The sequence below is a fragment of the Falco punctatus genome (genome assembly GCF_963210335.1).
Source record: "Falco punctatus genome assembly, chromosome: 7".
Classification (NCBI taxonomy): domain Eukaryota; kingdom Metazoa; phylum Chordata; class Aves; order Falconiformes; family Falconidae; genus Falco; species Falco punctatus.
In genome coordinates this window covers 42045925-42190103 of record NC_137587.1, presented here as the reverse complement: position 1 = coordinate 42190103, position 144179 = coordinate 42045925, and the positions used below count along the sequence as shown (strand labels likewise).

The 144179-nt window shown below is 45.1% G+C and overlaps 1 protein-coding gene across 5 annotated transcripts; it reads right to left on the bottom strand.

Moving 5' to 3' along the window:
* Positions 1-39644: 39644 nt before the first annotated feature.
* SYT16 (synaptotagmin 16) lies at positions 39645-93441 on the bottom strand. Of its 5 annotated transcripts, XM_080394898.1 has the most exons (7): positions 93327-93441; positions 82212-82254; positions 81336-81962; positions 60248-60483; positions 55857-56300; positions 54601-54790; positions 39645-42718 (listed from the first exon to the last, which is right to left on the bottom strand). In XM_080394898.1, exons 3-7 carry the CDS (start codon positions 81889-81891, stop codon positions 42405-42407), a joined length of 1740 nt encoding a protein of 579 aa, XP_080251024.1. In that variant the 5' UTR covers positions 81892-81962; positions 82212-82254; positions 93327-93441; the 3' UTR covers positions 39645-42404. The 5 variants fall into 5 exon arrangements, with proteins under 5 accessions (XP_080251024.1, XP_080251022.1, XP_080251025.1 ...); XM_080394896.1 differs by having other exon boundaries at positions 81336-82254; XM_080394899.1 differs by lacking the exon at positions 82212-82254 and having other exon boundaries at positions 93327-93434.
* Between the last annotated feature and the right edge of the window lie 50738 nt (positions 93442-144179).

Below are 144179 nucleotides of genomic sequence, written 5' to 3'. Positions count from 1 at the left end.
CATCCAGGAGACAGACCAGTATTTTATTCCCAAACAAGTCATCATCTAGCTGCAGTGCAAGGCAGAGATAATGGTCTTCCTACAGAAGACTACTTGGGCTGTGAACAGGATTCCTTCAGCTTGGTACAACATTCAGGCCGGTTGTACTGAGTTTACATTCTGTCACCAGCCTCAGAAGCCACAAGCCAAAGTACTGATATTAACAAATAGATGTTAGAGCTGTGGTTATCCCTGCAGCCCACGTTGGATAAAGCAGGCAAGTATCAGGGCCCTACATCCCTCTGATTGTCAGCCTACATTGGTCACAAACTCCTTCGGTGAGGAAAGACTGTTTTCCAGAAATCCACTGCAGCATCGCTCATGTGTTTTACATTTTCTGCCCTTCTCTTTTGCCCCTTGCCCAGGGTAGGTCGCAGGACTGGGCAGACTGTCCCCACCCCGCACCGGGGTCCCACTCAGGCATCAAGGCAGCAAATTAGAAATCAGACGGGGTGGGAAATGGGCTTTACTGGATTGTCTTGCTGATAATCTCCCTGACTTCAAAGCTCATGTCTGTCTCGTGAGGTGGGGGACAGTTTCTAACTTTAGTTGACCCAAATTACTTCCAGCCTTCCTCTGCAGCACACGGCAACACTGACTCTTTGTATCCTGCCTTTGATCATTGCATCTCTGAAATAAACTGGCCTGTGTGCCTCTGCAAAGAGAGCTTTACAGGCAAAGGCATTTTAGACGAAGCCCGTTAGTGATTCAGCTGCCCTCAACACGATTATTCTCCGATTTGGAGTGGCAGCAGGGGGGGGCTGAGCACAAACAGGCTTTATCTGCAAGGTGCTAATTTTTTGTGTACGCTGTCACATCTATGAGCAGTTCCTTACCTAAGAGGAAGAGTCGCGCTCTGGTTCTCCATAGGGTGGTCCTGTAGGTAGCAGAAACAAGCTTTCCCAAAGTCTTTGTTAAGACAAAAATGATGCAAAGACCTGTAGGCTGCCTCAGCCCCTGACTAACCTTTAAATTCATCAGGGATGGGAGACTGGGCCATTCTTCCTCTTTATCCTAAAACCTTTCCCATCCCTCCTTGTCTGATCCCCTCAATAAAGATACACACCCTGTAAGTGCCAAATTAACATAAAATTACATATTAAAAAGATATTTAGAATTACAGGATTTATGTCAGGGTTTTAATGACTCATATTTTTTTCTCAAATTAATTCCTAGTGTATACTGCAGTTGTATTCCTGCTGAGCGGCGTGACTATAGCTCTTGTCCGTTAGTACTGGGGTGATTTTTGGTCATCATCTATACTTACAACTCTGCTGACTTAGCTGCAATGGCAGGAAAATAACTGGAAAATTCTCAGTGAGATTTGGGTCTCTCACTTCTGTTATTTCAAAGAAAAATGAAACTCAAGCAAAAAAATACAGCATCCCAGGAAAAGGTAAGGCCATTTTTAAACACTACAAATTAGCAGAATATAGCAAAACTCAGGCTTTTGCCTATTCATAGATATGACCCTTCTAAAAATCCAGAAAGGGGAGGGGCTTTTTTGTTTAAAAAAGATTAAAAACCACTTAAACAGCAGGATATTATGTACCTGCTATTAAACTCCATCTGGCACTAACCCTGCAGGCAAGTAACAAGCCAAGATAACGGTTTGAGGGGTTTTTTGGGGCGTGGGGGGAGAAGGCTGAGACTGATTTTAGCAGGAGCTGTAGAAGTAGAATGTTTGAACTGTTTCTGCACATCATTTCATTATGCACTTGCAGTTTTTAAAACTATTTTAAAACAGAGTGGTAAATGTGCTAAATAGGTCACTCACTCCCTGTGTCCAGCACAGAGATAAGAAGCTGTTTATAACTCCGACTGCAGAACTTTGGCTTTTGAGCTCAACTGGTAACTGCTTACACGGCAGGTCCCCAGTGCTTGCCCAGAAGGCAAGTGTTACAGTCAGAGAAAATAAATAAATCTGACTGCTCTCATGTTTAGCCTTGCTCCAGCACACCAATACTTCTATATATGGCAGCCCTGGAGCTCTGGCACACAGACACCACAGAGCACACGATGAGCTGGAGCAGCAGCCCAAAAAAGTGAAAGCATTAGACAAGGAGGCAAACTGGATGGTTTTGCAAGAATAAGCTGCGAGGAAGTAGATGACATTTCTGCTGAAGAGGGCTTGGGTCCTGCAGCTGCTTGCAGAAGTGACACATGGTGACACTGTTTGTTTGAATCAAAAAGCAAAAGCAACAGGAGAGGTCTGCAGGAGGAAGACACCCAAGAGATGCCAGAAGCTATTGATCCCGTGCTGCCTAGGCCAGGACAAAACTGAAGACAAGAGCTATGTAACACATAGTTTGGGTGTGCATTTCCACCAAGGAAAGTATCCCGGCCTATGCATGTGACGGAGGAACTGGCAGAGTGTGTAAATGTGTTAAATAGGTCACTCTCTGCGTCCAGCATAGAGATAAGGGGCTGTTTATAGCTCCAGCTGCAGAACCTTGGAGCCCAGAGCCACATTTCAGCAGTGTTTACTATCCTGTGTAAGTGCTTTTACATCCTATTGGGACCGTTCCTACCTCTAAGTTGTACTAAAGCCCCAAGAACACTGTAAGACCTGTAAAGAGAGGATTATAAAACAACATCTCTGCTTTCTTTTCCCTTGTGCCTCCGCAGGCACTATTTAAAAGCGGAGCTCTAAGCCCAGGTCTGGCCATGACACATCTATGTCTCCTGAGGCTTTGCAAACCTCTAAGACTTCAGCATAGTTGGTACCATCTTATAGTAGACCAGTAGTGCGTTAGCCCACCTACGGACTACACTGCACCTTGTTTGCCATTCAGGAAGTAATTCTTCATGAAGATGCATTGCAGGAGGGGTTTAAACACCTCTCTGACAGCACAGAAATCGGCTAAACCATGGCCGACCTCCTTTGTGGGCCAGTTGCACCCGGAGGAAGGAAGGAGCCTGGGAACCTGTGTTGCACCAAAGCTCTGAAAGTGATGTGGTGCCTGGTCCAGAAACATCTTGTTTTATGGATAAATGCTGCTAGAGATGTGGGAGTCATCAGGGAGCATGGGCAGAAACACTTCAGAGACAGAAACTGAAAAGTTCCAGCTGATGGTTGAAAGAAGCTTGTGAGGCATATTCTGGAGAAGCAGGAGACAAAAGGATACGGTGACTAAGGAACAAGGAATTAGATCAATAAATCCTCTCATCACAAGCAGCCCTGCCCTGCATAAAAATATTACCCAAAACCCAGAAGTAAGGCCTGTGGGTGGTGAATGCTGTTCTGGGTCTTCACATTTCTGCTCTTCCCCTGCCCTTTTGTTCTTGCTTTTGGGCACAGCAAGAGAAGTGTGGAAACAAATCAAGAATCAGTCGTACGCAGGAGGAGCAAAATCTCAGACAGCAGTGAAGGGGAAGCAGAACATATGTTTACTGTCATCTTCCTCCCCACACTGAAAAAGCCATCTTACTTCCAGGGGGGAGAAATATCCTTCTGCAAGTCTCTCAGAAGAGAGGAGAGCACCTCATCAGCCGGGTGCTGGCTCAGCTCTCAGCAGTGGCTCATTTTCCTTCATCTGCCACCCTCCCCAGCACGCTGCCGGAGCCTGTGATTAATTCAGCTCTTTACTGGAGTTTAATGCTGTTCCACAGTCACTTTGCAGAACCCGTCTCTCTCCCGTGGCAGAAAGCATCGCGTGTTGCATGCACATCAGTGGGTTGTTGTTTCAGATGGATGGCCCGTACTCCTGCCACTCACAGAAATGTCCCTTCCACGGTCCCCACTCTGCCACTGGGCAGGGGATGGCTCAGTCCCCGTCACGCAGGAGGGCCAACAGCCCACCAGAGAGATGGGGCTGGCCCGGGCTGGTGCAGGGCCGAGGGGCAGCAGTGCCCTGAACCGCCTCAGCCAGGCGAACCGGGCATGGCTGGAGAATACAAACCAGCCTGCACACTACTGCCTGCAGGGGGAGAGGGGAACAAAAGGATGAATAAAGCGGAGAAGCAACAAATTTTGCTTCTGACTCTCTCATTTAAGCACAAAGATGGCTATATAGCCTCTCTATGCCACAATGAAGCCTTATCAATAACCCTCAATTTAGCGCACAGAGGTGACTTCTACTCAAATGCAGTTTGTGCATCTAGGCTGTTTGCACACCCAGCTTACTGGGAGACCATAGGGTTGTTCGTGTCTGGAACTGGAGCCAACTGGAATTCATTACAGGCTGTAGGACAAGAAGGATTAAAACTGGGCCATGCACAAACTACGAGCAAGTGACAAATTGCAGTTCTAGGGCTCCTGTGTATAACACAGCACTAGACACACATCCCAAAGCAGGGAGCACTTTTATGCACTTAATTCCTTCACCAAAAATATAATAAACAGACCCTGTAGGTTTCTACCACTTGATTCTCTGTTTTGTTTCATTTTTTCCCCAAAAAGTTCACTTGGCTCCGAGCCTAAGTTATCTGTGGAATTTATTACCTCAGTGGTTCCTCTGGTCTGACAGCAGCACTGAGAAACAGAAGTGTAGAGCCATAACATGTTTGAAAAATAGGCAAGTATTAAATCAATTCAAAAATAAATCAAATGTGTAATATTGCATATTAAGAGGAGGTTCACTCTGCTCACTGTCACACACCAGTCACTTTGAAGAAGAATTTTCTCCCATGAATGAAAGGAGCCAGTCTTTCCCAGACGTAGTCCATCTATGTTTTCTCCTGTCTGCTCCAAAGAGGATGAAGGTTTAGATTTTCAGATGAGTAGTTTTTACTTTGTGTCCTGGATATTGTTGGCTCCTGGACAGTTCCATTCAGCAGCTCCACAGCACTGCCAGTCATGTCTGTGTGAGATCAAAGCAGAAAGTGCCTGGAGCATTTGGCATCATTAGGACGAAACAAACTTTCACACCTGGAAATTTACCCAGTGACGGTTTCAGCTGGGATATGAGTAACCAGGTTATCTGGTCATCCTTTCACTGCTACAGGAAGATTTCATGGCCCAACTTTCTGACAAAGTTGGGTTTTTTCTACAGACTGAGATTGGACAGGTAGTTATAAGATTCTCAGAGACAGCAATAATATAAAATTAAAAGAAAATGAAAACATAGAGCTGGCAAATCAATGAGAATGCATGAGACAGAAAGAAAAATAATATTTAAGGAGTTGTAAGAGACTTTCTGTTTTGCAAAAAAACCCATTCATGACCACGTGCTAAGTGTGACATGTCACAGCCAACACATTTGCTTGTTATAAATGTTTGATTTCAGTTGCGCACCAGGAAGATGCAAGGTACTCTCATTAGAAGGACTGTCGCTAGGAAATCAAAGTTTGCTAATTAACATAACTCCCCCAAAGAGACAAGGAGTTCGTAGTGTACAGTGATATTTATCCATTTCTTTCTGAAGTGGTCTCTTTCATCTCACAATTTCTCCAAATTTCTCCATATGGTCTCCAAAAAGAAAACTCTGTTGTACCGATCCTTTCCGAGAGGTGAAGCATGCCTGACTTCCTACTACTAAATCTGCAACCATGCACAATTCTTTTCCCCTCAAAAAGCAACCCCAGTGGCCAGCTCTACCCTTGGCTTCATTTGTAGTCTTCATATTTCTGGGTTTTGTTATTCAGTCCTTGACCGCTCCTTAATTTGGACCTTGAAAAACAAGTTGGAAGCCACAGATGGTTTGATGGCTTTTCTCTCCCACACAAGGAAAGTTTGAGAGTTTATCTTCTTTATTATTTTTTTTCTAGTGGAAGGCAGGGAAGCTACAAGAAAAAAAGCGATGTTGTCTGTTATGTCCTTGATATAGTTATTATAAATCTTGGAGCTTTATTCTTACTATGTTTGATAAAAGATAAACAGGAATATAAACCAGTAACTAATGGGCATGAAAAAGAAACTACTGGTAATGAGAGGGTACGTGATATGCTTCCTTGCATTCTTAGATGCTGTCAAGAGCATAACTAGACATACACCATACGCGTATGTACGTTCTGTGCCACCATAATTCTTTCTGCACTGGGTAATAGTTTGGTTTTGCTTCCTCCTTGCATTTCTCCTTCATCCCCAGGAATGAATCAGCCAGTAGCAAAGCTGTCTGCACAAACTCACCCATGGGACAAGTCACCGTTAAACTGGTTTCTGGTCTTTACTTGCTCTTGCATTCCGCACCAGCAGCCCCAGCCCTCATCCCACCACACACACTTCAAGCCTGCACTGCATCAGTGGAAGTTTGCTTCAAAAAAAGGAGCCAACATACCTCAATGGCTGCTTGAAGTCATCAGAGTTTTACACACAGAGGTTTTCAATGTGGGGATTTTCTAATGCAGGCGTGTTCTGGACAGCATTAGTGTAATGCAGGGCATTCCAGGGGGGGCGGATTCAACTCCTGCAGCAGGGATCAGGAAAGATTTTAAGTGTATGTGTGAAGGCAGATTGTCTCCTCATCAGTCATAGCACTATAAATATTAATCTAACATTGATTTAACAGCCATTTCTCCTGTTCTTGTTCTGCAGTAGCAGCTTCTGTCATTGACAACAGAAGCGTTCAGTTTCTGAAGTTCTTATTACAGGGACAGAGCAGGATTTCCCAGGCTCAGGATTTCCCGATTAACACTGCTCCCTAACACCTTGGCTGTCTCGGAGAGCCCTGCTCTGGCTGCAGCAGCCGAGGCACTCGGGACTTGCACGATGCGCTGAGCTCCAGTGCTCTCAAGACACAAGGGGGTGGATTACAGACAACAGCTTGAGCAACACTCAGAGGGACAATGCAGGCCATTTCTGTTGCCTGTTTTCTTTCCCGAGTTGTTGACACTTTTAATTTTTTTTTTCCTTTTTCTTTTAATATATGCAGTATTTTTTTATACCCTTGGGGTAGGGGGGAAACAAGATTATCTTACCAGTGGAGAATTTCATGGTGGAGTTCAAGATACTGTTTTCCCAGCATGGGAAAAACAATGAGAAATTGTTATTATCCCCAGTCGGGAAGCAATATAACCTTTGTTTAATACCTTCTGCCCTACAGCTATCACACTGGCACTTGCAGCAGACAGACCAAGCGTTAGGCTTTCCCAAGTTCAAAGCTGAATTTGCCGACTCCCTGGCCCCTGCCAGCAGGCGCGTCTGTCTTCATCTGCTCTCTCCAGTGTGACCTGAAATTAACAAGGACAGTTAATATTCTGGTCTTGACAAAGGGATCCGCGCCCCAGCCAACACATCTGTCTCCCGGTGTTGTAGGGTGATACATCCAGAATCAATTTTACATCTTAGTGTCCAAAGCACTGAAACAAATATAAAAAGGCAAGAGTCGAGAAACTGGATGAAAAAGACTTCACTCTGTATTGGCCAAGAAATCCTTAATGCTTCATGTCATGCTTTAGAAAATCGCTTTAGCCTAAGAATCACTTAGTGATTACAGTCCCATTTCAGCTCCAGATACCCAAGCAAAGCTCTGATGGAAGGTTTAGAAAAGGCCTTTTAGCCACAGACAGGGAGATCAATCTGCTTAGTCTCAAAAGGGAGAGTGGGAGGCAACTTGATTACACTGTCTTCACATGGGGAAGATAACGGGCACTTAAAAGGGATTCCTAATCTAGGAGAGAGGCTTAACAAAACGTTCACGGATAGAAGCTGAGTCCAGACCAGTTCCAATTAGAAACGAGACACTTAAAAAAAGGAATATTTTTTTTAAAAAAAAAACCACTTATTTAAGTGGTTCTGGTCACTGGGACAGTCTACTTGGAAAGGATAGAGTCTCCACACCAAGACTGGATAATTTCTGGGAGGTGTCCTGCAGTCATAGAATTGTTTAGGTTGGAAAAGTCTAGAGCCCAAGAGGGAAACTCAGCTGGAATCTACCAAAAGCTCACCTACCAGCTCCTTCCGAGCTTAGCTAAGCCCCCAAAACAGATCCATAAAAAAGATGAAACAGCCCTTCCCAGCAATGACAGTGCAGGGCAATTTCCTGGGCTTTAGCAGAACTTGTGCCTTGAACCACCCTATTAAAACTGTCCTTGAAATGAAGAGGCCACCCAAAACAGCCAGTCCAGTGCCTGTTTCACTGTGTTAATACCTTATCCCAGCTGGGTCCTGCCTGCTGTCACCCTTTTACACGTACACTTGAACTGCAACAGAAGCTGCCCAGCGTAGAAAAGCAATGCGTTTACAGACATCTATAGTACGGCCTTCCATAATACCGTCCTGCACCCACCATTCCATAGGCAGGAAAAGCAAAAGTAAGTTGACTGGAAGCATGCACAATGGATAGACTTATATTTTGCTCCATCTATGCATGTTCCTTCCCTCTGTGTTAAATAGAGAGCACTGCTGGCCTTCCCCATACCAGCGTCCATCATTACTCAGTATGACAGGGAGATGCTACCACCAGCGCAGAAAAGCTCTAGAAGATCCAGAAGTGGCTCAGCAGGAACTGACAGGGGCATGTAGCTGTTTCTGCTGGCACATTTGTACTCAGCTTCCGCATACTGAAAAGAAAATAGTACCACGAGTTCCCAGAAAAATGAAGTGTCTCACTCCAAAAATACAAATGCCAAGAGGTCACGAGATACATAATACAGCTGGTTCCTTTTCAGCAAGGGTTTCAAAGGAAACAGTTTGCTCACTGACCAGCATCAGTGATTCTGAAGCATAATGCTCTTTGATTTATTTATCAAAGCTGCATTTTCAAAGGAGTTTAAAGTAAGCATGGTCATTTGGGAGGGGAAGGAGAGAGACACAGAGAGGTGCAGCACAAAAAGCTCTCATCTAGAATGGCTTTTTCAAAAATTAGCAATTCCATGAAAGCTTTCTTTAAGAAGTCCCAAAAGCTTCTGTTGAAACAGTTGCACACTCCCTACCCAACACCTAGCAAGGAGCACCACACACACAGGTGCAGAGGGCTTTGTAGGCACATGCAACCCCCCTCGAGCAATGCAGAAGACTTTATCCGTGGCACACTTGCTTGTGGTTTTAACCTGGCAGCCCTTCCTCGCTTGCTTCTCTGTCTTTTCAGGAGAAAGCACATATTAAGGTTGGGGAGGGGGGGATATCACACTGTAGCCTGGAAAAGGCAAAAGCACCATTTTCCATCCCAGGTAGTTTCTAACTGGTACGTGAGCTGGCAAACACATTTCCACAGAAGTTTGTGGAGGAGATCAACACGCTACACCAGCCACCAGAAGCAGCGAGTAGGGGGGACCTGCCTGCTCTGCCCATGCTGGCTGGCGCTTGGTCCTTACGCTGGAGACCCATTCCTCTTCCCAGCTGCAGTGAACCTGTCCAACATAGCTGCAGTGGCTAAAATTAGCACGGGATAGTCTACTGTGTTCTGAACAATTTGCTGCCCTCTGTAGAGCAAGCAGAGCTTAATTCAATCCATGGCAGGAACATTACTGCTTTTAGCTGAATCCTTCCACTGACCCTTAGAAGTGTGGGCCCAAGACGGCACAAGAAAAGCGTAGTGATGACAGGTCCAACTGGGCAAGCAACAAAGCCACCCTGCCGAGTGCGTGTCATCGCTGGGGAAGCCATCCCAAGGAGCTCCCATTGCCGTGGAAGCTCTCTCCAGGAGCCAGCCATGAACCTTCACAGGGACCACCCTGCAGTTATGAAGGGGACAAACAGGGCTCGGGGCAATACCTGGCTTGCTGCTCACGTTTCTAGCAGCTTTGCCGTGCCTGTAATCTACAGGAGTTCAGAGTAAAACTGCAAAGTCTGCGTGAAGCTGAAAAAACCCCAGCACAGCAGCCTGAGCAGAGACATCTCCCCCCCGAGAGGCACAAGTCTTTAACATACTTTATCGCATCAGCAAATAAGACATTTCCTTTGTCAAGGTGGAGCTGCTCGCCAGCTGTGTCTCTCTCCAGTGAGTTAACCAGAAAAAGGAAGATCAAGCCCATCAGCTGGCTCTGCAGAAACCTGCTGAGCCCACGGGGGCCAGGGAGGGCTGAGGTCTGGAGCCCAGAGGGGCTGAGCCACAGGGTACCACCGTCCAGCTCAGGCACAGCGTCTTCAGGAGACCATGGGCCTCTTCGCCTCTGATGGCACCTGGCCCCAGTACTTCATTTATGAAAGAGTGAACACAGCTCAAAACAAACTCCTATTTTCACAGCCCCACTATCCTGAAGCAATTTCCCCTCTTCCCTCCCAACCCACCGCCTTTATTGAAACTAACCACAAAGCCTCCAACAGGGAAAAAAGCACTTCCACTGCAAACTGATGAAGTTTACAGCCAGGTTTGTCCCCAAAGGAAACAGTTTCTGCTTTTCAGCCTTCCTCAATTACGCTGGTACAACACATTCCTCAAGGTGACAGGTGCTCTGGGTTTAACAGAACCCAACTAAAGTCTGCAGGTAGATGTAGCCCTCCAGTGGTAAAAATAAAGACACACAGCTATGCATTTTTTCCTGTGTGTGCATAGTTGACAAAATTATTGAAATGGGCAATGATTGCTGCTGCTTCTCTCTCTTGATGGTATTTGGCGGTGCCAATGCACAGAAGACATTAAACCCATCCCCAGCTCCAAGTGGGTCCATGCTCCATCTCACGAGGACCGTGGCTCAGGGGCTGAGGACAGACACGAGTAAGCAAAAAGCTGAGCCACGTGAAGCTTTCAGAGGAGCAAGGCTTCTCTGTCTGCAGCCACATCTGCCCTGGCACGGTGTCCTTCTCTTCAAACCACATGTGGGATGTGCCGTAGCCTGGCAATCAGGGCACACTCCCATCCTAATTCTGGCCCAGTCCTGCCTGCCATACAGGCAATGCCCAAACCACCAGGCACAGGTCAGACACTGCCTTTGGGCTACTTCATGCTCAGTCCAGAGCCCTAGACAACTTTTCTAGTTTTTTCGCTGCCATTTCACCACAATCGCAGTCAGCCTCCCATCACCTCTGCATTGAAACGAGCCAATATCAACGTTCAGACAACAGACCCAGGAGATCTTGGTCATCCAGGGGCATTTCCCTCACTGTGTGTACTAACTCTTACCTGCTGCTACTTCAGGTCCTTCAAGAAGGGAAAGGGGGTGTGGGGGCAGGACGCAAGCCCAGGAAAGACAACTTCATACCTTGTGGCTCTGGCCCCGCTGTTTCACTTGACGTGAGCACCTGGGCAGAGCCTGGGTCACACTCCCATCCACCCTCTTGCCACCAGGACAAGAAGCGGTTCTCTCGTGAGCAAGTCAGAGCAGCTCCTTGCATTTTGTTCTACTCACATCAGACCTCTGCAGAGCTCAGCAACAAGCACATACCATACTGCTCCTTAAGAGAGCAGAGAAGAAAGAGTTTACACCAAACTAGCAAGATTTCATAGGATCACAGAATCATTTAGGTTGGAAAAGATCTCTGAGATGATCAAGTCCAACCACTAACCCAGGACTGCTAAGTCCATCACTAAACCACGTCCCTAAGTACCACATATAAGTGTTTTGGACACTGTCTGGGTCCAAATGCTAAGAAAAAACTCAAAAATAGGTACAGAGGGAGTCTTGGCTTGGGGCTGCCTGGTCGTGGGAAACGGGGTCCTTCAGGCCCAACGCAGCCAGCACCCATCACTGCACCCACACCTGAGCTCACGTCCACAGCTCTCCCAGCCTAGTTTTACACACAGCTTTATTACAGCAATTTTCCAGCGATTCTTCAATATAGCAGTGCCATCTTCAGGTAAAAAGCCTGCCCTGCCTCTGCTGGGCATAGGGAACTGCCAGGGATTGAGGACCAGGCGTGCTGCAGGGCAGAATAGTCCCCAGGGGTATCAGCATTCGGCTTACTGCTGCCCCGTGTTAGCTCCAGCTTGCCCCCCACTTCCCAGGTGATCCCCAGCCCTGAGAACTGCAACTGCCAGACCCATCCGAGCTTTTTCAGCCTTGTGACAAGGCTCCCTCCCAGCTCTCACAGCATTGATTTGTTATCCAAAGTGCAACCAGAGCAGGCACCAGCCCATCAGCACCTCCTAGATACTGGTCCATCGGCACCAGTCACTACTTCACTCAGTCCCATGTCCCAAGACACAAATTACCCGGTAAAACAATTACACATGAAGAGTACCTGCTTGATAGCAAGTGTAAGGCTCCTGGGAGCTGAAACCTTCCACATCTTCCAGCCCAGATTTTCTCCTGATTCAGGTACTCCCACAAAAAAGCCTTCCCATTCTGCAGCCCATATGTCTAAGCAGCAACCAGAGATGGGTTCCAGCTCTCATCCTTCACAGGCATGTCTTCACTTCAGCTATCTGCATATGGACCTTTGCCCCCAAAGGGTACAGATATGCCCACTGGCCTTAAACACAACATTTTGCAGAAAAATCACTCTTTACACTGATGCTGTAAGGGAGAGGCCCATCTCATTGGGTTCACCAGCATGATTCCGTGATGCAAAGGCTGCAGATGGGCAGGGGCATCACCCTCTAGACCTGACCTGGCCACACGGGGCTTGGATTGATACGTGCTGCCACAATACAGGACATTTAAGTCTTTATGCCACTGTCACAGTGGGCACATTTGCAGTCCCACCCTTACTTACCAAATTCCGAGGTTTCCCTGGATGACACCACCTCAAGGTACAAACCCTGTCTGCACCACAGAGCTTTGGGAGAGACGCTGTCTGCCTGGGGCACAGCACAACCGGCCTTTGGGACTGCTCCCTGGGTGTGGAACCAGACACCAGCTGTGTATGGGGACATGCTGGAAAATTCCTGTGGCTCCTCCCAGCATCCCAGCATCCCAGCAAGGGCTGTGGGCTCACTGGATGCCTGGGCTGTGCTGCAAGCCCTGGGCCTTCCTCTTGGAAGGCACTATAGGGGATGGCGTAGAGGGATGGCCCCAGCACAGCTGAAGTGCCTGCGTGGTCCTGAGCCTCAGAGGATAATGTGGGAGAGCAATATTTGCACTCCACTACGAACAGGAGATTCTGGTACCTTACAGGGAGAAAGACCTTTACCTTCCCAACCATCCTTCCTCTTCTCCGACAGCAGATGTTACACACAACCCTTCTTGCTGCAAATTGACAACAATTTCCACTAAGCAGTTTGTTTCAGGAAAAGCCACCTTCCACTGGTAAAAGCTACAATTTGGCACCATTCAGCCCAGCTGGGGATAATTTACCAGCAGTGGCACATCAGCTTGCAGGCAGCAAGGCAGCGTAGACTGTCCTGCTGTGCTAGGAAAGCTGGGAGGTTGCAACACTCTGCAGTTCAGCCAGGAGCTCAAAGCATCACCTAGTTTGGCAAACAGCTCTGCTTAGCTTAGGGCCTGAATTAATTAAGCCCTGAAATGCACGGAGTGTGGGATGCAATGGTGAATTACAGCTTTCAGCTGGATTCCCTGGGTCCTTCCTGCACCAGCTGCTCCACGAGTCTGGGCTGGCAGTGCCAAGGTAGGGCAGCCCAGCAGCTGCTTTGATTCAAGCTGACTGCAAATGGCCATAAAGAGCAAAAAAGGAAATTCAGCTGAGAGCAAAGCAAGCCCAGGGTGGTCTGGCCACAGTGCTTTTACCCTCTTCTTCCTCAGCGGAGGGATTGGCACAGGGGACCCCACCTTCAGTCTGCAGCAGAATTTGCATTGTGGCAGGATGATTCCCATGGCTTTGAAAATATCCATAGTGGGAAAGTATTTACATGGGCTGGACAACATAGTGCGGCTGTGCTGGGAGCTGGGAAGCTGCTATGCTGCCTTTTATTTCCACACTAAAGCAGTTGTCTCTACAATTGGACCAAGGCCAAGGCTCAGCATCTCCTACCAGTGTGACGTATCCTCAGAGGTAGCAGCTCCCACACAGGATCCAGGAGGAATTTTGGCCATCTGAATATATCTTTCTGTGCCAGGGATATGGCACCCCAGAGACCCTTGGTCGTTCACACATAATACAGGGAGAAAACAGGCCAGACCTGCAAACATGCAGCCTACCTCTTTTAAGAAGCTCCTTCTTCAGGTCACGCACGTACCCATGCCAAGGTCAAGGTATTGCTTTTTGGTTAAAACAGGAGTGGTCCAGAGACAAGTAAAGGGCTGTGTCTGATAAAGAACATCTCAAGATTTGGGTGGTGGCTGTTTAATCCTGGCAACACCACATTCAGATGAGGTATGGAGGGGACTGGGGATCGGCAGTTTCAGAGCTGGCCGCAGGTTGACAACGTGCAGCTCTTCTCTCCCAATGCAACACCATTCAAGGAGGTGACTGATTTACTGCTGTGCCTACATCAGCTGGGTGCAATGCTCAGTGTTTAAAAACCCTGGGCCCGCAGCACCCCCATGGTACCCCAGCCCTGGCTGGAGGAGGGTGAAGAGGCACCTGGCCCTGGAAGATGTTCCCCTGTGGCTGCTTCAAAAGGCTCCTGCCCGCAGGCGGGAGTTCATCCTTTTGCAGATAATTCCCCTTTCAATAGCCCATAAACATTTTCAGGGTTTCATTTCAGCTTCTTCAGGGAAAAGAATCCTAAAGAAAAGCCCTGAGGATGAGGGAGAGGGTGATCTCTCCATTATAATTAGGATTTTTAGTAAAAATTCCTATTTTCCTGAATTGCTCCAATAGCTACCTTTTTTTACCTGTGACGCTTCTGCAGTATCTGGAAGGAGTCCTGCAGACCATAATAAGAAAAATGGTTCCTCGAAGATTTTTAAATAAATTAAATGAACAAGGAAAAGGAGAAGGGTCTTGCAAGCCCGTAGACAAGTTGGGATGCAAACGATGGGATCAGGGCAGGACACGTGAATGCCAGGGTTTGCACGGCATCAGGGGAGTTGCCCCAGCTCTACACATCAGCTATGTGAGATGGGTCCAGGTTCACCCCCAGGATCCAGGTCCCTCAAATAATTTGTGTTTTATACATTTTTCAGGGGATTGATGGTATTAGAAACCTTTCTTCAGTAACATTATGTGTTAGCTTGCAAACCATACTGCATGTATTCAATGAGAGTCCACCTGGTTCAATAGAAATAGATCTTTATTAATAACATGCACATCATACATATATTTAAAATACATATACATTTTTTTACTATTCACTTTAGAAAACAATTTCATAAAAACCTTTAATCAGGTCCCAAGTAATTTTAAACATTAAAAAGCCATTTTATTATTATAGAACCAGTAGGTATTACTCCAATTAAGTGGTGTATAATCACCATGTATTTAACATAATGCAGGCTCATGCATTTCAACAGAAATAGGTGTTCCCTTTTCTGCTTTATTAATCATGTCAAATATATGATGATATACTTGACAACACCTGCCACAGTTGTCATATGCAATTGTGATTCCCTGCTGAGAGCGCGCTGTACAGATGGCATTTAAAAGCTGGAGACAACTTTTTTACAACTTTCTGAGTTCCCGTGAGGGGTGCCTGGCGTTGCAGGTAACCCAGAACCCAGCTACGACAGAAACCAGAAAAACCGAATTTCATGAACGGCGAAGAGGAAAGAAATCTAAAAAAGAAGAGAAAGGGGAATTGCCGTATCCCCTCTGTGTTCATGGGAAACTGAGGTCAGGGTGGTGTTTCCCAAGGTCCTGCCGAGTACTGAACCAGATCTGTATAGAGTGCACAGAGTTACCAGCTATAGACAGTTTGCGGATTTACAGAACATATACAAAGGCTCGTATGAGGATGGGACTTTAAGGCACGATAGTCCATATACTCAACACATTCATTGAAAACAAAAGTTCCATTTACAGTGCAATATAAATGTATTCAAGAACTCAAGCGGCAGCTCAATAATCACTTTCACCAATAATTAGGCAACGGAGGAGTACGTACATCTGTGGTGCGCAGCAGCCCCAGCCCTGCACACACTCGTACACATGCTGAGCATCAAGTACACGAGGAGCCTCTCTGGCTTCGGTGAGAGGGTCTGTGCAAAGAAACTCAGCAGAGAACCGAAGCGTTTGCAGGATCAGGGCCCTACAGCGTCGGGGTGCCTGCACCAGGTCACACGGGCAGCGATGCTGCCCTGCGGAGCCGGGCTGCCTCCCAGCATGTGCACCCCCCTGCCACAGCTCCACCAGCTCCAGGAGACCCCACACCCCTGCCCCCTGCCATGCCTCCCACGGAGCCACCACCGCCCCTCCTGCAGCCGGGATCAGGCCCAGCATTTACAGCCAGCGAGGGAAAAGCGGCACTGAGAAAATGTAACTCACGGAAACACTAATTACAGTCAAGTGTGCTGCTATTCCCAGACGAAAATGAATTGTCCTAAGCCAGCCATTTTCAAAATGATCAGCTATCGTTACCAAGTCTGTCCTTTGTCACCTAGCTCGTCTATATTCTCCTCTGATGAATCTACTATCTCCAAGGCAACTGAGTCAAAGGGAAGGAAGGACTTGCTTTACATCCAGTGCAAACATAGCCCATACGTGGGAGTTCCTAATGCAGTCGTAATAGAATATATATATATATCTCACTGAAAAAGTTGACCACCTACAGACAGATTCACACATCAGAAGCCAGAAGAGCTGAATTGTAGCTACAAACCCAAAGAAGAAAAATCAGTGTATGTAGCTGCGTTAAAAGGCTGGTACCCAGTAACTTGGTAACCAAATGTTAAAATCAGTATATAATTCAAAAAGTGTCAAATTAAATATTTCAGGAGTAACTTGCAATGTTATTGCACCTTTGTACTTCTCAATCACCCCATAAATTGTGGTTTCTAAGCACTAAAGTAGAATATTTCAGACCCACATTTCAACAGCACAAATCGCTGTGCAAAGCGGAAGGCAGTAAAAACTTGAGTAGACTTTAAATATTTAGAATGCGGACCTTTGATTCAATTTCATATCAAAAAGTCAGCCATAAAAAAGCAATGTGTTTTCTAGAAAGAAACTGTCCATTTTAACAGCCCTAGAGTAAGTAAAAGTAAAAAAATCAGCCAATGTTGCTCAAGAAAACAACACATGAGAAAAACATGAGTAAAATATCTTCCTCTTTCAGGAGTTTTGTTATCTGATCCAGATTTTTGTCTGTTATACCCACTCAGTTATCGCAACACCTTATCAGAGAAGCTTTCAATGGGTAAGAAAGTATCTGCCTTTTCTAGCAGGCAGAGAAGTTATTCTTCAAAGTTGAATCTGACAGGGACAACGGGTTTTTTTCAGGTGATGTTAAAGGCTTTAATCCTACTGAGATTTTTTACTCTATTGAAACATTATTAATTTTATGTAAAAAGTTTTGTTTATTCAGGCAAGAACCACCCTATGAATATATAAAGTAGATCAGTGAAAGGAAAAAAAAAGCATTTTAGCATTTTGTGTAGCTGCTAAACGATATGATTCAGGCAAAAATGGACACAAATTAAAAATATGCGTAAATCAGATCAGAGTGGAAAATTAGATCGTTTGAAAAATCAGAAGACAGGAATACTTTTCCTTTACCACTTAGCAGCCTTCTAATGTCCCTACCCCAGCCCCTAAGTCTGCACGGGGCACACAAAGTGCCGGCAGAGGCCGGAGAGCTCTTTGGGGGACAACGGCACGGCTCACAAGAGCCATCACAGCAGCAGCCCACACAGTCGATGGGTTTCGCTGCTGGCTTTTGCTGGTGATATTAGGGCTGTTCCACACACTGATAACTAGCCTGGCCTTTCTCAGCTGGCCCCTGTTGAGATGGAGATCTCGCAAACTATCCCCAGTGTGAGCTTAATTGTTCACGGGGTTTGGGGCTGGGGCAAGCTGGGGCAGCAGGAGCACAACCGCACATAGCCAGGCAGCTCTGACACCACATTACGCTGACCAAGGGTTTAAAGACACCCTTTTGTAAGAGACAAATAAATATGCCTTGTCTCAAAATAAAAACAAAAACCTGAACACATGCATCTTGACTAACAGCACCTCCCAAACAGCACTGCCCTGTTTTTTCCAGCCTTCCCACAGTATCTGTGCTGTTTATGTTCTCCAGTTTGCAGGTTATCTTTGTTTTGAATTAGACTGTTGCTTTTTTTTTTTTTTTCCCCCCCATTTAAAAAAATATCTGGATTTCTTTGTTTCCTTCTGTCTCCTAATCCTGTACTGGCTTCTAACTACTGACTCCAGAGTCAACTTTGCTCTTCACACCTCCTGCCTTTGCCTTTCTGTCTTTTCTCCTGCACTAACAATGTGCCTGAGAGCTGCAATGATATGTACGACACACACAACTAGGATGCTCTAAGCAGGGTTACAGGAGGGATCCTACGTGAAGCACATCCTGGCAAGCAATGGTATTTGTTCGTATAATGCTTCAGAAATAGCATCAGCCACATGTGCATGAGCAAAGCCTTTCAAAATAAAAAATTAGGCCTTTGGATATATATCTGCCTACAGCTGAGTGTGCGCTATTATTTATTTTGCTTTAAAGCTTTAAAGTGGTGATAGCCAGCGAGGCAAAGCCAATTTCTTCACTGTTAAGCCAACAGACCTGTAGGACTTCAACAGGCTTTGGATCATCTTGTATATTTGTTCAGCAGTTCTGGGATGCAAGTCACCTGCAGGTGAACTGCAGGTGTATCGGTAACAGCTAGTTTACAGGCTCGTTAGTCACATTTCCCCAGGTTATAGTGCAATCTTTGCTTTTGACCCCATTGCTGGAGCATCATCTTTTCCCTTATATTACTCTTTGGTATTTTCATGACATAGCTTTGGCAGCTATAAAACTTTCCACCTGTAGTCATCGATTTGCTGAACATCTTTCATGTCATAGCTTGTGAAATATATATTTACATATTCTAAGGTTAATTCCCAGATTGAAATCAGGTATTTCACTTAACCTGAAACACTATTACTAATGCTGAGCAGTTTCATCAGGAGAACCTCTGAGGTTTTACTAGCATCTGTCAGATACATTCATTCTCTATCTATGAGAGCTATCATTGTTTTTCTGTCTTTTATATTCCACATAAAAAGAAATTACTGTCTATTCCCTAGCACCAACGTGAACCTCTGGCCAAACAGCAAATTAGCATGCAAAGAAGTATCAGGGAAACAGCTAGGGAAAGAATCAAATGAAGTTAAGGAAACACTGATGACAGGCTGAAGAAACAATCTTTCTTGTGACTCATTCTGGATTGTATTAAAATAGCAAAGTAGATACCAGCTAAGAGATAATATAAGTAAAAGGTGAATGCAATTATTTAAAAAAAAAAAACCCAAACCCTTGCAAATCTCAGTATAGAGTGTCTTGTAAGTAGCAAGCAAGTCTCTGAAAATCCTAAGCAAAAGGCTGTTTCCTTTGGCACTGGCTCCTCCATGGTCAAAGCATTTCTCAAAGAAACTTTCTACCTATACCTTTACAGTAAATAACTTGCATTTTACTACTCACTTCCAGACTACTCCACCGCTTTGGGGGCTCCCCTTCCACCGGGGATGGCCTAATTGAACTGCAAAGTGATTTTGAATGTCTATCTACACACAGATAATTTAAATGCAGCTTTGTTTCTATCAAACGCATTGCACACAGTCTCTGCAGATAAGGACCTCCGTATTGCACCAGCTCTGTGTGTACGTCAAGGTACTTCATAACCGGGGGGTTAACAGCGGGGACTGCAGAACATCAGTCAAAGTACCTTCCACTCAGCTCTGAACACATCCGCCTTTGATCACAGGTACATCTGCAATTAGTGCCTCATCTTAACATCTCAATAAGCAGTTCAAGCATTCAGAAACAAACATCAGTGGGTCTAACAGCTACTTTAATTCATTTTATAAATAAGCAATTGAGAATTTTGCTCCAAGTGGCTGCTCGTGTAGCCCATTCCGTAAACGGCGTTCTCTGCAGAGTAAGGCACGATGCGATACGAATGCAGCTCTTCATAATAGAGCGACTGGGAACAGCACTCCTGCACCATAAACTTCAGCCGTTTTCGTGCGTCAGAGTAAGCAGTCCTATAACACGGAGCCTCCTTAAAGTATTCATAGCTCTCCCTCTCTGTCTCTAGGTGAATCTTCCTCAACAGATTGTTAATTAATACAGACCTACGGAGATAGGCTTCAGGGTCATCCAGGAATCGGAGTTTCTGGAGAGAAAGTTTTAGAATACAAGTCCGGTCCTCGGGTAGTATCAGGTGCTGGGGAGTAAAGAGCAAGTAAATGGGTCTTTAGCACAGCGGAACGAAACCAGGGGAGGATGGGGTCTGGAATGAGAGAGCTACTCACTTTTGGACAATACTCATGGTAATCTTGATGTAAATGTTCTTCTTCTGCATATTTTCTCTTAAAGTAGGCTACTTTCGACGTCGTTAATGTCTTTGGTAGGCCCCGATCAGATCAGCTCTGCACAAAAGAAGAAGAAAAAGTGGCTCAGTGGCTTGTGGTGCCGCAGTGGCTGTAACGTCACGGTCCAGGGTGCGGGGGGAAGGAGGGGTGCAGCGGTGGGATGCAGCTGGGGTGACACCCAGCCTCGACCTGCAGCCCTCATCCCACTGGCAAAATTACAAAGAGGCTGGCAGATACAAAGGCATTCTTGAGCTGCCACCGTGAGGCTTGCCAGCCCACCAAGCCCCGCTGCGGAGTGCCAGCCACAACACGGGGTACACTGGCGCTGCCAGCAGGACCCCCAGCGCCAGCCCCGCGGGGTACCCCGGCAGCACAGCCAGCAGAGCGGGGCGAGCAGCCCCAGCCGGGGAGGTCCCCATGCACCGCGGGAGGGACAGGGATGGGGCCACCAGGCCTCAGAACAGGGGTCCCTGCCCCACACTTGTTGGGGGTGGGACAAGGGATGGGGTTTAATTTCCACACAGGGCTCTATGGCCTCCCTGGCAAGCCAATGCGGAGCGTATTCACTAGGTGGTAGTGTCGTCCCAGAGAAGCAGGAGAGCCCCGGCTCGGTGGGAGGGGGATGCAGCTGGCTCGTTCTCTGGGTTGCTTCATTTTTTTAGGGCACAGAGGATGGAGGACCAGCCTTTGGACTGAGAGAAGGGACCACGTCCTGTGACAGGAGCCCGGCGGAGGGCTGCCCCCCCCGAGCAGAGCTCCCCCACAGCCCCAGCCGGACCTGGCTGGCTGCTCCAGGCTGGCTCATCTCCATGGAAAGGTGACGTGGTGCTAATTCAGCATCTTAATGAGATCCACAACTTCAGTGGTGTTCAGTCTGGTGAACACTGGGTCCCTGTGAAAGCCAGCACTGGGATTTGCTTTTCTATACACCAGACAACACCAGGAGGCGTCTGCATTTGCGAGTAGCATCATCACCTCCCAAACCCTCTCTTTTGTAAGAAATGTCTGCGTTTTGCTTTTAAATGCACTATATTAAAAAAAAAAAACAAACAAACACCAACTTACTATCTTACTATGCTGGCATTAAAAGGCAGTTCAGGGGAAGAAAGTGTACAGAGCCATTTTTCAGAATAACCCAAAGTGAGGTCCTGTGGGATAGGTTCTCTTCCCCAAATCAAGACCTCCTTACGGGGGTATTGAAAACTTAGGTTTTCTGAGGAAAAAAGGGGCTTGGTTCTGGACTGCTGCTTTGCCACAGTAGAAAAGCCCAAAGGTATTGCACAGCGCAAACACAGGTGTCACGTCACTGGCTGTGCGGCATGGGGGGCTCTTTGAGCCTTAGGTGCAGGTGGGAGTGAAGATACCCACACAGCTATTTCAGGGACTGGTGGCATCTCTCCTTCACTGGCAGGAAGGAGTAATGAGCTCTCCCTTCCTTCCTCTACATCAAAAACCCACAAGAAGGGGCTGAAGAAGAAATCCCTTCACTTGTGTTTTCTCCCTGAATTTCAAATCTGTGGGTATAGAGATTTCCCATAAAGGATGCTACAAATCTGGGCAGAAAACTCTTGACTGGTGGATTAACACCTCACTTGGAACCAAGACCCCCAGCCTTGCTCTGGGATCCAGTGCGACACGGTCTGCACAGAACAGCAGCATCTCCCCAGGAGAGGGACCATCCCTTTTGCTGTGGAACAACGCTACATTTTAGTCAACCTGGACCACTGCACACACCAGAGATGCTCCCTGCACTCACCTCAGCTCTCAAGGGCAAGAGTACAGCGGCAGCTTCACTGCTCTGCTAGCACAGACCTGCTGCAACCACTGGTTTAAATTCATAGGCAGCGACCTTTGCCACTTGCAGGTTTTACTGTAGTGGTTTAATTACACCGGAGCCCGGACAACCTGGACGTTTAATTGCTCTGATATTAGGTTATTCTAGGTGAAAAGCCCACTGCTGTGTTATCTGAGCACAATCACAAATGTATTTATACTCCCAGCACCGTGGGATGGGAAAACGTTACAGTTTTCCTCGCACTACTCTGAGGAAGGCAAAGGTACAGAAAGATGAAGAGACATTCCTGCGGCCACCCAGGCTGTCAGGGCTGGGAAAGGAGCCAAACCCAGCGTACAGGTTGATGAGCTAACCACGGGCCCATCCTTCCCCTTCAAACGAAGCCTCTAAATGCTAAAACTTGCTCCCTAGTGGTTTCCAGGCTGGAAGCACAGACCTAGCACTGCCCATGTGCAGCACAAGCAGAAAATCAGCCCGAGTGCAGGGGCAAGACAGACAACCACAGCGTGCAGAGCGTGCCAGCTCAGTCCTTCAGCTCTGCCGGCTCCATGCAAACCTCTCTCTTTGCTGCTCCTGGCCACAGGAATTCCTCACCCTACTCCAGCAATGGAAGGTGACTGTGGGACATTCATTGTCCTCTGAGCACGGGTGGTCCTGGAGACACCAGCAAAGAGCAGGGAGCCAGGACAAGGCAAAGAGCCACTGCAGCACCGGCCCCCCGACCCTGAGGAGGAGGGAGGGCTGTGGTTTAGCACATGCCGTGGGCTGGGGGCTGATGCTGGCTGGCAGAATCAAGCAGAAAGAATTGTGTTTTGCAGAGGGACACACATGACCATCCTGGCAGTGGATTCATCGAGCATCCAACTGGCACCCCCTTTCTGGGGTTATGTTCAACACCAGCCTGGGATATACCCCTTGGGTGTAAAGTTGTTGGCTGTATTTAAATGCCTAAAGTCCTTACACCAGACAAAGCAGCAAACTTGTAACAACCCCCCGCCAACTTGATTTAATTGCAAGAAAGGGAAACAACGAGCAGATGAACACCAAAAGCACCTCTGGGGTGTAAGGTTGGTTTTAAACATGTTCCCACTTGTAAGTGAAAGGCTACACTCTAAGAGCAAAGTAGCCACAAGCTGTGCGACACCATGCCAGCTGTTAGCAAATTCCAGCAATTCCGAATCTGCAGGGCTCGGGGCACCCAGCAGCTCCCACGGGTTGTCATGGGTGGTTCAACTTCTACCTTCTCTCTCTGGGAGGGAAGGGGTGCTGCCTGCACACCTGCAGCAACAGGGTGAGAAAGTGAATTAAAGGCAAACCCCATCACAGTGCTGCTCCACAGAAGCTCAAGGTCTGCTCTCATGCTCGGTGTAGCTGCCATCCCACCACCACCCCTCTCATTGTCACCATCATCTTTCTGTGGCTGCTGCTGCTGTCCACACACTGGTCTGCAGGTGCAGAGGAAAGAAAGCATGACCTGTGCCCTCGCACTGGACCCCTGACAGCAGCTAAAGCCTACAAAGGGTACCTCTCCCTGCAGGAAGCCTGCAAGCACCAAGCCTTTCCCTAACACTTCTCTTGAAAGTCAGAGCAGACTGGCTCTGTGCGTGCCTACGAGCTGCTTGGCTGAGGCTGCAGGCATCCAAGGCTGTAGTAATGCCGCAGTGAATCAGACCCTTAGTGTTTTGTTTAAATATAAACATATTGAATCAGTGCTTTTTGTGTAGAAGGCTATTCTCGCGAGCCAAGTGTTTTGACAGTTACAGCAAGGTGGTATGAGTCACTGCCTCTGCCTCAGTCAAGCTCAGAGACAGATACATCTTAATCACATTACATTTTTTTTTCAGCGCTACACCACAAGTCAAGGCACAGGGCCAAATTTCCCCATAGGGACTAACCAGCGTAGTGCTGAGTCCTGAGCGTGAGGTTTGTCCTTCCAGCCTGGATGAACCTCAGAAAAGCGCATTCAGCATCCCACCAGCGTTCAGCTGCAAGCCCTCTGTGAGTCACCAAAGACTCGGTAAAATTTGCAACAGCGAGTAGCACTGCCAGATCTCAGGAGCCACAGGGCAGGCGCTGCCTGCTCACGCTGGCCAGTGTTTACACCCCACCGGTACATGCCTGCTCTGAATGCACGGCACATCGGAGCACCGCGGCTGTAGCTGCCATTAACGCTAATGGAAGTTTGAAACATAAATCTCACACGCAGCCATGAGGGAATAGATGCCTCTGTCTCAAGCCTGGATCTCTCAAACACAGCTTTGCAAGGGCTTTAATTGTACTTTCAAAGGAGCAAAATGTGCCTGTTCCTATTTATTTCTCCAGAAATAATTACAGTGCTCTATGGCGTCGTACCTACAGAGTTATTAGGCATGTTTGGACAGAGGGTTATCTTATCTAAATTGGATTGGAAATAGATTTATAACATGGCAACTTCACAGTTGAAATGCAAATTACAAGAAATTATCTTCATCTGGCTCCTGTACTCACACATCACCCCAGCGACAGGAGCCCCTCTTTGGCATGAATTAGTGCTGGGTGATTTCCACAGGGCTGCAAGCTAGCCCAGGCAGGAGGCAAGATGGGGTTTAACAAGTGATTGAACAGCCAGGAAAAAAAGACACAGACCTTGTGCTTTTCAATCTCAGGCAACAGAGAGGGATCTGCAAGCCCTGCGTCTGAACAGCAGCTCTACCCCAGAGCTCGCGCTTGAGACCTTGGGAGCGTTCCCACACCTGCCTGTGCCTCCACCTCTCCTACCTTTCCTTGGGAAGAAAATTCATCCCTGCCTGCTCGGTGCTGCAGTGAAAGGGGTTGTACGAGCCAGTACTATTGGCTTGTTGATGCAGACGTCTGCAGGGGGTAAGCAAAGAGACTCGCTGGCCGAGCAGACCTGCCGACGATGCTGCGCGCCGAAGGTGGTGACTCAAATGTGCCCGTGCCCTGCAGTTCCCTATCACAGAGTAAGGGAGGATAATCAATATGCAAGCTAAAGCTGGCTGAGACAGAAACCATCTCTGAGCATCTCTTGCATGCACAAATAGAAAACCTGAGGCTTCTGAGCACACAGAAATTGACATTTATTATCAGCAGGAGACATGACTTTGGCATGGCAGGACGTATCATCATGTTCTTGTGACTGCTGTCAAACTGCAGTGATAAATTCCACCACCCCCTCTAACCTTAGCAGCACTTGCAATTAGGGGGTGCTCAGCTGAAACCTTCCTCTGATTACATATGCTATACAGCTGCATTTCCCTTCTTCCGCAGCAGAAAAAGCAGCTGGTCCCACTGTGAGATTCCCAGTTGATAATGTAAAGCTACCAGACCACAGGCACATGAACATGTGGATCGAAAACACATGCCAGCCCCAGGATTTCACACAGACTGCCAATTGATTGCAGTCCTTCCAGAATATCAAGTCTTGTTCCTTGCTCAGGCAGAGAAAGCCCCCTTTAATTGACCTGCAAAAAGGTGGGGACCCACAGACGTGCTGTTGTCTGCTGGCTGGAGCTTCTGGCTTTTCACTTTAAAACTGCTTTTCTTTTAGTTTTCTAACTGCTTTGTAGACCTCCCTAATTGCAGATTCTCCCTGAGCACACGTGTGTGCAAGGCACGAGCATCTGAATAGCTCTCATGAGTGCATGAAGACACGAGACTTAATGACTGACTGACTATTCCTGTCTGGCTCCTTGTAGTCCCACTGCTCTTATCAGTAGAATAAAATCACGTTCGCAGCTTCACCCCCTTTCAACACTAATCCAAGTGATTTCCCTCACTCTGAAGGCAAACCCGACCTGAAAGCCTGAAGCTGAAGCCTGCAAACTTCTTAGTTACCTGAGGATGCGGAGTCAATCTGCAAAGGGTCTGTCTGGGATAATCTCAGCGGTTCGGGTAAGATTTCCTCCTTGCACGGGCTCAGCGAGCATTTCTGGCAGCACAGCACTGTTGAACAGTTACCTGCCGTGGCGGACCAAGGAGAAACACACAGTTCAGGTGGCAAAGTCAGGACATACACGGCAAGTAGCTGGACCGCAAGAGAAGAAAGTGCTATTTCAGCAGCCCCACGGGGCTTAATAACAGGAAAAATAAAGAGTTCTGATGTCACATCCAATTCTCTAACTTTGACCTTGCTTCCTGGACTCCCTTTCAAGCGTCAGGAAAGTAAAAGAAAACATTAAGAAAAACCATTTCAGTCTCTCAGTGGCATAGCTCTAATCCTGTTGGAGAAAATGCTGCAAAAATGTAGCTTGCTCCTCTAAATATCTGGAAGTTTCCTAAGCTAGAACATAACTGCCCTGAACAGCACCTCTTAAAAAGGCACATTATTTTCTCCATTAATTCTTGTCAGCCTCAGAGGAAAGCTATTAAAACCACACCATTATTTTGAGTAGTAGCATTAATTTCCTATCATCCACACACACACCCCCACACACACTGCCTGCAGAGTAATACAGGTCTGGGGAAAGGCAGATTACCATTTATATTAAACAGCATTATTGCAGCATGCATATTTCGGTGTTTGCCTTCCATAGGGTACAGTTTCTAGGCTGCAAGTAGATGCAGCAGCAGCCGGCTGATGCCTTGCTTTCTGGAGGGAGTATCTGGCACACAGTAGTAAGAATATTTCCCACTCGGGGGAGAAAAACAATCACAGATATGCATGCGTATACCCAGTCTACACTTCTACACGCGTGTGCAGAGACACTCACACTTTTTTTTTTTTTTACAAGAATGAAAATAAACAGGTCTAAATCCTGCAAGAGAGAAAGAAAGAGAGCATGTATGTGTGCGTATTCCCGTCTCGCAGCTATAAGACAACTATATTTAGATAGTTGTCTCATCCCAGAGGATGATACTTCATTGACAGGCAACGAAAGAGTAGCTTCGCTTACTTTTCAGAGTTCGGCTTTGACCATAAAAAGATGTCTCTGATTAAAACGACCTTTTGTAGAGCATGCTGGAGCCCGGCAGAGCAGCAGGCACCCCTGCCCACCGCCCCCAGCGCTGCAGGACGAGCGGTGAGCCTCCCGCTCAGCTCTTTGCCCTCTCCCGTGATGCAGCAAAGCCAACAGCTCACAAACACACGCAAAACTTACTCTACGCCAACAGCCACCTGCCAAAGCCGTTGGGGCAGATCCCACCAGCCAAGCCCCACGCCAGCTCGCTGCCACCGACAGCCCCCCGGCTCGCTGTCCCCTGCCACCAGCAGCTCAGGGCACTCACCCCGCCAGCCCCCGCTCCGGAGGGAGGGCTGCTCCCCGTCCTTTCCTCGCTGCCGGAGCCGCCGGCTGCTCCTGGAGGAGGTGGTGGCGGTGGAGGCGGTGGTGGCGGCGGTGGTGGCAGCTCCTGCGGGTCCCTGCAGCCACTGAGGAGCGCATCACCTCCCGGCCGCAGCCCGCGGAGGTGGGTGCCCAGATGTTCCCGGCGCGGATTGGTCCAGCGGGAGCAGATGTTGCCCGGTTGCTAGGAGCGTTGCTGGGAGACGGTGACGCTCTCTCCATCACTGGCGCGACTCGAGGACGCGGGAAGGGAGGGAGGGAGGGAGGAAGGGAGGGCGGGGGAGGTCCCGGCGCCGGGATGCTCCGCGGCGGGCCGGGGTGCGCGGAAGATGGAGCAGGTGCCGCGGTCAGGGCTGGGAGGCGGTGAGGGGCTGCCTGGGGCGCCGTAGCAGGGGATGGGGATGGGAAACACCAGGACTGGGGCGGGGGGGAGCCCTGCTCCGAGCCTCGGGGCGGCGGCGCGGTGGCAGGTGGGGGTGGGATCACACCTCCCATCGGGGCAGGCTGCAGGACCTACGGAGCGGGTCGCAAGCCGCAGGAGTGCCGGCTGCCCGCTGCAGCACGGGGAGAGGGCGAGAGCTCTGCCCGCTTCAGGGCTGGAATGGGAGAAACATAACCCAGTGCCTGGAAAGGCTGGAGGGAGTGGTGAGTCCAGTTTGGGACTGCTGGCAGTGACAGCTGAGAGCCAAGCTCTTCTGCCCTCCCTCCAGGTCACAGTCTTCTTCCTTCCCAACTTGTGTTGCTCCCTCCTCCCTCCATGCCCACCACCACATCTGGGCACACTGTTTTCTCCCTGAGCCTTTGGGGTGCTCCCTCACATGCCCTGGGCCCCACCGTGGCACATACTTCCATGACCCCAAAGAGGCACCACAGCATTCCCAAATCCCATGGGCAGGAATTGGGATTGCTACAGGAATAGAAGCCACACAGCAAAACAACCCAAACCTCCTCTTTTCCCAAACCAAACAGCAGGTCACTGTGGGGTGGGGCAGCTCCTGCATCCCAGCCAGACAGAGAGGATTTTGCTGCTGAGCACCACCCTTATGGCAATAGGTGGGGTATCATACCCAGCCTACCCTCATAACCATGGGTCCAGCCAGCAAGGCTCAGGAAAAGTGTAAAAGGAGTAAAAATCTTACCTGTGTGAGGCAGCGTGCACAAAGAGGGGAAATCCTTGTCCCAAACATCCTAACTCTCTAGGCAGATACCGGCAGATAGAAGAGTGTATATATATATATATATATATATATATATATATATATATATAAGAACCAGTTTCTTCAACCAGCTATGTGTAGGGGTCTTCACTGGAAGGTGTGCCACCCACAGGCTTGGGAAAAGGGGTTGTACAAGATGAGCTTTTCTGGAAAGCCAGACTGGTGCCAATGGCTGTGCTGAAGTTACTGGCACAATGCTGGCTTAGATCAGCCCCAACACCCAGCCCGGGCTTTGCTCAGCACCTTTCTCCAGGAGAAAACCTCCTTAGACAGTAAATTTTCTTCTGTGCCTCCCAGCTATGTCTATGTCCACAGAACTACCCTGGATGACACCGCTGCTCCTGAGAGTCTTATGCTCATCCCATAGCTACCCCCATGTGAGCATCATTCGCTCCAGCCTATGCTCCGTCCTACTACTGGAGGTAACTCAAAGGCTCAGCCAGTGCCAAAAACAAGGCAAGGTGCTATGGGAACACACTCATCTTGGCAGCATCTGAAGCTCCTGGGCAATCCCCTCTTCTGTGATTTGAAAAGTGGGTGTCCCATACATAGACATATCTGTACATGTCACTGCTGGTAGGACACATGGAGCTCCCCTTCCTCTGGTGCTCCAGGGTCTCTGTGAAGGTTCTGCAGAGGAGCATGCACCAGACTTAGTCCTCCTCCTTCTTACGTGGTGGAAATGGAGGCACACTTCATTTGGCATTCACCTGATCAATATCTCATCCAAATTTTTAACAAATTGAGCTCTGGCAGGCCTGAGTCCCAGCTAACACACGTCAAAACAGCAGCTTCAAACCAGTTACTCCATTGACTTTGAGTATCTGGTTGTATTTGGTGGTCAGTATGCACTGACATGCACATGCACACACACAGCTTCTCTGGTCTTTGCAGTTTGAGAAAAGATCAGTCATGGCCCTATAGGTATTTCAAGTTATCTCTGAAGCTCTGCTTCTTTTATTGAGAAGTCAAATGAACTCAAACTAATTTCAAATTTGAATTTTCTAGGACAATAGAAAGGCACTGGAATTTAATTGATTTTGATTACCTGCCTTATTATTATGCTGCCAGTAGTGATAGTTCAGGTTGGTGTAATTTTAAATTTACTGTGAGATGAATCTGACGTTTCTCTACCACTGAATAGAGGACTTGAGCGATTCTTCAGCTTTTCATGAAGATGTCATAATTAATTCAGTAATATCACTTCTGTAAGCAGAGATAGAAAAGGAAGACACAGAGGCACCTACTCTGCGTCTAAGAGCTGAATGAACGGCAGGCTTACTTACTCCAGTCTTCCTGAAATTGATTGTATTTTATTTTTTTAACATTCAATACAACTTCTGCTGCAAAGACAAATCTTATCCTCTCCTGTGACCACACAAGCAGGACTTACTAGCTGGTAATAATTTGCAGCCAAAAGGTCAGCTAATCTTGCCCCAGATGGCTCCAAAAAACATTTCCATTCCATGGATCAGCCTGGAGCAAATTCTTCTGCAATCCAAGTTTAGCTGCTTTTCTTTGTGCCCTTTCTGAGGGGGATGAGAGCACAGGGAAAGAGGTCCCCTGCCAGTATAAACCAGCATTGCTATGGTGGCTGCAAGGGATCTCCATCAAGATGAGCAGCAGATGCTCGATCCCCTCCCACCCCAGCCCACCCCCTTCCTCTTGCCATGGGAGCACAAGAGATCACCTCCCCTCCTCGTCTGAAGAGCAGCTTTCCCCCTCTGCCAGTGATGCCTGGTCGGGAATCGCTGCCCAGCTGAGGTGCACCGTGTTTTAATGCAATGGAAATTAAACAGAACCGTGACCTGGGACCAAAGTCTCTATTGACAGTGATATTATTGGAAAAGATAAGACTATAAATGTGTACTGCACAAGAGAAAACCTGGACAGGCAGACAATAGATGAGTAGCTTTTTTTTCTTCTTTTTTTTTAGACTTTTGAAAGCAAGATTGCTTAGCATAGTCAGTACTAGAATAAATATATGATTTTAAATGGTTTAGAGCAATTGGGAATATAACCCCCCAGAACATTAGCATTTACTTTAACTGCCTCACAGAAGTAGAAAAAAACAGTTTCTTAATTTCAAAGCAGTTACACCTCCTCAAGCCAGCTGTTAAAGAAAAATGAATTAAATTAATGTGCCCTTTTGAATTTAAGCACCAAACATTCAAAAGATGTGTATAGAAAAGCACCAGTCCTCTCGGGCAGCATATACCTACACACGTGCTATATTTCGAAATTCAGCATGAAGAAGGTACTTTCCAAAAATGAAATGTACCTGAAAAGTTTGGCATTTGTACCTGGAGTACCGAGCAGTTTCAGTTGTGAGGCGTTACATCCTGGACCAATTTTTATCCCTGGCCTGGCCCATTCAGCTGCCTTCAACAGATAAAGACCCTCATGGGCTGTCACAGCTATTGGCTTGTCACAGCACATGGAGCTGAGCAGCTCGAGTTTCTGGACCCTGTTCATGCCTCCCAGCGGCTGGCCAGCCTCAGGGGGACCGGCTGACTTGGGAGGTGAATCCTGCCTGCATCTAAAATGTAGCCTTTGCACTTCATCCTAAAAGATCAGGTCTTTCTCTTTCTGTTTTTCATGCACTAGAAATTTATTTTTCTGCTCTATCTTCCAATTCACTGTACAAAACCCAATATTGTTGGTATTTTAAAATGAATTTTTACATTTTTACATTTTATATTTTAGAAACCTTCAAAAAACTTCAGAAGCAAGTTGGGGAAGAGCAGAACAAATAAAGCCCATTTTCCTATACTTTTTATATATATATATACCTATATATACATTTGTGCTCTTTATCTCCTACATCCTCCCCACCACCATTAACCAAATTCCACCACATGCCCTTGGACACCTCCAGCTCAACCAGAGACAGCAGAAGAAGCAGCACACACTCCAGCTGGTCCGGAGCTGCACGCCATCGTGATGGACCAGCTAGCTGACCCTTGGCCATCACATCGACTTCTTTCTGCTTCTCTGTAAATGATCCTCTGGCAGGTGATAAAATTTGTCGAAGTATAATTGTCTATGAGACAGTTACCCTTCTTTCAAGTGTGATTGAAATTGGCCAACCTGTTCAAAAATGTTTATGGTAGAAGAGAGCCTGGCGAGGAGACAGATGGCAGACAGCTCAGCTTCTTTGGCCTCAACTGAGCTGACTGAGAAGTGGGAATGAATGCTTTCACCCTCTCGTGAAAAACGATATCACTCTTTCGTTGAAATTCAAAACTTAGTTTCCCGACATTAAAAATGTGACTTTTCCAACCGGTCAAAATAAGGATGAAATCAGGGATGCCTTGGCAAAACAACACTTGGTGCTTAGCCAAGGAATTAAGCCAACACAAGCAAGGAATTAAAATGCAGCTGGAGGAAGAACAGGATAATCAGAACAATAAAACAAAACACAGCCAGGATCCTGACGAGACCTACACATGCTCATGCCGAATAGCGGGCATCCCAGCAAGAGCAGCAAATGGATTGCTAAGCCCGCTGCTGTATTTGCACAGCGGTGTTGTACACCAAGCACATAGAAAGCCTGAGTGTTCTACCACCAGTTTTATGGGTGGCCTCATTCAGGACAGGCTGCCCATACCTTGGCACCAAGACATATAGCCCATTCCCCGCTCTCCCCAAGTTTAAGGCCAGCAGTTTTACCGTAGCGTGTACCAAGCTCGCACGGGGACACAGGCAGATCTGCCCGGAGGAACAAAAGCCGCTCAGGTTAGCCCTGTGCTGGCTATCGGCCTGAGAACACCCACCCACTGCGACAATACCGCCTGCTCTCTTGTCACCACACAGCGGCTGAGGACATTCCCACAAGGACATCGTGAAGCTGCAGGAGCAGCGAAGCAGGTGTGGTGTCCCCAGCAGTGCCCACGTCCTTTTGAGTAGTTGCCAGCACCCCTCAGCGCTGGTTTTATTGGAGAAATAGGGTGGAGTTGGCGGGGGAATTGCAGCCAGTTGATGGGCAAGGTGAACTTTAAGTGTTTTCCAGAAGATTGCACAGGATGAAACACGAAACAGCGCCAGGCAAGCGCTGCCCTGGTACCTCCTTAGGCCTTGCCACCACCTTGGCAGCAGCGTCCACCTGAGCTCCCAGACCCCAGCGCAACTTGCAGATGGCGGCTGGCTCTGCAGATGCCCCCTGCGCCTACAGGAGCTGCCGGGGGGCTTCTGCAGCCCCGAGCAACCCCCCGCCCTACTCTGCAGCCAGACCTGCCGCTGAGTCTCAAAACATGTAGAACATTGCAGCACCTTCCCACACACACCCCTCTCAGCTGAGCCTGGCCATCCCACCAGCGTTAGTCCTTAGCAGAACACCTATTTCATCACCAGTTTGCACCAAGGAGGTTGAGTTTTGCCAGACTCCCTGGTGTCTCTCTGAGCCTCCCAGCTTATACCATTTCCCCACCGTCTTTCCGAGGAAGGACTCTGGGCTGGGTTTTCCATGTACCCAGACGCGGCAAGTACCGGTTGCTGTTGCTGAGGCTTCCAGGGACTGAAGCTACCAACTGTCGCCAGAAAAAGAAACTCTATTTCTGGGCTGGTCCTGGAAAGCCAGTCCTGTGGATGCCAGCAGGGATTCAGAAATCATCATTTCTCACGTCTCCCTCAAAGACGGTACTGCTATTCTGAGAGGAACAAACTACCCCCGGTTCAAAATTACCAATTTGGAATTTTTTTAGCTTGTCTTTCTCCATCTTAATGTAGGCATGGATTACAGCTGCGACCTGGCAGGAGTACACCACACACACAAATACATCACGACCAAAGGCACATGTGAGCAAAAGTAGCCACCAGATAAAGACGTGACGTGCCTGGCCACCCAATTTCAGCTCTCCAGCCCCACACAAGCTCCTACCTCTGTTTCCAAAGCAAGACACAGCCACCCTGCGGCCACCCCAACCGCTACAGAGGCATCCTTCAGCATCCCATACACGTGGCCAGGATATCAACAAAGGAGACATGCTGGTGGCATTGACTGCCACGTGCCCTGGGGCAGGTGCCAACACATCCATTGGCGTACAGGACAAACAGTGGCTGGGGGACCACCACAGGGCAGGCACAAGGGGATGCTCCCCATGCTCCTGCCAGGGGCTGGATGAGAGACGGGGGAACAGCAGACGTCTAACACATCACCAGCACTTCTCCTCGCCCATGCAGAGCTGGTGAAGGGTGGTATACAGAGGGAGGCAGAGACATGGCAGGGCATGGGAACCTCTTCAGTCTCCCAAAGCCCCCACAGAAGCCTCCACCTGCTGCCTCAGGGCCCCTTTGTCTGTGCAGAGGGACAGAGGGACCAAGACGGGGGTGGGGGTGGCAATATTTCCCATTCCTCCCAGTTATGCATTATGCACCGGACACCTGCATCTTTGTTCTGAACAAAATACGTCCACCTCTCCTAGTTGCATATTCACTCGGTTCTGCCACAATACAAACAAAAAGGAAGATACACCGGTTTTGCATGTCTTCATGAGCCATCTGCTTCTATTTTATTGATAAAAACCTGTAACAACAATGTTCAGCATAACAAAACAAGACTGTTTCTAAGGTTTGGATGGTTGTATGTGTGTGGGGGAAATTTCAGCCCAGAATTCTGTAGAAGCTGGGTTTAATGCTTTTTTTCCAGTCAGATATCATCTAGACATTAGTATTCCTAACGCAGCATATAATTAGTGAGAGGCAATATATTGTATGATCATGCACGTTAGCACTTAAGTAGAATAAAAATGTTTCATTGTCAAGTACATGAAAAGCTAAGAATAAACCCGTACCACTCTTCCTGTTGAATATCCAAACATCTTTTCATCGTATTTTTCATCTTTTTCATCACAGTTTTGCACTTCAGACATCTCTTTCAATCACACACAGAGCAAGTGAAATGATGCTCATACCATTCCAGTGGCCTCACCAGTCAATACCAGCCATTTATTAACTAGATTGAAGGTATAATTTTCAGTGCAAATCTTTGAACTTTACAAAAGTGAAAAGGGGATATGAATTTGTTTCCTATAACCTCCACAGTATGAACAATTCTTCTTGTATAGATGTATTTATCATAAAAATAATTCAGCAATAAATTCAAGCTCTAGAAGCCCTGCTTTTGCACCGACAGAAGTTAGGGACCTGGTATTCTTATTGGTTTTTCTGCATTGTTATTATTTAAAGTGATCAACTGTTAGATAAATGTTGTGCTTGTACACCTCAGGCTGGGAAAGGAGAATGGAGATCTCTAACACTTTTGATGCCCCCTCAGCCACAGGGCTGAGTTACTCAGAACACCAACCGGCTCACTACCTGCCCACGGTCCCGGCTGAGAATACGGCAGCAATGAAGGGGGAAACCTTAGAGGCAAATTATGCTGCTAAATGCCAGGAGGGAGATGCAGTACGTGGTCTTACAATGCTGTCCCACTGCAGCGTGCCCTGGCAGCAATGCCTGTCCACCTGCAAAGCTGGGGGAGGGGAAAGCCTACCAGGTCACGGCATGCGCAGAGGAGAGAGGAGATGGACACACACCTCAGCCACTGCATCGCCAGTGTCCAGCTGTGGCTGCAACAGTGAGACAACAAAAACCTGTACCTGCCAGAAATGGTATATTGTTCCAATATTGAAAGAAGCCAATACGTACCAAAAACAACTTATTATATATGGTATATTTAAATCAACAGCCAAATATACATTGAGATGTGCTTCATGCAAATGCCTTGGGGCACTCTACCATAAAAAACATTTTATATATACACATATAAATGCCACACAGTATTTAAATGCTAAGTCTACCAAATGATTACTTCATTTACTCTTCTTGACAAACAAAATGCTACTAGGAAAAAGTCACTGAAGTTACAGTGGAGGATACAGCCCAGCGAGGCAAAACCCACAGCAATACCAGCAGAGGACTACGGGAGAGATGTAGTACCAATTTAATTGGAAAAATTGTGCTTGAGGTGCCACTTAGTGACAGCAAGAAAGTGGAGGATAGGTTTTATCCTGAGCACCATGAACATAAGATATTGCTACCAGGCACAGACCTGCCTTGCAGCAGACCTCTACAGATATTAATGAGAGGATGGAAGATGTGATGGTGGAGACAGCGTGAAGGAAAAGCACCTGGAAAGTGTTAACAAGACACAACAGGGATGAGGAAAGCTGGCAAAATTCTATGACTTTTCTCAGCTGCTAATGAAGACAGACATTTGCAATGTTCTCTTAAGTCAGAGAGATGAAGAGAGAGTGAAGTATTTGGCACAATAAAATGCCTTCCCTGGAGGTCAAGGCTAATTAACGGTTGTGGGACTCAGGAAAGAATTTAGCTTTTGTCTGTATCCTGAATCCTTCCCATTCTTCACCCATGACCAAGATCAGCTTTTTGTCTCGTTACTCAACGAGATCGGCCCATGCTGGGTATGATGTTACAGGGGCCAGACACCTCCAGAGTGGTATCTATTCCACGGTCACCCGCTACAGCTGGGAGGAAACGCAAGCGCCAGGGATAATGCCCTCACTTCCTTGCGCCTGCAGCTGGTCAAGGAGCTGTGATTTCTGTTAAACCACTTCTGTTAAGTAAAATTCAATAATTTTCTCTCTGATTTTCTAGAAAGATGAGCCACTAATAGGTCTGAATGGAGCTTCACAGCTCCCACCTGCCTTTTGGGTCTCCAACTTTTTCCAGCCTCGGCTGCCTAATGCTCACTGGATGCAACACGGTGATGGTACAGTTTTCTGTTGTGCGAGATCCTACAAACTACCACACCCTACCTGCACTGCTGCCATGCAGCAGATTTCCTTCTGCTTCATCAGTGGTACCTCATGGGATTCAGGTTTTTATGTCCCTGTGATGGGCAGTACCCAAATCTCATGCAGGTTCCCAAATCAGGATCAAAAAAGTCTCAGTGTTGGACTTCCATCTGCCTTTGACAAGCGCTGCTTTTTCCCTGCTCTCGTATGAAGACCTGTCGAGTGACAGAGCTTTGCTCAGGCTGTTCAGCTCTGCAGTGAGATCTCAAAATTCATCCTCCCATGACAAATTCAGGAGCAGAGGGGGGAAAAAAAGTCTCACCTTCAGTCTTCTATTTTGGGGGAGCAGCACAGGGAGAGCCCAGCCTGCAGCTCCCCTCTTACACCTTCGTTTGTACAGATGGCTTGTGTGGAGAAGAGACGGATTGTAACGCTAGAAGAGATGAATGGTATCTACCAAGTTCTTTATCCAGGCTACAGTATTGACCTATATCTGCTTCATAAAGGTGAAAAAACATGGATAGCTGTGTGGGTTGAGCGGGAACATCTTCCTGCTGCCAGCTGGCAAACAGCTTGGGGATTACAGCATGAGGATTAATAGCCTTTGTCATTTGTAAGTGCAGATGCTAACCTTACTCATATGACAGACTGATCTTCTTTGGATTCTGTGCCTGTTTGCTGTTCCAGAAAGATGACCTTGGGCTGCTGTGAGAGACAAAATATTTACACATTCATTTCTTAAGGCCTACAGCGTAGGCTGCAGGAAGACACGAGCTCACTCTGCACTGGGGAAAAAAAAAGGGGGGGGGGTGTGGTGTGTGGAAGCTGTATGCCTTCAGCAGATCTGGAGCTAAGGAATCATGCAGAGAAACTGGGTTTCAGCTCAGGCTTGATGCCACTGCAGCCTGACTGCGCTGCTTTCTGGAGCACAGAGTGAGCAAACTCCCAGCTCTATGGCAGCACAAGCGCAGCAAGAGCCTTCCCTCCCCACCACCTTCCTGCCCACTGCTTGGGCTTCTCATTTCTTGCATGACAACTCGTTAAATCTGCACCAGATTCCAAATAAACACCCAAACCAGCTATGCTGATTTATCCTGTATGTCTTTCCAAGCTTTAGGATCTGTCAGCTTCTGGCTGCTTTTATCACAAAAGCAGATCAGCTGGGAGCCAGCATCACTGCCTGAGGTATGAGAATGTATTTGCTGGGGTAGTGCACGCTGAAGGGAAAAACCTGCCTCATTCAAAGCGTGAGCTCTTCTGCAAACCCTGGCTGCCTTTTTTCCCCCCTCAAACCATAGTTGCACACATCACACTTAGTACATTTTAAATGGAAAGTCGATGCTCCTGCATACTAATTCCTTCAGACTCTTGTCCTTTTACAGAAGGATACCTACAAAAAAAAAAAAAAAAAAAAAAAAAAAAAAAGAAGAAGAAGAAGAAAGCACACACGGAAGAGGTTGTTTCCTCTGCCATTAACTCGGTCTACATTGAGGGGAATGGGTGTCACTACTTTGTAATTATAAAAGTATCACAGCCCAACCAACAAGCTTCAAACTCCGTAAGTGGACTAGAGAGCAGGGAGACAAGATCTTGATCATGAGCATCATAACTTTAAGATAACCCCCCCAGGAGTCAGCTCCCCTTGAGCCCCGGGATAATGCAATAGGGAGGCCATACTCTTTGCTCAGCCTTTCCGTCCACCTTTCGTGCTGAAGGGCAGAAGGCAGCTGAGAGGCAGAGAGATGAAGTGCTTTGATCATACAGATTAAAGATGATGATAAATATGGGAGCGCAAAAAAAGCTCTGCAGGCACGCTAGCTCCAAGGTCATCGCCAGCTTCAGCTGAAGGAGAAAATTAACTGCCAGCAGAGGAAACGCCTGTCCTCTGCCAAGCTGCCACCTTAGGCTTTATGCTGGAGAAATGATCAATAGCAGCTGGCGGCCTTTGGTTCTGTGCGTCCAAGAACATCTAAAGACATTCATGACTGAAGATCAGTCGACTATGTAAAGCACCAAATAACTTCTCAGGATCTGCAGCTGCTAAAAATATATCTAAGTATTGTCCATGCGCCCCAGGAGCTGCACAACCCATGTCACTCCGCAAGGGAAACGCAGACAAGCCAGAGTGCCAGGAGCAAGCGAGCCACAGCAGGATCCAGGTAATTAAAGACGCCGGTAAAATGGAAACCCAAACACATCAAATGACATAGCAGACCATCCAGATAAAGCCTTTACAAACGGACACTTCAGTAACCTATAGCTGTAGCTCAGTGGGCTAGAAGAGGTACTCATTTCTGTGGGCAACGGTCGAAAGTCACTATTATTACAGGGAATATAAACAGGGTGAGATCATTCTGTCATTCTGTTCTGTTGTCGATACACACTAAAACCCCAAAAAATAAATTAACAGCAGAAAGCCTAGCAGGACAGGGGCGTGCTGGCTGGAGACAGACCAAGGAAGGAACAGACTGCAATGAGCTGAACGACGCTCTTCGAGATATGTATCCAGAGCACTTGCCCACAGTATTCTGGGCTTATGCCAGTGCAGTTAGTTCCTTCCCACACAATGGTTTTGTGGGTTTTCAGGCTTCCCCATCCCCCCCCCCCCCCCTCCCCAAGAGAAGAAAATGCAAATAAGCTATAAGGGTATTCCAGATAGTGGTGTCAAAAGGGGATGAATTATTTTAGAAAATGAGCTCACTGGGAAACTCCATAATCTGGACTTGCAAGCACTCCAGCATTTCCAGGAGCAGGTCAGCCGTTCCTTTCCTGCTTGCTGAACTCCCCATGGGCCTCCCACAGCTCTTCTCCCCACTTGGAGCCCCGCAGAAGCAGAGATCAGGCAGCAGCATTGGCATCCACGTGGATGGAGGCCAAGGGAACACAGGGACCTGAGACTACTGACCATCGCCAACTGCAAGCCATGTGCAAGTCAGGATTCTCAAGGAATGGAAATCTTGCTGGAAATTCAGCCTTGTCAGCCACAATCAAAGGAAACAAGGGGTTAAAGCAGTGACTGAAAGGGCAGCGGTATTTACAAGAGAAAGACCATAAGCACAAGCGCAGCCTGTATCAATATTAGCAATGACTAATTCAATCTGTCAATGGGAAAAACTACGGGAGCTCTGGAACACGGGGAAGCTGCCACAAAGCCTTCATTTCATAGGCAGTCAATACTTAAAAGTAAAATAAACCACAAAAGCAACAAAAATCCCAAAATACAGCTAGCAAGCATGAGCACGCCCAGCACGGTGTTTGTCCCAAGATTCCTAAATCTCTCCATTGCTTCAGTAGGAACTTAATGAACCCCACAAACACATTGATCAAGGCATAGATGCACCAGCAGGTTTAGCAGCAGCTCCAAAACCCCAGTGCTCCCCTTGGCTCATCCCTTTTCCCTTCCCTCCAATTTTTTTCTGGTAAAAATTGCAAGGATGCAGCAACCTGCTTCCATCGGAGAGCAAAGTTCTAACATGTGCTCAGATATTAACGTACTCTGAGCTATCTTCTCTTGCTTTCCTCTGACTCCCAACACTCTATACTGAAATTATATATTAAAATTCAATTCCCTTAATGCTGTATCTTCAGAAAAGATCTTGATGTGAAAATGGCAAGAAGTCCAAAACTAGATTGCTTTATTGTTTTCTCAAATTATCTTTTCCAAGATTTTTTTTTTTAATCACACTGTTACAAAACTGGTTTATCTCCAGTTCACTGCTGAAACATATTATTAATCTACATTTTTCCCTTAGCTAATGGTGAAGCACAAGAAACACTTGGCAGGTTCAAGAAGTTACGAAGAGAATCACAGTAAGTTTATTACACGTACACATCCCAGATAATAAAATTACTTATAAACACTTGTATATACATCTTACGCAGTTCAGGAAAAAAGATGCAGAGACTGGAAACCAACTGAAATCAGCAAATGCACCTTTTGAGTTGGGCTGCTTCCTCTGCTTTTTTTCCCCCAGAAGAAAAGAACGTGATAAAAACCCACATCTATTCTGCTGTTTATCAGTCATGCTCATTTTCTCTTGCATTGGTAATACAGCAGCATTAACAGTGCCGTCAAAAACATACTTGTTTGCTGAGCTGTATTTGGGTTAGATCCTGCTTTATGGTACGAAGCCCCAGCAGTGCAAAGCAGATTTTAATCTAGGCAGTGGAGGACAACCCTCCTGCATAGGATACCCACCAGTCTCACCAGAAAAATGACGCTCAGACAGGTAAGTGATAAGAATATACAAAAACATCGGCTGTGGAATAACTCGTATCGCCTGTATCAGAAGTCCTTCTACATGCAGATTATTCTGTCTGCCTCAGGAGGACAGACAAAGCCTGTGTGTATGACACCAACTGATAACCTGTATCACACCACTGCCCACAGGGTCTGGTTAGCCTGGCTGTGATGCAAACCAGCACCAAGGCTCAAATTTGGTCAAACAGCCAGTGCCACAATCTGCACTAGTTAGATTTGCAGAGCACCGTTGAAGGGAAGGAGACAGCTGTGGTGCAGTAGGAGGCAGAATTTGGTGCCAGGGCTCAGTAAATGACAAAAACAAAACATGAAGTGATTCAGTACAGACAAACCTTTTCAGCAAAATATTTCCTGTTCCTTGCTATCATCAGCAGGAGCAGAGAAATGCCAGTCCTCTCCTAGAGAGTGCAGAGAATGGGAGATTGGGCAGCTGACAGTATTTGAAGATCTCAGCACCTTACTGCCTACATACCATCATTACATTAGAGGACAAACATCCTCTGCTGTCACACGGAGCACCTCAACAGCTAACAACTGCTAAACTTTCAATAGCCAAGTAGCAGACTAAGACATGGCCCCTTATCCATCATCTCCATGACTTTAACTCACAGAGACAGGAAAAAAGATTAAAGTGGAAGATGACAACACAGTCTGAAAAGTACCTACATAAAAGTGTCATCACCTCATCCAGCAAGCCTGCTCCTTGCACTGTTTTCAGTTAGAGTCAGGAAGCATAATACTTTTCTCTGGTGTTAGTTCAGCAGAGCCAGCAGCCCCTCCAGGGGGTCCTCTGGATCCTGTTCCTTGCCTGCAGGAGAGCTCACCTCAACAATGAGGTGACATGGCCTGACATCCTCTACTGCTCAGCGTGCCAAAAACAGTCCCCTTGCAGATCCCAAGGAGATATTACAAGATAGCACACTTGAAGAAGAGCCCTCAGCAAACTGAATTGTGCTTAACTGCATCACAGAGAAAGCATGGTCTAAAGCCTTCCTGTGTGATGCTCACAGAAATGCTTTTCTGAATAAACCTCACTTTTAAAAAACAACGTACCACATAAGTAACACATGGGCAAAACAATGATGCAGAAAAGAGTGATTCAGGCACAAAGGTGGATGTGCAGCTTGTTCTGGTCTTTTTTGGTATTTGTGATGACAGAAGCCATGAACTTCAAGTAAGCATCTAAACATGCATTGTATAATTGCAATATAAAACTGACGCTAGTTCTCTCTCGTGCAAACCTATGGCAATGCAGGCTAACAAGTGCACAAGATGCCTAATTAAAAATACTGGTAGTGTTTAGTCCTAATATCAGTTGCTAGTACAGGAGAACAGTAGTAACGTCTAGGCACTTAAAAGTTGACAGAAAATTCAAGAGTGCTTTCCCATGCTGCCTGAAAAATATATCATCCAGTCTACAGTGGTATAAAATGCTTATTTCTAGGACTTAGAAACATGGTAACAAAAAAAGGGAGAGAATGTGATCTGCCTGCAGGTCAGCCTTTCTGTGAGCTATCTGCGTGTCAAGAATATTTGCAAACTTCATTAATATAAATAAGGGCAGAAACAGAAGAGAGAGTTTAGCCCAGAAGAAAACAGCATCGAAGTCAGTCTGTGACGATTAAGCCTATGACAAAAATATTAAGACAATGACCAAGGAAAGAATTTTGTAGGTATTCCCATTGCTTCTTCCCAGGGTTAATTATTTGGATGTAGAAAATGCAGGACAACCTGGAAAGACAAGAACTAAACTTGCTTCCTAGGCGTTGCCACCCCTTTAATACTCATGACTGCTGACATGGAAAACTCAGGTTAAAGTGTGTGTGACCTGTCGGAGCACAGTGTTTGCCATGGGATAGCTCTTCTCTGCTGACTGAGAGCAAGGGAAGACAGCCCATAGTCCCAGGACCCGCAGGCTGCCCTGGTAACCACTAGGACTCCAGTAGCGTGTGCCACCTGCAGACCTGTGTCCCCTTCGATTCCTTCATTTCCTGCCAATGACTTTGCTCTTCCTCCCCGCTGCTGTTCTGACCCATAGAAATCCAACCGATCATCTCTTTGCGCTTCATGCTGCGCCTGTTGTACACGGAGATCATTAGGGTGACATCAGAGAGCTGGAAGAGGGCGACCTGGAAGATGAAAGTTTCCTTGTAGACAGGGTTGGGCTGCCCTCGACGGATGGAAGTCTTGCAGCGAGACATCTCCTGACCCACAGAGTTGCGCAGGCAGAGCTTTCCGTAGGTGTCTAGGACAAGAAAGAGGAAACAATATGTTTGGAACAGGTGACAGACTATATGAAAGCCCCAAGCAGTCAAAGAACACCCAAAAAACCCTGCAAGTAGAGCAGCTTGTCTGCAGTGAATAACAAATGAGAGCTGGACCGCTCTCCTTAGCAAAATCCATGGAATGAGAAGCAGCAGGTGAAAGCACCTTATATTCAGCTGGGGAGAAAAAGGAAGTAACTGATGTGTGTTTCAGCCCTGCTCTCTTGGAAAGAGCAGAAAATCTGGTCCCCAAGCCTAGCAGACTTGTCTAAGATTAACCAAAACTATTAACATCTCTACATCAAATGGTGCATCTCCACCTTCTCTTCTCCCTTACAATCAAGTGCCGTTGGGGCTGTCTTGCCGGGGCTTCCCTTGGCTGCACTTGCCTTCCCACTTCTATGACCTATTACTTGAAATAGCAAGCAAAAAGGGTCCTGAAAAAAGAGGGAAAGGAAACTTGCATACACAGTGAAATTATTTGATCTCACATCATAGTTTCAAGGCTTCTTCCAAATTCTCACTTACATTTTTGGTGGACTCAAGGTCAATTTTATTCACTATTTCAGTCAACACAAGGAGTAAAAACGCTTAGTGGATACAGGGAAGGGATGGTCCAAGTCAGTGTTCCCATAAACTCACCCTTAAAACTTTGTTGCCTCCTGTATTGATTAGTTCACCTCTGTTACGCGGTCACTAATACCACGGTCTCAAGCAGAGCTCTGTGGTCCCAAAGCTCCACAGACCCAGCTCCGTGTAAGTTTTCACCTCACTCTGCACGTGATGGTAACAGAGCACTTGGCTAGAAAAGTCCCCTTCTAGCCCCTTCGTAGTCTGTGCCTGGGTTTCTGCAAGTGAGTATTATTTTAGAGCATGCTGAAGATAGAAAATAAATAACAAGCCTCCGTCTCTTGTCTACAGCATTTCTATCCTCTTCTGTTCCCATTTGATGTGCTATTTTACGCACTTATCTACTGAGCAACACAAGGTGTGAAATTACACTTCAGGTGTGAAAACACTTCTGTGTCTCCAAAGCAAGGCTTTCCGCTCCTCTCAAACTGTTCCTCTGAAAAAGCTGTCAGGAGACTGACAATTGAGGAGCAAATTGTAAGCCCACACAGCTGTACAGCTATCGAGCTTCTGCCGGGAAAGTTCAGTCCAATCATTAACTGGGGGTGCCAGCTTGCCTCCCCGCGTAACACTGGAGATGAAGTAGATCTTGCCAACAAAGACCTCCTTGCTAGACAGAAAAGCAGACTTGAGGCACGGAATAGCTTCCTGATTGTATCTGGGAAGCAAAGAACTGCAATATCAAGAGGTGGACTAATTCCCACGGTAGCATTCAATATTGGTGGTGCTGAGGGACCAAAACCTGTAACAACTTCAGACCCCTCGCAAACACAAAGGCCAAGAGAGGACTCTCTCTTCCAGCTCAACTCAATGTGAAACCATGCAAGATAACCACCAGACACAATCTCTTGCAGTACTTGCAGAGGCGTCACTTTGCTTCCCCTGACAAAGCATAACCTGCACTGACGCATTCCTCACGTGGAAGTCCTGGATGCTGGTCTGAGCCTGCAGGGAACTCCCTGGAAATAAAGATAAGTGGGGGGTGGGTAGGGGGGTTATGGATTTTCTTAATGTATTCACCCTTTTTTGTGAGAAGGGGATTTCAAAACAGTGAAAAACCTCCACCAGGGTGATTCTTAAATACAAACAAGCAGCCAATTAGTATGATTCCCTGTTTGAACTTTAAAATTTTTCTTACTTTCAAATTGAAATCTTATATTTTCTACAGAATTTCAGTGCATTTCCCAAACCAATCCCATTGACAGGCAGAAAGCTGAAGTGGCTTGCTTCTGCTGACACACAAGAGAGGTGAGTGCTGAGACCTACGAATTCAGGGAGATGGGACCCTCTATTTGCTCCTGGCCCAACACCTCCATTTCTCTCCACATATGTCCTCGCTGCCATATCTCTTTCCCCACTACCCTCTGAGAACTGCTTTGCTGAGGGTGAGGGCATTTGATTGGGATCAGAGTCGGGGCTGGGAAGAGTCGGCAAGGGCAGAGCTGGGGCACGGAGCAGCACTGGAAAGGTCCTGCCCCTGGAACCCTTGGCAGCTCTCGGGAGGGTTTCCCCGGCTGTGCTGGAGCAGGGGCTGGGCAGAGAGGAGAAACGGTATGCAGCCAAGGACTGCTACCAACACCCTCACTGCTATCCCACCTGAGCATGGCAATGTGCAACATAACTAACAGCAGATGAAGTACTTTTTTAGCTTATCTTCCCATGCTACTTGAGGGAAAGGTCACCCACTCAGGCTGTGGTACTTCTTTTTCAGAGAAGACAGGGAGAGGACTGAGGTCTAGATTTTCCTCTCATTAAACTTCCCTATCACCCTGAGTGCCACCAGCTCAGAAGAGATTCATCACACCTAACTGCAGGCACATTCATCTGAGCAGTCCCCAAAGGAGTCAACCAATTTATAATCAATACCACTGAAGGAGCATAAGGCATAATTCAGCAGCTACCTAGTAGACAGTGCTACCATTACAGATGATAAAGGTTTTAACACTAAACCAAGTGCCACAGCTGAAACACCTCACAGGATGCTGTTTCAGGATGTCCCAGTTAATTTTCCAGGCAATGAATGGATGAGTTTCTTGCAGTCATAAACTCTAGGATGTCACATCCCTGAGGCCTCAGTTTTTGCAAGTGAGGAGTAAGGCAGCTGGCTTTAAAGAAAACCGAGCATCGCACGACCAATGACTTAAATCCAACAGAGACCAAAGTCAGAAAATTAGGCTTTTTCTTTAATATACAACAGGTCTGCTACATAATTCTGCTGCAAGGCCCTGTCTATACAGTACCTATGTCAGTGGGGATTTTGCACGTATCATCTGCATCAGGCAAGAACATGCAAGGCTGGAAGAAGACTATGCTCAGGGCAGAACTAATACCAGGAGCCCTATTCATCCCCTTGTAAACACAGGCACAAAAACAGTGCAAGTGGCAACTAAATGAGGCTGCTAATCCTTCTCAAATTTATTCTACTGGGTGTATTTTACCAGCCAAAAGAATTGAGCTTGCCTGAACAGAAATAAAAGAGTAGGTGTGGATTCAAAATTTGCTTTGCAGAGCTGGTATGTATGAGGCTGAGCTGTTATTCTGCTTCACTAACTACATTTTAAGATCGTGGTTTGCCCTTATTGCATTGTGCTCCTTGCAGCATCTTTTTAGGTGTTTCATCAAGTAACACTCCCTAGTTCTCCTTGTGGTCCACTCTGGTCCTCTGAGATGGAAAGCTCTCCCCTCCAGATGGCTTTGCCAAAGAAAATCCATCCCCAGAAACACAGTGAAATTAGTAGAACTACAGCAAGGATGAACTTGAAAATTTACTGAAGAATATATGTGTGAGAGCATCTATTTATTCTGAAGGCAACATTTTCCATCTAATTACACGCTCAGATCCAGTAATGGCCTCATTACTGTGGTATCTCAGCACTTCATGCTCTTCAGTGTATTTACTTTCATGCCACCTCTGTCAAGCACAAAGGGAGAAGAGAGATTAAGGCTTACACTCCTTAAAACGCCTAAGTGCTCACCTTCTATTTAGGCACCTATCTCACTGACATAAAGAAGAGCGAGCCCTCTTAAGATCTGGGAGGGTCTGAGACTGCAGCTTGCCCACGATTACACAAAAGTCTGTGAAGAAGCAAGAACTGTCTAATTTTGCCGAGACCAATTTTAGCATGCATCCACCAGGCTCTCCTTTCCATATGGGCTTTGGAACAGAAGTTCTTGCTACAGATCATTTTACTCTAAACTCATCTTTCATCTCTGGTACGAGTGGATTGAACAATGTTCTTGTATACATAAAATATCAACACCTCTGCATTTAATACCAGAGTGAAAAGCACTAAATCAAGGAATGCTGCAAGAAGCCAGACACATTTTGGGCTGGCGCTGCATAATCTTACTCCAGAGGTTTGGCTAAACCTCTCCTCGCACGGACTGATCTGCCCCCATCAGCACTGCCCCAACCATAAAACACCTCTCGAGAGCTCATCTGCAAAGGCAATCAGTTTATCTGCAGTTCTTCTAATGACCCATTTCTGTCATCATCCTTCTAAGGGAACTAACTGATAATGACAACTCAGGGGAATAATCAGCTATAATTTATACGTTCCCATTTTTGGAGCAGGGACCATAGCGTGCATTCTACTTTCATTTACCCTAAGCTCCACCATTACTAATAAAGCTGACCCATGGACAAAACCACTGCAAATACAAAAGCGTCTAACCCCCTGCTTAAATTTATATTTAGAAAGGAAATAAACAACCAAAGACTCCTGACCCCTCAGGTCTGCGGACTGCAGGGTACAGCAGCGCACCGTACAGACCTTCCCACCCTCGCTCCAGGCAAGCTAGCTCATTTCCAAAAGCAGTATAACCATGTCAGCATGCTGCAATCCAGACTAATAACAGCTGCAGTAAAATAAAGCCTTGGGCGTAGAGCTTAATTTCACCCAGCTGGCATGCCCACGCTCCTAGCCTACATAATAAATGGCAGCATCGCTTGGCAATGCAGCCCCAGAGCTCAGCTCTGTGCTGCTCCGTACAGCGCGGCTCAACGCCAGGTCTCGGTGGGAGACCCAGGCGGCCATGGCTCCGTTAGTCACGGCTTCACCTCCCCACCGGACCAGCAGCGAGGCAGGAATACTGTGAACCTGGCTCACTGCAGCCGGATCGGGAAAAGAGCACGGAGTAGAATTAGACCCAGGCTTTTGTTCCCAGCCCCACACTGTGGAAGTCTGGTGTAGACCAGAGGCAGCTTGTGGACTACTCTAGAAATCCTACAAGGGCTGAGAGCTGCCTGCTTTTCCTCCCCTTGTTCCATCTAAGGGTTTGTTCCACTCAAAGCCTTGTTCCACCAAGCCTTGGCTACTCAGGCCCCCTCTCCCATGGCTGGCAGCCACCACACAAGGGAGAGGCTGGGATATGGCAAACCTTGACAACACGTGCGTCGAGAACAGACCAGCAGCGCCTTTAATTTAAAACGCAGCAGAAAGGAGCGCACTGCTCCTGGGAAGCAGAGTTTGGCCTGAGAGAAGGGAACTGCCAGCATCAGTGACCCATTTCATGCAAGGAGGTGGGCTGGGGAGGGGTAGGAAACAAGGGCTCCCGAGCAGCAGCGCCCAGGTCTCTCAGGAAGGAAAGCTGCTTCCTGAGACTCCCTGAGCTCAGGTCCTTGGTGATCCCTCCTTTGCTGCCACAAGACCCCATGCACACTCTGTTTGACAGTGCTAGCCCTCACCTGGGATGCATGGTAGGCTGCAGAGCCAGCTTACCGCCCCCCCTGCGTTCTCTAGCCCACAGAGGTGCAGCTTTACTCAGGGTTTACCCAGCCAAAGCAGCACGCAGACACCTCTCCAGATGCACGAGGTGACTCTCCTCTAATCAGGGCATTTCAACATTGGGCATCATTGCTGCTGCCTCAGAGAGGGGCTGGGATCTTTAACCAAGAGCATAGCAGAAAGCATGAACGCACACTTTCTCAGTAACAGCAGCAGCATGGTGTAAGGCTGCTTAAGCCTGGCTTTTCTCACCTCCAGCAGTGGTGCCCACGGGCATGGCTTTATGATACAGCCTGTCATCGGATCTCCTGCAAACCGCTCTGTAGAATTGCTGCAGATTTGCACTAAACATTCAGCTGCAACTGAAGCTTGAATTAGGAGAGTTCTACTCTGGAAGTAAGCTTTGCCTTTTGTTTGTTTTGGGAGAGGATTTTTTTTTTCTTGTTCACAGCTATGGGAATGGAAGAGCCATCACCATACATTCCACTTCAGATGTACTCCTTTGATTCAGAAATACCTTCATTTTTACACCCAGCAAGTATAACATGGATTATAGCTTTTATAGACCTTTTAGAAATACAGAAGTATTGAAAACATTACTGAATAACGGCACACTATCACTGGATGTCTAATTATCATGGAACATCCCCCTCCAAAATCTCACAATTTCTCGTTGAAAGTCCACTATTCTGTGACCTGCTTTTCCGAGCTTAATTAATCCCAGGTCTCACACATGGTGGAAAGAGCTGCACCAAGCCAGTCCATCCACCCGATAGTACCCAATACCACGTGCCTTAGTAAGTCAATAAAAATATGGTGAATATGGCATATGCTGATTCTCCCCCAAATACTTTCCCAGTCTTCAGCTATTTGTGACTTAAGAAATTCCTCTGTCAGAGGCAGTGTCTTCATAGTTAACGGTCCTCAGTGGATCTTTCTTTGTGAACTTGTTCTGTGCTGTACCAAACTCAAGTGGACTTCTAGCATCCATGACATTCTGTAGTGAGGAATTTGAGAGCATAAGCGAAGAGCTGTCTCCCCTTCAAGACCCACTACCTCCTACCTTCGTTTTGTGGCTTTGTATCAGGAGAGAAAACAAATAACTGCTGCCAATTCACTTTCTCGATGACACTTATGATTTCAGAGGCGTCCGTGAAATCTCCCATCTCCCTTTGTGGTAGCATCGTAGGAGGTGCAGTCTATTCAGCTGCAGCTCACTGGAAGCTGTTCCCATGCCCCTGATGGTCTCTGACACTCCTCATCACATCCTTCCAGTCCTGCCGTATTCTATATGAATAGCAGGAGCCAGAACTGTACATGGTATTCATTACACCAGTGACATAGTTACAGTCAAACACCAATTTTTCATTTTGTCCTCCGTATATTTCTAACCTTTAACTTGTTTTTTCCCACTACTACTGTGATCCTTGAGTGGACGTTTTCCTGGAGCTATTTACTATAAGCCTAATATTTCACTCACGAGTGGCTCTGAGCCCATCCAGATACTAAGCTTGAATTCCACCCCTGCCCCCATGTAGTACCTCACATTCATCCACCCTTCATCTTCCACCTCACTGCCCAGCTGCTCATTACTAAGACATCCTTCTGGGCTCCTTGCATCTGGCGTCATTTTTACCACCCTGAACAAAACTTTCTCAAACAAAACTGACCTTTACTGTAAGTTTATTCAAGCTATATTCAAGGATGGGCAATGAAAATCTGTGGGAGAGGTGGTCCTGTACAAGCCCACTGTGACCAATTGGCAAGTAGCAAGCAGCAAGTAGCTGCCCAGCACCTCTACTGCTCTGTTAACCAAGCTCTCTGGACGCCTGAATCCACCCCAGCTCACCCTAGTACAGATCACCCTTCTGCTACGGATGAGATGAAAGCATGACTTACAAAGCTTTAGGAACTCAAGCAAATTCCCTGTTCAGAGCAAGATGCGCCGGTTAGAAGTTCCTTATTCAGCTCCCTGGTTGATTGGGAGAAATTCACCTGTGCCTTAGTCTTCCAGGAATGAAACAGGGATAACAACTTTCCTTCCCTCACAAGTTGATAAAATAAAAGCCACTAATGGCTTTCAAGCACTCTGATACCAGAGCAACAAATACCATGCAAGGATCCCAATTCCTCTATGGGAGCATCTTCTGCACTTATTGGCATTGTTATCTGTGGCTCAGATGTTTGTTTCCAGACAAGTCTTCACTCCAAGAATTTCTCCTGTTCCCAACAGAAATCCTGATAGCTTGTTCTCTCCCCCCTGTCTTTTCCAGCATTAATGCTATTGTATTTGTTTAATGGGGTTAATATGCTGCTTGTATAATAACAATCATGTACGGATGTAATTATTATGTGTGATTAATTCTGCAGCTGCTGAAAAGCTTGGAGGACTTTTCTTAGGCGAGGGAATATCTTTACAATAGTCCTTCTCAAATTGCATTACACAGACGTACAACCCCCCCAAAAAAGGCAGAAGGGGAAAAAAACAAGGGCTGGATTATTGAAAAGAGAACTGCACCCAGCAGAGCAGCTGGTGAAGGTTAAACATCATGTGGGCAGAGACCATGTCTCTGTTGCATGTTTATACGCCAACTGGCACAAATGATTCCTGCCATCACTACAATCCCAAGGTACTACTACCATGCACATGGTATGTAACTGGTTATAAATTCTTAAAGAGGTGTCTGCCAGTGGTGTAGGCTTCTCTTGTTACTTTTTCTATAATAAACATCCTTTAAACAAACACACTGTGTTTTGTTCTAAGAAAATACAATACCACAGGCCAAAATACGAACACCCACAAAACACTAACACAGGTTAATGATTTTTACAAGAAGCAAAAAGACTGAGGTGCACTGCACACAAGCCATTAGCACTAAAATACTGAGGGTGTCTACATCTGACAAAACTGTAGATGCTTTTCTGCATGAGGCTTTTTGGCACACACTGATAAATTACAGCCTGATGCTGCAGCCATACTTTTGAGTGCTCTTAAGTGCTCCGAGTGATAATGGATCTATTTGCGTGATCAGGGATTGCAGACACAGGCCTGTAACTCGGCATGCTCCCCAGGACAATACCTGAACACTTATCCTTGACCAAACTGTTCTTAAATCCCACAAATGTGACCTCAAGAGAAGACACTGCCTGCGAGATTTAAGTCTCTGTAAGCTGTCCAGATGTTTTCTAACCCAGTTATTACCCATGTAAGAACCCACGACTTTAATATTTACCTCACTCAGTTTAAAGGTTTAAGCGAAGCAGATGATGTGCCCAGGAAAAACTGAGACATGCACATTCTTCCTTTCCTTCTCCAGAAAACCATCTGGTTTAGCGTCTGCAGCCTTTAATGCCTAAAATCACCAATGTCCCAGTCCAGTTCCTTATTCTGCACACCGTGAAATCTCTGTGCAAGGATGCCAAGGAGGGAGCACGCACGCTGTAGGAGATGCTGAGCTCACCTGGGCAGGACTGCAGGTAGCAGAGAAGAGGGTCAAGGTGGGCAAAAAGCACAGCTGGAGACCTTGCTGTTGTGTAAGACTCTCCTGTCATTCCCCATAACTGCAGCTGTCAGCAGCAGGTGATGCTAAAGCCACTGGGCTGCAACAGGACCACATATGGGTACCGTATAGGTTCTGTGCATGCAGGGCCAGGAATGCAGATGGATTCTGCCCATTGACTTCTCTCCGTCTCACCACAAATGGCTGTCCTGAATAGCAGATTGGGCTTGGTATTTAAGTGCCCTGAAGCGCTATTATATCTGAAATCCCCATGATACTTTAAAGAAATAAATCACTCCCTCTGAGCTTCAAACAACAGAACTGCAGATAGGACATATTTGAGAAAACACAAGGGCTATTTGCTCACACTCCAGAAAGGGAGCTAGCAGTTTTAGTTTTCACCTAGTGAAAGACTTATCAAGCATCTCATTCAGCCACCAGCATGTTTCAGACAGTAACGATCGGACCTCACAGCACTCTTCTGCAGTGTCTGCAGGAGCTATCAGTGAAATGCTACTCCAGCACCTGAGACAAGTGCTGGTTTTCTTCCTTCTTTTCAACTTCTTTCAGTTTCTGCTTCACTGGGTTTTCCTTTTCTCACCACACTACTGGGAACTGTAGGTGCAGAACAACAATGCAGAATGCAGAAGCAACAATGTGACTGGGAATAAAAGGAGCAGATTGTGATAGGTTCAGAATTTGCCTGTAATCGTTTATGAATTCCCATGTTTCAACTAAAAACTGATCTAACATTGAGAGATACTGGTCTGACAGTGCTAAAATTGATCCAGATACAAAAAGGATGTGAAGAAACAGCTCAAGATCACCTGAATAGCAAAGATGGAAGAACTGCTGTGCAACAATTTCAGGACTATTAGCTTGGGTAGCTGACAGAAGACTTTGGCCACTTCATCAGACTGACTAAACTAGGTCTATCTGAAGCTCTGCAAACACAGAAATGGAAAAAATCAGGCAGAATTTAAAATGAAAGGTCCCTCAAGGAATGCTTCTTTGTCCCATATCCTGCTCCTGTTCTTATCAAACAAACACAAAATACTTCTCAGGTTTAAAGATGCTTCCAACCAAGCTACTGCACCCCTGTGCGCTCACCAGCTAAAAAGCTGAATGGGACATTCAATCATTGCAGCTAAACTATCTCACGCTGAAAGTTCACCCGTGCACACATGGCTAACCTGCCAAACCCCATCCCACCAGAGGCCCAGGACAGACACAGCTCCCCAGCACTCACAGACAGAGGTAGAGGGTTGCTCAGCTTACTGCAACCCACAGAGCTATACAACATGCACCCAGAAGGAGATTTGTTAGAAGGATACCAAAAACATCAGTAATTTGGTCATGATATTGCAGGTAGTAAGCAGGAAGGCAATTATTTGAGTTCTGTGCAGTGAAAACATTTCATTTATAGGAAAAAAGCGGGCATTACACATGCCTGACCCAGCCAGGTGCAAGACAACTTGTGCAGGGCCTGATTTAAGAACAGAAGTGTTGCATAATCCACATCTTCAGGCAGGTAAGAGAAAAAACTCCAATACAAACAGATACATGAAAACAGGCCAGAAAAAACTGCAGCAATTAACTTGGACCTATATTGGCACTACTTCAATTTCATTTCTGAGAATAAAACTTCAGGATGTACCTACATCGCAGTATAAACACAGGTGAGCTTGCTTGCTAGTGCCTGTGGTAAGACTCTTGTCTTAGTCTACCTTTGCTTTAAATTACTAAAAAGGTCCCAGCTTGAAACCTTTTAATAAAACATACACATGCAAACAGGAACATATAACTCACATGGAGACCTATGTTGCCACAGCTAATACAAGACTAGCTAGGGCTACACAGACTGGGGCCATGTGTTTTACTGTTGCATAGACCTGCCCTTAATTCTCGAGGGACTGACTGATGACATGGATTATTTCTGTAATTTGTTCAAGTATAGTTTAGGGGAAACTTAAGTTTTCACCTCCATATGCTGAAATATTACATAAATATTTTGCTAGCTCTGGGCCAAAGAGCACAGCATTTTGCAAAAGCAATCTTAGTATTTTGCAAGCCAGAGATACTATGTCAAACCCAGTGAAGGCAAGGAACTGTCAAAGGTTATTACCTCTGACAGGCAGAGAGCCACATCACAAAAAGCAAACACAAACAACCAAAAAAATGTTATTTCACATTGCCATTAGCTGCTGGTTTCAGACAGGAGGCGAAAGGACAACATGAGCTGAATACTGCACTGCCACTCAACCCCTGACCGAGGCACGCTGGCAGCAAAGCAGATACACCACACACTGTGGCTGCACGACCCCATCTATACCATGGACGTTAGCACCACTATCCTTCTCAAGGGCTAACTACAGCTCAGACACCAACAAAACCCACTGTAAGGCAATTTCAATTTTTTTCCTTTAGGTACTGGGAAAAGGGAGCTCAACTGCTGTGACCCAGAAGAATAACTTTCAAATCTTCTTTCTGCAGCAGATTTTCTTGTGCAGCAGCGGTGAATTCACAGCAGCAGGATCCCCTAAAAGGGCCCAAAGCACCAGGTCACCTAGTGCTCAACAGCACAGCAAGGGGACTAAACAAAGTATAGCCCTGGGAAACACTTAATGGTGCTACGCAGGACCTCTCTAGATCACGTGGTAACATATAATCACTTGAAAAGCGCTTCTTTCATTTTATGGATCTGCTGAGAATTACTCTGTGCTTTGGGTACAATAGCACTTTTGCCATAATCAAATGTTGTAAAGGTATATGCAATAAAAGAGACATTCAGGTGTTACTGTCCCATCGGCTGTGTCTTCATATGATTGCCTCCAATTACACTGTAAAATTTACCAGCACACGTATTTGAAATGATGCTTTTAATTTTCAATCAGATACTCTGCAAGGAAACCCAGCTCAAAAATGACATAATTGAATATCTTGAGGAAGAAAATAAAAAGCAAATTTTGACTCAATAGTGTTATTTAACAGCAGTGAAGTACTTACCAGGTGGCCTATTAATTGCGAGGTTTCGGAAATGACTGCCTTTGATCATCTCCACTGACAGCCGCCCCGTAGTGGCATTGTATGACAATCCCACAAGCAGCTCTGGCAACCCTCCATGCGACAGGGACTGTGTTGAAGAAGCGCTATCACTGTGAGAGATTGCTGACAGACTAAGCTGAGAGTCTGCACTCTGCAGGGAAAGAGCACTGAAAGTCTCATCAGGACATTCACCACCACCCTCCCTTAATTCAGATCTCGTAGCCTTGTTTAGTAAGATCTCTCTTAACAAATGACAATGACTAAGAATGAATTACAATGGGGCACCAGAAGAATCAGAGCATCACTTTTACAAGAACACATCTCTGAACTTTCTCTATAAAGATGAGGAACTCTGCGTAATGTGTTACCACCAGTGTAAATCAAAGACTCTGAGATAAGCACAGATCCTACTACATCAAATGCACAGTACATCTCCTTGACAATGATTTGGATGGAAGGTATTTTGCAGTTGGGGGGTGTGTGTGTGTGTGTCATGTACTCTGCATTTTCTTACTTTCTTTCCTTGCTACCATGATGCTCTCTCTACCCCCTCCTCACCCGGAGTATGATGTTTTATTCATTTTGTGTGCACAAGCTCTCACTGAGCTTTTTGTAGACAATGAATCTTGACAGAGCTCATCTACACAAATTGATTGGCATAGCCAGAGCTGTATACAACTGTGATGCGCATGGAAAACTATGAAAGCAGCACAGCCAGTTCCTCCTCACATGACCCACCTCTCCACTTCCATCTGTCATGAAAAGGAACATTACCAAGCATTTCTGGTAACATGGAAACTGCACTACGCAGAGATCCACAAGCTCGTAGCTAGTGCCAAACGAGGTAGCTCTTGCACTGGCAGTAGTACAGGTCCACCAACATAACGGTGCACGAGAACTACTGTCCCTGTTGAAATGAAGGCGTAATTAGCCTTGGTGGTCCTGGGACCAACTGTTTCTGCATGGCACAGCATTTCATGACTCGTGTAGACATAGTACATCTACATGACTTTATGTAAGTTTGCTAGCTGAGCCACTGTTAATAAGGCATGGCTTTGTGTCAGGAAGACATGCCCCAGGCCTCCCCTAACTGGTAACTTTTTAAGTGACCACCAGTTGCATCCTAACAGCTCTGCATGAAAGATATGAGGTACAGCTGGTCCCCATTCACCAGATGAACAATTTTATGAACTCCATAGTTATTTCATCAAACTTACACTCAAGTTACTCCTTGGCTCCAAGACCAATGTCACCTTCACTTCCCCTTCCCGGCCGACGTTGCTCAGGTAAAACAACTGCTCTCCCATCATCTTCTCTCCAAACATCTTGTGTACTGCGTAGAGGCGGAAACGAATGGCATGGCTGCTTAACTCCTCTGGCTCCAGCTTACTGAAGGTAATTTTATCCTTGAACACGGGGATGGGTCCTCTCTGAACACTTGTCTTACCCCTCTGTTTCTTGCTAGGCATCAGGACTGTGTGCACTTGCCAGGTGTTCACACCACTGCGGTCTTTGTCCGGGATATCCCTGGCCTCCAGGACAGTAACTAGTAGCTTTTGACTTGAGGTTTTATAGTTGAAGATGACATCTAGGTCACCACATTTACAGATGGGCTCATGAGCACCGTGATGAGCTGGTGCACTGTTCACTTCATTATGTTCCTGTAAAGAGAAGGAAGGAGGAAAACCTGCATTGGAGTACAAAATTGCCTCTATGATCTCACCTCTATTTAAAAAAAAAATTGTTCTCCTCACTTGTGCTTGCAAGTGTAGGCAGTTGCTCTGCAAAATAAGGAGCCCAGTGTTTCTTGAAAGGCCAACGATAGTTAATTGCCTCATTTTGTGTAAAATTCCCCATATAATCTACTAAACAACAGCACTTGCTGAAACATTTCCAACAAAAAGTATCATCAATATTTAAATGTTTTGCAGGAGACTGGTAATTTGGCAAAAATTTCACATAGGAAAAACTAAACAAAGGCTTTTTTTAAAATTTCATTCATGTCAGTTTTGAGGTATTAATAAAACATTTTGGTTTCATTTGGTTAAAAAGAACAATTTAACCTATTACTTTGAACATACACCAGATTTTTTCAAAATGGACTTTTTTACTTTACTGAAATCAAACAATTCAGTCAAAACCTGCTAACTTTTTGGATATTTTGTTCTGCTGGAAGTTAAAAAACATTAAGCACTGAGTTCAGTTTGATGGGAGGGGAAATCATGTCAGAATTTCTTGCAGAATGAAAATTGCATTTCCAAATAACTCTATAATTCAATACTTTTCCTACAGCTAAAGCAATGATAATCAAGAAAAACAGTCTGATTAAATGCATATCGATTCTTTATTCTCTTTTTAAATCTCCCAAGAGCGGCATCGGTTCCTTCTGTTCAGTTTGGATACTAATACATTCAGAATAAAAATTCAAAATAAACAACCAAAACAGGGCAGACCCATTCACACACAATCTTTTATGCACTTTTAAAACAAAAATCATCTTGATAAAACAAGATAAAACAACATGGAAGCTCACCTTACCTTTTGATGAGTGGGCGTGCGCATTTCTGTTCAAAAGTGCTTTTTTATCTTTAAGCTAGAATATGCTTCGTGTGATAAAGGGGTTGCTATAGTGATCAATGATTTGTATTTAAACATGAGTATACACTGTACTAGGGAAAGATTTTCAGTTAATAGCCAGAAGGTGAATTAAGGCCTGTCACTAGCAGTCTGAGTCACCCTCCTCCTCAAACATTTATCTTCTTTCGCATTTCAAGTAACACTTCTTTTCAACAGGAATCTTATTGTTTAGAGTATGGATGATGGGCCATGGGACTTCTAATGCAACTCCCTACACAAGTGTCTAGGGTGGTATGTGTCTCAAACAAGACTTCAGACAAATCTCAGAATATATATCTACTTTCTGTCAATCTACTTTTCAAGCGCTCATATTCAGCTGCCATGATAAGCAGAGCTCCAGCTTTTCATATTTTCATATTTTCATAAGTGTTTGAGATTCGTGCACGTGAATACAGAAGTCCATGCGTGCACATGAGTGACGGAGACCTGCTGTCATACATCTTGCAGAAGGAACGTCAAAGGGAGAAAAATCACTGCTTGGACAGCACGCAAAATGACTTGGTTGGCCATAAAAATGCCTTTCTGTATGAACAGCAGGCTGCAAAGACAAAAAAGCAAGACAGGCCAGGTTGCCTGGAGAGAACATGATGTTATGCAAATGCAAAGTGCTGCGGTGTAGCTGTCAAGTTATTCTTGTCTGGCTGATGAAATAATATTTAAGAAGGAAGTGTAATGGGATTGGGCTTGATTCATGTTTCCCTCCACATGTTCATCCCTCCCCACTTTCATCTGTGAATTTGCTGTTGAGAAGAAATCAAGGCACATTTAAGAACTACTGCTACAGTGTGGAGACAACTGTGCTTGCGGCTTAACTTTGCTTTCATTTACATGCCTGAGCTGGAGAAAAACTCCTGTGCATCATCACAAACCCACAAGTATGAAGATCCAAGAGGCACTTTCCTGCCCCAGCGGGGCTGAATAACTCATCTTCTGGCAGCGTGTAGGAGCAACTGAAGGTCAGCTATCTGGTTTTTGACCGAACAGCTAGAGAGGATCTGGATTTCAGGAGATCTCAAATTGTGCCATTATAGCTGTGGCCACATCCACTGCAGAGAAAACTGCATGAACCAGAGGCAGAGAGGGAAAGAGAAATGCCAAACTCCATGGCAATGACCTTTCTGTGGGCAACCAAACTTTCGAGACGTCATGGGCTGGCCCTTTCAGAGAGCACTGTGCTATCTGGGACTCACCCTTGAACAGGTTTTCAGCACACAAAGCTTACGGACACTCAGTTTTCTTTCTGTTGAAGTCGTTGACAGAACTCCCCTCGGCTTTCAGAGCTCAGCTGGGGCTATGAGTCTATTGTGAATATACTGGTTATACAGCCACTTAAACCAGAATCCAAGGAAAGTGCAGGTTTTGGGTATTTCTTCTGAATTTCTTTCTTTCCCTCTTTCCAGCACAGTTGTTGAGAGGTCAAGCCAACCACAGCAATTGATTCTGTATGTCTAACCCGGTCATTCAGGACAGCCAATATCCTCTTTACTAGGTAAAATAAGTCCATTTCTGCCAGAGAAACCTGAAAGAGCAGCTAATTATGGACAAGGCTTGAAACGGTACTTGTGGTTCCACTGCAGGGGCATAAAATTACCATTTTTGTCTCTAAAGAGAGGTCCTCTGAGTAAAGCATAATAGCGCTTGGACATTTCTGGCATGTCAGAACATTTAGTTCCTGCAATAAAAAGTCTTTCATTAATCCACATAATACCTTTGGATGAGAAGCTGCTTGTAGCAGATAAACTGGGACTTGGGCATATCTACCCCCTGATGCTATAACCATTCTTTGCATTTTTAAAAATGTACATACCAGGAGCAGAACAAGAGATGTATTCCAAAGAAATACACGAGAACACTGGAGACATTGTGGCACATGTGAAGCACAGCAATGTACCGCAGATGTGGAAAGGAGAAATGAGCCTCGTGGGCAGACAAGCAGCCTGTGTCAGAGGCACACAGCAAAGAGAGGGCAGGACTGCCGCTGCGTGGAGTTCCCATGTTTTGTGTAATATTTTGTGGGGCTGGATTGTGCAGCAAACCAAAATGCTGTTCAAAACACCCCTTAGGGCTGGAGCAGATGCCCCGAGGAGATGCTTTCCATCTCTTTAACTGGCTGCAGGCAGCATGCTCTGAGGAAAAGAACTTTTCCCTCAAAGCCTTGTTGCTCAGTGTGATGGAGGTATTAATTTCCACAGCTGAAGAACAGTCTCTTAATTCAGGCAGAAGATGTGCTGTTCTTTCAATACATCTGATGCAGGCTGATATTTTTTCAGAAATTTAATCTTGTGGTAAAATAGTAATGAAAACCAACACATTACGGACAGAGATTATGAGAGAAAAGGGGGATGCTAAGTCATCAGGTGTTTACAATACCTTAAAATCTGTAAAGTTTTGTTGAGGTTTCAAAATAAAGGTGCAGAGCCAAGGGAAAGCAGAGGAGCTCCAACCCCAGGCAGTCTCCTTCCCTGGAAGGGTGCCTGGTACCAGTGCGGACTAGACTGATGGTCACTTGGCCAAGTCACGGGCCACCCCCACCAGCTGCCTCCAGCTTTCCAGATGCTTCCCATTGTCTAAGCCATAGAAACCACATGGAAAAAGAGGCACAGTTTGGACTCAGTGACCACACACCATGTCCCCAGACACCCTGCACATACAGCCAGCAACAAAGCTCTGGGCCACCACAGAGGGCACTTAAATGCTTTCAGGCAGCTAATGGCTCCAATTTCAGTTCAGAGATTGCAGTCAGAAATCACCCAATAAAACAGCTTCTCTGAATGTTAGTAGCAAGAGGTAAAATACCAGAAAAAGGGGAAACACATAGAGAGGGGTGTATGTTCGCACACACACACACAGGAGTACCATTATCTTGTGCTGTGCTGATCAATTTTTCACTTCATTTCTCCTCTAACATTTTTTGGCCCCCAACGTCCTTCGAAAGCTTACACTGTGTGTAATGGATGACAATTCGCCATACCTCAGGGCTCCAAGGCGATGAGCTGTCAGTAGCATCATTGACTTCAAATCCCTGGTTGGTGAATGCTGCCTCCATTTCCAAACGTCCTTCCACGCCTTGCTGGCTAACACCATCAGCAACACTGGACTCCAGCCTAGTGCCCCCGCTCTCAGTTGTTCTTGAATCAACAGATACGTGGTCATCTTCACGATAGGATAGGTTGTCTTGGTAGCTCAGTTGGCTTAGTCCATCCAGATCTAGCAATTTTCAGCAAGAAAATAATTTCAGAGGGATTAGAATAACTTCCTGATCCTCTGTCTCCACAAATGTGCCTTTCTCTTCTCTTCTTTCTTTTCCCCTCACCCCCTATCTCCAGTATATATGCAAGAGACAGTTTCTACCTCTGAGTACTGAAGCACTGAACTTACAAGTCCTGTATAAATCAGCATTTGATAGAGCGGACACGGCTGTTTCTTACCCCACTCTGACCTGAGAAACTGGCTGCCTTTACTTGAAGAAGTTAAGTACCAAACACAATTACCAACGGAGTGTTTGGGATATTCAAGTGCCTTGGGGCTGTTTTGCAACCCCAAAGCAATTGCTTCCACGAAAGCACAGGTCAGACAAATTACAGAAAAGCACAGCGTAGGTCTGATGAACAGGTATCAGCAATTTCCTTCTGTGCAGGGGGAGGAGGAAGAGGAGGACAGGAGTTAGCGTTATCCTCAAGAGGATGGTGCTGGTGAGGAAAGGAGTTTCACAGAAATAACAGAGTTACCATCACAGCCCTATCACCCATCCCTGAGAGCCTGGGTGTGCATAACCAGACCCACAAGCCAACTAGGAATCTCCAAATCCCGTGTCTGGGCTAAATTATCCCAAGGGCAACCGAGGGGAGATGTGTTCCCTAATTTCCTGCCTGCTTTTATTAGTTTTAATTCATCTGATCCTACACACTTACTTCATGGGCTAAAGTAAGGTTCATTAATGAGAATAAAATTATCTTCTCTGGCTCAGACCACAGATTCCTTCTCTGCACCACTGAGGTCTCTATTTTGAACACATGGCACTTTACTTGAAGGCATCAGTGAGAGCTCCCTGGATGGAACAACACAGACAATTACATGTGCAGGGACACAGATGAAAATAACATCATGACTCGGCCTTAAATGTGCTCTGTAAGAACTTTCAGAAGAAAATGAGGGACCTTTCTCCTCCTAATGCAGCTGGATGCCAGGCCTTGCTTTAGAAACACAGAGTGCTAGATTCTGCTTCCATCTCTTTCAAAAAAGCAAGAAGCAGTTACAGTGAAAGAAAACAAGTTGTGCTTCCAGACAGCTGACGACAGTAATGAAAACAGAATTACCTCCTTTGCAAACACAGCTATTTGGCACTTAAAGGTTTCACAGAATGGCTGAGGTTGGAAGGGACCTCTGAAGGTCATCCTGCCCACACACACTGCCCAAGCAAGGCCCCCTGCTTGTTTGGTCCCAAGAAGGTGATTACTATAGAACCATCATTTTTTTCAATTTTGTTCTCCAACTCAAACCTTTAAAAAATGTTAATTACTCTGTTTAATGGAAAACAATTTGTTTGCTTTGGTTTAAATGAAACAATGTTTTCATTCCCCACCTGATACATGAGAGAAGGAACCAATTGACGTGGAGAAGGCAGAGGTACTCAACAACATTTTTTGAGTCAGTTTCCAGTGGCAATTGCTCGTCCCACATCTCTTGAGTCCCTGAATCTCAAGGCAGATACTGGAGGAATGAAGTCCCACCCATTGCAGGAGAAGATCAGGTTTGAGACCCTCCAAGGGACCTGAACACACACAAGCCTGTAGGGCCTGATGAGATGCATCCCAATGTCCTGAGGGAACTGGCTGATGTAGTTGCCAAGCCATTCTCCATCACACCTGAAAAGTCACGGCAGCCAGGCAAAGCTCCCAGTGACTGGAAAAAGAGGAACTTCACACCCACTCTTTAAAAGGGCAAAAATGAGGACCCTGGGTACTACCAGTCAGTCAGTCTCACCTCTGTGCCCAGTAAGATCATGGAACAGATCTTTCTGGAGGATACACCAAGGCGTATGGATGACAGGAAGGTGATTAGACACAGTCAATATGGCTTCACAAAGGGCAAACCCTATCTGACTAATCTGGTGGCTGCCTGCGAGGCAGGAACCGCATTGGTGGATAAGGGAAGAGCAACAGATGTCATCTCACTTGACTTCTGTAAGCCTCTGACATGGCCCCATGCAACATTCTTGTCTCTAAATTGGAGTGATATGAATTTGATGGATGGACCATATCTGATGGATGACTTGGCTGCAAGGCCTCATACAAAGGGTTGCACTCAATGGCTGAATGTCCGAACGGAGATCAGTAACAAGCAGTGTCCCTCAGGCGTCTGTACTGAGACTGGTACTGTTCAATATCCTTATTAACGACATAGACACTGGGAGTGAGCGCACCCACAGCAAGCCTGCAGATGACATCAAGCTGAGTGGTGGAGTTGACACACTTGAGGGAAGGGATGCCATCCAGAGGGACTCTAACAGGCTCGAGAAGTGGGCCAACGTGTACCTCATGAAGTTCAACAAGGGCAAGTGCAAGGCCCTGCACTAGGTGAGGGCAATCCCTAATCTATCAGTACAAACTGGGGGATGAACTGTTTGAGAGCAGCCCTGCAGAGAAGGACTTGGGGATGCTGGTGGATGAAAAATTGGACAGGAGCCAGTAATTATGTGCTCACAGCCCAGAAGGCCAACCGTATCCTGGGCCGTGTAAAAAGAAGCATGGCCAGCAGGTCAAGGGAGGTGATTCTGCCCCTCTACTCTGCTCTGATGAGACCCCACCTGGAGTAGTGCAGCCAGCTCTGGGGGACCCCAGCACAAGAAAGACATGGACATGTTAGAGCATGTTCAAAGGAGGGCCACAAAAACTGTCAGAGGGCTGGAACACCTTTTCTACGAAGAGAGACTGAGAGAATTTGGGTTGTTCAGTCTGGTGAAGATGTGTGGGCGAGACCTTATTGCCGCTTTTCAATACTTCAAAGGGGGCATATAAGATGGAGAGAGACTTTTTACCAGGGCCTACAGTGATAGGACAAGGGGCAATCTTTAAAGAGGGCAGATTTAGATTGGATATAAAGAAAAAATGCTTTACTGTGAGGGTAATGAGACACTGGAACAGGTTGTCCAGAGAAACTGAAGATGCCCCATCATTGGAACTGTTCAGAGTCAGGCTGGGTGGGGCTTTGAGCAACCTAATCACAGTGGAGGGTTTGGACTAGATGATTTTTAAAAGTCCCTTCCAACCCAAGCCATTCTATGGTTCTCTATATATCCCTCTGTCTAGAACAAAAAGCTCAAATCTTTCCAAGTAGAAGAAATTCTGTGTTTGATCTTAGCAGCAAACTTGCTGTTTCTGATTCACAGCCACTCAACCAACAAAAGAAACCAAAATCCAACAAGGGTAACAGGGATTATACTCAGGAAACAGTTCCTGGAGGGGTGCAGAAGTCCCTGTCTCTCTCCTTGGCTGCTCTTTCAATTGAACAGCTCAGAGATTAGGAGAATAACTTTACCCCCTTTCTTCAACTATGAATGGTCTCACATTCTCACACACACCCCTCCCCCGCCCCGTAAAATACTTCAAGCACCAGCACTTCAACAGAGAAGTCTGAGAGCACCTCACAGCTCTGTAATTATGGTCCTATTCTGAGGTATGGAAGATGGTCCTTCAGGAGGAAAGAGGAATCCAAACTCAGATCTCTCAAATTCCAGGTGAGAGCTCTTCTGACTCACTTCTGGAAATGCAAATCCCACCTCTCCTCCTCCTCATCCTCCCATCTGGCAGACCCAGGTCCTGAAACCAAGAGCCCTCATTGTCTCACCTTCGCCCTGAGCTGAAACTCTTGAGTAAGGGTAGAAAGTAATTTGATTTTTTACCATTACTCCCAGTCTTCTCTACAAAGTCAAAAAAACAGAAAGAAATAAACATAAGAACATAAGAAATAAAATAACAGAAATTCCACAAATTTAGTGAGAACAGGATGGATACAGTCGCTCCTTAAGGCATTTAATTAGCAAGCCAATGTCTAATACACATTTTAAACAGTGGGTCATCCATCAAAGCACACACCACACAGCAGGCTTTCAGAATAAAATGCTACTGTAGTAAGAAATTATCCTCACACAATTGTCTTGTGGTTTTGACTCCTGCTGGGATAATATCTAGATCAATAATAGAGGAATTTTCAAAAACTACATTAAAGCCATAAAAGGCTATTCATAACAGGAGAACTCCAGAAATGTATTAATAGAGCAAGCCATCTCCCTAAGACTCAGGCACAAAATGAATGTGTTAGGAGAGCAAGTGTAGTATTCAGGGAAAGGAAGGGAAAGGAAAAGGTGATTCACTAAAACCATTCAGTGAAACAGTCTGGCTTTTTCTTTAAAGTAGTTTGGTAAGAGATAATCATTTATAAATACCAGTATTAGAAGATCATTACAGGTAATAGCCCAACTATACAGACTAGAACAACTACACCTCTCCAACTACATCTATTCTAACATTATAGTCACCAAAAAAATGGTGAAAACAGAAGTTGTTCATGTAAAGGAAAAGGTCAGAACAGTAAAATGCCTGTAATTTACCTGAGAGATCTTTAAGGAAGAAAATGTCAACTGTCTTATGAATACCTGACATGAATAAACAGCACAGCATCAGGGATACACATTGAGACAGCATTATCCAACTATCTGAACTTTAATTAGCCAGGAGTCCCTGCAGAGAAATAGCAGTTCTAAAATTAAGGGCAGATAGTATTGTACACTAAAAGAGCGTGAGGTTTTTGGTTTTGGTTTTTTTTGTTGGTTTTTTTTTTTTTTTCAGTTCTGTCCCCCAACCTTTCACTGTTGTGTCACGTGTATCCACAAGCCAGGAAGGAGGCAAGGGAAATACTGAGGAACAGAAATCACCAATAGATCTGGATAATCTATATTCAAAGTTGGAGAACTGACTATGAAAGAAACCGTGAGTTTTGTCAGACAGAAGGATGAGCATCACCTCCAAACAGAACTCTAACAGGCACTCGGCTATGGAAGCATCTCTCCAAGGATACAGGGAGAGCTCAACACATAGCACATCCAACACTGAAAATCAGGCTGGAAAGGACTGTGAAGACTCCCCTTACACTGGCAGGTAAACGACCTTGGTTAAGTATCTATCTTCTTTTTCAATGATACACAATCAGTTCTACGAAGCATTACAATGTGCCAAAGAGATGACCTGAGAAGCCTCATCACTTCCTAAAACACACTGTCAGAGTTCAAAGATGGGGCCTAGTAGATCTTGCTAAATTAACATCACATCATTCACTGACCAGCAAGAAACACCGAGATGAAGAGTTTAATGTGTACCTGTTACCTGTGGTGACCATGGCAATGGATGCTCTGTGGACTGCAACGGGTCACCAGGCTTTTACAAGAAAAAGCATGTCTTTTGGTGATTTTTCCAAAATGAAAGAAATTTGATCCCTCCTTCTAGACTGTACACTAACACATGCTGAAAGTTAAGAACCTCTTTAAACATGGTCCAGAGAAGGAAAGGATTTTGGTATGGATCTAGGTACCTTCTGGACTTGAAATCCTCCTAGCTACTAGCAGTGATTTTCAAACTCCTCTTCCTGAAATACAGTAACAGCAGCAGAAATACAAGTTAGTGGGACTGAGGCATATTTCTCCTCATACAGCAGTAATCCTCTTGCCTGGCCCTTGCTATAGTCCCAGTTTCAAATCACCCTGCAGTAGCCTGGCACCACGTGCTCCCTCGTACCGAACCAAACCAGATGCAGGGACACTAAGCACTGCTCCTGCCACCAGTTATTTTGAGATTAGCCATCAAAAACTGCTACAAAACTTCCTAGAAGATCCTCAAAGGAGCAGAATCATTATCTAATTGCAATAAATCTAAACAAAAACGGTTTGTAAATTTTAGGGGTTAAAAAGAAAGAGGATCTTAAATTTCAAGTGACATTATGCAATCAGGCCAAGATTGTTTAATTTACCACATGCTGGGTAATAACCTGAGAAGACTCCATGTTTCCAGAACTAAAATAGGCTCTTTATTAACAGGGTGATTTGCAGAGAGGCTGTGGGCAGAGCTGGCATTCAAGCCATTCAGCTCCCCAGAGCATCCTCCAAACACTTCCTTCCTGTGGTGTGGCTCCTCTTTCCAAGCCCTGTTCAGGTTACTATGAAGATTTTTAACAGGTGAAAAGTTAAAGCTAAATGAGTCCAAAGTGCAGATTGTCATGGCAGTGACAACAGAAACAGAGGGTCAAGGAAAATCTCACGTAAGAAAATGATGTGAGAAGACTTTGCCGTATGTCAAGGCTGAGTGGGAGAGAAGCTATTCAGGGCTCTCTGAGATGCTCAGTTTCTCTGTGTGGCTAAGTTTGCTACAGATTTCTGATTCTGTAAGAAAACTACCAGCCGTATGAGTAAAAGGTCCGCTAAGAGAACACAAGGAGAAGAGAAGTCTCGGGCAGAGACTAAAGAAGGTCTGAGAGTGCCATGACCCCGATCTGGGCTCAGCACTTCCAAAGATCCTTCATCCCTCCCACCCAGCTGAAACAGGGTTTGATACACCCTCGGGGCACAGTGATGGCTTTACACCCCCAAACCTTTCCGTGTTTTGTGATCACTGCAGCACCCAGGGGCCAAAATGGACTCTCATGCACATGGAGTTCTCGGACCAGCAACTGGGGGATAGCAGGGTGTGGGATTATGTAGGATTTACCCCAACTGCTCAGCTCTTCTCCCAAATAAACGCCTTTTATCAGGAGCCGTGTGTGTGTGCAACTATTGCCGTACACCCAGTAAAAGCAGCTCTACATGCCTCAGACCCCCCCTCTGGGTTTGAAGGAGGCCTGACATACCCAAAGATTAGTTTATAGGTATTTACTCATAACGAAAGGTCTAATCTTGAGCTTAGTGAGGACCAGGGCTGAGAACCAAACGTCTTAGAGAAAGCAGGTTTTGACATGTGGTTTCATCTAGTTTCTGAACAGCTATTTAAGCAATACCTCTGAAAAGTAAGAGCAACTCTGCACCGTGTTGTGCCAGAAGAGTTCAATGGAGAGCCATATCTTGAAATGATCGCTCTAATCAGAGGGCACGTTAAAATCAAGCAATTGTATTTCAAAATTAAAACATTCTATGGAACTAAAAATAAGGGGCACTTTCATGGCTCTAATGAACTTTTTCAGATTTTAGAATGTGTTCGGGCCAATTTTCTAAGTAGCTACATTTTCAAATGCATTGCATCTCTGTTTGTATAAAAGAGTCATTACATTAGTCCACAGAAGATCATAAAATTCTTCCCTTCTGTGCCATAAATGTTTAGTTTCTGTCATTGCCTGACATTTGGCGTATGTGCTGGCAAACGATATAGCATAATTCATTTGCTGTTCACCTTGTGTTTGCAAAGCTGTTACAAAAGAAGACATTCAACTTCTGCTAAAAGGCTTGCTAAAGAAATTACTTACATGGCACAGATCAAAAATAATTAGAAAAAAGTCCTGCAGTCTTTACTCTGGCAAAACTGGCAATTAAACCCACGAAAATCCCTGTGGATTATGAGCCAGAATTCAAGAGCCATATATAGTTAATGAGCTGCAGGTAACCAATACAGAAACCAAGTTTAGTAAGACAGAAAGCAAGATTCAGGACTTGCTCTCCACAACAAAAGAACCTTTCCCTGTTGAAGCTACAGATCTTAGACTCCAACTTCTTTCATCTTACTCGACGCAAACAGTATCGTGGCATCCGGGTACCTCTGTACTGTCCCCCTCATGGCTGGAGAGCAAAGGGCTGTATCTGGGTCTATGTTCCACACATGCTGGTGTTGCTTTTTCAGATACTTCTGATTGAAAACTTTGTGACCACAACAGAGATCTCAAACTGCTTAATCACCTCACTGTCGCTGCCTGAAGAGACTGTCTGTCCTTCATCCTCCCAGAAACTGTTTACTAGGAGATAAACACAACTTGGGCTTTAGACAGCCTGCTGCCCTTGGCCAAGAAGCCACATGACACAGCATGCTTCTAGCAATCTGATTGACCTTCTGGGGAGAAAAAGGGGACCAAGAGTCTAGGGAGGACTGGGGAACAAACTCAAGAATTATCTGCTTCTGCAAACCTCTGGGAAGCTTGTGAATGTCATATTCTATCAGCAACACTTACATACCACTAGACTTTGCCCAGCTCTGCACATTACCCTTTTTTAAAAGAAAATGAAGATATTTAACAGAGCAGAACACAAAGGAAGACACAAAACACATAAGAGAACCATTTGTAAAATCATTAGCATGTGCAAAAACAAAGTAGTAAGCAAAGGGACTGAAAAGTTTTTCATGCTTCCATTCCCCTGCAGCTCCTGCTAACGTGGAGAGGGAACTTCTTTTGTGCAGAAAAAGCAACTCAGATGTAACCTGCTCTGGGTAATACCATGAACACATAAATGTGGCACGTGGCTAACAGGCACTGCTGACTCCATCTGCCAGTAGCAGAGAAACTCGGGAGACCAATGCAAATTGTAACCTTTAAAAGTGAAGATAGGCATTTGAGCACGTTCCTGTGAGTGCCCTTACCCTCCTGCTACCAACACATGCTTCGAATATGAGATGACTGCACCCTCATTAGTGTGAAAATATCCGCCAGATGGGGAAAGGAGGGTTCAATACATACTATATATACTTGGCCTTGCTTTGTCAGGATGAAAACGCAGAGGCATTTTGCTGATCTCCCTGCCATCAGCACCAACGAAGCACAACAGCAGGATGTTTTGACCCACCTGCGTGCACAGAGAAGGGAGCAGTGGGCAGGACAGGCAGGCAGTGTGTACGTGCACATTTGTGTACACACGTGTGAACAAGCCGGCTGTCAAGTGTGGTCGGTCTGCTGCTTGTTCTTGAGCATGAAGTATACGATATGGTTGCCAAGACTCACTTTGATAATCACCACGGCAAACCCGAGCAGCTGAACAAATGGGTATCGCAGGCAAACGGGTGGAGGGCAGCTTGCTCAGTGACACTGCCTGGTTTGGGAGGGAAAGCACCTTTTTCCACCTCAAATCTCATGCCAACCACACAGCTGCAAGTAGGGAAACTGGATCCTGCTTTTATACACTGTGTTAGGTCTATTAAAAATCTGCAGTATAAACGTAACGACAACTGCTGTCACTGCTCCATAAATTTACCTGCTGCTGCACAGAAGACAGCACTCAAATCCTCAGGCAGAGAGGGCAGAGCAAGGAAGCTAGCAGGGCCAAAGCAAACTGCTCCTACCAGCAGCCCAGCAGAAGCTGGCTTCTTCCACACTGACATGCCGGTAGAGTTGACCCTCTGGTCTGATTTGCCACAGTTTGACAAAAAGCCTGCTGTTCCTTCTAGAAAACTGCTCTCAATTGGGAGGAAAAAGTTAGGTGTTCCTATTCTGATAGAAATGAAAATAGTTGTAGATATTAGCTTGTAAATTGTCACTGGCCATGTCTCACAAAAAATATTTTTATGTAAGCCATTAAACCCAAGTTTCTTTGAAATTTTTTAAAATAAAAACTATTTCAAGCTGTAACAATCCTATGGCCTAAATGTGCCTTGTTCTATTCAAATAATCAAAGTACGTAAAACTAAACATTCCTTTTCAGTCAACTGCTGCATGAGCCTGCAGCTCCTGCAACCTGTACAAATTTAATTTAAATGTTCGGCAAATGTGGATAAGTTCTATTTATACGTGTAAATCTTTTGGATTTTTAGGATAAATAAAAATTACTCTGGTTTAAACAGTAGTCCACTTTTCACTCAAACAGCTTGCCAAAAATCCTGAGTAAAATATCATCTTCAGTAATAAAGCCACATCTTCTAAACCACTGTAACATTAACCCATGGGCACAAAGCTGTATACTTAAATAAATGTGCATTAATGCAGTGTACAATTCTGGGTGTCACGAGACATTTTGTAAAGGATATGTGGATGCAGCACTCCTGGACCGCTTACACCAGGGAGTGTAAGGGCACTCCCTGGGTGACCTGCATGCAACTCCCTGCAAAACAGAGCAGAGCCCTTTTTCTAAGGCAGAAGGGAAACGGTGAAGGGGTGGAGGGGAGGACTTTGGCCCAGTTTGATATATTATTGGCCACGTGACTTTGACTTCAATCTCTACCAATCCCCAAAGCATGACTGCATCACTTATTATGACACTGGATGCTATTTCTTACTAGCATTTGGAAGCATACAGACTAATTAAACAGTGGCACTGGGGAATCTGTAGCAAACGCTTGATATGTCTGCTGCTGCTTCTCTGCCTGAGCAGCAGACAGCTCCGTGTCAACTTAATATCTCTGTATTAATAAAACTAACTTTACTCAGGGGAGAGAAAAATGTTCACCATTCAAATATACAAGTGTCCTGATTAGGAAAGGACAAGGGGGAAACATTTTCTGTATCACCATGGAAACTTAAATAAAGGACCCATAATTACAATCTAAATTCTGGAATGATAATGAATACATCTTGAGATCTGCAGATGTTGCATAGCATATACATATTTCTAGCAGCTTCAACTCAATTACTTCTATGCAGCATCTGTTTTACAAATCAGCTTCCCACCACTCATAAGGAGGCATGATGCAGGATTATTTTTTTTTTAATTTTTTTTTTCCCCAGAGGAGACAGTGGGGGAGGAAGGAGGGTAACCTCTTTTTCTGGCAAGGTATTTCAAACTACCACTATTTATTCAGAAATTTCAAACACCCAATCAGTTACAAAGTTAGCTTACAGGCATCCAAATACACTAAGCTAAAATGCATGAAATAAATAATTCAAGAATTCTCTGCAGTGTTACTGAGTATAAGAATAACTTATCACTTGCTCAAAGCCTATCCAAGAAAAAAAAAGCAACAACGGAATAAAATACGTAGTGTAGGTGTAAAATATAGATGTACTGTATGCATCCTGTCTGCCTGCATGTTAAAAAACCCAACAACAAACAACAATCATCCTGGCTGAACAATGAAAAGTTTGAGAATGTCAAATTTCTGCTTTCCTATATATTTAATGCTGCCCTTGTCTGTCCACTTTCTTCTTAAAGATTTTGATTCTGCTTTACAGAAGTCAGTGAGAGTTTCAGTGGGAGCATCCCCAAGCCCTGAAGGAAGCAGAAGTACTACATAAAAAAAAATTTATTTGATCATACAACCAAAGACAATATCAGTGCATCTATGCATAATGCATACACTCGCAGGACCCCAGGAGCGCTCTGTGCCATGTTCCTTGCTATTACAGAAGCAGTCACACAGGCCTGGCATTAAAATTTTCATGATCACGATGACATAGAGAAAGAGTGATCTGCAACAGCTCCTAACTCAGCAAAACCCTGAATTGCACACAGAAAGGAAAGGTCTGCTGCAAACAAGAGATTTGTTAAACCTTCTTGGAAAAGAGAAGGAACATTTTGTAAAGGGAACATGCAGCAACACACGTGGAGTCGCTACTACCAATTCCTGTGCAACTACAGCTCTGATTTGCACTGTCTTCGTCTTGCTCTTGTTGTCAACCATTTGACCTGGGAGTTCAAACAGAAGTACAGAGTAACACAACTACCTGATTTATGGGCTTGACTAAGGAGGAGAGCATCTCATAGCTTCATTTATGTGCAGAACGATCTGGAGATACAACCTGATCACAAAAAAGTCTTCTGTTATAAAACAGAAACATAATCCACAACATCCACCTAGACCTCAAATGAATTTAAAACTGATGGAGAATGTGCTGTGATACAGTAAATCCATGCTTCTACACATGCCATTATGGATGAAGAGGTTGTGCACGGTGACAGTGCACCACTAACACTGACTGCTCATTTGTTAACGAACAGAAGGCAGCCTTCAGCTGGGCTTTCTCCTCACACCCAGACCTATGTCATTTTGTCCCCTTCTGGTAGGTATACTGACCCAGGAGCCATTGGGTGCCCAGTTAAAGGTAAGGTCCCCACATCTTTTCTGAGTGTCAAGTGACTGTCCTGCTTTCACAACACATCGATCTCTACCTCTACATCTGTCCTCACCCCATGACCAAACCCACAGAGAAGCTCTCGGAGGTGAACACATTTGGCTGTTTGCAATGCAGGCAGAAAGAATCACAACTCGGCAGCTTTCATACCAGGCGACATTTCCAACAAAAAGAAAAAAAAAAAGCAAACAAAAAAACCCCACAACCAGAGTAATCAGAAACAAAACATTATTTGGCTCTGACCATCAAGCACCTCTATAGCTGCACAATACAGCAGTCAGAGCAATAAACTCCAATCCTGCACACTGCTGTGCAAAGAAATAGAGAACTGCCCACAGAAAACAGCATGAAAATCAACATATTTTCCTGTTGCTTTTTTCCTACTCCCAAATTTGGATTTTAAAAATAGGAACATGAGATTCAGCTTCAGACTGACTCTCACGTTGCTGCCTAAGGTTCTTCCACAGCTAAAGGAAATGGCAGCCAAGAAGCAGAAGCACAATCATCCCTGATTTTCCCAATCACCTACTTTACATTTTACGTGTGGAGTAAGCATGAGTCAGGCTACATTTATGTTACTGGGTTTTATTAGCACAGGCCCAGGATTTGCAGAGAAGTAGAAGAAAAAAAGAAAAAGAGAGAGATTACACACTGTAGGAGACACTGCTAAGCCAGGAAAGCCCCTGGTGTGGATGCAGTTACATCCATGAGTCAGCCTACACCCCTCTGCCAGCCCCAGTTAGGTTGTTTGAAGAAAACACGCAGCTGCAGAGGCAGAAAAGCAGCTTCTGTCAGCAGATGCTGCACCTACGCTGGGGACACTGCAGGGCACAGGTGTAGCTGTGTACGCTCTGGGCTGTCGGGCTGTAAATGCTCATGGACTCGGAAACTAAACAAACTGCTGGATCCCAACAGTCGACAAGTTAGAAAACACCGTCCTGTCCTTCTAACAAAAAAAATAACTTTCACTTTATAAGCGTTATTTTTGTGACAGTTTTCCTGGTAGCTTTCATACCACAATGGGTTGGTTTTCTCCAGGTTCCCCATCAGTCACCTCTCCTACTTGTTTGCTTGGCTTGGATATGCACTTCTCCTTCCAATGCAAGGAGGTCACGTTGTAAACTCTCTCCACTACATTTAAGGAAATTCATCTGAATTGGCACGAAAATGGCACCCAGCAGAAATCAAACTGGCCAAGGAAATGCTCAGGAAAGCCAGAACACTGACTCTTGTTTCTCTTGAAACTGGTTTCACCACACCAGGCTCACAACCTGCGAGACCCAGCATACGCACACCGATTACATTACGTACCATTCACAGCACCCAAGGCTGTAACCATTCACTTCACACCCACAAGTCTTTGTTTGCTGATTAACAGGGTGGAAATCAACTCCCTCGGAAAGATGTGTGTTTGAGGTGGCTACGCATAACAACTGCATTGCAACAAGGCAGATATTTATTTTCCCACTGATTTTTCTAATTGAAACTTTCTGTTTGCTACCAGAGGGCTGATTCACCACAGCCCCCCCCCCCCCCCTTACCTCCGCTGTAACACCACCGTTTCCATGGCACTCCTGGGAAAAATCACAGACTCCAGCAACAGCAGTGGGTGAGGATGTGGTGCAACAAGACTCATATGTGTTCAGGACCAAAGCTGTCACCCAAAAGGGACAATCCTGTCCCAGTTCTCTTCCCCTTGATTCAGTTTTAGCCATCACGTGACCTACTTACCTGATTCAAAAGGAACAGGGAAGCAGCCAGTAACTCTCAGCTGAAGCAACAGGCTGGTCCAGGTAACCCACAGTGGCATGCTCATGAGGCCAGGTATGGAAAGTTGCACAACTACGTGGTCAGGGAAGCTGGGTGATACATCCCAGCTGCAGTTTTACATCGGCTACTGACAACTGCAAAACTGCACCCTCAGGCCCAAAGGTTTTATAGCTACATTATTTATGACAGTAAGTCTAGACCCCAAAATTGATCCTGTGACACAGAGCTTCAGCAAACCTCAGTGCTCTCATTAATCCGAATTCAGGGCTTTCTCTTCGGCACCACAACTCTCACACTATTTGCTGGAAAATACACCCACACAGATTACGCTGCTATGTATAGACCATATGGGCTTGGATCTCTCAGCCTGAGGAGGGAAATGCTTCCAAGTGTCCAGCTTGTGTGGGTAAGCCCTCACAGCCAGTGCAATGAGTCCCTCCTGGAATGCTTCACCTCACACGGATACGGAGCTCTCTAATCACCTGCCTGAACATCAGGGAACTTTTTGGTAGGGTGATGAAGCCATGAGAGCATCAGCTATTTTCACAGTCACTAGAGAAATTTTCTACAGATTTTGCTACGGATTGATTTAAGATTCAAACTAAGTCATTCGTGTTGGTCTACAAATAGATACTGATGAAGACTCCCTAACTCAATCTGAGGAAACCGCATGAGAATCACGCAAACAGCATGTGCAGAGGTACAGCCCAGCCACACCTTCCTCATTACCTGGAAGACCCACACAGCCCAACAATATCATTCACTGTCTATAAAAGTGCACATTTTTTCCTCCATGACTGTAATTTCCCTCTTTTCTTTCATTCCAGTCTTTTCCCTTGGTTACTAAAACTGTTTCAGCCACTCCAAATGATGGCTGCTGCCAAAAAGTCATTACAACAGCCAAAAAAGAACTAAGCACAAGTAAGTCATATCCACACACCTATCTAGCAAGAGGTGAGGACCAACACCAGTTCACCTTTTGGCAGAGCAATCCCACCTCCTATAAGCTTACGTTACTGGTTTTTGTGCTGTTAAGCCATGAAAGAGGCTAGGAGGAAACAGGTGGATTATCCACAGTTCCATAAGTCCTTATGGTCATTCCCTTCTGCATTTGCCTGCCATCATGGGTTTGCATAAGTAGCCTTCTACAAAGCCAGCCAAGCTAGCAGCAATAGGGAGGGGGGAAAAAAAAAAGAAGAAAAAAGAAAAAAAAAAAAAAAAAGTACTACCGTTTGTATCAGCACACAGAAATACTATGTTCCAGCTCTGCACAGAGTGCTGCTAGTACGCCTGCATGTAACCTCCACCACAACACAATGAGATCATTCACACCTGCCTTGCCTGTAGTAGGAGATGGAAGGTGAGGAGGCAGAGTTTCTAGGAGAAAGGCAGCACTTCCCAGATGCTGCCAAGATGCTGTTTATTGGTAAATGAAGCCTCTTGAGTCCTAAACAACCTTCCCAGAGGAAGATAGAGTCGCAACTGCCATATGGGGAGTGGGAAGAGGATGCCACTAAGCTAAAGTGGATCAGAAAATACATGCACAACACGCACACTCACACACACTGTTTGTTCTGTAACTGCACTGAACAGCATTTCTTCGTCTCAAATACATCCTTCTTCATACAGCTTATGCAACCTTCTAGATGGCTAGAGCAGATGACAAGTGCTCCTGAACAGAACATCCTTCCTCATGCCCCACAGGGAGCTAAACACAAGGAAGCTCTGCCCACCAGACATGGAACTGGGTGACATCCCAAATTACTGATCTGCTGTGGGCTTAGAAAGACACTGTGTCTAAAATCACCAACTGAGAATGAACAGCAATGTTGACAGGCCCAAGACAGAGTCCACCTTTGAAAATTCAGAACCACTCCTTGGCTTCCTTCCCCCAGCTGTACAGCTGACATACCACAATCCATCCTCCTTTTGGGACTGTTCTGTGCTCTGATCAGCACTTACTTTTGGCATCATAGATGAAGATCCCTTGTAATCTGAAACTTTAGAGAGACAGAACTGCAAAGGAGTACTTTAAATATAAAAAGGAACATGGTACCACTTTCACAAGGACAGAAGTCTGTGCACAAACACTTTCTGAGTGGTTCTCAAATTCCCAGAGACAAAGCATTCAATGCAAACTCACATCTGCACTTCATTTCAGAAAGCTGTGGGCTCATACTGCATTCTTCAGAGACCAGATGCATATCCTCAGTCACGTTAGAGCTTTCTCCCACTCGAGCAGCCAGGTATATTTTCTGTGAAGTGCTTTTGTCCACTGTCTGTCTTTGCTTTCCTTTACTCAGTCCTAGCAGTGCTATTGATTCAGTGTAGCCTCATTAAACGTCCTGTTTTCAGTACAGGCACTAATTTTTATAGGGCTACGTTATGGCTAGAACACTAGCTGGCTCCGTAGCCAGACAGGTGATAAAATCCACGAATACTTAGGATCCTTACATGGAGACTGGCCATCTATCTATTTCAGTCTCTGGATCAAGCAGAAGTTTTATTTATCATACAAGCAGCATCTTCTTGTTACGGATATAGTCTGCTATATAGGTTTATAGGACCTAATGAAAACTCACTTCTTGCTAGGAATTCCTGGCCGTATGAAGGGTCTTAAACAGAGGTCAGGAGTGCTCCTATACAGCAGAAAGAATAATTTCCTCTGCTACAGCAATTACTGGCAAAAATCAATGACCACTGTTGAGCTGGAGGCCAAGGTAAGTAAATGCAATAGCGCTTTCCAGTTTTAAAAACTCCCAGAGCCTCAGAGGCGTTCCTCCCCTTACACATGTATTGAGGATAACTATCTAGCCATCTAGACAAGATTCCTATTAGGACGTCAAACTTCCTAGCATTCCAAGGTCAAAAAAATGTATTTTAGTCCAACTGAAATGCAATCTTTAGCTAGCATTGAGATTGTCTAATTGATGGGAAAAAAATCTCCAAGGACTACATGTAGCTTAAGTGTAGAGCTCACCTATATATTACACTGGTGTTATGAACAGTGTCAGACAGCTCGGGAGACTCTTCAATCACAGAGCTCGCTGTGCAAAAATAGTTCAGCTCTGCTGGTGTGTCTGGCCCCATGCCTTTTCAGAGCGGTGTCTGCTGAAACTCCTAACTTAATGGCCACTTTGAGTTTTTGTTTGCCCTGAGGAAGAAGTGGGCTAAAGCCATTGCATTCATGGCACAATTATTGCTGCTTTTCACCTTTTTCATTATTACTTTTTTTTCCCTCTATAGATTCAGCCTGGGAAGCAGACAGACTGGCCAGCTCTGCCCCTCTGCTTGCAGCACACTACTGCTTATTGTTCCACTGCTTTTTCTCAGTTCTTAAGCCAAATGTGCAATGACGGATTTGGCAGCCATGCTCTTGCCAGCCACCCCCAGTCAGCTGAGCAGCAGCATCTTAGCTGCAAGGGGATGCAAAGGCTCCTCTCTCCCTATTCTGTGATGGGACACTGTTTCTTTGTCAGAACCATTGAGGTTAGACTCAGTGAAGGAGGGTCTCAAAGAAGATGCGAGAGCAAGTTCGTATGTATTTGCAAAATTTACAACTACATGACTTGCAAATGGTGGCTGGGATCTGCATGCACGGAAGGGTCTGCCTTCCCATCACTAACCTCTTAAACCAAACACCTAGCATTGCAGTATTTCCTGCTAAAATACCTCCTTCTTTTTAAAGTGTAAATCAAAAGCATCCAAAGTGAAAAACTTTTCCCTGCATTTGCTTGAAAACTTGGCACAACATTACTAGCATCATTTAAGTACAGACCAGGACTCAGCAGCAGCCAAACATGCACCCTGCCGATTAGCATGCCTCACAGTGTCTAACAGACATTTGACTTAAAAATTCAAGAATTTCATTGCTCAAACACTTTATTAGATCCCTAAGCCTAAGAATGGTTTTCACTAACATGTGTGCTGCTTTGGGGCCTGAGAAAAGCTACTCTGGGAGCTAGGAAACATTTACTAGGAGGCAAAAATGTGATCAAAAGCATATTTGATAAAAAGGAGAAGTGAGAAGGGGTAATGATGGGTTTTAACTGCAATGTTATTTTATTCCATCTCAGAAGCATGCTGTAAGTTTAAGGAAGGGGAACAAATATGGGATTTTGTTTTGCATTTTTTTTAAAACAAAATCATTTTCATCTAGGATTGGGTTTTTTTTCCCCCTAAACCCAATGAGCTATATATTGGAATGACCTTGTAATGAGTTTCTGAGGCTCTTTAATCACCAGTGGCTGCTAAATGAAGCGTATCTATTTTCTCTGTTACATTACTATTGGCAACCAGGTCTTCAGTAAGTGCCCAGAAATATTTCCATGGCAACAAAAAGCATTCAGCATTGCTACTGTTTTGTGCCAATTTAGCTTTAAAATATTCTATTGTGAAGAGAAATATGGTACATTAAATGAAATAAAGTCAAGATGCAATGTTCTGAAAAGAATATAAGGATAAACAGGAAACATGTATTTTGCAGAAATGGGGAAAAAATGCCAAATGGAAGGAAAAAATGTTCAAAGCTAATATTGATGCTACTGAATGCCTTTGCTGAATGTCAGCAAGTCCATATGCTCGCTTACATTGTCACTTAGGGTTAGGTAACAAATCTAACAGAAATAAGGATACCTCAAACATCTTCTCTTGATCATTTTAATCCATGACTGAAATTTTAAGTTGCCAGAGTATTACAGTCTCTCTGCATGTCTAGGTTACCATCAGAAGAGTTCACACTCTTGATGTTAGAGAATGAATCTAAAGGAAAAAGAGGAAATAAAGAGTTGAAAAAATAAAATACAAAGAGTATGTGTGTGTTTTGGAAGCGAAGGGTCACTTAGAGCAAAATGAGTTCTTCCACATCAAAGACCTTGTGGAAGACATTTTCAAATCACAGTTCAGCACTTTCTCTCCCATTATACAACTTAGTTCTGAGAAAAAAGGCATCAGCTCCCAGTCCTCCAACCCTCAAACGGCCAGCTTTATGACTATGAAGTCCTGAGACCATTGGGTGGCCCTTTGTGCCGTGCATTGCGAAGATAAAAAGATGAAAGACCATTTGAGAGCATTTGGAGTGACATTCCCTCTGGTGCAAAAAGCTATGCAATGCCCCCCTAAAGTGCTTCATGTGGGAACAGAGCGCTCTAGGCAGCAGCTATGTAGGTGCTGGGGAGCTCTGTAAGGCCAGCCTTCCCATCCACAATGGCTGCAGACAGTTTGCTGAGGAGGAAAGCCACTAAATACTAAGAGACAGTCCAACAGCAACTTGATCAGCACCGGCTCTCAGCTGGGAGAGAGGTTCAGAGCGACCCTCCCCCTTAGCTGCCGTGATGGGTTACTCTGGCACCTGTCTGTCACTATGAAAACTCACAGAAAATTCATCTAGGAAAATCCATCTGGTCCATCGCACATTCCTAAAGGACCCTCTCTCTCAGACGTCTCTGCAGACAATGCAGAGAAACTGCTCTGACAGCGACAGTAGCCCATTCCTGGCCTCCATTTCTCCCATCCACTGTAAGCAAGGATGCAGACCAGAGACAGGACAAAGATGTGGAGGCCACCACTGAAACAATGCATTTGGCACATGGCTGCTCCCCAGCCTATTCTGAGAAACCCCAGGATTTGCCGTGAATCGCTCTAGCAGCCCATCTGCAGGAGACAAGGTTGTGCCCTGAATAGCACTTGTCCAGGAGGATCCATGGCTGCAGAACTCCCTGGAAGGACACTACGTGCCCTGTTCTGTCTATGCTCACACCAGACACAATCCAAGCACACAGAGTAATTCCAGCCCTAAAGCATCAACTTGCCTATGAACAAACCCTGTGGGCAGGATATCACACAGGCAACATATAGGGGTACCAGAAGGTAGGGGATCTACACAGGTTAGAGGCTCTGGGGTGCTGAACCTGAGAACTGGCAACTGTCCATTGGAATATGAAACAAGCGGGCCCAGTTTGGGAGACAGAACAGCTAGACCAAAAGCTCTTTTTAATTATTTACTCCCTGGCCATAACAGTGTGAGGAATAGTAATAAAGTAAAGAGCTAATTTTACATTCATTAAAGAACACCGTCAAGGTTTATACCCTGTTGGTCTGATATTCCTATTAAATAGAAAACAAACGGGCTGATCTTCCACAGTCTGCACAGAAAAGGCTAAATATGTAAGACTTCCCTAGAAGCCAAGAGTGATGCAAAGCTCTTGGTCATTATAAAACAAACATTTTCAAAAGCATTTACTGCCTGCTTAAAAAAAAAAAAAAAAAAAAAAAAAGAGAATTTAGACATTGGAAGACAAATACTGAGGACCCTCAGTGAGTCTCAAGTTCATTATCAGCTCCATATTGTAAACCCACTCCCCCCTCCCCCCTTTCCTCTCTTATCCTTCTTCCTAGGATGTTGGTAAAGGGTGGCTTCAACCCAGCAAGACCCAAGGATGGTGCCAGCAGGACCGCAGCTTTCCTGCTTCTGGTTGGGATGTAAGTCTCTGTCAGTCCTCTGTGACCCAGGTAACGTCCAGCCACGTTTGCAGCAGCATTGAGTGAGTACGAGTCACATGGCTGAAATTCAGTCCCAAATACAATCACCTGAAAAGCTGTTCATGTCACTTAATGATCAGAAGTCACAGTTAGGCCAATTTAAAAATGAAAATATCAAATCCAGTTCTTCACAAAATCTCCTGCCTGTTATCTTCTTCAGTCTTATTTGAAAAGCCTGTGGGGGTGGTGGGAGGGGTGGAAAGTGATTTGGGAGCCTTTCATCCATAAAATCATGAGATATGGCTGGCTTTTTAGTACAGCATTTCACAACACATGGCACAGTAACATCTTGAGATTCCTGGCACAAAGAAACAAGGTTTGAGATTATATATATCTTTAATAGCAATGATGCAAAGGCAGATGGTTCTCAAAGTGAAGGCTTAAGGCTAAACACTCCCTTTGAAGGGTCCTGCTACCAGAAACAAAACATGGAGGGAGCAAAATACTTTTTGCTACAGCAACAGGGCCTGACTGCCTTCTAATACACAGCATCTCACCCTGGAGATTTCCACTTGTTTCAATGAGATTAGTCTCACGAACGAGAGAAGAATTGGAAACAAATGAGGAAAGGTTAGATTTTTTTCTTTGGGATTTGGGGAGTTCTATTTTAGCTGTGGGAAACAGAGACAACACAGAACATAATGAGCAGATTAGCAACTAAATCAAATCAAGACCAGAAAAGAGAGGTCTGGGTAATACTGTCAGGGTGCATGCTAGCTGCTTACCTGCAAAACCTGCCTTGCCATTATTACTTGTTAAGGAGCCACCCAAGCTGAGGTTGTGCTTGTGATGTCCCATCCTCACAGAGAGCTCACCTTCTTCTTCAGTGATGGTAGGAAGGCGATCAGGCAGCTGGAGATCTTCACGCATCCAGTAGGATCCATTGGCTGTCAAAGACACAACGCTTTCAATGCACTGCTCTGGTACACTGCTAGTATTTTTAACCCGTTTTTGCCTCTGTGGGCCATCGTCAGAGCCACGTGGGAGGTCTTGTGAAGCAAGATCAGGACCACCAACATGACCATCTTCTCTAGGATATAAGTATTCCTCATCCCAGAGGTCCAGGTGTTGTTCATCGTCCGATTCCTCAGAATAATCCTCATAATCCCCTCCATTATTCTCCAAGTCCCGGTTCCTCTCTTCTTCTGTCTTACGACTCGCTCCACTCAAATTCAGCAGTGAAGCCGATATAGAGTCTCCTGCTTGTTGGATAGCTTCATATATTTGAGACATCCAAGACGACAGTGGCTGAAGGAAATTCTGAGCAGCCTCAGAAGCCATGTTTGACACTATGCCAGTATCTGGTGATCAGTTGTTCAGTTTTGCCAGCATGTCACTTACAGTTTAGGGAGCTGCAGAATAAGCACCATAAGAGATTACTGTAAATTTATTTCCAACAACACCTGTTGACACATCATCTACGTAAGATGTCTAGAACTGAAAGGAGAAATGGAAAAAGCACTTCTACTCACTGAGAATACCACTAGAAATCCAGAAGTTACGGAAAAATTACAGATTTTCCTGCAAAGATCTGGAAAGCCTTAATTCAATTGCTAAACCTTACATAAAAATTTAAACCTGGAACACTGGAACAGAAGTACCTTTTCTGAAGTGCACACATTCTGGTTACAGCTGTCCACAGACCTGGTAAAAAAAAGTACAAAACAATCTGCAGTCAAAAATCTCAGATAATCTCCTGGCCCTGACTTCAACCACATCCTTAGCCTTAGCATGTCCAGATGGAAAAACTGAAGGGTGGAGAATCTGGGGAGAATTATGTTTTGATTTATTAAAGTGACAGGCCTAAAGTGTGCAGAATCAGCCCATGGCAGACAACTGTCTCAAATGCTTTGCTCCAGAAAGGCTCTGAAGAAACCCTCTCTGCCCACAGAGTAACACAACCCAGAGTCATTTTGCCCTTCAGAGAAATGAGGAAAAAAAAAAAAAAACCCCACAACCAACCACACACCAAAAAACACAAAACCACCCCAACACAGGAGGTGGAATATTATAGGAATGAAATCACTGGGAATAGAAGCCAGTTAACAAAAGCATAACTTGCAGAAAGTTAAGGTGCCTTTTTACCCGATATACATCTTCCCACATTATCACAAGACAGATATTCTTTTAGGAACTCTGAGAAGGAGAAACCTACAAATAAGATGATGGGTTTAGGAAGAAAGGATTAAACAGTTGCAGATTTTAGGCTAAAAGACAACTAAAAAGAAGCTTCAAAAATTATTTCCGGTGTCTTGCTGAATTTAGAGGTGTAGGGACAATCAGATTACGAAGGGTAAATACAGTATAAGCAGCAAGAAAATAAGCTCAGCAGCAATGTGGATTACCCTGTGAAACAGTCTTCAGAGAAATGTAGTGGGAATCCCAGTGTTTTGATTTTTAAATGGAGCATTGACCAAGGAGCGCCCATCTTGCTTGGTGAGCAGCTTTTTTTTTTTTTCCCCACAGATGAGATTAGTGACTTAAGAGGCCTTTACCTTTTGAAACACCTGTGCCAAATAACTGTTCAGTGATGTTGAATTACACTGCAGACACTTGGAACAAGTTTACCATCAGCTTCAGTAGGTACTAAGAATTACAGACCTAACAAGGGCAGCAAGTGAATGTAGGTTACTAAAGCCATTTTAAAAGCTGATGGCTGTTACAAACTTTCCAGGCTCAGGGCACATGCTGTTCCAGTATCCACCTGTCACCCGTTGGCCTCTGGCTCAGCCACTGGGACCCTGGTAAGGTTCCCTGCCACAGATTAAATCTTTGGCAAAGAACAGATAATGTCATGGTATAACCTCCCAGGTGAGCTGTTCCCTTCATTGACTCTCCTCTTTCCAACCCTGCCCTTGGTGAAGCCTCTCTGCTTTGTGCAACTTATTTTCCCATAGACCTAAATTGATGACAAACTCCACAGAACACAATTTCAGCATAACGCAGATTTGTTACTGGCAAGTCCCAGCACCAGAGAAGCCACTGGGAGGACAGCGTACAGTGAGATTCTCTCAGGCATGGAAGGAGATAAATTTGGGTGGCAAGTACTAGATGGTGGATATGTTTTTAACCTGTCATTTACTTACAGGCAAGGGCAATTGAATCTGATTTCTGATGAAAAGAGAACTTCCTAATGCTCTGCCTCCCCCTCATCAGCAAGATATATGACAACAGTAGCCCTTGGATGGATGCAGGCATCCAGGAGTGATAGCTAACCAATGCAGATAAAACATATGGGTGCTAAAATGAAGCACTGATCTGTTCCAAAAGTCAACAGAACATAGACTTGCAATATTTGCGCAGGGATTAATTAGCTCCTCTTGTTATTACATTTCAGAGCTAACACCCAAATGACCCAACACAGGATCCCACTTCTCCCAGATGCTGTGGCTGATGGCACCGTGGCTCAGGCAAACATTGCAGCACTGCACAAGAGACTCCGCATTAGGGAGGTTAGTATCACAACCATAAAGACAGAAGGAACTTTTCAAAGCAAGATTTTACTTTTGTCAGGGAATTAAAGTAGTGATCTACAGTCACCTGCAGAGCTTGAATATGGTCACCCAGTCACCTGAAGAGGCAGGTAAGACTTGAAGACACATCTTTCATATCCCAAGTAGTTGCCCTGATCACCTTCCTATAAGTAGGCTGAGGGCAAACATGATGCGTACACACACATATACACACCCACGATTCTACCCAAGACCAGGACATTTGTCTGGATTAAAGGCAGAGAACCCCAACAAATGGTTTTATTTCCATTTACAGACAACGGATAGACACTGAAGTATATTTCACCCAAAAAATCTGAACTGCATTGCATTAAAACCTGCAACACGCTTGTACAACCTCCAAACCAGTGCCTACATCATCCCTACAAGCAAAAGCAATGCAATTTCCAGGGTGCCTGACTCTGTTTAGCCTTTGTTTGGCTCTTCCTCTCGTTCTCTCCCTCTTACTGAAAACCCCACAGTCAATGATATGCTGAACAACTGGAGTTCAACTGAATTATAAATCACTTATTTTTGGTCTTGCAGCAGATGGATAAAACATGTAACAAGCTGCAGACAAGTTTAGGCGGGCAACGTTTTTACAAACTCAACAGAGGATCAAAGGGGGCTGAGCTCTGTCACAGGCTTACTGTTTCCCAGGAGCTCTCTCCCTTAATTAGCAGGCACTGCTCTAACGGGGTGTTTATGATGTGTTTCACAACATGGCCTTTTCAACATAATGGATTTTTACTTTTGAATTCTCTAACAATTTTGACTTGCATTAAAAAAAAACAACTGAGCATTTAAAATGTGTGGGACAAAAATCCATCTCTTTTTAAAAGCATTCATCAAAAAAGAAAGCAAGAAAAAAAACAGTTTAGCAAATTCACTTCAGGTTCTGTCTTCTAAAACTAACCACAAGAATTTTCACACTGAATCGCCTGCTTAACTCAAAGTTGGGTTTTGGTTTTTTTTCCTCTTGGAAAAAAATCAGATAGCTAAAATGATCAATGTTAAGCATTTCACAGAAGCCATCATAACCTTTACTACAATCTATATTCCCTTGTCTTGATAGGATCATTATTCCTGAGTAGCGTTCCCATTGAGAGCTGCAATTACTGTATGGCTAAAAAAAGACTATTAGCAGAATTTAAAACACTACCGCAATATAAAGGTTTGTAATATTAGCAAAATGTCTTTCAATCTTCTTGATATGCAGGCTCCAAAAAAAAATTGCCATCAGATGTGTATTTCTTACAACAATTTCCCTTATTCGAGCTGTTGCAACGCATAGGCACAATCCTCCTTTTCCTCAGTCACCTTTTGTTGGCCCTTGCAAGTTTTCTACCAGACTCCTCCCTTGTTTTCAACCTGTTGTCTACAAGCCTCCCAACATGTGTTTCAGCATATAGTAACTGAACAATTTTCAAGTGAACGTTTTTTTTTCTGGAACGCTAGATCAGGAGGAAATCCACAGCCTCAACTCTCTGCCTGGGAAGGTACCGTCCCATATAGAGACACAAGAAGAAATCAGCTCCCAGCTTCCAAAGATCAGAAGACATCTTTGTCACGTCACCGTTCTAGAAAGATGCACTTTTGCCACTGCCAAGAAAATTGTACCAAGAAGCTCTTTCAGCATTTTGGGCAAGTTGCTAAAACCATCTGTCCATGACTGGAACTGAGCACTATGCCGGGTCACGGATTTAGACAGACACACTACAGGTACCCAGGGGAACAACTCCTGCCTTCCCCATTTCCCAGAAATTTGAATTAAGACACTGATAATCACTGACTTTTATTTCCTGATCTCATACAGACAGCACGTTCACCTCACGCCCACCTGGCATGCCATGGATCATATCCACGGACAGTTGTGTGGACATCTAGGAAAAGCAGTGCTACAGACCCACCGTGAAGCCCTTCTTCAAGCCTAGGAGAAAAGACCTAAACCAAGGCGTGACTTAAGCCAACGCCCGGAACATCACGGACCTGTGGAAAACACAAGGCCGTTTTGCTGTTCATAAAAGGAGGAGGTAAGGAAGGCTTGGAGGCGTAAGATGGTGTAATAATCCTTTTTCAGCTATTGAAAACCATAATGAGCCGGACACTCCTTTCAGACTGGAGCCCAATTAGCACACACATACCATAGCAGGGGGGAGATTAGAAACGTACCCTGCTGAAGGCAGGCAGCAGCAGCCCTGGGCCAAGAAATCCTCTACCCTAGTTCTGGGAACAATCTGCACTTTTTGCTCGTGTAGTGGCCCAAATCAAATTTAACAAGATGCTCAAAGCCCTTCCATCCTCACAGTGAAGGATAACCACACACTGCTACAATGAAACTGTATTTCCAGTTAAAACTGTCACCAAAATGTGCCAAAACCAGCCTGGCCATTTGAAGCTGTACAGTTGATTGGAGCCTCTTGCAGAAGCGTTACGAGGAAAGTACACAGGCAGTGCCCAAGGTTCACATCAACTGTGAGCGTCACTGCTGATCAAGTTTCCCCAAGGTAAAATAAAACAGAAATACAGAACATTTTGGTACCTCTTTGGCCCACGTGCTATAAAAATGCTATTTATGTAGCTGAATTTAATGCAAAGAAAAGAGAAGCCAGGCACTTTCCAAGTGATTATGTGCTCTGTAATAATACTTTTCAGCTGGTGATTCAGAAACTCCAGGGCATTCAAGGAAGATCTAATAGTTTATGTCAATAAATTACACACCTCTCATTGGAAACATTCATGGGTTACAAATCAACAAGGCAATAAATCCGCTGCTGCAACACATCAGTCCTGCAAGCCACAAAAGGGTGAAGGGAAAGCAAAGACGAGATCAGACAGACAGCAATGCACCCTGCTGCACCGAGTTTTGCCTCTGCACAGGGAGCCTGCAGACTTATTCCTCACTCCCAAATCATCTCATGTCTTTCCAGGCAGCTCGCTACTAGCGATGTTGTGCCAAATTAGTTGTAAAAATTGATACCCAAAGGACAGAAGTGGTTTTGATCAAGATATTTCACCCCATGGTGTCTCCTTTCTTTCCCACCCCTCCGTTGCATGCTCTCCTTTTGTCAAAAACAACAGCAACAATTACTGATCTTCACAGTCTCAGTGGGATGGGGAGAAGAGTAAAGGAATATAAGAAAAAAGGAATTATGCAAATGTGACATTAACTGTTCAAAACTGTGGGGCCTTTTTCTAAAAACCCAGGTCTCTCCACTAAATAGAGTATATGGTGATAAATCCAGGCAAAAAAGTGCTGCTGGAAGACCAGCATCCAAATATTATGCTCAGAAGCTCCATCAGCATCAGGGCAGAGGAGATGATGGCAATTTCCTGTGCTGACCACTTCACACCTTTGGTTTTGCTTAGACCCTTCAGACCTCCTGAACTCAGAAGTGTGTTCATTTCACCTAAGTCCACTGCACTTACAAAACAGGGAACCTGTAACTGCACAGATAGCTCTATTGCCACCAAAATATTACCACAAAACTTGAAGGAATTTTCAGGAGGGAGAAAATGGAAACACCTTCCTTGACCATATTTGGCCCGGACATCCAGCAGAGCCAGATTCTGCCTCAGCACTAGTAAAGTCCAGAGTCACTCCACTGGAGCCAGTCACATCCTCCAAACCAAAAAAAGCGCCTTTGCTTTTGAAGAGCCACTTGTCACCGTATGCACAAAAACTAAGTTCTGTGCCAAGCAGTAGTACAAAAAGCAACAATGAATAACTTTAATTGTTTATACTCAAACCGAGGGTTACAAAAAGGGCATAAAAGAAAGTCACAGATCACTGGAGTATTAGAAAAGTGGTGTTAGTAGTGCAAACCGTGCTCTTTCAAGGCACAGGAATGAGAAACATCTGTAATTACTGGATTAGAGGAATGAAAGAAGAAACCTGCAGTCAGAAATTACAGTGCATTCTGTTATTGAGCTGCAGTCATTCGTTGGTTTGCATGAAGACAGAGGAGCCAAAAGGAAATTGCAAGTTCAAAAAGCTGGAGAAACACCAATTTACACCACCACTTGAACCTACCCACCTGTGCTGGCAAGCTGTTGCCCAGAGCAGACCCAATACACAGAGTCTCAATCCTGCCTGTAATCACGCTACCCAGTCTGCAGCGACTGTAACACGCCAGGGTCAATCAGAGCAATTACTTGCATGGAAAGGAGAAGTGGGAGAGCGTGTCTAGCTGTTTAACACAATGAAGATATTTTAGAAACATTTTGAGGAGTCACCCAGTTACTGTTACTCTTTCTTCCCCCACCCACACTCCATCCTTACAGAGCCTATGGAAACTGCTCCCTATGGACCACCATAGAGCAATGCAGACAGTGCTGCTTGGGAACCACAGCCCTGAGTGGCAAATGCAGTGGATGATTCCTGGTTAGCCATGTGCACACACAAGGATGGATAAGTCCGTAGCTCCCATCTCCATCCACTCCTGCTAAGTCAACCACCAGTCCAGCCAGACACGCTGGGAGGCTGAGGGGGGTCACTGGGCAAACCAGACCTAGTTTCAAATTATTTAAAAGAATTCAGAGCCACGGATCTGAGCAGAGAGTTGTCCCTACCAACTTAGGAACTGCTCCCGTGGCTACTTCTACCCTTCATTTAATCCAGCCTTGTTACAAACCAGGCTCTCATGTCTAGGGCAGGCATCAGTGGCAACAGGCACACTCTCCCCTGTCCAGCCACTCTTCCCACGAGCCCCTATAGAAGCAACTGAGAGAAAAAGCAATACAGAAGAGCAGCTTCATCTGAACACAGAGATGCTTGCCTTTCAAGAGCTCCTCTCCCTCCTGCTGCTGGCTGGACAAGGAACCTAACATCTGGATGAGCTACGTACCTCAACTAGGCGACACAAATGACACCAGACTCATTTTCAATCTGCACCTTGCCAAGGACAAGGGAGATACTGGATACTCAGCATCAGGGTTACAAAGACCAACCACAAAGTAAGGTCGACATCTAGATAGTGCTGCTAACATTCCTGCCTTTGTTGGGTGTTATAGGTGTTGATACTTTCCTTAAAGCCTCAGCTACAGGAGAGGAGTGGTTTATATAAGAACTGCATCTCCATTTATTTAAGTGTGCTGCTAGCCCCAGAGGCTAGAGCAATGGCTGTGCAGAACAGCTTGAGAACATGAACTGAAAGTGCTCTCAAGGCTAAGACAGAAGGGAAAAATGGGGGGGGAAAAAAGTTTGTTCAAACCTCATGATGTTTAAGTTGATTTCACATATCAGGAGTACATCCTTAACATCACGACAAGTGTTCAAGGCAAGACATATCTGGAATACTTTTGTATAAAGCACAGTCAGGAAACTACAATTTCTTTCCCAGTCTCAGGACACATCATTATTAAAAGATTACAGTACAGAACAAAGAGGGCCCTTTTCTTTATCAAGTCACAGCACTGAAGTACACTGTTAGATACAGCTCTTCACACAAGGGTTTACCCACCACTGTCACATGTTTCTGTGAAGTTCATTTCACTGAATCCCAGCATGGTCGGGGTTGGAAGGGACCTCTGGAGGTCACCCAGCCCAACCCCCTGCTAAAGCAGGGTCACCTACAGCAGGTTGCACAGAGCCATCTCCAGTTGGGTTTTGAATGTCTCCAGAGGAGATCCCACAGCCTCTCTGGGCAGCCTGTGCCAGCGCTCTGTCACCCTCAAGGTAAAGAAGTTCTTCCTCGTACTCAGGTGGAACTTGTTGCAGTTTGTGCCCATTGCCCCTTGTCCTGCCTCTGGGCACCACTGAAAAGAGCCCAGCCCCGTCCTCTTGGCACCAGCCCTTCAGGTTTTTGTAGGTATTTGTATTTCACCCATGAATTTCTGAAGCAAAGGGCTCAGCAATACTATAAACACCATCAGAATACATAAGAACACATCACCACCTCTTGGTCCTGAAATTCACACTACAGGAAGGGACATCAAACCATCACAGCATCAAAAGATCTCACACAAGACCCCACAGACATCTGTCAGGCCTCTGTTCAAGGGAAGATCCTCCTTCCCTGTGTGCGGGGATGCTCCAAGGGGAAATTTCATCCCCACACATACTCCCCTACCACCTGAAAGACCACCAATGCTGTGAGGAACCATTCCAGCTGGCTCCATTAAGGCCAAAGGTGTAGTATTTAATTTTTCCCTCACTAAGGTATTCTGCACATGACCTACATCAAAAGCATACATCACTCTGGTCAACTCACAACTGCTTCATGCCGCCACCACTTCCTTCCGCACATGCCTGGGCATAGCCAAGCAAGCTTGATATGCCTGAAGTTAACTCTGTGCTACCCTCCTATCAGTTACATGTTTACTGGCTTCTCTGTCAAGCTTCGCAGCCTACTCTGGGCTCTCCTTTGCAGTGCCAAGTCCATCCTAAATACAGGCTGGCTGCATCCAAATGAGCTCCAGCCCCTGCAGTGAATGGGCTCCGGCAGCTGAGCAAGAGGCAATCAGGGCAGCACATCCTTGCTCAAGAGATGGGCTCATCACTAAGGTCAATGAATCAGTCAAGAATAGGATCCACAAAAGCCTCAAGTATCAGAAACGTTATTCATTGTATCCTAGTAATTAAGAGGCTTTGTCCTGGTGTCTCCTGAAAGGTTTTCAATTAATTCTTCATTTTCACAAAGATCTTTCCCTTATCTTGTTGCTTTCATAAGGACACAAACTGTGCAATTAAAATCAAATTAGGAACAAATCAGCCAGATGTATCCTACAGCCATGATGGTGGAAACATCTATTTCATTCTGTCACTTGCCTTGTTCCAAGGTCAGGCTTTATACATAAAAGCAAAAACAACAACAAAAAAGACTTTGACACTTTACAGCACATTTTCTGAATGTCAGCCTGGGTACCTGCAAAGTGCAAAGTTGACAGATTTGCTTATGTTTCTATACTAACTCTCCTTTTTATCAGTAGAGAACTCAAAACTCAACTAGTGAGAGAAGCATCTCATACACAGAACCCATACACACCTCCTCAGCTACAGCCTTCATTTACCTATGTTGTTGCAAACTAGGGTTTATCCTATTGTAGATGTTATAGTCATACCAGAGGGATCAAAATGCAAAATGCCTTCTCTCCTATTTAGACAGTTAAAAAAGCTGATAGTCATAGCAGACAGGTATGTTCTAACCACTTCTAATTCCAGATGTGGAGATGCAAAATGATTCCCACAGTTTGAAAGCTTAGAACTGGGAAGAACAATCATTAGTGGGCTACAAGTTAAAGAACAGCAGAGTCTTTAGAGTCAGGATCTCCTTGTCACAAACACAGCTCACCAGAAGTTGAGAAGAGGAAGAGGCAATGTTAACCAGTAAGTTACACGTTAGAAACACTCCCGTCCTGCTCCTTTCTACCCAGTAAAGTCAGATTCCAAATCTGAAGAAAACTCTTGCTTGTCAACACTCCTCTTGGGAGAACTCCCTCACCAGGCAACTGCCATGCTAGGAACAGCCTTTCCTGGCTTCCCAGCCCAGGCTCAGGGTCCTGGTTTTTACATTCGCCATATGACACACTGTGTTATACCAGGGTTTAATCTATTCTCTCACGCTGCTGTCCTTTAAAAGCATTAGCATTTCCTACACACATATTCCATATTGGCCTTACAAGTATCAAAATGCTGTGGTGAAATTTAAACTAAATATAGAGATGATATTTTTAAATAGCTCTTCGCTCCAGCTCGCCAAGCTGATTTTGTTTGAATGGAAAAAGCAGGTTCCAACTTTTAAGTTTCCATTGTAATTAATGAATACAACATATTCCTCTGCCGTATCAGATTTAGCACCTCATTAATGTGTGTGGTATTTTGCTTGTATGGCACAGCTGTAGTTAAAGTTGAATTAGTGTTTCCATTATAAACCCATGTTTTCAAAGGTTTATTACTCAGACACACAAGATTTAGTCTGAAATGAAAATTGCCATCGAGTGTGTCAGCTGGGAAGCAATTTTTTGTCCTTCAAAATTTGGAAGGAAAAAATTACAAAAACGCAAGCCACCCTTATTATTAATAATTCACATTTTAAAAACCATTGCAAATACATGTTTACATGATGGCCTGTGACAGCTCCATAGAATGTCAACGCCCACACACTCCTGGGAGATGTGTCATCTTAAAAACCAAAATAAAAGCCACATTTTTACACCACTTGATGGGAGGCAAAGAGAAGGGAAGAAAGACTTAAAAATAATGTCAGCCAAGGAAACTTTTTAAAAAAACAACATAGCCTTTGTCTGAAAACATTAAAGTTAGGACTTTCAATGGATGGGAATAATTTCAAGTATTTGTACTTTAAACATTTTGGTGCCTGTCCCTGGCTCGTTAATGCATTTAGTTAGAAGCAGTCAGTCCCAATGACTTCCTATCACATGTGGCATCTAAGCCTTCAACTGTCCATAAATCCTGGACTCTTAAGGTATGACTAGATCATGCCTTTCGCAACAGACATGCTGAACTCTGTGTACAAGGCAAAATGTACAACAAAAAGACCGCCAGGGGCTCCACGCTTTGCAATTGTGCCCTTCTATAATTAGCTTTAAAACTGAACCACTGAGAAGCAGACCTTTTAATTGGGAGGCTTCCAAGACCTCTTCTTGGCTGATTATTTCAATGATTATACACTTAAGAAAAGCAAATTTTCAAACAAATGTATGATGAAATTAGCAACTTCTCAGTTACCACCATTACCAGAATGGATGTTTTTTTGATGGCCGAGAAACATTAAAATCTTATTTTTATACCACAGTAAAATTCCCAGTTATTTAGACTCCAGGACCCATGGGTTTACCCAAGACATGTTTCCAGACAAGGACAAATGCATGAAAGAGCGTGTAATAGCTACTACAAGAAAACCAGGACAGGCATATCCTTTGTGAGTAGAAAGGCAGTGTCATTATTCAGAATTGCTCACAATTTGCTCTTCACTGGATTAAAAAACACTCCCACAACAGACAGAGTGGGGAGCATGTTTTTTCTCCAGTGTTGCCTTCCCTTTTTCAACAGATTACTACAGACAACAAAGATAATGGGAGCATGGTAGCAACTGCGTATCCGTTTGATCAGGTTTTGGAGGTTACTATAGTCTATCCAGAACCCTGCTGTTTCCATACAAATAACCCCAGACTCAGCAAATGGGTCTACCTCTGTCCTCCCAGCAGTCAAAGCCTTCAAGAAGAAACTCTACATTAAGGGCGGTATAATATTGTGATACTTACCAAGGTCCTCATGAACTCTGGACTTTTCTTTGTAGTGTTTTCTTCTTCCTTGTTGTTCCAGGTATGGAAGTCCACCTCTCTTTTCAAAGCAGACCTTCTTGTTGATGAAGTGGAAGAGGACTGCAGGAAGAATAGTGAAGACTCCAGCTGCAGACAAAATACCCAGCAGCCTCAGGAATAACTAGGAACAGAAAGTCAGAAAGAAAATATCAGCCCAAATAGGAAAAACTGCCTAGAGGAAGATGTGGTTTAACCACATCTGTATCCATGGCTCTGTTTCCCCATCCTCTCCCCAGAAGAAATAGCAATGAAATTCAGCAGAACCTGGACTTGTGTTAAATGGGTACAACATCCATGTTGGGCCAGTCTACTGAGGACATTGACAACAAGGTGTATTACACACCAAACTCATTTCCAATTAAGGTCTTCGTTTCTGCCACATGTTGAACTCCAACACAGGAAAGAATCTGATTTTAATAAACTCTCGTATCAATGCAGCATTCTACCAGCTTGAAGAGAGACACTCTCAATCCATACTGCAACAAGGATCCAGCCAAGAAAGGGCAGTTGGTTATAAACCATTTCCGCACAGCTTGCGGTAAATTCTCCGGGGAGGCTGCGGAGAGGATTAGGTGAGGGCACAGATGGCCCCAACACCTCCTTTGCAATGTGTGTATTCTCTCTACAGCATCAGATTACACCATAATGGTACCAACTCCATTACGCTTACTAAGAACCAGGTTAATGTACAGCCTATGATCCTCATTCAACTGTTACTTTACCCTGAAGTAAGAAGCGTATTACTGTACTACAGAATTACCCTTCTTTGCTGCAAAAGACCAGCCTCCAGCTCAGGTAATTCAGTCCAGCTTCCTTGCTGTCAGGTTTGACCACATGTAATGAGCACAGTGGTTTCGTACCAGCTGATGACTAGTCCTATACGTCAGCATCCAGATGTCAAACTGCAGAGAAACTGCCTTATTTCAATTTATCTCATTCTGCCTGTACCACTGGGTCTGCAACAAACCACAGGCGCCAGCAAAAAGCTTTTAAAGCCATTTCACCTCTCTCACACATATCAAAATGCCAAAACAAGGGACAAACACTACATACATCATCTGATGTGGACAGCAAGGGCACACACGTCAAAAACTGTAAGTGCTATCTGCAAAAAAAAAAAAAAATTAAAAAATTGTCTTGTTATTCTGGTAATTACTTCACCAGGAAGGGGTGAAGTTCAGTTGTTCAAAGACCCCATAGAAATGAAACAGCAGCAGCATCAGTGGCACACCAGGGATGACTGTGATTGCAAAGCTGCAGCTCACAGATGAGATGAGTAGGAGGCAAGGATGTAAACAGAGCCAGCCCTGCCTGTGAAACATCCTACTGGGAGTTTATAAGACTTGACTCAGCGAAAGACTTAGACTAGAAGAGCTACAATATCTCCAGTTACAATTTTAATAGTGCACAGTTAGGACTACGATCTAGGGGATTAAAATAAATTAATACAAGCCAATGTGCCTCAAATGGAAACAAAAATCACCAATGCACAGCAGGAGACCTGTGCAAAACAGACAAAAATGAACCCACAGGAATGTGTGTTACACAAACTACGGAGGTGGCTCTGACCCTGCTCATTCCAGCCTAAGGAAGGAACAGAAATAGGCACTGCATTACAGCAGCTTAAACGACAAGACCAAGTCTACATTTCCATTGCTCTTTTCTGCATGGGCACAATCATTTCTCCGGCAATTCTGTGTCCCCCTTGTGCCACCCCAGCACCAAGTAGGGGCCATGAAGATGAAGGTCTCCCTGCCAGCGCTGAAATTTGGTGCCAAAGCTTCCCTGGATAATTTGGCAGGCACACACCAGACCCATCTTCCCCTCACACCTACACCCACTGAACAAGGCTGGGACATTAATGTGGCTGAATGATACGTCTATTCTGGCTATTTTCAGCTGCTGAAGTCACCATGAAGTGGCGGCTGGAGCCAAGTATAAACCAAAGGAGCTGAATTTAAATCAAAGTAGCCATAACCCCAGAATATACATGGCTGGGTTCCATCACTGACAACTGCTTTTCTTGAGCATGGCATAGGCAGGAAGGATTTATACCTTACATATAAAACACTTGGGATCACCACATCACAGCACACAAGAGTGTGTGCACACATGCATGCACATGTGTGTCCACAAGCTCATGCACAGGTGTGTGTGCAAAGTTGGAGCAAGTAGGTAGCAAACTGACAATCATATTTTGAAGGCTCTATGTGAGTGATTTCATAGCAGAGAGTGTGATGTAGATGGGTGGCAAAGACACCACTGTTACTATTTATGAAGTTACGAAGCCCTTCTATAAAATCTCAGCTCTGAGCCCAAGGAAATTCCAGGGTTTCCCCTTCTCAGGGCATAAGCAAGCCACCGGTATTTTTAAATGTAAATTGTCCAACACATGCTCTGCTATGCTACACAAACCCCAGCTGCAGAAATGCTCAAAGTGCTCCTTTCTCCAACAGACCTGCACGGTACCTTGCAAAATCCCAGAGCAAAAAGTAGACCCTTAACTAGACCAGGCATCACAAAAAGTTTGGAGACAAATTATCAGCTGTTATCCACTTGCTCTAAACAATCTCAGACTGGCACAACAGCATTGTTGCTCGTCTAGTCTTGTTTCCTGGTCAGATGCAGAGGAACAAGAAAGTAGTAGTGCAGTGGTGTAATACTGGGGACAACTCTTCAGGCTTCCCCTGCTCCTTGGGGCAGAGATGTAAAAGGCTCCTCCTGTCAGAGCTCACAAGAGGTCCAGCAGCAACATCTAGGAGGAAGCTTTCAACTAACTGAACACTAATAACTGTGTCCACACAGAGGCATCGGTAAGAAGGGACTGCAGAGACCCCTCCCCATACATCCTGAACAGCAAAGACTATCGGCCAGCCACCAACAAGGACTGAGATCCTTGCACCACACCTCCCTTCACTGCAGGCACCAAGCAAAGAGGAAAGGGCCCCCAGAAGGACGACCACAGCACTGGCAGGAATAGATACCTCCTGCACAGATGGTTCCTGCAGCAAACCACAGAGTCCCTCTCCTAAAGATGGTCTGCCCAACTGCAACAAGGTGGATGGGACTTCTGCAGCACAAGCTTGTGCATCCTGTCCCACAGCTTTAAGCAGACATCTCCTCTTCTCCCCTCCACATTATCCATGCCAGACAGAGGTCTGTGCCAGTCTCTCTGAGGGAAGGCTGTGATTTTGCACCTGATCACTGTCTCACATACCTGGGCAGAAATGTTACAGTCTGTGCACCTGGCTCCACCTAGAAGCTCAATATCCCTCTGCGATGGGAGACATGCTAGCTCTCTGTTCCTCCATCATCACAAGGAAAACATGCTGCACCTGGTCCTGACCAAGTGGCCCAGCTCTCCTCTCAACTCTCAGCTGAAGGGCTTCTTCAGACTTGAAACTCTAGGCTAAGACTACATCTCAGAAATTATTGTAAAACTGATTTGGAGTAGAGCTCTGTTCTGGCTTGCTGTGCAGTGTCTGGGCCTGGGAGGGTATTGAGGAAGAGCAGCAAAAATGCATACATGTCACTTGTGTTACAGCATTGCTGAAGTGTGTCAGAGCTTCTCACACAGGTAAAACGTCCAGCCCTACAGCAGTAGATGACAAATTGTACCTGAGGGCAAGGAGACGTAGAGAGGCATTCAACTGTTGCTTCAAGCCCTGGGTACCCAAGTCGAGGGAAGAAGCTGGCCACCACGTGCTCTAGGACACAAACAGTCCATTCAGTCAGGTCTCTCTCCCACTCACACATTTTTAAGATAAGAAATTAATGCCATAGATGCCTTTGTGTATCAACCCAGTGGGTCCACAAATTCTGTTGCCCCAGGTGAGACCACAAGCCAAGAAACTGTGCTGGCACTCCTGGCAAGTTGAGGGCATGCATAACTGCACACCCTCCTTTGCATACACTGCTTAAGAACAAAGAAAGAGGTGCAGTGTGAAGGGCCCCATTCTAGGAAAGAGGAGATCAAAGATGGAAGTGAGATCAACAGAGGACTTCTGACAGAAGACACAAGAGCACAAGACATTACAATGCTGTTCCTCAATATCTCACTCAAAGCTACCTCCACATTACAAGATTATTTCAGAGGAGAATCTGCCTGGAAGAGCAGGAGAGAAGTGTTGGCCACTCCACTACACACATTGAATCCAGCTGGGTATTTGGCTTGTAGCACATTTTACAGCAATTCTGAGCTTGCAGACTTGGCCCCTCCAGACAGACCAGGACCAGGAGAATGAATGCAAGAAGTGCCACAATAGAGTCACTTGGAGAGTCTGCAACTATGAAAACCTTAATCCATTCAGTTTTGCAAGGGTTAAACTTTGCAAAAAATCCTATTCCAGACAATAGCTCTTTAATTCCATTTGATACCAAGCTTCCTGCAAAAGGAATGTTTACTGGTACTTTTTAATTACAAAAAAACCCATAAATTGTCTGTTTTACTGTCTGTGCTAATTACATTTCATTATATATTTGGAGTAGGCTATGATTTTCCTGCTGGTTCCCATGACATTTTTCATTATCAACCACTAATTGTCTAGCGTGCACACTGCATTGTGAACCAAGTAGGCTGATGCGTGGGCAGAAGATCTAGCGAAAGCTGCAAGGCAGTAGAAGTGCACGTTATTATTATTACTATTATGATGCATTAGAAAGTTTCCACCTACTTGCATACCTACATATCCTCATCCCTATCAGCAGTTTCACAGTGCAACAAGGCACAGGAGTCCATCTATAACAAGCCCCATGCCTAGCAAGGATCACAAACTACCAAAGGAAAGTTGTGTGGGGTGAAACAGTAACAGTAGCCCCACTGCAAGGACAAGTTCCCTGCTGCATGCAATGGAAACACCAAGAAGGTTTCTCAGTCACCACTTGGTGCCCAAAGCACGTGGGTATCAGGATCTTGTCACTTGGCCCACTCACAAGCCGAGGCCAAGATTATGAAGGAAAATAGTGCCATATGTGGATTCCTAAAGGAACACTATAACCAATGGGACCTTTCTGAGAAAGCAAGACAGAAAAAAGGTAAAGAGTTTTCATGAGCCACAGCTAACACAGTTTCCATTACAGCAAAACTTCTAACAAATCTGTATCTATGCAAGCTTAGGAAGTGCCACAAAGGGTAAAGCCACTCACTGCATGCAGCATCTCATGAATTCAGACCAAGGGAAGCCGTAAGCGCCAATTCTTCCTAGAGCAAACTGCTAGAAACAGGAGCGCGTGACCACTGCTCCCCAGATCATCGTTATCAGCCTCGGACAGGTGGCAATTCTATTCATGTGCACCACACACACAATACACAAACACTTCAGAAATAAATGTGTGCTTTCACAGGACTGCAGCTGTCTCCTGATGTCTATTTCAAAGGAGACAAAGCCCGACCCTTCCTAACAGCACTGTGAGGGAACAGTTGTATAACTCCTCCTCTTCTCCTCAAGGTGATCCACAAATACATTATCAGAAAGGCAATCAGACCACATTCAGCACTGTAGCAGAAGGGTGAAATTCCCACCCAAGGCAGGACTTGCCCTGCATCAAGGCTCAGTTCACACACTTCATTTTTATGTGTTGATTTACAGATAGCAAGAATGAGGAAGTTCTCCAGTCCTTTTATACAAGGAATATGAAGGACTAAAAAGCACTTTTGATCTGACTATACTTCTATTAACTTTGACTGCGAAATTTGACTGATCAAAGGGTGGAAGAATGGTCCCATTCATAGCTGCTGCTGAGGTATTTGCAGGTCACCTTTAAAGATTTAAGCTGCCCTTATGGCCTATGACATAGGCATGCAATTTCAAAGGTCTCAGAGACAGTAAAGCAACTTCATCTCCTTTCTTATACAACCCACATAACCACAGTACCCAAACACCTTGGCAGGCTTCAATGCATTTATCCCCGCAGCAACTCTGCGAAGCAGGGAAATGCTAATAAAACTGCTCCACAGAAGGGGAGCCAAGCCACAAACACAACCCCAAATGGTGGAAGTTAGACCCAAAAGAACAATCAAGAAAAGTCCCATCCACCTACGCAGGCAGTTCAGTGTCTAGAAATACCTCACGTTCCGCCCCAAGGCTGAGGCTCCCAAACAGAACTTCTATAGCACCTTCCTAGAGTTAACACCACAGCAACAGCCGTGGGCCTCCAGGCATCTCCTCCGTCACCCTGAGTCACCTGAAAGCCACAGGACTGGCATTTCTTCCACCAAAGCCTGATTCTTCTTATGGACACAATGCAGGAGAGGTGCCTGACACCTCCTGGCAATGCTGAGTTCAAGGAACACTGAGTTCATCTGGCACAACAGGAGACATGGAAGAGGTGGCATTAAGCAAGGGCACTCACCAAAGAAATGGAAAGCCTGAGATAAAGTCTCCCTTAAACCCCCAACTTCTTTTCCCAGCACCATGTGCCCCAGATACATGACTAGAGGAGGGCACCCTCTATCCTTCCAGCTGGGCTCACTGTGCAGCCCGTTCGGGGGCCAGCAGTAGGGCCAGCACTGGCACACCTCTTTTTTATAACCTGCTCACCGGGGTTCGGAAAGGGCAGCCCCAGACTTGGGTTCTCAAGACTGAGTCTGGACTTCACTGAGAACCTGCTATAGATAAATGACCAAGGCACAAACACTGGGAGGGCAAACCTGAGAGCATCCAGCAGCTCTCCTGTGAGAGCCGTAAAGCCAGCAACAAGGTGGCCCAAGTTCCAGAAGGCTCTCCCTGAGGCCAGATCTTCCACCTTACAAAGGCTGCTATATATCTTGCTACATACAACCCGGTGGCAGCACTGTCTTCCCAGCAGCAGCAATCCTACCCTTGCCTTGAGCAGCGCTCCTGACTATGTTTGCAACCAAACAGGTATACGGTTCTGTGAAATATTCTGCCTTCAACAAAAGGCATTTTCCAGTTACAAAAGATGAAGTATTTGTTTTGCTGAATGTGTTTCAAACAGCTGTGAAGCACTAGTTCAAGTCAACAGCAAGTACAGAGTGTTTTCAAATGATGGTGCCTGACGTTCTGCATCCAGAAGAGTCCTGGCCCTCACACCAGCCCTCTGTCTGTAAGCACACACACAAATACGGATGGAACATGGGAACAAAAGTGTGTCCTAACAGACAGGAGGCCATGCACACTAACAGAGGTGACTCAAGTAACAACCTAGGCCTCTGAAGGGTGATTCAGAGACTAATTGTCAATCTTAGTAATAATCTTAGAAAAGGCTCCAATTCATCACAGTATTTAAAATTCACCAAAGTTAACAGGACCAGGGTGACTGAGAATGTGAGCAGTGCAGCATTTGAACTGCCAGCCACGAACTAAAAGCTGGTCCCCTCCATGTCAGGGCTGAAGAGGTTTGACAGGGACAGCACGAGGAACCTTGTGGGACCCATCCACGCCTTGGTTCTCCTCTACCACCACCAGTCTCTGCCAGGATTGTTCTCAGAGTTTGGTCAGCAGTTGAGATAAAGTGAAAAAACTGCAAACCTTCACAGCTGTTTGCCTCAGTCTTTCTCCAGCCCAGTGAAGAAAAAAATGGGTATAAAATTACTTTCCTAGTCCACAATCTGTGATTCCATTACACTCAAGCCTTTGCTCTGCGATTTATTCTCTGCCTCAATATTCACCCTAATCTCCAAGTTATGCTCAGATTCTGTTTTGCATGCTGGAACTATTTGGCATTGTAAAAACAGCCATCACACAAAGCAGTGGGGGACTAACTTAGCGGGCAAAGCTTTCACCTAAATTGTAGGAAAGCAAGAAAAAGGCTGTAGTGATAACTAACTACACTACCTGGCTTAGATAAAATGGGAGAAAGAAGCCAGCCCCTAAAAGCCAGTCTCCTGCTGCTTAGGGCTCTCACATTAGACGCAAGACCTGTACTCAAATGCAAGTCTGAATCAAACAGGACAGAGACTTGAATTTGCTCCTTCCACATGTCCTTTGACTGTCTGACCTCCAGAAAACCTACTGCAGTGGCAAGGGACAGCTGGTTTCTCTCACCATCACCATGCTCTGCTCAGAGAGGAATTCCATCCTGAATAAGGACACAACTTGGAACTACAAGTCTTTTTCAAGATGAGGCATTCCTTAGAAAAAGTTACAATTTAAACAGAATTTCGTTGTCCAACAGAAGCACATTTTCTCAGAAGATTCTCAGCCCACTCTTACTGTAGTAGGTTTGTCTTTGATCATGTCCCAGGCTTGTTTTCAGTCATAGTACAACACAGAGTTCATAATCGGATACATTTTGTCATAGCTGACACCACCACTGCCTTACTGGTAGAAAGAGAAGACTAGGGCTGTCAGTCTGCCACTTTTCTTGAACACTGAAGTCACGCTTTTTTTTTCTGCTTTTTCTTGAAGACATCTTCTTTGTTGCTATGGTATCACTAATGCAGTATTTTGAGACAGAGAAAGAAGATAACTGTGCATCATCACAGTGACACATCTATCAACTGCCATCCTCTCAAAAAGCATAAATAAGTAAGGATGCCAATATAGACCTTAAAGGCTCCTCCATCCTTGTTAATTTTTCCCCTCTCATATACACATGTCTACAAAGGTCATGCCTTGTTTTTTTGACAGGGAAGGCCACAATTTGTCTCTCAGCAAGCAGTGTCTAAGTTTATTTTTTAATTCCTTCTCTTCTCCCCATGCTACATAACACCAGCTGAGACACACACTCCAACTCACAAGAGAACAGAAGCACCTGCATGTTCAGAAAATACCAGCCTGGCTCCCCATGTTAAACCATGCGGTGCCTGCTTCATAATTCTTGCTTGTTAGTTCAGGAAGAAATCATTGTACAAGGTGTTGTGGTTCAACCCCAGCTGGCAACTAAGTACCAGGCAGCTCCCACGCCAGCCCTAGCAGGATGGGAAGAAGAATCAGGAAAAAGGTAAAACTCACAGGTTGAGATGAGAACAATTTAATAATTGAAATAAAATAGAATAATAATAACAACAACAACAACAACTGTAATGAAAAGAAGAGAGGAGGAGAGAAGAATAAAACCCAAAGGGGAAAAAAAACAAAACAAAGAAGTGATGCACAATACAGTTGCTCACCCCCTGCTGACCGATGCCCAGCCAGTCCCCGCACAGCCATCGGCAGGCCCCAGCCAACTCCCCCCAGTTTATATTCCGAGCGTGATGGTTCTGTGGTATGGAATATCCCTTTGGCCAGTTCGGGCCAGCTGTCCTGGCTCTGCTCCCTCCCAGCTTCTCGTGCACCTCCTCTCTGGCAGAGGATGGGAAACTTGAAAAGTCCTTGATTTAGAGTAAGCATTACTTAGCAACAACTAAAACATCAGTGTGTTATGAACATTATTCTCATACTAAATTCAAACCACAGCATTGTACCAGCTACTAGGAAGAAAATTAACTCTATCCCAGCCGAAACCAGGACACAAGGTATCTACTGCTGAGCACAACCCACATTTATCTCAACAGTAAGGGAAACAAAAAAGGCACTTTCAAGGTATCTCCCATATAGCAACTTCAACTCACTAGGTGTGGTGGGGTTAGCCTTGTAGCATGTCTTCCCTATCACTGCCAGAATTACTTTAAAGAAACCTTTATTAACTTAGCAAAGCAAGGCCTTGCACTCAGCACAATGGCATTTCCCTCCTTGACCGTGCATATGAGAACACTGCATCAGGTCCCTTCCAGAATTTCAGAGACAGATCTGCACAGTGCTGGTGCAACCCTGTTACCTCAGGAAGACCAGGAAACAGTCACGGTGACACATGCCCATGTCCCCACACGCTTCCTGACTTTAAGTCCAGATCAACAAACAGGTAACAACAGCACTATGACTTCCAACACACCACCACTGCTGCAGTGGTGTTCACAGTGGTGACATGATAAGCATTTCATCTCCCAGGGGGTGCAAAAGGAGGAACAATGTAATGAAATGAAAACTTACATAAGCTGAATTTATTGAGGCTTCTGCAACAGAGGAAAGAGCAGAGAGCAAGTAAAGTGGTGACAGAAGGTCAAACTGGAAGGTTCTCTGGTACGGGTCAAGCATTCAACAGCGAGCACAGAGTCCTCTAGCAAACAAACCCAACCATTTTACATTTGGGAGAGAGGGAAAAGGGGAGGAGAGGGAGGAGAAAGGAGGATCTCTGTTGCTGCTTCTCTCTTAGGTGCTGGGGGATAACAAATAATAAGTTGTCTCCACTCAGAACTGAAGTGCTCTCACCGCTTCAAAGAGGAATCTAATTGGGATCTTTATGCTGTCATGTACTTATTTTTCTCATCCACAAAACCTTGTTCTTGGTTCCACCCATTTGACCCAAGGCAGAATGACTCACCACAGCAAAAGGCCAGACAGCAGCTTTTTTTTCTTTCCCAAAGACCTAAATAAACCCTACTCCATCAACTGACCAAGGACGATGCAGCAGTAAACCTCTTGCTGAAGGCTGTGCGTTGCCTTGGCAACCTGTCTGATCTCCATTGCTCCAGGGACTGGAAATGTGCTGCCAACAGGAGATTTCAGCTAATCAAACCAAACCTCTTAATACTTAGACAATTTCCCATCTGCAGAGAGCAGGCCACATGCCTGCAGAAAGCAGGGCACCCTCCGAACACAGCCCTGGCTCCTCCTTGACCTGTTATTTGTTGGCTCCTTAGGCCACGGACACCTCCTGACAGCTACCAGAGGAGATGAGGCGGCGGCAGGAGGCCACAGCGTGCTCGCTCTGCACGGCAGCTCCGTGCCTGCGCTCAGCACCAGCCTGGCAGAGGAGACCGGCTGCCCACCAAGGGCTGCCCGCAGGGGCAGGACCCTCACAGCGCCCACGCCGCAGCCCCTGGCCTTCAAAAGAAAAATACATTTTCCAATATTCATAATATACACTCCCTACAGGCCCCGTGCTGTATGTTTTGAGCCTTTGCAATCCACGCTGTCCCTTTTTCAGCTCCCATTAAACACATCCAGGTAACAGCAGCAGCAAACTGCTGACCAAAAAGAAGAAGTGGGACAGCCCCGTATCTCTCAGCCTTCCTAGATGGGGGCCTGCTGTCAAGCTGCACTGCAGAACACCTGCTTTATTCCAAAGCTTCTAATTGGCAATGCTAAAAGGGCAGCTTTGGTGGCTAATTTTGCCTTGAAAGCACAATCAGTAATATTTTTTTTTCCGAAGTAGAAATAAGACCAACCCTCCTACAGCTCCACTAAGGCTTTCCAGCCCCTGAATTTAAGCCCAGCCACAGAGACAGACGATCACTCTGCCATTTAGCACAACCAGGGGGCCACAAAGAGAGGCACGAACAGCAGGCGGGAGAGGAATTTTCCACAGTCACGCTTCTGCTGAGACAAGAAATTCTGTTTGGTGGTGATGAAATTCATGTCCGTCAAAAGCCACCAACTACCACCTAACAACCCTCAGCACTACATCACCTAAGAGAGCCCTGACTAGGGCCTTTCCATGCAACTGCCAAAGGGAATAGGGGCATTTGAAGAGCTGACTCAACCCTGGCATTCAGGCTCTCCTTCCCCTCCTGGGTCATTCTTTACTGCATCTCAGAGGACACTAACCCACCACTCTCTGAACCCAAAAGCCACAGGCCCTACACTGAATTTGATTCCACACATGCAGTTTGCTGCCAGATTAACTCACGGTATTGCCACAAGTGGTGCAGGGGACCCTGAGATGTTTTTTGTCCTGGCTTGGAGAACATCTGCGCAGGAGAGGGTGCCCCACCACACAGCTCCCCAGGACCCGGGCTAGCTATGGAGCTCAGGCTCCAGCTCTTGAGGAACGGATGGAGGAATTGTTGGCATTTAAAAGGGAGCCCTGAAGCGGAAGAAGGCTGCTTATAAAGCAGGGTGTGGTTTCAAGGAAAGAGCACATTGTGTGGAAGATTCCTAGGCCTCTGGTATCGACCAAGTGACCTACACCCTGGGAAAATATGTTCTAACAATAACAAAAGCCACTAAAACAAATGCTTGGGGGAAAAAAATGCCAGTGGTTTCTAGCGTCATGTATTTAATGGAGTTAAGAGCTTAGCAAGTACTGCCACCTTCTAGCATGTCACCATGACCATTACTCTATCCGTGTTAGTATTAACTAACCAGTTAACTTGTTACTAGGGCTGCATGGAAAAGGGCATGAACTGAAGTCGTCACTCAGCTAACCAAGTGTTCTGTGATAAGGGAAAGGCAATGAAATCCCACAGGCATAAGGAAGAGGGAACCACAGCTGGTTGTAACGGCCAGAACAGCTGGCTCCCTATATGTTGTTCCCCACCTTATTCTTTCCTATATCATACCTTCTTCCTACTCCAGGCACTCAGCCTTGCTTAATCTCAGTTCAGACAAACTGAACCAAAGATGGATTCTGGATTTATGCCCAAAATATCTGTCTCTACAGTGTATGGAGAATCAAAAACAGAGCTCTCACTGATCTAATGGGGAGCAGGAATGATCTCAGAGAAAATAAATGTCGATGATGCAAGACACTCTCCATAATTTCTTTGTAAAAGCAACGTGCAGGCAGGATCCCAGCACTACAAAACCTGAGAAGGGCCCCCTCCTGATGAAAACAACCACAATGCTGTCCCTGAGGATTCATTTGTGTTAACAAGTTTCAAAGCATCTGCGTGGAGTTTCTTTCAAGCAAAAGCTGTGACGTCAGACCATTCTCAGGGATAAATGGAGAGCCATGCCACTTCAGAGTCAGAAGAGTGAGAAGGGGGGAGGCAGATAGAGGCTACTGTTAGCCAAAACAGACACAATGGAGACAGACTAAAATAGATTCCATGTATTTCAAGGGCTTCTGCAGTTCTGGTGCTCCAGTCCATCCCAGAGGAGCAAATATCCACACACACATTCTGCAAAACATTTGACATAAAGGACAAAGAATAAAAAGTGCAGCATGTTCCTTGGATGTTTTCAAATACCCTAAGCCAAGCTATGGAGTCTACTTACTACTTTATTTGGATTCCTTCAGCTGTTTTCTTCCACAGCCATCATGCTACATTTAGGCCCCTTTTTTAACATACCTCAGTCACAAATACCTGCAATTATCCATGGCTTCCCTTGCACAGTGATCAGCTGTGCCTTTTGCTTAACAGGAACGCGAATACTCTGCACTTGTGTTAGTCATCTAGAATTATGGCCTTAGTACTGCTTTACAGTAAAATCTGAAGTGACAGCAGGAAACGGCACGCTGTCAAAGCAGAAGGCAGAAGAAAAGGCTAAATCCTGTTTCATTACGTGCAATTTCCAAGACCTTTGTACATCAAGAAAACCAAAGACACATGTAAGTAACAAGTGTTGGTAACACAGGAGTTGTTTTTCAAACTGTAATTGCCGCCAAAGTAACAAACTAGGAAAGTTGTCCGCTCACCAAGAAATAGCCACAAATCATTCAAAACATGAGACTTACCTAATCACACTTACATAAAGCAGCAAAACAAGTCAAACCAGCAACGAAATTTCCCAAGAACACTTTTCCCACAAATAAAACATTTCAAAGCTTTCTTCTTGGGACAGGTTGCTAAATCCTCAGGATCTGTGGGGTTCATATCAGCTGGGCAAAGCTGAAGAGAGGCACAATCCTGAGTTTCAGAAACAGGAGCAGTGCTCAAGCTCTTTTCTCTGCATGTGCTTGTGGATTTAATGTCCCAAGGAAGAAGGAAGCCTGCTGGTTGGTAAACATGTGACAGCCACCAAAGGAATGCTAGCCAGAGAAACAAGATAAAGCAGCTTGTACCACCTCCAAAGGGGTTTGTTTAAAAACTACTGCCTCAGCTGTAGCTTTCCTACTACTCTCATCTTATGAGTGCTAGGTCTTTACTCAAACAATTATCCTGCTGACAAATTTACCTAAAAAAATTTGCCATTCATTTATCATGAAATTTTAAGTGATATTTCTCCCCTGTGTAGAGATGTAATTTATTACTCAGCTTAAACTGACACTCTGATCATAAATACTTGGGATCTATTTTAGGAACGTACCTTTTCAATCCTGGATTCCCGCAGATTTGCGGTGAAAAAGTTAAGGAAAGATCACAGTAAGCATTTAGTCTAAAACAAAGTGTTTCCTCTCCAGGGAGCAGCCCACCCCTGGCACTTGCCAGGCCTCAGCCAGCCATTGCTTCCCTGAAGGGCTCTGCCTGGGCCCTGCTCCATCACCGTGGGCTCCCAGGCTGGAAACGCAAAGCTGCACCAGCAGCTCTGTGCTTGCTGATGGGGCCACTATGCACAGAGGTGCTCTCAGAGCACCAGCACCCACCCTAACGCATACTAGGTCATATACCTACTACACACCCAAAAACAGTTAGAGGCTTCATCCTGGGGACTGTCTCTTGTAAAGTCACACTCCATAGCAAAAAAAAAAAAAAAAGGGGAGGGGGGGAAGGTATAGAATGGACTTCAACTCCTGGGTGGTTTTTTTATTTTCCTTTTTTTAAGCTTAATGTATATTTTAAGGAAGGTTCTGTGATACTTACTGTGAGATCACATCCTGTTTTCCCTATCCACACAACTGCTGCTTTGAACGTGCATTTTGGATGTAGATTTCACTCCCAGTAGAAGGATTGTTTTTTCCCTGGCATTCAGGGCAAATCCGTCCCCACTGCTTCTGCCTTCAAAAGGTGTCTCTACAGTGAAACTGGAGCTCTTCCCAGCAACGTATTAATTGGTGTAAGATTTTGTTTCCAGCTTCTAGAATATTTGGTGCTCCTCAAAAGCAGCATGCAAAGGCTGTAAAATAAGATCACACATCTGAACCCAGCTACTCACAATGCTCAAAACAGGGAGTGAGGAAGGTGGACAGAAAAACAGGAGGGAGTACACTCGCCACTCAGCAGGGGCTTGCATACTCATAACTAAAGGGCTTCTGGCCCCATTGCCTGCAGCAATTTGTAAGTTGGCTCTAATCAGCTATCAGCAGTACCTTGCCTCTCTAAGGTAAACTACTCCCTGAGGCAATTTTCTGCAGGTGTTCCTAATGCAACTCTTCCTCCCCCCGCCCCGCCCCCCCCCCCCCCCCCCCCCCCAAAAAAAAAAAAAAAAGGCATTCTGATGATCTTGTTTATAAAAGCTGCTGCCTGGCAGATCCCAGAAGAGTAGTCCAGACTGGCATCTTCAAAATAAAAGCTACTCAGAAAGAGCTCAGGAGCAGGAAAGAAGTCCTTATTAAAGCAGACATCAAGCCCCTTGACTTGTGAGTCTTGCTGCACCAGATTCCCGGTAGATCAGGCAACTGCAGAGGGTGTCTGGGTCCCTGGGCTGCGAGATGGCTGCAGGCAAAAGGCGCAGGGTGGGCACAGGGACATGCTGGGAACATGTGCCCTTCAGCAGGGCTCTTTCCAGACTTGCAGCCTCTCCCCTGCCTCCGTGATGCCAACATCAGGCATGGCTGAGCAATCGCGCTGATCAGCCATACGAGGTCCCAGAGCAGGATGCTGCGGCCATGGCACAGTGCTAAAAATATGCAAGGGTGCAGCAGAGCAACAAGGGACAAAGTCTAGTTAGGTCAGAGTAGTCACTGAAGCCAACTGATTGAGCAAGTTTAATCCATTGCTCAGGAGACTTCCCTCGTCTGCTAAGCCTGCTAATTTAGAAGCAAGCACCAATCCCTTGAAGATTTAAGGAGATGGGCTACCAGGAAGGGGCCAGGGCAGTTTAGCATGCAGATCTGTAGGTGCCCCATTCCCTGTAAGTACATTTAGCCCCAAAGCTGCATGATTGAAAATAAATGTCTGAGTAGCAGCTCCAGAAAGGAGGCAGTGAAATGATCTGCCAAAGATGAAGGTCTCAGGTTCAACACAGCTTACCCAGCACCATCCTCCATCCGTGCCACTGCCCCAAGTTACCCCTGCACCAAAGAAATTGCTTACTCCAAACTTCTCACCATTGATTATTCTGTTATTCCCTTACTTATTACCCCTAACGTATTTTCTGTGGTAATATGATGTTTATTCACCTTTATTCAAATTTCTCCGGAATTCATCAGGACTATCATATTTATGAAAGAAAACAGGAGACTATTTAAGTCTTCCACTCTGACTTCCTCACCCTCAGCTGCTTTCCTTGCTCTCCCATGTTAAGTTCTTACTCTAAACTTTACTCTTCATTCCATCATTTACAAAGTTTCAATGGGAAAAGTAATCCTGAAATAATGTCACAATAACGTTAGGAGAACAAACTCTTGCCCTTGTCAACTTGACACTGCCTTTTTTCTGTGGGTTTTATGACTTTTTTTTTTTCCCCAGAACCATTGTGCTAAAAGAGCTAGAGCACAATTGGCAGAAATTGAAATACAATTTTCAGATGTAGTCAGTTTTTATTATTATTTTCCAGCCATCAGCTAAACTGCGGAAATATTCCCTTTATGTCCCGCTAAATGTCAAGATGATATTTTTAAAACCCGGACAATATATTTCACATAAACCTTTACACCATTATTTTAAAGATCAAACATCCTTTCACCTGGGAGCCACAGCATGGCTGGTTCCCCCAGCAACGCGATGTGCTTCCAGCTCGGCCAAGCAGCAAGATCCCTTTCAGGCATCTGCTGCTGAAGCGGCGCCCAGCTGGCCACGCTCTTCTTCAAAGCTCCACTGAAAGCCTTTTGCCAAGGCGCCTCTGACAGAACCCCTCATAAATTGATTTCTAATTCTTCTTTTTCAAGGTGCACCAGGCTCACAGCTCTCAGGGAGGGGGAGAGGGTATTTCATCCCCGCTTTTTCATTGATCTGAATTTGCCTTTTTAAATTTAAAGTCACACAAAGTCCTCACTGCCTTCACACGCCACGCTCTTCCTCCTGAGGCAGGCAGCCGCTCACTGCACTGAGCCAAACAGCAGAGTATCTTTCAACCCCCGCCCCATCACCCTGATGTGGATAATAAAGCACGTCACCCCGTAACAAACCTGGAGTAAAAACTAGGCCAGCATGTGCCCAATAGTCACCTCCCAGCCAGGAAATGTCATCTCTCCCTGTAATTAATTAACAAGGCTCACGATGGGCAAAGCCACCCCACAGGGTGACACCTGCACTGACCCAGACCCATTATCAAGTGGTGAGGGAAGGGGATAGAGGAGGCTTTGCAAATCCTGGGAGGAGGAGGGGGGAGCCAGGGGGTATCCCAAGGCTCCCGAGAGCTGCACTCCTACCGCTGGTGGCCCTGACAGCCCCTCATCCATCTCCAGGCCCCACATCCCTGCACACCTTGCTGGAGAGCAAAGGATTCATGGGGACCCTGACAGCGTCAACACCCAGAGCCCAGGTGAGAGAGAGATCAACCCCAGCACAGCCCAGTTATGCCAGGAAGAAGAGGCTTTACACTGGCGTGGCTGATTTCATTCCTTCAGAGGGCAGTAGCCATGGGACCATGGGATACCTGCCACAACACTCCACCAGTATTTAACATGCACCACTCATTTTAGTTCCTTTGCAAAATAATTATCACTACACAAAGCATTTACTAGAGGTAAACTTGGCTGAACAAATACATCCATGTGCAGAAAGAGCAGGATAACAATAGAACTGCACAGAAGCAGCACTACATTGAGCCTTCCTCAACATTCCCTAGGTCTGGTAAAACCAAATACATCTTCCACTTCTTGGTCCCAAAGTAAACTTGCTCTTCCCCCTCTGCCCCAAGTCTTATTAAAAATAAACAGAAGACAAAAGAGAGAACTGCATACAACAATGTCAGGCCTCTGAGCCAAGAGACCCAAAACTGGAAAACAGTATATAAAGAACTTCAGGTCAGTGCACTTCTCACTCCTCTTACCAAAGCATGAATATACGAGTGAAACATCTCTGGCACATCTCATTGACCTCATTCAGCGTCTGCCCAGTACTCCACTCCTCTGGGCTAACACAGTACAGCAGCAGACTACGCTGGCAGGAGGATGCCTGTGCTAGGTAAGCATGAAGTCAGAAATATTTACACAACACATTCCTGCCTAAGCATACAGCAGGTGAATATGACTAACAGGTAGAGGTGACAAGGTGCCGAACTCAAGAGGAGGAAGCTGTCTTAACAGAAGTAGTGTTTCCATAAACACATGCCTGGAGTCCGTGGCATTTCCTCACAAAATTTTCTGTGAAGTGGCACAGACCAAATGCACAGCCTTGTTTACCTGAAACCACACTTGAATACTAACTGAAATGAGACTGTAAGCAAACAAAAATGTTAGCTTCATCTGTAGTCCAAAATATGAAGAAAATCCTTCTGCCCACTAAACCTGTAGCAGAGAAATCTGACCTGGTTTGCCAAAGTATGCGAAGAGAGAAATTGTGTCTATTTAGATTATTAAGCAAGCAGTAATTTGATCAGTTTACCTGTAGCTATTCCAGAATGTGCTGCCTGACGGCTGGGCTTGCTACAATCCTGTGTACCTGCACACTTTACAGATGGGTTTTCAGATCCAGCCATGACTTCTATCCCAAGCTTGGCCTCTGGGGCTCTCTTATTCCAGTGAAAAAGTTTCCCACTGATTTAATAGTATCTGAAGTGGGTATGAGTGGTCCAGTTCATAGAAATCTGCAGAAGTTTCAGAGGAACCCACGGTCTCTGGTGTCTGTTGCAACCCAGATTTCTTCTACCGTGACAGTCAATGTGGGAGGAAGGAAAGCCTGGAGCCGTGTCAGTCCAGTGGGATTCCCAGCAAAGACAAACTGGCAGGCAAAAAACCCTAGAAACAAAGCAAGCAGACAGGCCAACTCAAACTCCACAAGAGATGGATTTCCAAAGAAAAATCTATGTATGCAAGGGTGGTTCAAGTCTATTTGGAGACCTTAAAATCAATGGCAAGGATTTTATTTTTCTAATTAAAGGTGGGTGGGCGTTTTGTTTGGTTTTTTTAAATAATATTCCAGCATTGAAATACAACCAAATTGTTGCCAGAAGTACAACCAAAACCATCACAATTGCAGATGAGATGAAGGGAGACAGGAATTCCCTGGAAAAACTGCATGTTTTGATCAGAAATCAAGAAACAGGTGATTGGTGTTCTTCACCTTGTAACTAAGTCCACATACCACTTTGGAAACATCAAACTAAACAGAGAGCTTGTGGGTTACATGAGTCTAGCCTGCAAGCAGAAGTATGAAAAAGCGCAGATCTAAACCTCAAAAAATGCAAGCAGAGTGCCACAGGCAACAACTCTGTCCAGGGAAGGAGCCAAACCAAGAACATAAATACCAAGTCAGCACATAGATTAAACCAATGTAGCTGGACAGATGAGACAAACAGACCTGAAATACAGGCAGTAGCAACCACTCTACCATGGAAAGTGGTATGAGAAGCAAAGAGTAGAATACACACCCTAACAGCTATCTTGACAGAGATGAGCAAGACAGAATCAAATACTCCAAGAAGAAGAAGAAAAAAAAAAAAAAAGAAAAAAATAAAATCCACAAATAGCAACACATGCACTGACTGAGAGCACTGCCAAATAAGAGGAAGATGCCTCCAGAGTGGCTTTAGCTAATTCAAACACTTGCCACATACAAACACTACAATCTAACCCCAGTGACACTGATAAGCACCAGCATCAGACTGAAGGAAAAGGACCGGCTGCTCTTGGTACACAATAAAACCATTTGGAGATGCATGAGCAAATGCAGGTGGCCAATAAGGAGCCCCAAACACCAGGAATGTTATCACAAAACCTTCACAGCACTTGATATGCACAAGCACTGTCATCTGTCCATGCTCAGCATACGTGAATGACAGCCAGGGATCTGCCTGGAACACACCACCACAAGCAGGGGAAAGGAGGATGCCAGGGCCATGCTGCCAACCCAGCCCAGCTCCAGCCATGCTCCGAAACAAAGATTTGTCTGCATGTAGATAGGAAGGGGGGGGAAATGAATACTTCAACAACAGATATCAAACCAATGATCCTCAAAAACTTTCAGTAACTCTGAAGAGAAACTCAAATGCACTGGGGAATGTCCATGCCCCAGAGCATGCAGGGAATCCACACTGCAAACAGATCAACTATGCTTCCAGACTCTGTGCAACTCCACTTGAATGCAACATAGTTATCTACCAGTAATGAAAAGAAAATCAAACAGTGAAGAGCCAGACACCAGACTAACAGTGCAAGTAAAACGTACAGAAGGGATTCACCATCAGTGAAGACATGGTTGCAAGGGTAGTCCAGCCTGGGATTTGGCTGGAGGCCAAAACCAGATAGTGCTTTCAGTGACAGCAACATGCTTTAGGTCATAGAAGTGACAAAAAGGACACAAAAGTCATTAAGAGAAAGCTAAGTGAAGCAAGCAGCTTCTACAATACAGGCACCGAGGACCACAAACAACATAGCAGAGGTGAGTGTGTCTGGGGTGCACTTGTCAATCAGTTGCAGGAAGCAATGGAAAAAGTCAGTGGAGGCTCTCTAGGGTTCAGGTGAGAAGATAAACAAAAAGACAGTTGTGGTATACTAAGAAACAGCCTACACAATTGCCCATGGCAAGTTAGTTTATTTAATTAAGTGTATTAATGCTGGTAAATCACAGATTTGAACATTTGTTACCAGTAAGGGTATAAATGTGATTTTATGGAGTGCTATAGCAAAACTCAGGATCCACAAAACAAGCAAAGTATATACAGTTACCCCCTTCCTGCAGAAAAACGGAGTCAGCAGGGGGCTCAGGACACCATCCAGGAGCTTGTACATAGGCCTGGCTGGGGGAAAAAAAATAAAAATAAAAAAAAAAAAACCTCATGTCATCCTTGACAAGGATATCAGCAGCAGCTTCCTCCCCTCAGGACAGTCCCCCAGCCCCCAATGGGATCCCTTTGCTGCACTTTGCTTCAGCCCTGGCACAGACCACACTAGCATAAATGAGTTTGGCTGTGCAGGAAGACTAAGTGTTTGTACACATTTATTCTGCTTTGTTTAATTTTATCTTATTTCACAGAGCATCTTCAATTTAAAACTCCTAATAGATGGCAGTTAACATCACTGAATGGTCATTAACTACTGCAGCTTGGTAAATGAGAAGCTTAGCTCAGAAGTCAAATCCTAGATTTCAGCAGTGTCAAATGTTAATTTTGGGAGTTATCCAGATGAAAATTAAGACCGTTGAATAAAATTAATTTTAAACCCTAAAGAATAAGTTTAGACTCTATTGCTCAGCCAGCTACTTTTCAAGGTATTTAATTTCAGGGAGAGATGACAGATTTCAGCTAAATTTCAATAGTGCGGTAAAACTACTGAGTGTGATTAGTTAAAGCATCTACAGAACTTAGTTTTTAAATTCCCACTTAAGGTAGCTAAGTAAAGTAACTTATATTATGTTCCAGAGTTTATAATAATTGAAGTTTACAGTAAATCCACAGAATTCAATAGAATTAACTGGCTATAAATCTCAGAGCATAAAACTGGTTTGTGGAGGTAGCACGTGAGTGATTCCCAGCCTTTCTGCAAGGTGCCAGCCATTGAGAGAGCTGATTAGTCAGTCCGTGATTAATTGCCTGCTGTGTAAGAGCCAGGGTCAATCTACTCAATTAGGTGAAGGTCTGATGGAGATCAGAGACATAAATCAAAACCTACAGCACAAGCTTCAGCACAAGGTGGGAATGTACCAGCAGCAGTTCTTCCCTGCAAGAACCCCTCTCCCCCAGGCAGCCTGCTCTCCAACCGCAGCTGTAAGTGGAAGCTGAGGAAAGAGCAAAAGTGGGACACACACAAGTGCCTTCTCCTGAGTAACCTTCCAACCACGTTCATCTCAAGGATTTTTTGAGCCTGACATGGCTTGTTTTCTTCCAAGTACTTCACCAGCCACACATTGAGCCCAAGTAAACTTTTTGCACCCTATACACCTTTCAACAGTGATCTCTGCGGATCTACCACCTGCTGCGTGAAGGTCCAGCTCCCTTTGATACCCCTCAGGCCTCGTGAGGCAGCGAGCAAGCACCCCCTGCCCACCTCTCTGTTACTACTCACAGAAGCCTATGCAGCTGATGATCCCCCAAAGTTAATCTCTTTTTCCCAGTTTATGAGTCTTTGTCAACCAGTTACGCCCAGTACTAGAAACATCCACACTGCTAACCCAGCCACTATGCAGGACCTCTTCCAGTTCTGCTATATCCTTTTGGAAACGAGGGGGTCAAAACCACACACAGTACTCAAGGTAAACTCTAGGTTTACACAACAGCACAGCGGCATTTCCTACGGTAAAGGACAGCTTGCTTACAAGACCAGGCCATTCCCCATCTTCAGAGACACAAAGCCCTGTGCCAAAGAGTGCAGAGACGCGGGTTGCATCCCCCATGGTCCCACCTCCCAACAGGCAAGCCCTGTGCTGCTGAAGGACAGGAGGGACTCGTCTACGGGGAACACAGAAAGATCGGGCTCAAAGGGAGACAAAACCCAGGGGGAAGCTGTAACTCCCCAAATAGGAGAAGCAGGAGAACATCAGAGCGAGCGAGGACAACGGGGAAATGGTGCGACGTGTTAAAAAAAAAAAAAAGCACAGAGTCAGATTAGTTTTAAACCAACCAGATTGTGACATTGTCCACAGGGCTGCAGGAGGCTGAGTATGTAGACAGAAAACAGGAACGATTTGAAACTACAGTTACTCCACACAGACTGGGAAACTATCTTGACAGGGTGATGAAAACACTGTATTTTTAGACATTATAAATAACTAGTTAAAAACCTGTAATAGAAAAGCAGCTAGTTCCCAGCAACCCATGAGAATGGCTATCCTTCAACAAGGAAAAAAAGCTCACAGAAATCTAAGCAATAGACTTGGATTTGAAAAAGGAGAACTACTGAAAATCAGCACGGCAGTCAAAAGAAGTAGCTGGAAAGGTGGAAATACTTCCAGGAGACCACATACAGGTACTATAGGAAAGCATCAGGATACTTGTATCATTAATTTGAAACACTTTAAAGGGACCCAAAAAATCAATTTTGTTTGAGATTGAACTTTTGCACATTAAGGCAATTACTGACAGTAAAGACAAAAAGGGGGGAAAAGAATATCTTTCAGAATGTGATTATCATGTTCAGAAGAAGAAAAGAAAAAAAAAGATGGTGAACTTCTGGTAAGTTAAATGTGGAATCATAGGAGGGCAGACCAAAGAAAACTATGGTAAGCAACTTCCTAACAGCATAAAAATTTAATTACAACTCTTTTTTCGAGTGTTGCAGAAATAGGATGCCTTTCCTGAGAGCTAGTGGGGTCAGAAATTATGAAGGTGTACAAGGAATGTTCATGATGATAGGCCTAGAGTAGAAAAGCCAAATTTTGTACCAGTGTTACCTGCAGAGAAGCTGAAGGAGATCATTCAGCTATTTTCACTCAGAAAAGGGATCTCTGTGATTGTCCAAATAGTTCTTTGAAAATAGCTCAGTGTTCAGTAACAAGGCAAATAAAGAAATTTATGAAAACTAGTGAATAAGACTACAAAAACAGTATTGCCACTACAAATCCATACTGCACTCCCATTCTTCACTACAGTGCAGAAGCCTTGAAAAGATTTATAATAGAATCACACCGAGAAAGGCAACTTGGATAATGAGGGGTCTGAGATAGCTTCTACTCAAGTAAAAAACTTGGCTTTTTCAGATAGAGAAAGAGGTAATTATGGGATCAAAGCAGGGATGGAGGGGTAATAAAATGGTAAGTGTATGGAGGCAGCAAATAAGGAATGAACTGTAACTACTCCTTTCTTAGAAAACAGCTAGAGAGCACACAACAAAATGAGAAGGTATCAGGCAAAAAACACAAGGCCCAGAAACAATGTTTAATGCAACACAAGACTATGGAACTCACTGCTGCGGGGCTGGAAGCATAAAGAGGTTCAAAAAGCAAACAGATAAATAGAGTATGGGTTCTTCACGGGCTATCAAACTTAAAAGCCATACTGAAGCCTCTGGTTTAGAAAGACCCCGAACTGGTGACTGTCAGAAGCTGGGAACACATAGCCAAACTCTGTCCTTCCACATCCTCCCCAGGTACTTGCCACCAGCCAGCATCAGGGATCTTTGTTTTGACACAGCGCAACCATTCTTCTGGCAGTGCACCACAGATTGCTTTTTTTATTCAACTTTTTAAATCATTTTAAAATTTAAAAATAATCTGAACTCATAAGATTGCAAACTATTAACAAAAGATGAAAAATTAACTGCTTGGTTTGCCGCTTTCACTTGGGACATCAGAAACCTTACCCCAGTAGCTTTCTCAGTCAAATAAACTTTTCTGATCATTTGGTTTAAGCTCAGGGGCAGCAGCGCCAGCAGAAATGGTACTTAAAGCCAATTCACACTGCTAATCACCCAGCAACTAACAGCACAGCACCCCAGCCCAACCGGTGTGCTATGTACACACCAGTCAATACCAGTTCCCTGGTTCTGCAACTCCATTGTACAAAATTATCACAGATACTGTGACCACAGCTTTCCCCTAAACTAGGGTGAGGCATTAATCTGGACCCTTATCTTTATCCATGCTCATTTTACTAAGGTGCTCTCTATTTATGACAAGCAGCACAGGGAAAAGTCACCACTCTGGTAAGGAACCCATGATCTCCTCCAGCCTGGAGTCTCCTCTGCCCCAAGGATAAACACTTACAAGCGGTAGTTCTCTTGGCCAGGTAACATCATTCCAGCAATGGCCAAACAGCCATTCATTCAGCCTCAGCCACGTGCATGCGACCAGTGGGATACTCGAGAGCCACAGATAGTTTCATGGACAGGTTTTGCTGCCTACTGGAGAGCTCTGGGAATCAGTGCACAGAGTGCCAGCCCAGCTCTGCCCACTGGCTGTTACTTGCCCTGATGGGCAAGGAAACCAGAGAAGCTTTAGCCAACCTGAGGCAGAAACTAGTCCAAGAATAACCATTACTTTGGGGGGGGGGGGGGGGGGGGGTGGGGTGGGGGGGTGGTAAGACTGAAAAACATCCAATTTTTTGAATGAAAAATACTCACTTGGAGAAGAAGTCTTTACATTAGCCTAGATTCCCTTGACCCTTCTGGCAGATTTTACACCTCCAAGCAAGGAAAAAAAGAGATTGGGATGGGGAACAGAGATGGAAAGAAGGGAGAGAAGGTAAAGTAGAAAAGGAAAAAGCAATTGGAAAGGTGTCCCCCCCCAACTGGGTGACAACAGTTCAGCTTCTGAATTTGAAAATGATAATTTCTTCCAGAAAAATGACAGTACCTTTTTATTTACCTTTTTCTTTGATGACACCAAGCTTAGCTGCTGCCAGAAAAATAAGTTTTGAATAAAACTGTTTTGATCAGCTTTGCCTGAAACACTCACTTAGAGGTGAAGGGCTGAGGGGTGGGGTGGCATTTGGAAAGAGGCCAGCAGCTGGGCAGTAAATAAAGACACCCTGACAGAGAGAAGCTGGCAGTACCCAGGCCACCAAGCACCTGACAAATCTGTGTTCAAGCTAACACATCCAAGCCCCTTATCTCCAGAAAGCCTTATCCTTCGAAGGATGCCCTGTACCATCTTCTCCAGAGAACCCCACCAGGCTGTCTAGGTCCCCTGGACCCTGCCAGCTCCTATGGTGAGGTCCACAGGGCCTCTCAGGTGCCTGGATCTAGCAACAGGGATGGCTGGCACTGAAAATAAATCAGGAGGCTCTTTATGAACCAGTCACCACAATGACAGTCACCAAGCTGGGTTAATGTGACTCCAACCATGCTTCATGCACTCGAGTAACCACTCGGATATAGCTGGTAGGCCAGTCTCCTTTCAGTGCTCAGATTCATGCTCTGCCGTTCCTTTCCTATTCTCTCTCACATTAATATAGTACATCTCTCTGGCATCTCTAACTTAACGCTCTGCTAGTTGGCTGGCTGACAGGTCTCAAAAAAGCAAGTCTTTCCACTTCCAGCACAATTCTGTTTAATCTTGTGGAGATGGAGGTGTATCACTTAAGTAACTTTTTCTACCCCTCCTTTTCTGCAGGAAAAAGGAAAGAAGTTTGAAAAATGAATGACAGGAATGTTTTAAACTAAACAGGAGCGATTTGCATGCAAATTATATTTTTCAGGTGCCACAGAAGATGTGAGGCCCCTGCCAATCTGGGGAGAAGAAATAAAAAGAAGGGTGAGTTTGACACAAACACTGTCAAGTGATGAACCTGCAACTTTTAGTTTCTCCCCTAAGGCAGTGCCCTGGAGAGAGAGTCTCTACTTTACTACCTACATATTTATTTTCATTCTCATTAATACTACCATTGCGAGACAAAGAACATGTTTCTTCTTCTATTTATCCACCTTCTCAAAGCCCCTTGCGTGCAAGTCCTATAAATGTAGTCAATATGTGAGTAGGTGCAGCTGGATATAAACCCAAGTGGGAAGCGGTTTCCTTACTGAACTTCATAAGAAAATGAGTTATATAATCAATAAAGTAGCTGTAGGGAAAGAGAGAATCACATGATGTACTAAACAGCACCCAGATGTTATCACCAGTAAATCATGGGACCATGGGAGTTAGCAGAGGCACAACAGGGGTGCTAAAGATGCTGAGAACAGAGGAGCTGCAGGGAAGGCAGCAGTCTGCCACCAGCACTTCAGCTCAGCAAGATCCTCCCAACAGTTATTTCCCTCAACAGCTAGCATTTGTTACACAGGGAGAAAAATCTTTACACTCCAGAGCCGGCACTCCTTGTTGTAAGCAGGATTATTTGTACCCTCAGAGAAAGACCTTTCAGACCGTGATTCCTGGGACGTTTATGTTCTTCTGGCAGCACTGAAGTAATCTTTTTGGAAACTTGAAGGCACCGAGCCCTGTGGCAGGGGATGCCACAGCACTCCACACTTAAGGCCACTGCACCGCACCACAAAGCGGCAACATAGCCATGCAAACCAGATCCATAGCACTGCCGCACACAGAGACAACATTTTCACAAGAGCCTCAACAGCAAATTGACCAGTTCTCTTATACTTTAAAGCGCAGAGAGAGCAACCAGAAGAAACCCCCCTGCTTTTGCTTTCCCATGGACTCTGCACAGCAGAGCTGCCATACTAGAAGACAGTCTCCAACAACCAGGTTAGCAAACAAGCTACAGCTGCCATTCACTAACACACACACCTGGTCTTGGAAAACCTGTACCAAGCACAAGTTTTGAAAGTATTCACTTTTCCACTTTCTACTTCACTGTTCCCAGTATGCTAGTATAATTTACCACCACTGTTCTTACAAAAGTGTTACACCCTTTCTAAAATAAAACAGGGCTATGTGACAGATCTAAAGCAGTGAAATGCATCAGAGCAATTAGTGGCTCTGTTGCTTTTATGGCTCTGATTGGAATTCTGGTCTCAAGCATAAGCCAGTTCTCCACTGAGAAAACGTGGTGGCTCTGCATACGGGCTCCATCTTCCGGCACACCGCTCTCCTGGCTCTGCTCAGCACATAGTAAACTGAAACAAAACCTACACAGCCATCAATTACATTTTTCTTCTCTCAGCCTATGAATTTCAATAAATACACCATCTGTTCATCTTCTGTGTGGGAGTTCAGTCATCTTCTTGGCAGCAATATTATTCTAGAGCAATTACCTGTGTCTTTATCACCTATCATTGTGCTTCATCATCTTTTCATCATGTGTAAAAGCCAACCACTTTATTACTACAATTTCTGTAGGCAGCCCGGTCCTGTTAGTTACCATGGAGATGATCTGTCAAAAGACGTCTACATTTAAAGAAGTAAAAGCTGAGAAAAGGAGGAGGAGAGAAACACAAAGAGCCTGAAATGAACTTGTTTCTCCAAGTCAGAGTTTAAACACAGAAGGTACATCTCAGGCAGCAACACTGAGATGCCACTAACAACCTCGTTAGGAATCCATCAACCTGCCAATACAGAGGATGAGCCAATGACTCACAAGCATTACAATATGCTCGGAGGTCAGAGACTCTCGGCTTTAATGCCTCAGCCGAGTCGCATGACCTGCTCTTAGGAAGGTCGATTTCTTATTACTATAAATCAAAAGATAAAGCAGGGGGAGGGAGGACAGGCTGGAACAGCAGGCAGGTGGCAACAGCAGTTTTCCCCTTCCTAGTGGTCACTAGCAAGACAGTGATTTTTACCCCTTCCTAGTGGTCACTAGCAAGACAGTGATTTTTACATCAGCTGCACTACAGTTTATACCCATTTTGTGCCACTTTCTCTCACCCCCTTCCACGGATTCCTGCCTAGCTCTGAACTTTCACTCCTTCCCTTACAAACTGCACATCGCTCTCCTTCTCTTTCCATAAAACATACACGCACTTGCAGCTGTTCTACCTCTCTCCTTCCAAATGCCTATGTATTTCAAAAGCAGCTGTCAGTGCCAACTATTTACAGATGCTTGCTCCCTCACCCACCCATATACACCCCCTGCCTTCACTTCTTGAAGTCCTGTTTTTCTCTGAATTTTTCCATCTCCTCCAGCCTTCCAGCTCCCATCCTTCCAAGCTCTAATTGCTCTCATGTTACTGCAGGAAAAATATTAGCGAAGTACAAAGGACTTGCTGATGCTCTGTGTTTCTAGGATGCGTCATTAGCAGCCTTGAGCTGAAACACGCCAGGCTGCAAACTGCTTTGGCTGAATTCATCCTTGTATCTCTGGAAGAAATAAGCAATCTCAGAGCTATCCAATTTGTTTAATATCAAGTACACATGCACTGAGTTTTAATGATGTGGATTGTCATTCTGAATTGCAAGAGTACAAAAACTGACCACCTATTCACTACGTTCACAACTACCTTCCACAGCACAATTACCCCAGTCTTGCAGATCTTAAAAAGATAGCTAGGGAGGGAGGAAACATTTTTCAAAATTTCTCCAGACTTAAAAGCACTTTAATTACTGTCTATCCACCTCAAGAACCAAGGTATTCAATTTTCCTAAGTGCTAAGTGCCCATACTTTCCAAGGGTTTCTGCCTGCAGAAAACTTTCTACATTAGGAAGCAGAGTTGAAAAAGCACCAAATTTAGGTACTGCAAATAAGACAGATGTCTAGAAATCTGGGACTAAGCACCTACCAGGGTATTAAAAAAAGGCCCTGTAGCACAAATAATGCTTGGGTCCAGCAGTGAAAAATTCCAGCGCTTAACTTCTGAAAAAAGGAGGGGACCTAAAATAGGAGGGGGGATTACAATAAAAAAAATAGGCAGGAAAGACGACAAAGTGATGAAAATTAAAAAATAAAATCCCAAGGACATACCAGGAATGTACTGCCATCAGAGTTCAAAGCAGAACTCTCATGGACAAAATCAAAAATATCAAACCTGAAAAAAATCAGCATTTAATGGGAAAATACAAACTAAACAGGAAAAAAAAAAAATCACATTCTGATCTCAAATCTGATCTCCCCTGAAAGTTTACTATGGAGCAAAAGTTCTTCCCAATGGTCCCCTTAGCAGAAATGTTACTGAAGACTGAAATCATGGGTAGATCAGACACTGCAACAGCTTCATTTGCTGGGGAAATGCACCATGCCCACTTCTTTATCTGTAAAGGTGTGGACCCTGTGTTTCCTCTCTGTCTTCAGATACCTTTAGCAGTCAAGTTGAGCCATCAGCAGCCATATGGTGCTTTATCTTCTACAAGACAGGCCTAGGGAGAGTCACAGCCCTGCTCTTTAGCATGTCTGGTTGCTGCACAGATTGGATGTAGATGGAGAAGTGCCCAGGCTAAAAAGTGGTTTCCAGCATCCTGGGCCAACTTGAGCCGCCACTTGGTAGGCATGCTGTTAAAACTTCTGCTTCTGCTAACCTCGCTTCCTCCAGCCAAAGCCTTCCAGACGGGCTCAGTGGATGCCGACTCCTGCAGAGGATCACCATGCCCTTCCAAGGCAGATGCCCTCAACCAGCTGCATCTGTGCTGCCTCTGCAGGTGCTGGCAGGCAACCAGGGCAGACGCTGGTTCTGCTTGCCTCCTCCCCTTTCCAGCGACGGGTCTGCAAAGACAGCCAGGAGAGCTGCCCCAACACCCAGGGAACGCTGCCTGCCTTCCCTGCTGCTGGGGCTGCTCTACCTGGGCAGCAACAACTGGCAGCAGGACACCCCAACGCATGCCACCGCACACAGCCCACCACTAAGTCTTGGACAGCAAGATCCTCATCTGTCACTCCTGCTCATCCTAAACCTTCAGCAGCTTTGCAAAAAGTCCTACTTCTGCTTATTCTTTGGCATGAACAGATGTTCCCAGTCACTGCTGTGTCTTGACACAGTGATTCTCCCTCTCTAGGGCTCTGACAAGGACATGAAGGAGACGAAGAAGGGAAAACACTATGGAACTTGTAGTTCGTCCCAGCCTGGCCACCCACAGCTTGCAAAAGATGGGAGGAACAAGCTGCAGGTGATGACAGGCAGGCAAGAATAAAAACGGAGTACAGAATAAAGAAGGATTTCTTCTTTCTTTTCAGACCAAATCAAATACACACACTGCTCCATAAAATGCCAAAAGCATCCACAGGCATGGGTCTTCCAGCTCCCTTGGGGAGCAGAGAAGGGGAACCAGTATGTCCCCTCTTGCTCCCCTCCAGAAAGCCAAAAGCTTCTCACTGGCACCCAGGAGCTGCTGCAGCAGCTGCACACCAGATTACCGGTCACATAAGGCACGAATTGTCTCCCAGGCCAGGGCAACACAGCACAGGTAGGCTTGCCAAGGGGAAATGGTGGCACATACAGCAACTCTGCTAACATCAGCAGGTCCTGTGTGAGGGTCAGCAGGTCTGCACCTTTCCAGAGCAGAACACTGTAGAGCCCACACCGCTCCTCCTGCCAAGGATCTGTGCCTGGACAGTGGGCAGAAAGTCTCTGCACGTCCCTTGCCAGCATCACACGTCTACAGCTTTCCTAGTAGTCAATATGACCTTCCAGCTGTGTACACAGCTACCACCTTCCCAGTCTTGGCTGGGGTGGGAGTACAGAGAACACGGGATTCAGCTGCTTTCAGATGACACTTGCAACCCATCTCCTCCATGGTCTTCTGTGATCATCCCTTGGCATGATAATTAACATGTGGACTCAGCACAGATATTCATGAGCTGGGCTGGCATTTGGCAATCCAAGTGTAAAACAAGCAATGGCTAGACAGAGCAGGCTGGGATCACACATGGCACGCCAGATGCTCATCCAGCACAAGGTCACTCTTGCCTGATTTTACTTCAGCAGTGACAACCACATGGCCAGACCACCTAAAATGTGCTTCAAACTGCCACAAATTTATTCCACCCAGTGATCCAGCATCGCTCTTTATCAGACCACAAAGGTAAGGAGAAGCAATGGGAAAGGCACAGAAAGAGGAGCAGCACTAAGGAGGGGAAAAAAAATCACTTAAAAAAAGGCATCACCAACTCTTTGTTCAGAATTGCTGTTTGCCAAAGAACCAAACAGAAGGCAACCTTGCATCTTTCATGGTTTTGCAGATATAAACAAGTCAACACAGCTAATCCAGTCATCCTGCCTGGAGAAGTAATCCAGAAACCAGAGCTCCCACAACAGTACAGGCATCCCTCGGTGAGAAACAGGTAGCCGAAAAGCCAAGGTCCCTTGCAGGCACAGTGGTGACAGCCTGCCTTCTCACAGACAGACTTGCTTAATTTATCTGGAGTTCTGTGACAAATGAATGCCAATACTTTAATAAACCCAGTTTTGATAGTGATAACTTGCATTGCATTAGCTCTTTCAAGGTGTCAACTAGGACTGAGACGCCACAGTTCAGGGTGCTGTACGGAGCGTCCATATAGCACCTTGCTCTGCCTGTGCGCTGGAGAGCTTACGGGCACAATGGGGAAGGGGTACAACACAGACCACCACCAACACTGATGGCAGGGACAGAAACCCAGACCTAATACCCAAAATGCCAGTATGAAGGATTAGGTTAATGAAGAGGTATCATTAACACCTTTCACTCTTTCCTGTAATTCTGCAACACTTCTATAGCCATAGACAAAGCAATCCATATTTCTGTGATCAAAGCAGTGTTAATTATTTCAGCTCACAGCATGTTTCTATCCTCAGTTCAGCAGTAGCCTTGACTTGTTCCTTAAAAACTCAACAATAAAACTATTCCTAGTCTCACCCTAGGGCAGCAGTTTACTGGCAGTGCTAGATAAAGTGTACAGTCAGCACCACCCACACCAGTCTGCCTGGCAGAGGAGCTGGGCTGGACGGGATTCAAAGGCAGCTCACGGCTGGGGAGATGGTGAGGCACAAATCATCAATTCTGACAACAGCCAGGTGAAAAAACAGGAGGTCCCTCAGAGCTTTTTGGGGAAAAAAGGTCAGAAGATCTCAGAAGATCATATCCCCTGTTGTTCTTGTATCACTTCAGGAACTCACATGCTTTTTTCATTTATATTTATATATATATATTACTGATTTATTGGTTGTTCCACAGGCTTTTTTACAGCTTTCACATTAAACAGCAATTAAACCAGGCAGCCAAAGTCAAACTAGACCTGTGCGCTGAAGAGGCAGAAAGTCCTGAGCAAACAGTTTTCCCTTCCTCAGTATAGGTTTGAGGAAGACAGAAAGAAACACTAGATCTAGGTGACATTTTACCTTGTGTCTGCAGGTAGCCACATGCAATCATAGTGCAAATTCTCGAAAATATCATTGACAATTCCCTTCAGATTATTTGGTGCCCTTGTTACTTACAGATATTTCAAGAACAGAGTAAAGCTTTATGCTGTCTTCTGCTAATATTGATGCACAGTGCCAGCAGAGTACTTCAGGGACATCTGCTTTGTACCCCTCACTATAAATGCAAGCACCCAACATCTGACTTCCAGCTAAACAAACCAGCAATCCACTTGCATACTTCAGCAAGTGGCCTCCTGCACCAGTCATATCCGGGATCCTTCGTCCCTAAGTTGCAATTTTTCCTTCTACTTTAAAGCCCAAACTCAAGATGAGATTCTCAGACAAAGGGTTGCAAGTCCTCAGGAAGCTCAAAGCATTTCTCCTCTCCAGGGAACAGCTCATCACAGAAGTTGCTGCCAGCAAAGAAAGGCAGTTGGGATTTTCCTTATTAATATAAAAATGTATATAAATACCTCCAGCAAAAACCATTACAATTGTGTCTCATTCTCCAGTCCTAGAGGAATCAAACACTCTCATATGATAAAAAGATGGAAGTGAAAGGGTCACCAAAAAAATCCAGATGAGCCCCAAGATGATCATACTTGCAAAAAGTTTGGGAAACTCTTACGCAAAGGGAACACGTTAGTCTTGGGGCGGTACTGGCAATCAAACACTCTTCTCGGCAAAAAACTTCTGCCACCGCAGAGCCCTGGCAAGGCACCTCTGGCCTGACATGGAACAGTCTCTGCAAAAGAGGATCAAGAGATTGGCTTGCTGTCTGCTTCATACGCGGCATTGCATTAGACAATGCAGCAGAGATTTCAGCCAGCTTCAAGCTAGTTTGCACAAGTAGTGGAGACAGTCTAGCCCTGGCAGAAATGCACAGCTAATTGATCTTGCCAAGGATTAGTTTGCAGGACAGACACAGAAAAGCTGGTAAGCTTCTCCAGGATCTAGCTCTTTCACCTATAGAAAGTCCCCTGCAACTACAGTGCACTTACAGCCAAGAGACACCAGCACTACATCCCGCTGACTCCACTGGGCTACACATTCTTACTCTTCCACTGGGGTGAAATTTGGCATGGGGTCATCCCGTGTGGCTGGCTGCCTTTGGCAGTATGGAGCTGTCACCATCCCTGCATAAGGCACGAGAAGCAGCTCTTCCTCGTTTCTCAGCACTGTTGCATATTGCATCTAGGTCTGGTAGCATACTGAGGACAGTAAAGAAAAGGACAATTTAAATGCCTCTTAAAAAAAAAATACAAAAAAGAAAGGTTGTGAAAACGTGGCACACAAGGAGACAAAGAAAGAGAGACCATTTAGGCTGAAGGGGGGGATGGGGATAAAAAAACCACCATGGATCAAAGGGGGGTTATCTGATCTCTGTATCTATTAGATATAGTGCTTAAATTGCAGCAAGATAAACTGAATCTAACTTACTCCTGACAGGTTATCTGGATGTGGGACAAGGGAATGGACCTGTGGTCCTTTCCAGCTTTGTTTTCTGTGATTATCTGTGCTCGTCAGCACTCATGGGTCAAGATACCCCCCTGCTGATTAGTGTACAAAGCCAGCCAAAATACCATTTGGTTCCCATTTTGTTCAAGCTAGAGAGTTTCCTCACAAAACAGTAATGTCTCCATTTAGCCTTGGGTCCTAAACATTCAAAGGAAGAGGGAAAAAAAAAAAAAGAAGAAAAAAAAAAAAGAGTAAAATATAACCACAACTAAACAACAAAAAAGAAAGCAATTCTACAAAAGGAAAGTCAGTATTGAAATCCATTAGCAGAGAAACACAGACTCTTAAATTTATTGCTTGGTTTCAGGACTTGGGAAGAGTCTCTTCATTTCCTGTACCTCTTGAGTATTTACTATGTCCCCTATGAGCTAAGTCTTCCAGAGTCATTTTAATGTCATGTTCTAAGCACTTCTGCACTGTAAATCATCGATTTTTATCTCCTTCTCCCAATCAATGCAAAGATATTTATGCTGAACACATAAAAGCTCTTGACACTATAGAAAAACCAATTACACCCTACAAGATGTTTGCTTTTGGTCGTTGACATCATGGAATTATCCATTACACTGTGCACATGCCGGCCATTTACAGGAAAGCAGTGTGACCTTGCCTGCCTGAAGTTTGTATCTCTGCAACCCGGTGAAGCAACGCGGTGGGAGCTTGCAGCAGAGATAGCCATCCCTAGCCCAGGGAGCACCTGAACTGCAAATTGTGAAAGCCGGGAGAAATCACAAAAGGAGTAGATCTCATGTCAGCCCACTCCTGTGCTCCTGCCAGACATCGCTTGCTGTCAGAGACAAGAAGCCGGCTAAACAGACCTTTCTTCTAACCACTGCAGCTGTGCTTCCCTCCACAGCCCAGGGGCAGACTGGAAAATTTCATTCTCTCTCCACGTTTCCCAGTGCTTCAAGGATAGGCCCTGCACCCTCCCTCTGCCAGCGTGCCAGGCTGATCCTTCTGTCTCTTCCCTCTCCTACACACTGGGCTGGCAACAACTGTATTTAAAGCCCAGGGCAGACACACACTGAAGTACCTGCAAGCTCCTGTTACAGGAACTGTCTAGAGCATACCATGCTTTTTTCACCTGGCCACTTCCTTCTCTTGAATAATGCTGCAATCCTTCCTGGATGCAATTGGGACATTGGGCACAAAAGTACAGAGCATGCCTGGATGGCTCCCCCATTCCACGCTACTGGCAAGACAGGTTCATGGGATGAGCCAGGAACCAGCCCTTTTATCTTAGCAAAACTGCAACAGACTTGTCAAGTCTCCAAGTAGTTTATGTTCATGTCGCCCACCAGTCCCTGTCTTGCACTTTCTTCTTCTAGCAGCAGCAATTCACACCCTCCTAGCAAAGCACCGACGAGTCTGTGCTCCCTGGAAAGGACCCACCATCAAAACATCTCCCAGGAGGTGCAGTCTCCCCGGCCTCAGCATCACACTCTCTCTCTCCCACGTCGCTAGCTCAGCAATGAGATTTCCTGCCACCCTATGACCAACACATGGATGGGCCCCACCACCACATGACCTGATGCTTGCTTCCTCATGCATTAGACAGGAAAGTGTTTCCCTCAGCACTAAAACAAGCAGCAGTATTTGAGAAACAAGTGTGTTGAACAAGATCGTGCAGGAAGGAGAGTGCTGTACCTTCCCTAACACTACTGTCAGCTTAGCCTTTCCATTTCAGGTGTTTGTTCAGATTTTATCTGAAGTTGACACATGCATGTAGCCCCAGCAGGTGAGGAACAGCCTTCACAACTAGCTCAAGAGAAATGCATTTCATTTTAAACGTTTGGTAAGATCTTGCGGTGCAGAAGGCTAATTCCAGTGAAGTCAGGCAGCTGTGATGATTACATCAGATCCTGCCTGTAAGCCATGAGCACATTTTTAATAACAGTATATAAAGAAAGAGAATATTAAACACCCGGTGGTCATCACTCTCTCTGCTGGTTGCAAAAGCAAGAATTATACAGGCAGTGAGACCATCACAAGCTTTAGGGCCCAGAGTCATCATGCTTAATTCTCTAAGATCCCAACTGACCCAGCTGAGTGAGGCAGAACTCTCTCTCATTAGTAGAACAATTAACTTTGTGTGTCCGGTAGATACCAGTTCCAAGCACTGCATGAGAGATTTATTTATTCATAGCCAAACTGCTTATATTGAATCATTTTTAAGTTTTTGAATTTTTCCTTTGAGGAAGTTGGAGGTTTTATCCTTTGTTGTCAAAACAGGCAGAACTCAGCCAAGTTCACTGCAGATTGCCCCCATTAACAAAAGACCAAATCACTTGGGGTAAAAAGGCAATAGAAAGCCCCACTGTGTTTAAAAACTGACAACCACACTTTGACTCTCATATTTTAGGGAAAAAATTATTTAACCCCACCCACACTATTCATAGAATCACAGAAAGGTTTGGGTTGGAAGGGACCTTATAGATCATCTGGCTCCAAGCCCCCTGCCATAGGCAGGGGCACCTTCCCTTTCATTCACTTCTGAACACCTGGACCATCAGGCTGTCAAAGGAACGGTGTGAGAACGGCAAACAGATAACTGAAGGTAGAAGCAGGAGTAGAGAAAAGGTTCCTTATTCTGAAGGCGTTGGCAGAGACATGCACACAAAAGAAATGCTAAAGACAAGAACTTGCTGCGTATCAGTTCAATGGTATTAAGCCCTCTGGCTATCTCTCTTCTGCAAAAAATCAAAGCAGTCTTAAATAATAACAGTATAAAATTAAGCTGATTTTATACTCTTAAATCTCAATGAAGACAGCACACATGGCTCTGTTTTAAACCATAAAGGAAATAACAACTTTCATTCAGAAGGAGACTGTGTAGACAGGGATTTGGCATTATTCTGTTAATCCACTTAACAGTCACACCTTAGTTAATTAGAAAACACATAAAGAAATTAATTGGTTCAAACATAAATTAACAGTGATCTCTACGTAATATCTATGCAACACTCATCAAGCAGTAGTCAATCAGATTCAAGAAGATTCTTACCAATAGGTCTCCTACTTGACAACAGCACGCTTCAGTGTTGAAAAAAGAGGGCAGCGGGACAGGCTGTTTGTTCGATTCACCTGGCCAGCTGAACCAACCAACACCACCACCAGCCCTGAAAAGCACCCTGCGCTTCCTTGAGGGGGAATCAGACTGATGCATACCTGCTCTGTTGCAATACCTGTCCCTGACTTCAGACTTAGGCAGACCTGGAAGGTGAGGGAAGGAAATCTAGTGGGGAAAGTCCACTGGGCTCAGAGAAGACCAAGGACAACATCTGAGGGGAAGAAAATGAAAGAAGGCAGTGCACTTGTAGCAGTATGGAAGAGACCATATTGTCACCACACAAGCAAGCTACCAGGCTGCAACAAGGCTTTACCATCAGTCAGATTCTACCATCCATGCTGTTTCTCCTTCCTTCAGAGACCAGACCACACTGCTCCCCCATCCCCCCCCCCCTCCACACTCCTCAGGGCTATTTAACCACTTAGCAGGAACGAGCTACAGCTGCACATCATCCATGTCAATCAACCCACTGCCACTGAGGCACGGCCACAGCTGCATGTTATCAGTGCTGATCAACCCTCTGCCTTCATTCCTCTACACCATATCAAACAAAAATGTAACCATATTGCATATACACTGACAAAGCACAGGTACTTTCTGCAGCACAACATATCCTTGGTATCATTGTGCTGTTCCATCACCAGTCTGTAGTCATCCTTCCCAACTACACCGTCTTCCCTACAGGAGGCTGGCCAGGACACTCCTGCACTTCACAGCCAAGAGCTGAGGGCCTGAGCCACATCATACGGTGGTTGGAGCCAAGTCTTCTGCTCTGGCCACTCTCTGTTGACAATGCATGGCCTTGTGGAGAGCAGAGGAGCAGGACAGTCCCCTTGAATAGTCTGTGATCCCTTCACTATAACAGCCCCCTTTTGCGACAAGATGTTGTCTCCAGCCTTAGGCCACTAGTAGTTTCCAAAGGCTGGAGAGAGGGCAGATAGGTATTGCTGCAACAAGAGAAGCAAGACATAGCCAGAAGTGTGGCATTTATAGGTCTCATACACCTTCTCTTTAAAGGCAGAACTGAAGAAAAAGAAAGCAGATAGAATTGAGAGGGAAAACACTACTCTTCCTTTAATTATTATTCTGGAAGCATGTATAAGCAATTTTCCTCCCTCAGGTTAAATCAGAGCACGTTGCTGCTTCCTGTTCAGTTCAGTCATGTAAAGTCCTGTTTCTGTTATCCACAGCTCTCCTTTTCCTATCATCATCTCTAATTTCCACAGATGAACAAGGTGCATTCTACCTAGAAAACCAACAAACAAATACGTATTTTGAAATTATCAAGGAGTTAAAAACACTCTGCACAGGGATGTGCGCTATGTGATTTCCACACCATATATAAGGTATCAGCTGTATTTCATTACATTATTGGAAGAAAGAGTCCCTAAACAGAAATGATGTCGAGATGCAAAGGAGAGTCTGTAGTTTAATGCTGAGCCCACACACAGATTTTTGTATGCACCCAGAGCAACTACTTGGGATAACCTTCTCTTTCCTGCTGTGAAATGCAGTCAACTTCAATTTGGCAGAAGCATTGCTACTGTGAAAGTTAACAGAAATCTATCATCCACTGACTTAGGGAGCGATGCTGGTGGCACAATCCTTGTTGAAGCACCTGTCTGCTGGATTTCAGCACTGAGTCCTCAATGCCCATCACGGAAGGTACCTGCAATGTGAACTGTGCTCTGACTCCATGCACATCCCCAGTACGTGCACCTGCGCGAGCAGCGTGCAGGTGCTGCACACACCTGCCGTGAAAGACAGCCTGTGGCACCTCTGGAAGGACAGTGAAGGCAAAGCAACAACTCTTGCTGATGGTTATAAAACAGCAGTTGTTACTGTATGTGCCTATCATTTGCTTCAGAGCTATCAGGGACAAGGGCCATATAAGCCAAGCACACGCTCCAAAACATCCTTCAAGATAAGTGTGTGCACATGGGCACACATGCACGTGCACCTTTCCAAAGAGAAGTGGAGGCATCTGAGTGTGATTCCCCAATTAAACTCACAGCAAGCAAGCGCTCAGAGGATGACAGGCCCCGCAGGTCTCATGTGCTGCAAGATCTGGATTTCAGTTCACTTTGCAGAGACATATAAGGTCACAGGCTGGAGATGTGAACTCTCTCATAAAGCAAAAATTCCTGCCAAATGCTCATTAGATAATCAGCCAGCTGCACACAAACTGTTTATTGGGTAGCAAGGAGCTACCGACCCCTTCTGACAGCATAAGCAGCCTCGAGGTTGTGGCTCAACATCCTTAAGAGCAGCTTGACATACTGAATCAACACCCTGTCATTTTGAATGCAGCCTTGTAATATTATCTGTAGACATGTGTGTATGGCACATCTGAGCTCCCACCTAAAATTAATTCAAAACCTTCCAGCACAGGGAAATTTTGCTTCAAGCTGTGCTCTGCTGACACGATGATTTATTGATTTATCTCTCCACAACGAAAACAGAGAGCACCTCCAGTCAAAAGGGATATGTTAGATTATGAGACTGTCCTGAAGGAGAGGGAAAGCAATGTGAAAACAAATAGTTATTTTGTGGACTCTGCTAGATGCACAGGAAGGATGAGTTTTGGTTTGCTTGTTTCTTTAAATCATACACAAATATCCTACAAGGTTTTTTTCAAGAGAATAAAACCTTTTTCAACATGAGTACAGCCAGTTCAAAGTTCCTCAAAAAAAAGAGGTCAAGTCTTCCTGGTACAAAAATTTTCATTAATCAAAACTTTCTGTGAAATAATAATAATAAAAAAACCCTTTTCCTTAATTCTATATTATTTTTAACCATTTTAAGCACTTACCCTGCAGAGTAAGATTACTATGAAAAAGCCCTGGCAGTGCTCCTGTCACAGGGATGCTGCGGCACTGCCCTCTAGAGTCTCTGTCACTTTCTCTTTCCAGCATCCAGACGCAAATTCTTACAAAACTGGCACCAAAGACATCACAGAGGGGAGTGCTGTCTACCAGATATGAAGCACTGCCAATAACTAAGACAAGAGGTCAGATTCAGACTCCTCGAGTAGTTCTCAGTGTTATTTTGGACAATATCTTCTCCACTCACCCACCTCTATTTAGAAAGGCATATCTATAAACCAAGGCATTGCATTTTAGGAAGAATTTTTAATATCACTATCTCTATATCCTACAGAAATAAAGATTTTAACAAAGATTTAAAAAAATACTGGGGTTTTTTTTTCTTCACTTGCTCCCTTCCCAGAAGCCACAACTATTCCTGTAACTCAGATTACAGGTCAAAGACTCTACCTGGCTCCTTTCAAGATGGAAAATTGCTGCGCTCAGACCTGCTGCGTTCAAATTCTGTGCAGTGCTACAGAAAGATGGATCTTGCTCCTGTGAGTGCTTTGTTTTGATTTTAAACTAGTTTCAGTTTCTTTCTCTCAAATTCATAATGGAAGATTCCCCAACACATCTTGCTGCTATACATTTATATCCACCTGCATGCAGTTAACCACCATCAATTTTTTCCATTCATAAGCAGGCAAGGAGAGGACAAAACACACCTTAACACTAGCATATCACTACATCAAGTATCTTCCACTGATACCACGTCCTAACAACCACATGCACACATTTGCATTGCCCTTGTAGCAGGAGGTGGTCTACATAAATTTTGTGCTTCTGCACTGGGATTGGTAAAGCATCTTCTCACATCATTTCAGACTTCTTGCTTCACCCCTACTAGTTATGCATCTGAGCAGCCCATATACTGTCCCAACAGGTGACATCTGCCTTTCTGTTTTGAAATACACAAATATATTCTTCGTACTTGAACAGTGCTCAAAGGTTGTAGCTGATTTCAGGATTCCCTGATAGGCTCCCAGTAAGAGATGATTTACACCCTCAAAATCACTTGGAGCCTAAAGAAGGAACAAAAAGGATATGAACTAAGAACAGAACCCATTTTGTTGGATTTGTCACTGTCCACATCAAATTGCACAAATGCTGTGGGATACTGGGGTCTGCAGCAGGTGTGCAGACCCCAACAGTGGGAGATGATTCATTTCAAATATGTAATAGATACATGCCTGAAGGTACACACAAAGTACCCTTGAAAGAACACAGATACATGGCTGAGCCAGCCTCCTGCTGTCCATTATCAGCTGGCATGTCACCTCTGCATCACAGCAGTAATAGTGAGTTCAGGTCTGGAGAAGGTGGCCTTAGCCTCCTGAACCAGATGGGAGAAAGGAAGCAGGAGTAAGGAGCTCTGGAGGAAAAGAAAAAAAAAGACTGCCCAGTTGGTAAAAGACATGCTGCAAATTACAAAGCCAGGACTGTCAGGACCTCTGTCAAAGAGCTTGAAGTTATATACTAAGTCTTACGCAGCCATGGGAAATGAAGCATCACTAGAAGATGGTCCTGGACACTGCCCAGACCAACTGCTGGATGGCAGGTGGGAACATCAAGGACTGCATTTCGTGTGTGCCATTTCTAGGCACAGAGAACAGGGGCACAGAACACAGCTTTTGGAATTCCTTTTGGCTACATTCTAGCATCTGGAAGAGTAAAGAGATCTCCAGGAGACATCATGATTCCTTAGGCTCCAGCAAACATCATAAAAGAGTCAAGAAGCTGGGGCTTTAGGGTTGTTCCCTGAAGTTTGCCTGTTTTCCCAAGCTCCACCATCATCTCTGCTGCACCCTGTTCTGCAAGACTTGAGCTCGCATAACAACTACAGCACATTAAATTCATTCCATGGCCTAACTAAAGCACCTTGCATGACACCTGGGGCTGTCCAGGGTATATTCTATCACCTTTTCTATTAAAGTCAGAAAAGATGACTCGTCTGCTACAAGGCAGATATCCTGGATATCACAGATGCAACCTTGAAGTCTTTAGCTTAGCAAGGCTTAGTGTAACCAAATTCCTGCTCTATCACATGACACAGGGACTTCCCAAAGGCAAACTTACTCTACAATTTATTCTCTCTTCCTCTCTCCTCCAGGCTGGGTCCCCATGACTGACTTTACCTGTCTCTTGGTTTGGGTTTGAACTTGACTTGTTCTTCAGAACCTTTTAGATGGAAATGGGAAGGGGGTTGCTGTTCAGTAATGATAGCAAAAACCTCGCTGTCAGGAACAAGGTGTGAGTGGACAAACATATCCTGGTGTGTTAAATGCTTCCCAATCCTTCTGAAATTGTTTTGTTCTTTTGGCTTATCCATCTTCACCTGCACCCTCTTTCCTGGCCCTCTGTCCTCACAGATATCTGGACATGCCTAATTTTGTCTTTCCAGCAGCAGCTCCTTGGAGCTACAGACACACAGCTGCCACACAGATGTTACAGCAAGGGTGAGCCTCGGTTCAAAATGAAGACACCAAAACCTAGTCTCCTGTAGGCAGGCGTGCACCAGGCATCCCAGCTTCCATCAGTGGATCACTACTCAGGACAGCTCAGGGAGCTTCAGACACTACTCAGCTGGGCACTCATTATGAGTCTACTTCAAAGTGAGCTGAATCACTTTCCAGGCTTCATGCACTCTCCCAGCTAGATGTCCAGTAATGCAATGGGAGCTCAGATGCCTACCACACACCTTCACGTTGCTTTAATCTCCCACTAAATCTCACCTCTGTTCTCAGACCCATCACAATGACATACAGGTGTGTGCTCTTTGGGAAGCCACACACCTTGCATAACATGTTGTGTTATGCAACATTAACATAATTAAACCAGTGCAAGTTTTACGCCGGGATATGACTTAAGTATACATTCCCTGATTGTATCACTCTCATCATTCTAAAAAAAAAAATTGGGGGGTGGCGGGTGTTGCTTTGCGGTTTTGGTTTGGGGATATTTTTTTTCCCCAAAAAAACCCTACATTCCCTCCACTAATTCACTAGAGTCCCCTCAATGTTTTGTTACTCCTTAGGCAAAGTTTTTGGAAACTATTGATCAAACTGTAAATGCTGAGATACTGTTGTCTCCATCCAAGACAAAGTTGGAAAGCTTTTAAGTTGGCCAAACGTACATGACACTGAATCACACTCAATTAACCTAATCAAGTATTTCTCTAATGAAAACATACGTTTCTGGGCTGGCAGTTTCTGACTCAACCACAATTCATTCAACGTTAAGGAAAAACCATTAGAAAAACCATCTGTTTTCTTTAAATAGAGAAGTTATTTTTGCCTTCTTGATGAGCCCAAGTAATTATAAAACAAGTGGAGTGGGCTTCAAAAAGAAAAATAAAAAGAGAGAGCAAGACAGCTGCTACCTTGTGATTATCACAGTACAAACACGTTGCTAGCCGTGTGCAGTTTAGGCCTTACACTCCTCACCCTGCTATGCATCATGTAACCTGTTGTCATCCCTATTAGCTGAAGCTACTCAGTACACGCTACAGGGAGGCACAGGGGTTAGAGTGCAAAGAGTGAGATTTGGTGAATGAGTATTTACATACTAGAATTGAACGCCAACAGAATCCCAAAGTTAAAGTTCGCAGAAAAGAGTTGATATTCAAAGGAGATCAGTGACAAAGTCCTACGCAACTGCTATTTTTAGGTGCCAAATTCAGAACTGAAGTCCTCAAAATCATCAGTCAGTTGACACCTAATCCTAGAGGATCTGACATTTTTTGCATTAAAATTCCCTGGGCACCCACTTGCTCACAGAAATGGTGACAGCATTAACCATATCAGCAGAACTGCCTCATACCTAATCCTTCCCATAACCCAGAAAGCAGAAGCTTCTGCCTACGTTTCCTGACGAGCTTATCTATTACCTAAGAGATGAAGCACCCTATAAAATCAAGCGGGCAGCACCTTTCCTCCAGCAGTTGCATGGCTACAGCTACAAGACAGGACAGCCTTGAGTGGAAGTCCTGGGGTTGCCCAGAAGGATCTGAACCCCAGCATCCACACTGCCCTAGCCTGTGGAGTCTTCCTGGAGCACAGTAACTCTCAGTATACTCTGCTGAAGCTTCTCCATTTAAATGTTCAAGGGACCAAAGTGAAACATCAAAGGAGTGCAACTCCATCACGCACTGGTGAGAGACTTACCTGACACCAGGCAATCTTGACTTCTGGATTGCACTCAGTGGCTGCTTGGTGCTAACTGCTGAGAACAGCTCAGGAGTCAAAGGCTCCTCCTTCCAGTCCTAAAGGGGCACATCTCCGCACTACACTGCTCTGTGTTTCACATTGACTGACTTAAAGTGATTCACAGTCAGGCTGCTGGCTGTAGGGTTTCCCATGAAGACACCTGACTGATCACTGGATCCATATGACTGCACTGCTCATGGTCTGACAAGGGCTCTTTACAGACCTTGCTGCAGTGCCTGGGAAGGAAACATTCCTCCAATGTCTCCAACTTGTGACCAAGTACAGCAAGCACAACTCATTTTCCATTGCCACATCCCTGGAACCATCTGGTCATGGACTTAATGTTCTAAACAAGCTTGAGAAGTCCCAGACTGCCTATCACTTACCTACTGGTTTCAGAAAGGGACATTCACGAATGGTGCCTGGTGACCCGCAGCAGGCAAGGGCTGCTCAGCAACACCGTATGAGCAACTGCTCCTTCTCCTTCCCAAGGAGCCAGCTATACACAGCTCTCCTTCCCTGGTCTCAAGGGAGAACAAAACACAAACCAAAGCAACAGCAGAAGCTCTGACGGCATCCCTCTGCCAGACAGGAGACAAGGGAAGTTCAGAGGAGAGTAAACAACTGAAGCAGGAAAAGGCAAGAAAGCAGTGGGAAGGCAAATGGGGACAACAGCTCTGGAGGTCTGTGTCCTTGTGCCTTCAGCAGGGCAAATACGTGACTACATGTCCCGCGCAGTTCTTGCTGTGGAAGCACTGAAAACAAATGTGCTCACAAGAATCACTCTTCCCTCCCTGAGACTGCCTACTGGGAGACCTTTAATCCACTCCTTTTCCTCTAAAAGGGGAACCTGCGGCACTGTTGCCAGAGTTCCTATCAGATTTAAGTTACGTGGTGTTTTTCTTAACTCCAACACTTGGAACCATATCATCACAAAAGAGAACGTCACCTTTCTTTTATATTTTTGTTTCTAGCTTGCATGTTTGCAGGAGAAATATCTGAAAACCAGAAGGAGGCAGACTAAAGGTCAAAGAGTCAGTCAGGATGTGTGCTCTTTTTGAGACTTGAAACTACTGATTTTTCAACAGTAGCTTACAGGCTTGGGAGGCCCAGGTCATGGGTTTGGACACATGGCAACACTGTCATGTTGACCTCCTCACAGGGCCTGAAGGATACCATGCAGACACACCTAAACCAATTGTCAAGATTGGCACATTACCTCCTGCCTCCTCTGCCCATCCTGACCTTCACAGCACACACTACAGCATGCCCCAGTGATAAAGAGGAAATCTGTGACCAGCACAAACCAGGACACGTTGAGTGGTATCGGCATAGCCAGTACCCCAGCAGTATGAAGATTCTGTCATTTTGGACAGACCAGATCATGTGGCCAGCCAGAGGGTTCCCGGATAATCAAAAAGGTGGAAGATTGCCAGTATTTGGGCTAAAACGAGGGGAACATCAGATACAAACAGTCAAGATGCTGTAACTGCACAGTGGGATCACTATATTTTGCCACCCATGAAGTGTCCCTTACTATGGCTCTCAATGACACTAGGTGTACATCATTACGGTGCTCAGTTGCATTAAAATGTTGGCACATGGTTCTTGGAGCCAGGCAGGTTGACCACCCTTGATACACAGCATCATGAATAGCACAGGCAGAGAAGCCTGCAGGCTCTCAGATCCCTCATCATGGACTGCCTTAAAAAACACAGCAGAACTTCTCAACATAAATTACGGCAATAGGAATACACCTTAATTTGTTTACAGGTTGTCTTCTGACTTGAGCATCATGAAATACACTCTACTTCCATTGAAAGCCCTATGATACACCATATACAACCATATAAAATCCAAGTTAAGGGGAGGAATGCTTATTACTTTTATACCAAAATGCAGATAACAAAGCAAGTAATTCAAACTGCAGAAGAAAAACCAAAGCACTGCTGCAAAATGCTGTGAGCATTTGCACATTTCACATATTACAGCTTCAGTAAAACCTTAAGAAGCATTTACTTTGAAGTATAGCAACATAACTGCTTGGACTAATTCCTCAGCAGGGCTCCCACACAGCTGTATCACCCACATGAGGACCGATGAGTATCATCGCAGGGTCAAAAGTACAGAACCTTTGGAGTAATTTTTGCAACTGGAAAATAAAATACCTTGTAACTATACCCATGTTCCATGGAGCATGCACGTTTTTTTCAAGTACTGTTTAAATGGAACTATCACTACTTCACCAACTACAATCTAAGCTTTCACTGGAGAATAAAAGGTATTTTATGTAAACATGAGGATCCTGAAGTTACCTAAACGATGAGGTGAGAATCTCAGCTGCTATAACAAATAACTTTCTAGTCCTTGTGCAAATGAAAAATGCTTTCTTTCCTTTAATCTGCTCCTCTGAAAAGAAACTTAGAGGATTTCACATGCTGCAAAACAAGAAAGAGGACAAAAGCCTCCCACACATTAAACATTTTGTACATGATTTTTATTGTGATTGCGTTGTTCTTCAGGGTTGACTCAAAGTTTTTAAGCACTAAACATAACCATAGCATGTTATGTAAAACGGGCTTCAAACAGCAAAGCTGCTTAAGAATTTTAGCAAAAGTTACTGATGGAAAATGCTCGTTCTGAAGAGTCATTAGGAAACAAGAGAGAAGAAACACCCACTCTAGAACAGACAGTGCTTCATCCCCCTCTGCCATTGTCCAATAACAAGTTTCAGACTCATTTTGTCCAGTACAAAAGAATACCAAAAATAACCACCCAAAAGCAAACAAACAAACAAAAAAAACCCAGCCCCAAAGGAGGAAAATCACTATGTATTCTCAGAAATGCATTGGAAACTCTTCAGTTCCAGATACTCTAACCCACAGTTCTGATACGTGTCAAAAATATTTCAACTCGCACTTGTACAAGGACAAGCCTCCTTCAAAGAGAAGTCCTGCACTAACACCTCACAAATTGACTCAAGCAGTGGCTTTGCTACTTTCTGTTATTTTTGAGCTTTCCTGGGATATCTCATGTTGCCAGAGAATTCCACTCCCCAATTTTAAGGCTTGCCCTGTCCTCAGGGATGGAAAGTCTCCTGACTGAGAGTCCTATGAAATAATTCTCAGAAACTGGGCCAAGTGATTTTTTTCATTCATTAACTACAACACAAACGTTAAACTACAGTTAGTTGATTTGTTGATGCATGCAAAAATAACATGGAAAACCACATTTATAACCACATATATCTTACTCCAGCCTATAGGCAGGACCCTCACCCTAATTTCACTGAAGATGTTTGCTGGCAGAAGCAAGCATCTATTTTCTCCAAAGGCCTCTGCTCAGCTCACTGTCCTCTTCCCCCACATACACTCCTTCCCATGCTTTTCTCCATTTTATAAGCTCAGAACTTAAGAAACATTACAATGTTTTCCCAGAGGGGAACTCCCTACCTGCACTTGGTTTTATTAAAACCTGTGTTTCTTGAGCATGACTAACCAGAGCCATCTACCAGTGACAGTCCTGGCTCTTAGTTACTGATAGTTTGTTAACGAGTTGTGAAAAAAAACCTTTCCCCTCCACCCATCAGTCCAGCAACATCAGTGCCTAACTGCCTTTTGCACTGCAAAGCACAGCTTGTCTAAACTTCATGCACAAGCAGCAATTTACACTGAGAGCTCAGAGAGGCTGTGTGTAGTTCCCCGATAGCTCTCACAAGAGGGTAAACGCAGCCCTGACCGAGTAACTTCAGTGACAGCTCACTCCAAAACCACTCCAGCACCTGGTCTAAAACTACTAAAGCACCACTAAAGTCTCTGAGATACAGGTTTAAGGTATCATTTAAGCAAGTATATTGTATCTGCAGCCAGCACACAGGCATTGCAGATAATGAGGTATCTTAAGTCATGCTTATGAGTCTTAAATAGTCCATTAAAAAGAAGGGGTCACCATATCTTAGCAAAACACAGACCCTGGGAAGCTCCAGAGATCTTTGCATCAGGAACTGCCATTCCACCTGAAATCACAAAACACAGAGGTGAAGAGCAAACACTGTAAAATCCCTCTGGATGCTGCCACCTCTTTCAGCCAGCTGTGCGACAGTGCAGAGCAGAACAGGACACTTGGCTCTCTCTCTGTTTCCCAGGTGGGCCACGCACATCTGGCCAGTGCACAAATACCTGAGGCACACATGCACCTGTCCATGAACCAGGGCTGTGTGTTAATTAGTTAATTAATAATACGCTTCAGCAGTTTAGACAGCACAAACTATCAGAATGGCCTGCAACAAGCAAACCAGGCAAATGCTGCAGGAAGGGAGCACCCAGAAGGCAGCCACAGACCAACTAACTGCCACCTCCTCCCAGGTCTGTGTTTGTTAGCATAGCTCGTGGCCTCAACTAGCCACCCGAGATCAACTCTCCCCTTGTTTCTCTCAGAGCAAAATTAAATACTGAAAAAGAGAAAAAAAACTATTATAAATTGTTTGCTGCAAACAACCACAAGATCCCCAGAATCACCTTTGAACAGCAGCTCAAATGTTTCTCTTCTGACCAAATTCCCAATACCAGCAGGAATCAGCAGTGCACAGATGCCCTCCACCTGCAGAATGTGCCCCCCCACCCCCGCCCCGTGCGAAGAACTAATGCTTAGGAAAAGAGAAAGTACCACACCAAAGAGCAATAAATTCTTTTAGAAAGCTCTTTTCTTTCAATCACAGTGAGATACCACAAAGTGCTGAGTAGATCTGTGTAAAAATCACTGGGTTTTGGTTCAGTTGCCAAACATTTTTGTTGCACCTATGCAAGGACTTGGTTCTCAGGATGATGTGATGGGGGACACTTGGGGGATTTTAAAAAAAATGTATATACATTATCTGAATATGCTTTCTAGAGACTTCTGAGATGTAAACCACATTCTGGTTTTCCACATTTTCATAAGAAGTGCTTAAGTGTTTCAAAACTCTTTTTTGACCAAAATAAGTAGTTTTGGTATCTCCAAAACTGTATTTTTTACAGTAACAGCCACCTGAAAACATGCCAGACAGCTCTAGCAATAAGCACTATCTGCAAGTTCCCAGATGTTTTCAAACTCTATCAAAGCCAATGAAGGCTAATTAAGGCTGACCCACCACTCCTTGGAGGCATCTAGTATCTTGTACATTTGAGTCACAAAAACTTAATAATAATAACATTAATAATAATAATAATAATAATAATAATAACAACAACAATACCACCACCTATAACACATTTCCTTACAGAGCACCACAGAAACAGCAAAGGGAAACAAGTGCAGGGAGAGGAAGCAAAATGCCAGTGTCTCTGAAGAAGTCAGCAGCAGAGCAAGGACTGATCCCCAACACAAGTCCCAGCCATGCCTCCTGCACGGGGCAAACAGAAACGTGAAAGGTACTTGCAAAATGGAGGGGTCAGAATGGTGAGACATACTCTATGAAAGAAAATAAACAAGCTCCATTCCATCTTTGCCCTTCCCCAGTGCCACTTGGGCCCTTGCACTCCTCTCACTAGAAGTTATCACCAGGGAGCATCATCCAATTTATTCTAAGCCAGAAATCAGGAGTCTGTTAATGAAGAGATGCCATCCAACTGTTCCACACATACATGCAATGTAGCTGTGATCCCACAAGCAGAGGAAGGCATAAGTGTAATTTTGTGTTTGTATATGGAGGGTGGGCTCTGTTATATCCTTCCAATACCCCTCCTCCAGCCAACGCTTTATGTCCTCCTCAGACTGTCAGTTGTTTCTGATGCAACATACCCTCTCTTGGCTTATGCAACCCTCTTTTCACACCTCCAACCATTTCTTTGCATGATTTTCCCATTCTCCTCTATGCGCTCCCCAACACCCTGAGCTTCCCAGGACACCTATTCTTTCTTTTTCTCTCGTCCACCTTACTTCCAGTCTCACCCTCTATTTTTTATTCACGACCCACAGCTCTGCCTCCACTCCAGGCTTATCTTTCCATCCACACTAGATCTTGGCATACCTTTCCAGTGCTCTTGCTGTACATCTTGTGAATCAGCTGAAAGTTCACCATGGCTAAAAGCACAGCTCCTAACTTTGTCTGGCCCAAAATCAGGACATCATCTGTCTCAGAACTTGCACTGAGGTTTCACACAGAGGCAGCATCCTCATTTTTGTTCAAAGTCTGTATGGTTATGCACTTTGCAATCTACCCACATTCTCCTAGTCTTTCCCATTGTGACTCCTGCAAGCTGCTCTTCTCGGGACTTCACAAATGGCATCTTGTCTTCCTCATACCCACTGACAAGGCTGCCACAAAGGTCATTTTCCATTGCTTTAACCAAGTCCTGCAGCTGGTCACACTGCTGATGGATAACACAGCTGTTGGCAATTTTAACCAACTGTTTACCCACACATTTAACCCTTCAACGCAAAACCAGTCTATCTTACATATAAAAGGGAAAATATCCAAGAAGTCCATTTCAGATAGCACAGCTAACATAGCATCCATGACTGATTAAAACATGCCTAATTGGATTTTTTTTATGGCCACTGTAATAGGTTGAGTACATAAATATCAGATAAATGGTTGACAACTGTATTCTCCCAGAACTAGATGAAAAACAG

Excerpts from the sequence above, each read along its gene's own strand:
- SYT16 (XM_080394896.1), bottom strand. The coding sequence starts at position 81,891 with ATGGCTTCTGAGGCTGCTCAGAATTTCCTTCAGCCACTGTCGTCTTGG. Across the intron at positions 54,791-55,856 it reads AGCCAAGGAGTAACTTGAGT|AGTGCAGACTCTCAGCTTAG; the intron begins GTAAGTTTGATG and ends CTTTCCCTGCAG. Across the intron at positions 42,719-54,600 it reads CGCAATTAATAGGCCACCTG|ACACCTACGGAAAGCTCTGC; the intron begins GTAAGTACTTCA and ends TTCTTGTCCTAG.